Raw genomic sequence first — 142,562 nt, forward strand, 5'->3', positions numbered from 1 at the left:
CTCTCCTCTCCTCTCCTGTCCTCTCCTCTCATCTTCTCTCCTTCTCCTCCTCCTCTCTCTTCCTCTCCTCTCCTCCCTTCTCCTCTCCTCTCCTCTCCTGTCCTCTCCTCTCATCTTCTCTCCTTCTCCTCCTCCTCTCTCTTCCTCTCCTCCTTCCCTTCCCTCCTCACTTCTCCTCTCCTGTCCTCTCCTCTCATCTTCTCTCCTTCTCCTCCTCCTCTCTCTTCCTCTCCTCTCCTCTCCTCCCTTCTCCTCTCCTCTCCTCTCCTCTCCTCCCTTCTCCTCTCCTCTCCTCTCCTCTCCTCTCCCCTCTTCTCCTCTCCTCCCCTCCCCTCCCTTCTCCTCTCCTCTCCTCTTCGGTTCACTGCTCTCCTGGGACTGAGCTGTTGTGGATGCCAAGGCCATAGCCTTGAAGTAGAACTAAGTGACCAACCCCAGGTTAGGCTTCAGTGTCAGAATGCTTGCTAATACCAAGAACACTGCCCTGTTCTAGGACTAAATACTTGGTCCCATACCAGGTAGAATGAAAGGGAGGGTTCAGCAGTAGGGCAGATGGAAAGTCACTGACAAAAAATAAAGAAAAACCCCATCCATCAAGTGCCAGAAATGAACCATTTGACAGTGTCTTTTCTGGGTCTCCAGGAGCTCTGATCTGGGTCATAGAGCAAATCTAGCTGCTATTCCCCAATGAGTCCTTTTCTCAGAGTCCTTAGACTGTCTTCACTCAAGTGTGAGACTCAGCATGGGCTATAGTGCTTACAGAACCTCTGGAAAGGTTGCTTCCACCCACTCTGGCATCAGGGATTGGGCTACAAGCAGAGGGAGTAGTCCCAGGGGTGCTGCCATTCTCAGGGTTCTTGAGGCCATCCATCCATCCATCCATCCATCCATCCTTCCAGGGCAGTCGATGGTGGGTGGTGATGGTGAGGACAGGTAGGGCTATCCCCCTCTATGAGGGCTGAGGGGCCCAGGTTTGAAACAAGGCCCGTGTTCTGGAGGGCGCTACTGTTCCCAGCACCATCTGGCAGGAGGTGGTGGAAATGGTTTTGCCTGCCTGCCTGCCTTGTGCCATCTCCTGTCTTTCCCTCAAGGTACCTCACTGCTCCAGCTAAATCATTCTCTCTCTACTAGCACTAATTGCCCAGGCATCATCCATCCTACTGCTAAGCAGCCAGGCTTGAACTCAAACTGAATTCCTGGCCACATAACAGGATGAAATGCCACAGCTTATGCCAGGCCCCCAGTGCCAAGTGCTGCACTAATACCACGTGCCTAGCCCCGACCTTGGACTCAGGTCTGGGCCCCAGGCCTACTGACCTCAGAGGTCCCTTCCATCTCTACATCTCTAATTCTATGATCCGATTTCTAGGTGATAGGATTAATTGCCTGGCCTTATGCTAGCATCCCAAGCCTCTCACTTACTCTAATACGAGGTGCCCAGTTTGTGCTAGACCCAACGGCAGTATAAGCTGACTAGCCCTGGCTTAACACTAGCTGCTTAGACTCAGGCAGCTACTAAGTTCTGGGTAATTAGGATTTTGATCCCCAGGGGCTCTCAGCATCCCAGTTACATAACTAAGGCAGGCACTAACATAGGGAAGATAGGAGTTTTGTGTAGCTCCGCCCTCTCTTTATTCTCCTGGCAATGCAGCTGTGGAGGTGGGGCGAGGTGACAGGCAGGAGAATTTTACTCAGGTTTTACTTTTGTTCTTTTGATTTCTCCTACTTCAAGTGATTATTAATAAACTTTATAAAATATAATACTTGGAGTTATTGGAGAGTAATTTCAATTTTACATTTCTGTACCCAGTATTAAGACTGAGTTCTCAGCACTGTTCTAAGACTGTGCCTTCAAAAATGCTCACACTAAGATTCTATTTATTTTTATGCCTTTGTTTTATTTTAATAACACATTTCCACAAAAGTTTTCCAAAGTTATAGGATTCATGCTGTCTCCCTCCTTCTTCCCTCCCCCTCCTGGAGATGACAAGCCATTCAATCTGAGTTATATATGCATTATCTTGCAAACCATGTTAACATATCATTCATTTGTGTAAGTGAATAATCTTATAAAACCAAAACCCCAACTCCTAAACTCAAATAAACAAGTGAAAAATTGTCTGCTTCCATCTGCATTTCTACTCCCACAGTTCTTTCTCTGGAGGTGGAGAGCCTTCTTTGTCCCAAGTCCCTCACAATTGTCCTGGGTCATTATGTTGCTGTTAGTAGCAAAGTCAATGACAGTTCATCATCCCACACTCTTGCTGTTTCTGTGTACACGGTTCTCCTGGTTCTGTTCATTTCACTCTGCATCAGTTCATGGAGGTCTTTCCAGTTCTTTCTGAAATCCTCCAGTTTTTTATTCCTTTGAGCACAATAGTATTCCATCACTATCAGATACCACAACTTGTTCAGCCATTCCCCAACTGAGGGACATCCCTTTTGATACTAAGATTCTAAATGCCTAGACTTTTAAAAAAATAATAGTAAATGTCTTCCATGAATAGACTAAGTATTCAGTCCTGTTTGTGGATGTACATGGTTTTGGTTAAATCTTGGGAATTTAACTCAAGATCATGTCTAGCTCTCCAATAATGTAGGTAGAAGGGTGCCCAGTTCCCATACAAGCATTGAAGGTAGAAAGCCCTAACCCTAAATTGGGTAGAGAATAGCCTTTATTCCGCTTCACAGAAAATGAAAAAAACAACAATAAGGGTCTCTAGCAGTCTAATCAGTCAAGATTGTCTTGCCACTGGATTTCCATGACTTTGGAAGAGAATGAGGCTGATGACTTTGTGTAACTCTGCTTCACTTAAATCTAATCCAGTTGAGAATCAAAACATCGCCATGATGTCACTGGTCCTCTTCAAAATGAAGGATGAACAACAACCTTGGGCAATCCACTAAACCTAGTGATCTAGGTAACTTCCTTAAGATGGTAGTTCTCAATTTTTTTTATGAACTCTTTTCTACAAAAAAAAATCATCATGAATTCCCCAGGTAATTTAATACACTACTAATAATGTTCTTTTAGATTTATTCATTTAGTTGTTACAATAACCACAATGAGAACTTTTGCTCCTAAAGGCTCTAAATTAAAATTTATATTATATAAGTATAATGAGAAATTTTTATTCTGTTTATGATAACAAAAATTAATATAAAATTTTAAAACTAATTGTGAAATAATTCCATACATACTCCTCTATTACCATGTTGTTGAAGGCATGGCAGGTGTGCCCTGGCAGCACAGAGGGGACTGCTCCATTCCCCCTCTCCACAGCACCCAAGGACATATTTTTCTTTCTTTTTCTTTTTTTTTTAAACCTTTACCTTCCATCTTGGAATCAATTCTGTGTATTGGTTCTTGCTGGTGAGTTGCCCAGGGTCACACAGCTGGGAAGTGTCTGAGGTCAGATTTGAACCTAGGGCCTCCTGTCTCTAGGTGTGACTCTCAATCCACTGAGCTACCCAGTTGCCCCCAAGGACATTTTTCCCTCACCTGGTCCCTCTGCCCAGCAGCTGAATGTGAGTGCTTCCTCTTCTGTCTGGGGTTATGCAGGGGGTAGGGGTGGGGCTCACTGGCAGCTTGAAAGTGAAGTTTGGGCATTCCATCTCTAAAAGGTTTGCCAACACTGCTCTAAAAGAATGATAAATAATCCAGCAAGATCTTAAATGCTTACTATTATCTGCAAAACTTCATATTAAATTTCATTTAAATAAAATTGTGTTCAACAAAATTTATGAATTTTATTGACTATAACTAACCTTTTTAATGGAGTAAGTTAACAGTTTGAAAGATATTTAACATTCCATAATAATAATAGATGAACTTCAATTTGATGTTGGACTTTTTTACTCAAATGAAGGTTTGCAATATTTGCCTTGACACCAGATAAATGCAGTCTTAAATCTCATTCATACATAAAGGATTTTTACTGCATTCTGATTTAAAACAAGGATTAAATGAAAATGTTTGCTCACATGAATATTTGATAGAAAACAAAAGGAGAGTTTTATAAGTTCTCTTACTCAAATGGAAATTCATTTTTTAAAATTTTTAATCATGTCACCAGTCAAAGAAAATGAGTATCTAGTTACAAAATAAAATATTCACTTTCTTACTAGCTAATGATGAGCAATGTAAATGAGAAATATACTTATAGTTTAATTTCACAAATTGCTTCTTTTTAAACCATGTTTATACATATGTACATATGTTTTTTATGTATTCCCATTCATTTGGAAGTGGTTTGTCTTTGAATGTTGAACCCTTGTGTTGGTTTGGAAACAGTTAGATGACATGTTGAGAAACGGAAATAACTGTTCTTAGAGGAAGTCAGAGTTTGATCTAATTGTTACACAAGCACCAAAACTGTTGTACACACAATTATAATGGTTGTCAATTGCTGCAGAAACAAACACGCACGTACTTCTTGTCGGAAAGGAAAAATACAAATGTGACATAATAACATAAACTAACCTTTAGAAGGAAAGATTCTCTTCAGATGTAGTTTTTTGTTCTACCACCCACACACTGGTTACACTCTCATACTTTACTAAATGACTGACCAGTGTTGCCAACTAGTTCATTTGCAAACACAACACATAAAAAAATAGTAGCATAAGCAGATGACAAGTTTGTCAGAAAACAGCCTTAATACAAAATGAGAGGTAATATAAGATTTGGTTCTGCAGAATATTTGTGATTTTTCCGTTATGGTTTCAAGATGGCTTTTAATAAGTATGCTTGATGATCTTGATATTCAAGTAGCCTGATTTTTGCTTTGTAAGAAAGCAAATATTTTGGGGCAACTAGGTGGCTCAGTGGTTTGAGAGCCATGCCTAGAGATGGGAGGTCCAGGGTTCAGATTTGACCTCAGACATTTCCTAGCTTGATGACCCTGGGCAAGTCACTTAACCTCCATTTCCTAGCCCTTGCTGCTTTTCTGTCTTAGAACCAATATACAATATTGATTCTAAGATGGAAGGTAAGGGGTTTTTTTTAAAGCAAATATTTGTAACATCTTGATCACATGATTATGCAGCTGATGAGGTATGATTACAGAGAGAACAAGATAGCTACTCTGGTGCAATGCACAGGACCTAGATGAGGATATGTACATAAACTTGAGTCTATCCTTCCACTGGGAATCGATTTGTGTTTTAGGTTGGTTTAGAAACAGTTTGATGATGTGTTATGAAACAGAAAGGATTGCACTCAGAAACAGTTAGAGTTGATCTAATTGCTTCATCAACACCAAAATTGTTGTGCATATCATTAGGATGGATACCAATTACTACAGAAAAAAACCTATAATGCTTCAAACATGCATGTGTTATCACAGAGGAAAAATACATCTGTAATATAATTGGGCAACGATTTGCTACTGAAGATGTCATTAAAGATTTTTCATTTATTTTCATTTTATTTTATTAAACATTCTCTCTCTTCCTTTTCCCACTCTAGCCACTGAGAAGCCAACACAAACAAAATCTGTTACAAATATGTATAGTTGTGCAAAACAGATGACCACTTTAGCCATGTCAAAGAAAGAAAGAAGGAAAGGAGAGGAAAGGGAAAGGAAGGAAAGGGAAAGGAAAGAGCTTTAATCTTTCTTTCTTTGTGCATCAGTTCTCTATCTGGAGGTGGATAGCATGTTTTATTATTGGTATTGTGGATGGCCAATATGTTGATCAGAGTTCCTAAGTCATTCAAAGTTTATTATCTTTACAATACTGTTGTTATTAAATAAGTTGTTCTCCTGGTTCTGCTCTCTTAACTTTGCATCAGTTTATATGAGTCTTCCCAGGTTTTGCTGAAACCATTTCCATCATAATTTCTAACAACACAATAGTATTCCATCATCTTCCCATACCATAATTTGTTTAGCCATTCCCAATTGATGGGCACTGCTTTCTTCAGTTTTCAATTTTTGCCAGCCATTAAAAGAATTTTAGCACAAACCTCTTGGACTATTATTGTGAGTTCCAATAGGAACCACTCCTTAAAGAGTATAACTTGCAGAGAAAATGCTGACCTGCATGAGTAGGGGAAGTTTTCTTCTCTGGGAGTTATCTGGGATATCAATGAAATCATAGATCTAGTCCCTGTTCCCTATCCTTATTCTATTTATATTTATATATATGGTAGATAGATAGATAGATAGATAGATAGATAGATAGATAGATAGATAGGTAAGTAGGTAGAGAAGATGTTTATTAAGTACTTACTATATTTCAGGCATTGTTCTAAGTACTAGGGACATTAAAATAAGAAAATGAGCCACTTCCTCCTCTCAAAAAGTTTATATTCTAATGAGGGGTTTGGGGTGTAGGGAGACAACACATAAAGGAAAGCTGGAAAGCATGCCTGGAGAAGCAAAGTAGCCAGTCTGGAAATAGAGGAAATAGGAGAGTGAGTCAGAAATGAAGTGAGCAAGAGCTGGAGCATCTCATAGTATGGCTGTTCCAGGTAGCAACTCACTAGTCATCGAGTCAAGCCTCAGAGTGGAGTTATTCTTAGTAAGGCAAGACTTCTCTCCTATGATAGAATAGGCTACTGAGATTAGGGATCATTTCTTTCTTTGTGTTCCCAATACCTACCATAGTCCCTAGCAGAGAGTGGGCATTTTAGAAACACTTGTTGCTGGAGCAGTTAGGTGGCTTGGCCTGGGTTGAAATCTGGTTTCAGATACTTCCTAGCTGTTTGACCCTGGGCCAGTCACTTAACCCCAATTATCTAGGCCAATGATGGTGAACCTTTTAGAAACTGAGTGCCCAAACTGCATACTTCATGGAGAGGGGGAGGGGAACAGCTCTGCCCTGCATCCCTCTGGCATTCTAGTATTTAATTCTGGTGAACTCTATGCTGGGGTGATGGTGCACGTGACTACAGAGAAGGCTCTGAGTGCCCCCTTTGGCATGTGTGCCATAGGTTCACCAACACAGACCTAGGCCTTACTGCTTTTGTGCCTTGGAACTGATATTTATTTTAATCCTATGACAGAAGGTAAGGGTTAAAAAAATAAGGTGCTTGTTGATTTGTTAATCGATAGATTAATTATTAAGTTCAACAAAGAGATCAGGTATGGAAGAATAATATAGTAGTGATAGGGAATTTTGGTTATCTAGTCATCTGCTACAAAATTCTCTCCTTCAAGAACAGAACCATTAGTCCTTTTTTGACTTGGCTTAATGATCATTTCATCCTTTAAAAGATAGAAGAATAAACAAAGGAAAACTCTATTTTGGGTCAATTTTGCCCAAAAGGAGGAATTCATTGGTGAAATGGAAATGTCAAGAATCTTGGAGGAAAGTGTTTATTTACTACATCTTAGAATTTGTTATAGAAGAGACAAAAGTTGGGATGGTCAAACTTATGTTGTAGATTGTAAGAAAGCAGATTTCACAGGGTTTGGAGAAAGGATAAGAAGGAGTTCATGGACTACAATTCTACTTGGGCTAGTTATTCATTCTTGGAAGGATGAGAAATTCAAGAATGAAAATTTGAAAACACAATGAGAAATAATTCCAAGGAGAGGAATAGAGTTGTTTTCTAAAATCAACGTGGATACAAAGGGAATTCACCAACCTACTTAGATTTCTCAAAGACAAGTACAACAGATATGAACAAGAGCAAGTAACAAAAAGAAATGGAAAATCATGACATACTTCTGTAAGAGTAGTGTTAGGGGTGTGAAAACTCAGAATTAGTCAAGGCAAATGGGGAAAGCTAGTGACAACAAATGAGATGTTAGGAATACTGAGGAGAAAGAGGAAAATCAAAAATGTGATAAGACCATTGGACAGGATAAATGGGACAACGATAGACCGTAGGAAGTAGTGACAGCTACTAGGTCATTATTTTGCTTCTGCCAAAGAGAATGAACTTTGGATTGGAAAGGACAGAATGGAAATAGCAAATAGGGAGTTGATATGGAAGAAAAGTAAAGGAACAGTAAGAGAGTGTCTAGCTGTCCTCGATGAGCTCAAATCACCTGTCTGAGATGAAGGACATACTTAGGTGTTAAAAGAAATGGCAGGTAAGATTACGTAGCCATTGTCAGTGACATCCAAAAGATGGGGGATAATATAGAAGATGTGTTACAGGATTGGAGAAAGCCAAATATTTTCGATTCTCCAAAAGTATAAGACGAGCTTGTATCCTACAGCCATTATGATAGTGAATTGAATTTGACACAGCAAAAATCTAGATTATGTTGGTGGAAGGGGCAGTTAGCGATGATCTCAAAAACCAAGTGGTGATCACAAGAACCCGCGTAGTTTCATTAAACATGGATTCTGCTTGACTTCCTTTTTTCAAGGGTTTACTAATATTACTGAGCTTAGGCACATAACCAGGTCACTCAAGATGGAGGCACCCACTCCACGGAACTTGCTTCTGGGAGACAGGATTCAGTGTCCCCTGCCACGTAAATGGGAGTAGTCTCTTTCCATTGGCTGTGCGGAACTCATTACGCCTTTAAAACTACCAGACAAAGACTGTTTCTCGAACTTTCTTTCCGGTGGCGCCCAGGAGTGAAGATCTCTGTCGCGCTGGCAGCGCGGGCACTGTGGACTACTCTGGATGGGGGAAGGGTCATCTTCCCCATCTCCCTAGGCCTTATGGTCTCAAGAAAAGAACTCGGGATTTTGGTTTCTTTGTTCTTTTTTGCTCTGGGTGCTGGGAGTAAAGAAACTCCCTGACCTAGTCGCTTGAGTAATGGAGATCTTGGAGCCCGGATTGGAGACCGGATGTTGTCACCGCCCCAGCAAGAAGCCGTTAGAAGCCGGAGAAACAAGCCTAGGGGGGCTTTGGACTTGGAACTTGGTAGAACTGAAGCAATATGGGAACTGATCTAAGCTGCGAACCTCATCCCCTTCCGCTACATTGAGAGAAGATTATATTTTCCAAGGTAGGTATTGGGGGAGAACATTTCCACTTTTCTTGCTATATCTTCAAAGTAAGTATTCCTCTATAAAATCCCCTAAAAATGAGGGAACGCCATTGGTGGATGCTTGAGCCAATGGAGACTAGACTTTCTCCAACGTCCTTAAGGGAATTGGAGGACCCTGAAAGAGGGGAGAAATGTAACACAGCGGGCCTCTGTGAGGTAGAAGGCTCTGGTGGGCTTTGTTAACGCTACTCTCCATTAGGGGAAAGCCTATGATAGACAACATAGACTATATAGATCTGTAGCAAAAGTTAAAAAAAGTAAACCCTTACTTCTGCCGTAGAATTAACATTGGTTCCAAGGCAGAAGAGTGGTAAAGGCTAGGCAATTGGAGTTAAGTGACCTGCCCAGGGTCACACAGCTAGGAAGTGCCTGAGGATCTCTCCTCTCCAGACCTGGCTATCCACTAAGCTACCTAAAGATTCCCATGCAATGTTTATGGAAAAGGAAAGGTGTGGGGTTGATGCCAGCAAGTTAGATGGATTTTAAAGTAGTCAAGTACCCAGACAGAAAGTCGTCACCTTTGAGGGAGCCTTGGGTATATAGCATGTCTGGGGGAGCTCTGTCCTTTTTCACGGTTTGCTTAATGACTTGGACTTAGGTGGAGATAGCATGCTTATGATACAAACCTGGGAGGGATAACTAAGACACTGATCTACACAGTTAAGCTTTTCCAAGGTCTCCACAGGTCAGAAGTAGAATTTACTATCTGGAGCTTCCAGAAATGACGTGGATCTATTTCATCTTTAATTTCCCATGTAGACTTTGGTCCAGGCCTCCCTCTCCCCAGGCTTCTTTTGTTCTGTTTTTGTCCTTGTGTTTCAGAACCTACCACAGTGCTCAACATATAGGTAGCATAATTAATACTTGTCAAATTGAATTGGATTGTCTTGAAGCCCTGCTTTGCCACTTACTCTGTCTAGATCTTGGTCAAATAACGACATTCCTCTTTTCTTTTGATTTGTTCATCTGTGAACTCTGAATCTAGGAGTCAGTTGGATTTGGGGCTGAACTAAATGAGATCAAATCTAAGCTGGATCAGCATCCCCTAGGTTTCCTCTCTAGTCACCAAAAAAAACAAAACACCCCACACACAACCCCCCCAACCTTGCTAGTACAAGATGGAAGGTGGGGGTGGGGCTAGACAACAGTTCATCTGACAAAGATCTGGGGGTTGTACCGCAAGCTCCGAATGAGTCAACAGTCTAGGCGGCTGCCAAGAAAGTGTCATTAAGAGAGGCAGAGCTTCCAGGACTAAGGAGGTGATTGTTCCATTCTAGACTGCCCTGTACCACATCTGAAGTATTGTGGGTCAGTTCTGGGTATCACCTTTTTTGGAAGGATGATCATGACAAACAGTGTCCAAAGGAAGGCAAGCAGGGTGGCAAAGGATCTTAAGTCCATACCAAATCAAGAAGGGGAGAAGGCCCAATTCCCAGAGATTCAGGCTAAAATACACCCCACCCCTCCCATACAAGTGATGGACTTGGTGGGCAGTGGGGGGCTAAGGCATATTTTTAGACATGACCACTGAAAGAATTTGTTGCATTTGTAATGGAGTTTGTTTTTCTTGCTTTCTGCTTCTGGGGTTGGGGAGGGAGGTGGGAGGGAGAGAGTTTGGAGCTGAAAGTAAAATGAAACTGTATTTTCCAAAAAATCAAGGTTGAAAGAACCAAAGTTTCCAAGTTGGAAAATGGAAGAGTGTAGAGAAAGGGGGATGATAGGTACATGATGCCGTGTTCAGGCACCTGGAGTATTTTGCTACGGGAGAGAAGATGACAGTTGTTCTGTTGGTTCCCACTGGCTGGCTGATCTAGGCCTGATGGGTAGAGAGTGCAAAGAGGTAAGGCGAGGTTTGATGCCAGGAAAGCACATACACATTTACATGCACGAAAATGAGTGGAATGAGCTGCTCTCAGAGGTGAGAGGTGATGAGTTCCCTCTCCTCCAAAAGGTTCAAGCAAAGTTTGGGAGACCATTTGTTAGGAGTGGTGTTCCGATTCGGCTGAATGGCCACTGAGGCTGGAATTTGGGGATTCTGTGTCACTCAGGCCTCTCGTTGGTCTATGTGCTTTGCATTAGTGCTTACTACATGCCAAGGGATTTGCTAAGCACTTTAGATAATTCCTGGGCCAATGACACATTCTTGCCCATTTTGCCACCTGGGTAGGGTCAAGTTATAGGGAAAGAAGTAGCGTAGGGAAGAGATTTCATTAAACAGCAATTTGTCGTTAAGGTGTTTCAATCCTAGCTGACTCTTGGAGGATCCCATTTGGGGTTTTCTCAGCAAAGATCCTGGAGCAGTTTGCCATTTCCCTTCTCTAACTCATTTTACAAATGAGGAAACTGAGACGACAGGGTGAAATGACTTGCCTAGGGTCATATAGCTAGGAAGTGTCTGAGGTCAAATTTGAACTCAGGGCTTCTTGACTCCAGGTACTCTATCTACTGCATCCCCACCTAGCTGCCCTAAACAGACACATAAATGCTCACTATGTTTCACTGGGGGTGGGAGCTATGGCTGCTTGGCAGTTCTGAGAGTATGATCCTGAGGAGGCCTTGAGTGGAAATGCATCCATGGTCCAGGTGCAGTTTATTCACACTTAACTAATGGGGATTGAGCTGCTTTGAGGGTATCTTTTGCTATTTAGGTCCTGTCTTATGTTCTGATCACTTTCCCAGAAGGCCCAGCTCCATCCTGGGACTAACAGTTCTACAGACATGTATTCTCTGGTCTAAATCCCACCATGGATCCTGACCTGGCCTTCTAGGCAGTGGCCAACTCTGGGCTAGATTCCCCTTTCCATCTTAGAATCCATCCTAAGTATCAGCTGTGAGGACTGGCAATTGGGGTGAAGTGACTTGCCCAGGGTCACACAGCTAGGAAGTGACTGTGACCATATTTGAACCCAGGACCTTGTGTCTCTAGAGGCACGGCTCTAGTGGAGAGAGCATTGGACCTGGAGTCAAGCAGACCTGAGTTGGAATCCTGCCTCTATCACAATCTCTGCAAGTCTTACTTTTCCTTTCCTTAAAATGAGGGCAACAATACCCATAGTGCCTGGCTCCCAGGGTTGTTGTACAACTCAGATGACCTAATGGACAGAAAAGGCTTTGCAGACCTTCACATACTATATCAATTTCAGTTCTTTTTATTGCTCCTATAAGCTCTAGTTGGCTGGATTTTTCTTTCCTCTGCATATTCTAGTCATCTCTTGGTGCCAAATTTCAATTGCCAGACTGCTGAAGCATCAAATTGGAGAGCTTTTGCCTGACTTGTTGGCCCGGAGCAGGATGATAACTGGAATGATTTCCTCTTTTTCTCATGAGGCTTTGAAAGTAGAGCCCTGCCATCAGGGCTGTGCTGCTGAATGTTTTTAACAATAGGCTCTCCAAACACTCGGCCATGGGACACACTTCTACGTGCAGCCTGCATGGTAAACATTTTCTCCCTCCCTCCCTCCGGGACGTTCTGTCGTAGTTCTAGCCATCGTCATCGCCATCGCCATCGCCAAAGCCTGCTGTGTAACCCTGACCAATTGCGAATGGTCCCATTGGAAATTTCAGGATTGCCTCTCTCTGGAGCTGGCTTGGGGCATTCCTTCCCAGAAGGCTTCTCAAAAGAATGGCAAAGGATCACAATGCGAAGAAAACTGCCAATTTGGACAACCCCCCTCACCGCAGCCCTCCTGAATTGGATGGAGCCGGGCATTGGGTCAAGCATTCCAGAAACCAATTTGAATTTCTCCCCCCAAAGCCACCCAAATGCCCAGAACCTTCTACCCTTCGAAGCCAAAGATTCAAGGCCTGGAGAAGTACCCCAAGGTTATCAGTGAGGAAAAGACCCTGTCCATACCTCAACTCGGCTTCTATCAGCAAAGGGTGGAGGCAAAGCTGATGGTCCTCAGTTGTGGAGACACTAGACGAATTGTAGTCCTGCCCCACCCAGTGAGCCCATCTCATCCCTCTAGCATGCCCAGGCTCTCCCCAATCTTCAGTATCTCCCTGACTCCTGAGTGCTTCCCTCTTGCCTACAAACATGCCCATGTCTCCTCCATTCTCCCAAACCCCTGACTTCCTCCATCTGGCCCTGCTAGTTCCCATCCTGTCTCCTTCCTTTTGTGGCTGAACTCCATGAGAAGGCCAGCTCTCGGGGGGCTCTCCTGCTCTCCCTCGTTCTCTCTTCTTCACTCTCCACAATCTGGCTTCTGATTTCACTGTTCAGTTTAAACTACTCTCTCCACAGATACTCATAATCTCTTCTTGGGGAAACTGATGGCCTTTCCAGACCTCTCTGCACCCTTTGACAGTGCCACGTGTCAACGTGGAATCTAGAAGCCCCCAAGCTTGTAGCCTCGTGAGATCTGATGAGCCCCAAGTTGTAGGTCTGGCTTGTTAGTGGGAGACCTCAAAGCTTTATAGTCATAGGCAGCACATCAGTCTCGAAAGCTGAAGGTCCCAAGCTCGATCCTTGGAAGGAGGGTGTGATATACTGGGAGAGGCTTCCAGAGACAAGAAGAGTCACTCAGCTTGGGCTTGGCCCCATCTGACCGAGATTGTCTTTCACCCCCGGGTCCGTTATTCAGCCTGAAACTGCTAGCCTGAGATGCCCTTCAGGGTGGATTCACACAAGGACAAGCTTGGGGGTCTCCCACTTACAAGTCAGTCCTACAACTTGGGGCTCATCAGATCTCACGAGGCTACAAGCTTGGGGGCTTCTAGATTCCACGCTGACACATTGATCACCCTCTTCTCTCTGATACTTTCTTTTCTAGGTTTTCCTCTCTCCTGCTTCTCCTCTTACCTGTCTGAATACCCCTTCTCAGGCTGCTTCGATAGATTTTCACCAGATCATGCCCACCAACCATGAGTGTCCACCAGGGCTCTTTCCTAGGTCCCCTTCTCTTCTTCTATATGGTATTTCACTTGGTGATCTCATCAGCACCCTGTGCAAGTGAGCCTCTGATTTGTTTCAGATCTCTTTTCTCTACTGCCATCGAATCAAGTTTTTTTCCTGCTAGTAAACTAGTAACTGGTTCTGTTTAGACATCAATCAGCTTTTTTTAAAAATCAGCTTTGAACTCAAGAAAATGAGTCTTCCTGACTTCAGGCCTGGTACTCTATCTGCTGGGTTACCTAACTGTCTCTGCCTAGTTTAAGGGGTAAGAATCTGTCTGTCTGTTTATCTGTTTATCTCTCTCTCTCTGTCTTTCTATCTCTCTATATCACTGTCATAACCATCTATAGCTCTCTATCTCCCTCTCGCCCCCCCCCCTTACCTCCTGTCTTAGAATCAATACTGTGTATTGGTTCTAGGGCAAAAGAATGGTAAGGTCTTGGCAGTGGGGGTTAAGTGGCTTGAACAGGGTCACCTAACTAGGAAGTGTCTATGGGCAGATTTGAACACAGGACCTTGCATCTCTAGGGCCTGGCTGTCTATCCAGTGAGTCATCTAGCTGCCTCCATCAATTAGCTTTTATAAAAGGATATTTACTTCAAATATATAGCAATAAGAAAAGTAGAAATTGAACACCTTGAAGATCCATCCTCCCATATCCCACTTCAGCAACTGAGGAACTGAGTAGACCTACTCTTAACACGATTTCTGCATAACATCCTTCTACCAGATTCTAGTACTGATGTCTCACAACTACTGAATGTGGCAGACGGGTCTTCGTTTTAGCTACTGCTGAGTTAGGTCCCAGAGATCACACCTAAAGGTTAAACCTTGTTCTTTTGGACCCTAATGCCAAGATGGTCACAGACTTAGATGCTGGGACAACGGGATGCCCAGATACATTTTCTCTTGATCTTTTAAAACTCGTGAGATCTGAGGCTCCAACACTTTTACCTACAGTGGAAAAGAAATGCAGAGGCCAACGATCCAGGCTAATTTTTCATGGAGTCACACATTGGTTTCACTGGGATGGGTCCAAGGCTCTCCTTTCAGAATATTTTTAAACCCTCACTTTCTGTCTTAGAATTGATAACAAGTGTCAGTTCCAAGGCAGAAGAGCCATAAGGGTAGGCAGTTGGACTTAAGTGACTTGTCCAGGATCACCTAACTAGGAAGTATCTTTTCCCTTATAGTATTGTCTCTCCTTGGACTCTTGTCAGTGAAGGATTCTAATTATGAGCAGAGCGGCCAAAAGAATGGCCAAGGTCAATTGGGGCCTTTTGATGCTGGCCTCAGTTTTTACTATAATTAAAAAGATGCCTCCTAACCACGTGGCTAGCAAAGCAGTTACACCATGTGGTCACGTGCTCTTTGGGGCCTCCAAGGTGCCCATTATATGTCATCATGATTCTACCAGAAGCAGGCTTTGAAGCTAGGTAGGGGAGTTGTTCCATCTGAGCCCAGTGCTATGCTCTGATATGTGACCAGCCTTTGTGATATATGAGGCACACACACACACACACACACAGAAGGAAGAAAGAAGGAAGAGAGAAGGAGAGACAAAGGGAAGAGACAGAGAGGAAGGAAGGAAGGAAGGAAGGAAGGAAGGAAGGAAGGAAGGAAGGAAGGAAGGAAGGAAGGAAGGAAGGAAGGGAGGGAGGAAGGAAGGAAGGAAGGAAGGAAGGGAGGGAGGGAGGGAAGGCAGGAAAAGCTTCTCCATAGAGACATCATTTAGGTCTGACTAAGAGGCACCCATTGAAGAAGACTGAGTTGGACGAACTGGAGACTTCAGATCTTACTTCTGTATGGCTCTGTTGGAGCTGTCATTCTCCCTGTAATGAGGAATAAGTCTTAGGGAATTCGGATTTCAAAGTCTACGGAGGAAGGCTCCAGACATGTAACCTTGCCTGCTTAAAAGCTGCTTGTATTTTGCTCATTTTGATTCTGCTTCAGTGAAATGTGCCTTATTCTGCATTTACACGAGTGAATAATCCACCCACCCACATTTATCCAGCATTTAGTAAATTCTAGGTGGTGGGGATACCGACAAAAGTGAAGTAGTTCCTGCCCTCAAGCAGCTTACAGTCTACAGAGGGAAACCACAGACACACTTAAGAGTTATCTAGAGAAAACAGCAAATGCATCCTAGATAGTTTGGAGCTGGCGCTAATAACTATGGGGGACTTAGGAGGGGCTTCCTGAAGCAGTAGGATCTCGGGCTGAGTCTGGAAGGAAATGAGATGCTCCTAGAGGTGGAAGTGAAAAAGAGGCATTTCCAGCACCGGATTCCAGTACCCAGAGACAGATCATTTGTATGCACAACAGCCAGGAGGGCGGTATGGCTGGAGGGCTGAATTAGAGGCAAGGAATAGTGCAGGAAGCGATCTGGTTGGGAAGAATTTCAAAGGCCAATCAGAGAGGTTTATGTTTGATCCTTGAGGCAATAGGGGACCACTGGAGTAGATTGAGTAGAGAGGGTTTAAAAGAAAAAGACTTGCGGAAGTAGAAGGAAGGGAAGGAAGTCCCCAGGAAAGCTGAAAGATGCATATCAATGTGTAGGGCTCTGGATGCACCCAGTGTGTTTATTCATTTGACAAGGGGGGGGGGGTCATTGTCCTCAATTCAGAATCTCCAGTGGTAGGAGAAGGTGAGGTGTGGATGGTAGCCGTGGTTACTAGGCTAAGGAGTTTGGACTTTGTCCTGTGGGCAAAGGGGAGCCACTGAGGGATTTCTAAAACAGTATATATAATATATGTGTATATATTATACACACACACACACACACATATATTGATTCCAAGGCAGAAGAGTGGTAAGGCCTAGGCAATGGGGGTTAAGTGACTTGTCCTAACACAACTAGGAAGTATCTGAGGCCAGATTGGAACCCAGAACCTCCTGTCTCTGGACCTGGCTCTTTCCATTGAGCTACCTAGCTGTCCCCTGTAGAAGTATTTTTAAAGTACTCCAAATGATGCTTAAGGAATGTCTAATTGGCAGTTGTGTGCAGTAGGAATTAGGAGGGAACAGCTTCATAGAGGGAAGACCAGTTAAGAAGCAGTCACCATCGTCCTGGTGAGAGGTGATGAGGACCTAGAGTGGCTACATTGTGAGCAGAGAGGAAGGACCTGATAGGAGGGAGATCCACAGGATTTGGCCACTTATCAGAGCAATAGCATGAGGTAGTGGGAGAAACACTACACTTGGAGTCGGAAAACTAGGCTCAGCCAATAACTGCCATTCTGACATTGAGCTAACTAGTTTTGTCCCACTTTAGGCCTCAGTTTCCCTATTTGTAAAATGAGGATATTGGACTAGATATTATGTGTAGTTCCTTCCAGGGCTATGTCTATAACCTTATGATCAAATGAGGGAGAAGGAAGAATGGGAACTTTTTATCATTCTTTCGTTCCTTCTGCCATGTAACTCCTAACCCTTCATCTTCACTGGGATCCCCAATCCCTCTACCCCTCAGTTTTTTGAGGCCATTTATCCCATACTGTCTACACTCCCCCTTTCCCACTTTGACCCTTTAATAAATCAGTTGGATTCTACTCTGTCCTCTTCTCTCAATCCCCTTGCCCTCTTATCCTGTCACAGATCATATCCTGCCAAGCCCAAACTTGGTTTATTCCTCCCACCATCTGCTGTTCTAATTCCTATTCATGTGCTGCTGAACAGAGCTGGAAAAAATGACAAAACTCTGCTGCCTGGGTCTACTACATATTTATATTTTATAATCCCAAATAGGCCCTTGCCGTAACAAGGCAACACTTTTATAGCTCCTAAAACTGATTCTCTGTCCCTCTCGCCACAGCCACTTTTCCGGCCCTTTTCTTCTCTCCTCAAGCTTCCCCCACAAGCTTCCCTCAGCTGAAAACCTTGACTCAAACTTGGCAGAAAAAACCTCCAACCATTCAGCTAGAGCTCCCTCTTCTCCCATCCTTCTCAGTTATTCAGATGCCTTCCCCTCCTATCTCCTTCTTCATTTCTGTCCCATATAGAGAGGTGGTGGCCCTGTCTCCTTGCCAAGGCTAACCCTTCTCCATGTACTATTGCTACATCCCATTTCATCTTTTCCAGATTGTCTTGAATATCATTTCTACTCTCTTATTAGTCTTTAGCCTCTCCCTGTCCATTGGCTCCTTCCCTGTCGCCTACAAACACTCCCATGTCTCCTCCATCCTCCAGAACCCCTCACTCGATCCATCTATCCTTGCTAGCTATCATCCCGTATCTCTCTTGCCTTCTGTGGCTAAACTCCTTTGAAAAAACTCTCTACAATGGGTACCTTCATTTCCTTTCTTCTCATTGTCTTCTTAAATCTTCACACTGGCTTGGGTTAACTGAAGCCACTTTCTCCAAAGTTACCAGCACTCATAATTGAGAGTTTTTTAAACCCTTACCTTCTGCCTTAGAATTGATACTAAGTATTGGTTCCAAGGCAGAAGAGCAATGGGGGTGAAGTGACTTGCCCAGGGTCACCCAGCTAGGAAGTATCTGAGGCCAGATTGGAATCCAAGACCTCCCATCTCTAGGCCTGGGGCTTTATTCACTGAGCCACCCAGCTGCCCCTCTGACACACATTTTTAAAGTCTTCTGTCTTAGGTTCCAAGGTAGAAGAGTAGGCAATGGGGTGAAGTGACTTGCCTAGAGTCACCCAGCTAGGAAGTGTCTGAGGCCAGATTTGAGCCCAGGACCTCTGTCTCTAGGCCTGGTTCTCTGTTCACTGAGACACCTAATCTAATGGTCATCTCTCAGTTCTCATCCACCTTGACCTCTGTCTCCAGCCTTTGACAGGGTTGATCCTCCTCTTCTCCTGGATACTTTCACTTTTCTAGGTTTCCATGACAATGCTGGCTCCTGGTTCTCCTCCTGCTTCTCTAACTCCTCCTCCTCTGCCTCCTTCATTCTGGTCATACCTTCTAATGGTGGTCTGTCCTTGGCCATTTTCTCCTCTATACTTATATAGATATATTTTATATATTTTATCAACTTCCATGGATTAAATGATCATCTCTATTCAGAAAACTCAGGTTTATTTGTCCAGCCCTTACCTCTCTCTAGACCTCCAGGCTTACTTCTCTAGCTGTCCACTAGACATATCAAACGGAATGTCCTTAAGTTGGACATGTCTAAAACTGAATTCAATTATCTGTCCCCTCCAACCTCTTCCTAACTGTGGAGGACACTGCCATCTTCCCAATCACCCCAGCTCACAGGCTCAATGCTATGTTTCCTTTTTCACTTGCACTCATCCCACCTATTTACCCTGTTGCCAGATCTTTTCATTTCCATTCTCACAAGGCCTACTCTAATACATCTCCTTTCCTTTCTCTACTCACGTAGACCCTCACCACTTTATACCAGCAAATATTGCCAGCTGTGTGGTCTCTCTTTTTTCCAGTTTCTTACCTATTGGGCAATTCTTAACCACTGCTAGCCTTGATTTCCTCATCTGTAAAATAGGAATAATAACAACACCTACTTCCCAGGTGGGGATCAAAGGAGGGAACATGCTTGTTGATTAATTATTGGAGTGTGCCTCTTTAATACCCGCATCATATAATATTGTATATTCTAACATGACTTGCATATCTCGAAGGGTCCAGTTCCTTGGGCTATACGTAGTCTGCTCTTTGAATGAATGGATGGACAAATAGACACCAGGGAACTGGAGTCTCCCAGCCCTGTTCTTCTCCAGGATTCTTATATATTCCATCACCAGGTATATGTACATTGGTGAATGAGAGGAGTCTGTAGGCTGGTCCCACTGTGGGTGGGTCGGGAGACTTGGGGACCCTCTCTGTAAGGCAAGCTGAACACCCCCAAAGGACACTGGGAGGGTGAATTTCTGAGAAGCTTTCAATTTCACCAGAGCCATCAGAGAGAAACTTTCATCCCTCTCTGGCTGGAGTTATAATTATGATTAGTAATAAATATTCATGGACACTTGGTATTGGCAAGAAGCCTTATCATTATTCTTTATTATTATCCTTTTGGTATCTCCAACCACTTAGCCTGATTACTTAGGTACTGCAGTGATAAGCATCTTAAATCCACCCCGTCATTGCCTTCCTTTGTGGCCATTTAGCTTGACTAGTGCAGATTAATAGTATGAATAAAGATGGTGTCTCAGCCTTTTGGCCAAGATCAAGCGTGTAGGAATATGAATAAAGCTAAGGTCATAGTCCGGCCAACCCAGTCCCAGTTCCAGGAACAGTGTGTCTTCATCCTTCCTCCCTGGATCCTACACGTTGTGATCGGATATGAGGTTACTTCTAGCTAGAAGTATATTTGTCCTAATATGGCACCCAGATGCTTCCAGGGTCACTGATGGGCTACAGGTAGTGTCGGGAACATCCAGATTTTGGATCTTCAGAGAACAGGAGAGAGCCTGGTTGCCTTTGATAGCTTAACATGGCTGTGGAGCGGTCAGTCAGCAGCAGTCATGGAGAGCCAACCTGGAAATGACTTCAAGCATCGTCCCTGGCCTTGGCAGGAGAGGGTGTGTTCTCAGTGAGGTAGCACCATGTAAAATCCCGGCCCTGGTCCCCGTCCCGTTTACCAGCATCACAATGAAGGACTCAGCTTCCTACGCCTCCCTGTGGTTTGGTTGGGACCCTAGGTTCTCCAAGGCTTCTCGGGGAAGCTGAAGTTCTAGAACTTGAGGAGGTTTGAATGGGCTGTGGGGTGGTTATCCAAGGCTGCGCAGAGCGAAAGTCAGAGGCGCTTAGCACTCTGGGCTTGGCTTCAGGCTGCTGATTTTTAGGGCCACAGGAAGTCTCCAAGAGCATTGGCTTGAGTTGGAGAGAGGTTGGAATCTACATGGAGAAAAAGCCCTGAATCAAAGACAGAGATGTCTCGAGTCCTTGATGTATATGCCAGCGGTTCTGTGATCTCATCCATTTGGATGTTCCTTCCAAGGACGTAGATCATAGCCCACGCTGCCCGCCTGCCCACCCATCCCATGTGACTCCTGCAGGTGTCCTTCTGTAAGAAATATGATTAGTACTTCGAGCTTACTCTCACTGCTGCTCACTTGAGTTTGGCATCCATTGCCTCATAAATCAGGCTTTGCAGTCCGTCACAGTCTACTGCAGTAATTTCAAGACTTAAAAGTTGTTTTATAGAAGTCTTAGAAAGATCAATAAATGTTGAAAGGCATGGGCCTTTGTTGCCAGGACCCACACAAGACAAGGCTCCCACATTTTGGAGCTGTGGCCTACATACTCATAGTGGATAGTCAAGGAACTGGGCTCCCTGAAGTTAGGGAACTTGGGTTCAAAACCTATCTCTGGTGCTTGATACCTGTATGACCTTGGGCAAGTCATTTCATCTTCATGGGCTTCAGCCTCATCCATGATCCTTCAGTCCTAAAATGATGGTAACTAGGTGGCACAGCCTGGGGCCAGGGCTTTTATAAGGAGAGAATGGTTTTTCAACCAGGATCATCTGATTAATTTACTCCATTCTGTCATAAGTGGGGAGATGTTTAGGATTGGCTACTGAGGCCTTAGCTGTACAGAAAGAGGGCAAGGTGGGGGGGCAGTTAGGAAGCTCAGTGGTTTAGAGTGCCAGGTCTGGGGATGGGAGGTCCTGGGTTCCAATCTGACCTCAGACACTTCCTAGCTAGGTGACTCTGGGTAAGTCACTTTACTCCCATTGCCTGGTCCTTACCACTTTTAGAACCATTACATAGTGTTATTCCAAGACAGATGGTTATGGGTTAAAAAAGAAAAAAATAGGGCATAACTAATTCTAGAAAAGATCAGAATGGGATGCCAGCTAGAGGGAAGGGGCATGTCTAGAGCAGAAGCACCCCATCATCTCCTAATCTGCTTCTTAGTCCATTCTTCTTTCTTCCTCTCCCAAATCCCATGCTCCCATGCCTTAGTCAAATTTCCCTACTTCTTCTGACCACTAAGAACCTTGAGTAAGCAAAGTCTTTTTAAAAAAAAATTATTTGTTCCATGTCTACCTTTCAAACTAAAGGATCCTTTAAAGACTGACTTAAGGGCTACCAGAGATTTTGTTCAGTGAATTTCCTTGAACTCACTTCTTCTGGGTCACATAAGTCAAGGTTCTTCTACCCTCTGGTATTCATTCTCTCCTCATGATTTCTGAATCTAGCTGTTCTTTGAGGTTTTTTAATGTCTTTTTTCAAACATTTTCCCCAGTATCCCCCGTCTCCCAAGAGCCATCCCATATAACAAGTAGTTTTTTAAGAGAAAGAGAGAGGAGAAGGATGGAAGAGGAGGAGGGAATCCATACAACCCATTAATGCCTTGAAAAAGTCTGAGAATCTGTATAACGTTCTACACTGTGGACCTCCCACCTCTTCAGGGGAATAGTGTGGGAATATCCTTTCTTTGGGGGCAAAGTTGTTCTTTATAATTTTGCAGCATCCACTTGGCGATTGTTCTTTTTCATTTACTTTGTTGTAATCATTGTGTTTTTCTTAGCTCTGTTGACTTCACTCTGTATTGGTTCACTATAGATCTTTCTATGCTACTCTGGATTTATCACATTCATCATTTCTTTTATCACAGTGCTATTCTATTCCATTCCATTCTATTCACATACCACAATAGCATTTCCCCAATCAATGGGCTTCCAATTCTTTACTATCACAACAATATTGTTACAAATATGTTGGAGTACTGTATATAGGAACTTTCTTTTTATCAATGACCTGGGTTGCGGGGAGTGGGGGGATGGGGGGTGTAAGCCTAGTGGTAGAATCTCTGGGCCAAAGAGTATTCCTGTTTTATTCGTTTTATTTGCATAACTCCAAATTGCTCTCCAAAATGCTTGTACATTCACAGCTCCAACTACAATTTGGTAGCATCCCAGTCTTACCGCAACCCTTCCAACATTTACCTCTTTGTTTAAAAAAAACAAAAACTATTTGTTATATGGGATCACCTTTCAGAGAGGGGGATGCTGGGGGAAATGTTGATAATGGAAAAAAGATGGGCATAGACATAGTCTAAAGGACACAGACAAGCTCCTTTTTAAAATAAATAAAACAAATTGAAGAGGTCAGACTAGATAATTTCTAAAGTCCCCTTCAACAATGAACATCTGTTGTCATCTTTGCCAGTTTGCAAGGTGTTTGGGAAACTTCAGCTACCCTTTGATTTTTTTAACCCCTTCCCTTCCATCTAGACACAATACTGTGTATTGGTTCCAAGGCAGAAGAGCAGTAAAGGGCTAAGCAATGGGGGTCAAGTGACTTGCCCAGGGTCACACAGCTTTGAAGCAAAGGACCTCTGGTCTCCTGGCCTGGCTCTCTCTATTCACTAAGTCACCTAGCTGCCCCCCCCCCCCCGGTCCCTTTATTTTTTAAGAGGGTGCTTGAGGCTCAGAAGGAAATTGTCCTGTAAAATCATTACTTCAAAAATCAACACATCTAAAGCTCAGTTATATTTTGAATGTTCTGCCCCTAGCAAGTTTAGGGCTATGCTCCAACCATATATAATGTTGGCGTGGGGTGGGGGGTTGGGGTTTTTGCAACTAGGATACCCTAGTATGCTACAGAATGGTTACAAAGGACTGTTTCCTTGGAGAACTTGAAGAATGTATAAAATCCTTCTTTTCCCCATTTTTAGACCAGATAGTTTTGCTCCAAGATGGGAAAGGACAACAACAGATCTCCTGAAGCAGATCAGAAAGTTGCAGCCCCAACCCCTGGGTGAGGTACCCAGAGACTCATTGTGTTCCGGTGTCTATTAATTCCCAGAAAAGACTGAATCGAAGATAGAGAAGTTGTCACTGCCCATTGAGCAGTGTTGTCTGAAGAGCCAGGAATATTTTGTCCAAAATGAATCAGGATTAAAGGGTCTAGGGAGGTGGGCCTGCTAATTCAGGATGAGAGTTTGACTAGGTAAAGTAAGGAATCCAGAAGCAGAATGTTCTAGTCACTCACCCAGGGAAGAGGCTGGAACCCTTAGCAAGCCCATCGCAGTGGATTTTTTTCTAAACCCTCACCTTCCATCTTGGAATCAACACTGGCAGAATCCAAGGCAGAAGTGTGGTAAGGGCTAGGCAATGGGGGTGAAGTGACTTGCCCAGGGTCACACAGCTAGGAAGTGTCTGAGGCCAGATTGGAACCCAGGACCTCCCATCTCTGGGCGTGACTGAGCCACCCAGCTGCCCCCACAATGGATTTTTAAGAATGGGCAGGGGCTGGGGTGGGTGGTGGGAGGCAGAAAGTGTTCAATCTGTTAGCAATGATCTCTTCCCAATGTTCTTCCCAGTGTGAGGGGAGGAGCTCCCCTCATCCTTCTCCTTCTCCAAGCCCCATTTAGCTCCCTTCCCTCCTGAGTTGGTCTATCTCCCAACATCCTTCTGGCATTTGCCCTCTGGAGTCTCCCCCACTCTTAAGCCTCCTCTCCAAACACATACACACACAGTGGGAGAGAGGACAGGAATGTAGTCACTGGCCCATTGAACAGAGATTTGCCTGAGGGGTTGTTCTGACCAACAGGGAAAATGAGCAGGGATGGAGGATTGTGGAGGTGGGCATGCTGACTAGTTGGTTAGAAAGAAGGGCCAGAGACCCACCAGGATGGAAGGAACAGGGGAACATGGTATCCTCTTCACCCAGCAGTAGGCAGTAGGCTTTAGACAGCCCAAAGAAAGTGATCCTTGGTCAGATCTCATGGCTGACACTTCAGCATTATAATACAGAGATAACATTTGATTTACAGAGTTTAGGGTAACCAAGCACTTTGTAGATATCATCTCATTTGATATTCACAATAACCCTGTGAAGGAGTTGCTATTATTATGTCTTACAGATGAGGAAACTGAGGCCAAGAGAGTTCCCACAGCTGATAAAGGCCTGAGGCAAGATTTGAAATCAGGTCTGATTGTGGCTAAATTTAGGGTTCTATCCTCTTAAGAGCATCGAACCTGACCTTGCTGAGTTTCATTTCCCTAATCTGCAAGTTAGGGCCACATAAACCTTGCACTCCTCACCTACCTCACAGAGTTGTTGTCCAGGAAAGTCCTTTCCTTAAAGCTTAAAGCTCTGTCTGAGGGTGAATACTCTGCAGGTCTCTAGCTTGGATTTCAGTTGCTCTGGCCCTCTGGGATCCAGGAAAACTCAGTTTTGATTCTCAGCTCTAGAGTTGGAAGAGACCTCAGAGACCATCTAGTCCAACCCCCTCATTTTTCAGAGGAGGAAGCTGAGGCCCAGGGAGGGCAAGTGACTTATCCAAGGTCATTCATAGCATCCTAGATCAGAGTTGGAAGGGACCTCAGAGGCCGTCTAGGGAGGGGAAATGCTATATGTCCAAGGTCACAGAGCTAGTAAATGGCAGAAACTGTATTCATCCTCAGGTTCTCTGATTCCAGATCCATTGTATATGGGGAGGGTGTGTGTGTGTGGAAGATACTTCGCCTAGCCAGGCTGGGGCTTTCCACTTTCTGAAGTAGATAATATCCTGTGAGTAATGATTTGGGGAAAGCCAAGGTATGTTTACCCTCCCCCCCCCCCCCAAGTCCCCACAGGACATAATTTAGTCATAGCAGCCCAATGAAAGTTGAACTGGGCAATGAAGGGTAACTGTAGCAACCTCTCCAACTGGGCCGGAAGAAAGGAATGGGGTGGCGAGTGGATGCTATTGTTAATTTGTATCTACCCTCATTACTGGCACTATAAACGGGAGAAGATTTTGTAGTCAGTCTCTTTTTTCCAAAGTGGGAGCTCCCTGTCAGTAGGAATGAATTTAGAAAGTGGATGCTTGCTAGTTTGTATCTAAGCTGCCCCTCCTTACTCTTAAGTGCCCTAAGCTTGAGAACACTGTGTATTGGGTCTCTTTTGTCATCAGAGGCACTACGTACCTCTGAATTTAGACTTTCTTACCTGCCATTCAATCGCATTTCTTGAACGTTGTTTAAAAATGGATTTGTTTTTTCCCATCATAGAGATTTCCCCATATCACCCTCTCCCAACCCTTTGGTGTTCTTCTCACACAGAAAAAAATAAGGAACATTATCTGAGAGTTTAGGCAGCATTTGGCGTCCAAAGTTCCCCTCTTCTTTACCCAGAGACAGGAGGCATGTCTCTTGATAGAAGTCATTTAGTCCAGCTTCTTCATTTTACAGATGGTGACACTGAAGGCCAGAGGTAGGGAAATAATAGGTTCTAGGCCACACCAGGGATTTGAACTCATGCCCAAGGACTCCCAACTTCAGTCCTTCGTAACCTGTGGTACTGGCTATTTCTTTTCATTGGGATTCAGTTGCCTTTTAGGGTCATTTTCATTGACATTGTTGTAGTGATTGTATCTTGGTCCACTTTCTTTGTACAAGTGTCCCCAGGCATCTTGGAATTCTTCAAGGTCCACCTTTCTATTGTTACATTAATATTCAGTCACATTCATATGGCATCATTTGTTCAGCTATCCTCCAGTCAAGGGCATCCACTATCTTTCTTGTTTTTGTTTTTGTTTTGTTTGGGGTTTTTTGCTACCACAAAAAGTTTGGATCTCACTCTACAGGTGGAGAGAGCAAGACATGACTTCATTTGCAGAAAGAATAAGTGGAGCTGGAGCTAAAATTCCTGGGGCTTGTCTGTATTTTTAGACCATCTTCTTGGCATGGAGCCTACTTTTTATTTCATCTTGGCTCTAATGGTTGACAAAGGGAGAATTCACCATCGTTCCAGTCCTCAGGCTCATCATCCTTAACTCCTCACTCTCACCCCCTCCCACATCCAATCAGTGGCCAATCTTCCTGTTTCTAACTTTCCTAATATTTCTCTTATATGCCCCCTTCTCTCCCCTGACACTGCCACCAACTCTCCTGTGGGCCCTTATCACTACATATCTGGACGATTGCAACTGGTCTGCTTGCCCTAAGTCTCTTCTCACCCCAGTCTGTCTTCCCCTCAGCTTTCAAATTGATCTTAAAGTCCATTCTGACTATACCAGTTCCCAAACAAATCAAGACATTCCACTGACTCCTTATTACGTCCAAGATAAAACAGAAAATACACTGACATTCAAAGCTAGTCATAATCTTTCTCCCCTCCCCCCCACCTTTCTAGCCTTCTTACACCTTATTTCCCACCCCCATCCCCACGGATTGACTCTGTGACCCAGTGACGTTGGCTTCCTTGCCTTTCCTCACACAATATGTGCCATCTCGAATTCCGGTCATTTTCACTGCTGGCTCCTCTTCCTGGAATTCTCTCCCTCCTCATCTCTGACTCCTGGCTTCCTGGGTTTCCTTCATATCTTAGCTAAAATCCCACCTTCTACAGGAAGTCTGTTAGAACCTTATTTCATTGCTGATTAACTCCAAATGATCTTGTTTGTACCTAGTTATTTGCAAATCTGACTCCTCCACTGGACTATGGGCCTCTTAAGACCAGGGATTGTCTTTGACCTTTTTTTTCTTATTTGTAACCTTAATGCTTAGCATAGTTCATGGCACTTAGTAGGGGCTTAATAAATACTTGCTGACTAAATGATTCAAAGAAGCTCCCTTATTGAGAAAGAAAGTCCTTGGCTACATGTCAGTCAGCTCTTCCTAACCAACTCGAATAATCAGAACTGGAATGAAGCCTCAGAATTATTTAATCCAACACCCCACTTAACTGGAGAAAACCAGGCCAAGAGAGGTTATGAGTAGTTTGTGGTCACACAGGAATTAGAAGGTCTGGAATGAATGTGGACCAGTCCCAGTTTGGGGTCTAATGCTCACTGTCTTTCTCCCTTTTCCTCTTTCTCTCTCTCTTCCTTCATTCTTTTTTCTTTCCTTCTTTCTTTCTCTCTTTTATTCTTTCTCCCTTTTATTCTTTCTCTCTCCTTCCTTCCTTCCTTCCTTCCTTCCTTCCTTCCTTCCTTCCTTCCTTCCTTCCTTCCTTCCTTCCTTCCTTCCTTCCTTCCTTCCTTCCTTCCTTCCTTCCTTCCTTCCTTCCTTCCTTCCTTCCTTCCTTCCTTCCTCCCTCCCTCCCTCCCTCCCTTCCTCCCTCCCTCCCTCCCTCCCTCCCTCCCTCCCTCCCTCCCTCCCTCCCTTTCTCCCTCCCTCTCTCTCTCTCTTGTCTTAAAATTGATACTAAGTATCTGTTCCAACTAAGAAGAGCAATAAGGACTAGACAATCAAGGTTAAATGACTTGCCCAAAGTCAGTTGGCTAGAAAGTGTCAGGCCAGATTTAGGACCATCTGTCTCCAGTACTAACCCTCTATCCACTGGGCCACCCAGCTGCCTCTCTAATGCTCTTTCCATATTTTTTTCTATCATTGCCCAAGATTGGACAAGTCCCTTTTCTAATCTAGACCTCAGTTTCCTCGTCTGCAAAATTAGGGCATTGAACTGACTGATTGCTAAGGTCCATCCCATTCTCAAGATTGGTTTACTTTTTGTTTTTAGTTTTTGGTTCAGTCCTGTGAGACCCTTATTATTCTTTAGTGTTATAAGCTTGAGAATACTTTGTATTTGGTCTCTTTTTTCAAAAGTAACAGTTCAGTGTCAGTATTTAGGAAGTCAGGCTGCAAATGGTCTTAGCTCTATTCAATCTCATTTGATTAACACTGGGTCAGAAGTGGGATTGTCTCATTCTCCCAATACAGTATGACATTCTTCTGGTAGGTAGATGATTGTCTAATCTCACATTTCAAGGGTACTTCAAGGTTCACAAAGCATTTTCCTCCCAACAGCAACCCTTTGTGGCCCAAAGTGTGTGTGTGTGTGTGTGTGTGTGTGTGTGTGTGTGTGTGTGTGTGCATGAGAGAGAAGGAGAGATTATTCTCATTTTACAAGCAAGGAAACTGAGTCTCCAAGGGGTTGAATGATATGCTCAGCATCAGTCACCAAGCATTTAGTGTGTACCAGGCACTGTGCTGAACATTAGAGATTCAAAGAAAGACAGCCCCCCCCCCCAAAGCCCCAGACTTATCAGCCATATTCAGAATCACTGAAAGGTTGTCTCAGAGAGCAGCCCAGAGTCACAGAGATGGAGGCAGTGTCCAGGTGGAGGAATGGCCAGTATGGCTGGATGGCAAATGTTCTGAGGGGGAGGAAAATGGAAGAAGTTTGGAAAGAGAGGAAGGAGCTGGATTTGGGGGATTTGAAAGGCCAGCTCTGGGGCTACCTCAGACACTAAAGTCTCTGCCCCCTGTTCAATGCCCTAATTTTGCAGATGAGGAAACTGAGGTCCAGATTGGAAAAGGGACTACTTGCACAATCTTGGGCAATGATAGGGGGAAAAAAACCATTCTCTGTTGCAGGGGAAACATCATGTATTTCTGAAAATTCATACAAAATCTATATAAGGCAATGGGGGGGCTCTTAGCAGCTGGAAATGGGTTCTAAGAGTCAGAGACCCTGGCATCCCAGATCTGGGGCTGGGAGGGAGCCCTGGAACATGGACATCCCAAAAGCATCTCCCTTTTGGGGTTGTGAGGGTTCAGGGCACGCTGAGCACACCAATGCTTATTCCTTTCCCTCCCCAGAGGCCCACTAGTCCAGCCATGACTTTCGACAGATGGGGAAACTGAGGAAGGATGAAGAGCAACTTGCGAAATGTCTCACTGGTGTGTGGTGAGTGGCAGACATGGGCAAGGGGGTTGGAAGCAGTCCGTTATGCCCGACGCCCTTGGGGCGAGGAGGGAGGATAGCCAGTGCAAAGGTGCAGGGGTGGGAGATGGGCCGCGGGCCGCGTTGTGTATGCGGGAGCGGTGTCGCCCGGATGCCTGAGTAAGGGGCCCCGGGTTGCTAGGGGGCCCACAGAGCTGTGGCGGGGCGGGGCCGGCGGGCGCCTGGGGGCGGGGCTGGGGGCGGGCGCGGGCGCGGGAGCCACATAAAGGAGCGGCCGGCGCGCCCGGGGCGGCTCTTTCCTGGGTGGGGTTTGCCGAGTCAGATCCGTTAGCAGGAAGCCGAGCGGCCGCCGCCGCAGCAGCAACAGCAGCAGCAGCAGCAGTAGCAGCAGCAGCAGCAGCAGCAGCAGCAGCAGTAGTAGCAGTAGCAGTAACAGCAGCCTCCGCGCCTCAGGCACCCACCAGCCCGGACCCGAGCCTGCCCTCCTCGCCGCCAAACTTCGACAAGTCTTCCGCCACCATGCCCAAGACGGTGAGTGCCGGGGCCAGCCACGGGCGGGAGTGGGGGGCAGCAGGCGGAGAGCCGAGCCCCACCAGCCACCCCGACCCTGGCGCCTCCCGCCTGCCCGAGGTCGGCCCAGGCGCCCAGTTCCGCCGCGCCCCCTCTCCCCCGCCCCCTGCCGCCTGTGGTCGGGGCTGGGCAGGGCGGGAATGCCCCGCCCTGCGCAGCCGGCATCCTCCCGCCCGGAGTGCGCTTCCCACGGTCCCAGCTTCCTTTCCCCGCTCCTCTTCGCTGGCATTCAACAGGCATCCCTCGGTGCCTCCCAAAGTTTGGGGGAGGGATGGCCCATGGCTGCCCTGGGGAATCGCACTGGAACAACCTCCTTTGGTGGGAGGGGGAAACTGAGGAAAAGCAGGCCCAATTCACTTGGCGGGGGTCCCAGAGGCAGGAAGTGGAAGGAAGAGCTGGGGTTCAAGAGCTGGCTCCCCAGGCCCCCCCCAAAGTTCAGTCCTCAGTTTAGGGTACCACACTGGGTCTTCCTCGATTTCTAAGGTTCACGGGTGCTCTCCTCTCCTTTGGAGAAAAGAGCCAAGCCAGGGACAGAACAAGGAAAGGAATTGCCCAAGGTCAAGTAGAATCTGAACCCAGGGCTCTTTGGACAACTCCACGATGCCCCTGGCTGGGCTACTGCCCTGCCCTGCCCCCTTCCTTGGAAAGGAAATGACTGACTCCTTTTTCCTCACCCTCCTCTCAAAAAAAATCACTTCCCCCAAATCTTCGAAGCTCCACCTTGATGGGCTAGGAGAGAGTGGCTATAGTTCTGGGGTCTGGGGGGGGGGCTGGCTCCTCTCTAAGGGGCTCCTCAGAGCCCCACCTTTTTTGGAGAGGCGCTAGCCTCTGATCTCACCCTGGCCATCCAGTTGTGAGATGATTCTTCTAAGGAGTGGGGCCTGGGGGAGAAGGAGGGGAGGGGGGGAAGCTGTGGCTGCATGCCTTGGGTATGTGTGTGGGGAGGGACGGGTATGTGTGAGTAAGCCCGACATGCATTATGCAAGTCACCTCCTTTCTCCCCCACCTGCCTGGGTGATTCCCCTGTTCATGGGCACCCCCTGCCCCCCGGGTACAAGCTTAGCCCCCACGGGAAAACCGGATGCTGAAAATTGTTAGTACATGTAATGGGGAAAGGAAAATATGAAAATAGTCCAAGCGTGGAAGAGGAGGGAGAAGAAGGTTTGCAATAACTGCTTTCAAGCCTTGGTCAGCCCCATAGTCTACAGGGCTACTCAGACCCAGCCAAGATGGTTTCCTGGGTCTTCCCTTCCCAGTCCTTTCCCTCCTTTCTTTTGCCTATCTTCCCTGAGCTCTTCCTTCCTGCTGTTTCTCCTACTTCCAGCATCCTCCCTCCTCCTGTTCACCTGTGGACCTCATACCCATTCCTTAAAATGCTCCCTAGCTCTGCTTTCTGGCCCGGACCCTTCCCTGACACTTTGGGTTATGCTTCTAGGTGTGTTGGCTGGCTTCCTCCCACCCCTCAGCACTGTAGGAGTGGGCTCAGTGGCTTATCTAGTCTTGGTGATGATACAGCTGTCCAGTAATGTGCCCTGCTGAAAAGCAGGCACACGGAGCCTGGCGAGCATGTAGGTGGGTGGGTGTGGGGTGTGAAATTCGAATAGGGTTTTGGTGGCTGGGTTCTGGCCTCACCCAGCCATTCGGCTCTTGCCTTCCCAGAACCCCCATCTTCAGAAAATACCCTAGCTTTCCTTGGGCTGGTACTTCTTTAAGGAATTATGTATTCATTATTGTTTTGATTCTTTTTCAAGCTAGGGCTTTTCCTTACTTTTCCTCTCTGCATCCAGAGTAGAAAGTAGCTTTGAGAATAGAATTTACACCTCTCTCTCTCTCTCTCTCTCTCTCTTTGACCCCCCTCTTTTTCTCCCTCCCTCTTTCCCCCCTCTTTTTCTTCCTCACTTCCTTTCTACCCCCTTTTTCTTTCTTTTTTCTCTCCCTCCCTCTCTCTCTTTTTCTTTCTCTCTCTCTTTATTCTCCTCTCTCCTTCCCCCTCTTTTTTTTCCTCCTTCCCTCTTTCTCTTCCCTCTTTTTCTTCCTCCCTCTTTCTCCTCCTTCTTTTACCTCTCACCCTCTCTCTGCCCCCCTTCCCAAACTTCTGTCTTGGTTACCAGCACCAAGGATTATCAGAGAGTTTTCCCCAGAGCCTCTAGGCTTTTAAAGTGGGTTTTTTCCTGAATAATTGGGGGAACTCCAACGGGATGGAGAGATGAGTCTGAGGCTCTCTGGCTCAGTGGCCTTTGTTAGTCTCAATTGCGAACATTTTCTTAAAAGGCTCTACTCAAGATTGCCACAGGGATAGAAAATTGGTGGATGATAGGTAATCGCTACCCCTTTCTACAACAGATGGGAAAGGGGGCTTTGGATTATGTCTTTTATACTCACTGCAGCCCTGGCAGAGAGGGAAAGAGCAATTTCCCTTGAGTTAGTGACAGAGCCTTAGTGGTGGGAAATGACTTGCCCCTGGATCATCAGGGTGGCAAAGTCAGGTTTTAGCTTAGGTCTTTAGAGACCCAAGACCAGTGGTTTGTCTGCTATGCTCTGCTACTTCTAGTTGTCCCCGACCCCTTTGAATAAAGGTGCTAAGAAAGCAGTGTGGCTCAATGGAAAGAGCACTGGCCATCCTGTTCAAATCCTGCCTGTGGGACTTTGGATAAATCACTCCACCCACAGGAGCTCCCTTTTTTCCCTCCATAAAATAAGGAGGTAGGACTAGCTGGCTGCTGACATCTCTTGGCTCTGACATTCTGAGTTTTGCATCCAGGCCAGACTAGTTTAGGAATAAGGGGTGCTAACTGGGGTGGATTGGGGGGCAATGCCTGCAGTGGATGGGATTAGGATTTGGGTGGAACTGGAACCTGGATAGAATTGAGGCATCCGGAGGGCATAGCTTGAGCCAGCTCACTTTGGTTGGCCCTCAGGCCTCTCGGCAAACAATGCCCATTGGTTCTGCAGGGAGCTTGGAGTATTACTGGCTTGGTGAAATCGATCACCCTGTCACTTCCATTGGGGGCTGGCTGCAATGGCTAAGGCTGAGGTGGGGCTGCATTCTGCTGGCTTAGTAGCATCCTGAAATCACATCAGCATGGCCATCAGGTTCTCTGGTGATGCTTCAACGTTTCTAAAGCCCATTTTCTCTCTGTGAACAGGGCTCAGAGATTTGGGGGTGGGGAAGGCTCCCAGGGCAGAATGGTGAATGATGGGAGTGTGAGCTGTCTGCAGATGTCACTCACAGCAAAACAAGGTGCTTCCTGTTACCTCTTCTACTTGCTCCGTGGGGCTGGGAATCCAGGGGCACGCCCTAAGTCACTTCTTCCCCTCAGCTCTGAACCTCCGAAGGGGAGGTGCTGCTGCTCTCTCCCCCCCTTCCTCCTCTAGAGGACCTTGGGGCTATTTCTAGAACCCTGCTGATAATTGTGGTGATGGGGAAATCACTGCCTTTCAGTTTCATTCCCCAAGCATTTCTTGAGCGCCTTCTGTTTGCCAGACCCTGTGGCTGCCTCTGGAGATTCAAAGGCAAGGCATACTTCTCCTCTACCTTCTAGGAGTTTACATTCTCCTGGAGGGAGTGATACAGTAGGTGAATAAGCAAATACAGATGAATTTTTTTTGAAAAGGATATTAACGTGAACAAATAGGAGAATCCCGGAAGGCATCCTGTAGAAGGTGGTTTTTGGTCCCAGGAGCTGCTCTATAGGGCGGCTGCCACAAAATGCTGGTAGAGTAATCAGACCCAACCTGTGGCCCAGTACCACCATCCCTGGATCTGGCAACTCTGGTCCCCTGTGTTTGTGGCTTGTTTCTGCCTGGAGGCCTTGTAAGAGCAGAATTGCCACCCTTTATCTGTTGACCTCCTTACTTTTGGGGGATTTTATAGTTTTTTAAAAAATAAAAGCCCCCCCCCCCTTCCCTTGTATTTCAGAGCCAAAGAAATCTTGGGGAAAGTAGTCAGAAACTGTCTTTCTCTGTCCTTCCCTCCCTTTTCCCCTGTCTTTCCCTCTCTTCCTGCTCCCCTCTTCTCCCCCTTTCTCTTGTCCCTCCCTCTTCCCCCTCTCTTCTGTCCCCTCTCCTGCCCCTCTCTCTCCCTTTCCAACTGTCCCTCCCCCTGCTCCTTCCCTCTCTCTCTGTTCCCCTCTCCTCTCCTTCCTCTTCTCCCTTCCCTCTCCCCATCTTCTGCCCCCCCTCCTGCCGCTCCCTCTCCCCCCTCCTCCTGTCTCCCTCCCTCTCTCCCTGATCCCCTCCTTCCTCTTCCACTCCCCCCTCCCTCCCCTCCCTGTTGGGAAGGCCTTAGGATTCACACAGGGGCCACTTGGAAAAACTTGTTTTTCATACCCCAAATTCTGCCCTTTTAGTTAAGGTCATTTTTTTTTTGCAAAGCTCTTTGAAGACTTGCAGACTAGCAAGCCCAGAGGTACAAATCAACCTAATTGCTGGGGGAAGGCATGATAAGAGAACGCCAGAGGCAGAGTGGCTAAATGGGAAGACCACGGGATTAGGAGTCTGAAGGCTCCAGGAGTCCCTTCAGTTCTCTGGGTCTCAGTTCTCACATCTATAAAATGGGGCTAATAACACCACTGGCTCTACCACCCCAAATTGGTCAGAGTGTCTGAGATAAGAGCCACAAAGATACTTTGCAGACTGCATGCTGTTATTCAGTTAACGTCTCCCCTTCTCTCAGGGGCTCTTGAGCCTTTGGGAGCAAAAGATGATGAAAGCCTGGAGAGCTGACTGTCATTTCCTAGCTGTCCTGGGGAAGTCACTTCCCCTTTGGGGCCTTAGTTCCCTCATCCTTGAAAAGAGGGGGTTGTCAGCTGGATGATCTCTGAGCATCATTCCTTCTTTCCAATCCCATGATCCTCTTTTCTTCTGGGTATCCCTTTATCTTTGTAAGTGCTAATTCAGTGGGACCCTTTCTGTGAACAGGTGTGAGGCACAGCGGGGAGAAAGAGAGGGTGATGGGGTGTGAGGGTTCCCGGGAAGGAGCAGGGTTTGACTTGAACCCTTGGTCCAGCCTCCTGGAACTCTGAAAGGGCCCTGGGGCTGGGTATCCTGGAGAGAGAGCCAGTGCTGAGGCTCCACGTGCCTCCCAGGGTGACAAGGCATTTCTTTCTCGGGGCTTTGGTTTCCTTCTCTGAAGTGTGGGGGTTGGAGCTGAAGATCTGGCCCTGGGTTTCATGTTCTTTTCAGGCTGGCTGCTCTTTCATTTGGAAATGGCCCTTATGGTACATCTGGCTTTGCACAGATAAGCGCCACTGTATTAAGTGCCATCCTCCCTCCTTGCCCTCCTCCCTCTCTCTTCCCCAATCCCATCCCAATGGTCACTTTCTGGGCATCACAGCGAGGGGGCTGCCTTTGGCTTCTGCTGGTTTCCTTTCTGGCTTATCTCTGCCCATTTCATGCTCTGGAGCCCTAAAACCTGCTTTTGATTTCAAGTTTTAATTCGTGGTAAAGGATCAGGTCTAGGAGGGTCAGCTCGGTACTTTTGGGGGGGGGTTGGGTGGAGGAGACTGAGAGGGAGAGGAAGGCTGAAAGGAGTGAGATCTCCCTCCCCTGGACCAGAGCCTTTCCTTGCCCCAGCTGTCCCCTGGACTGGACTCAAGGGCTTCAGGGGTAAGTCACCTCACCTTTGAGACCCTTAGCTTACACGAGGTCCTCTTCAGAGTCAGGGATGTAGTGATGGTGGGCTATTTTTGACTCGGTTTCCTTTATAGTCTTTGCGTGTGTGTGTGTGTGTGTGTGTCCGTCCCCTCATTTGTTTTTTCCCCGAAGTGCCTAACTATCCCTTCTTTTCTTGTAAATGAGCAGATCAGCCATAGTGCTCATGGAGGTCTTGATGAGGCATCCTGGTATGCCTTTGACATACTGACAGTGACCCTGGGGCAGTCACTTAATCTTTTTTAAACCCTTCCATCTTAGAATGATGGCTAAATATCAGTTCCAAGGCAGAAGAGCAGTAAGGGCTAGGAAGATGGGAGTTAAGTGATTTGCCCAGGGTCACCTAGCTAGGAAGTATGTGAGTCCAAATTTGAATCCAGGACCTCCCTGTCTCCAGACCTAGTGCTCTATCCACTGAACCACCTAGCTTCTCCTCTCTCCTTTTAAAAACCTTACCTTCCACCTTGGTGTTAATTCTTGGAATGAAAAAAAAAACTTTTTTAAGCCTTTACTTTATGCCTTAGTAATATGTCTTAAGACAGAAGGGGAAGAGCTAGGCAATGGGGCAAAGTGACTTGCCCAGGGTCACTCAGCTAGGAAGTGTGTGAGATCATTAGAACCCAGGACCTCCTATTGCCAGGCCTAGCTCTATCCACTGAGTCACCTAACTGCCCCACTTAATCTTTTAATCAGGGTGTACTCAAGGAAGAGAAATAACCCTGGAGGCATTGATTCCTCACTCAGGTGCCTCTATAGGATCTGGCCTGGGGAGAAAAAAAAGGAGATCATCATCCACCTAAGACATGAAGAAACTGTTCAACCTGAATTCCCTAAGCTCTGTAGTCCAGGGAAAATTAGGGACAAAGTGATCTCGGCTAACAATTAGGCCGATCCAAAGAGGGGAGGTGGTAGTATCATCAGGTCTAGGTTGGCCGTGGGGAAGAAATTCCCAGAAGGCTAGAGTAAGGCACTAAAAACTTGGGTGATTCCATAGCGTTGGAAGATAGCTGAGAGCTGGCTGAGTATTTAAGCCCTTTTCGCTGGAAGGGAGGGATGGCTAACTAAAGTTACTGGGAGATGTCTTTGTAACAGAAAATGCATTGGATCACCTCATCACACTGGCCCCTGCCCCGCTTCTTGCAATTCTGTTTTTCAAGAGCCATAAATAGTTTTCTTCTTCTTGTCATTGTTGGGGAAAGGTAGCCAGGAGCATGGGTATAGGGTTTACCATATACGTAATTTACCGAGTTATTCTGAGGAGGGTAGCCTTTTGGGTAAGTAATGTTGTCCCCCATGGAGCTGGCATAGGAAGTGGGCCAAGACCCTGGCCCCCCACTTGGTGCCTAAAGGAGGTAAGTGGCTTCTGATTGACAAAGGGATGGGTGGGAGATGGACTAAAAAAATCACCTACGGGGCCCTTTGCTGATTGCAAAAAAGAAAAAATTAGATTATTGGTAGCTTCTGCCTCCCCTAAAATACCCCTCTCCCTTCCCGTCCCCAGTGAGCCATCCCTGGTGGCAAAAAAGGAAAGTGTATGCAATGTTCCACATCTATATTCGCCCCCCCCCCCAACTCCAGGAGGATTCTCGGCTGCTACTAAGCCGCCATCTTGGTGTTCTAGCCCACAGCCCCCAACTTCTGGATTTTCTTATCCTTTTCCCAGTTTTCCAGATCCTCATTATTAATAGCCCAATGAGACAGATAGAAAAGAAATCAATGCTGTCCCCGATGGGATTGGAGAGGTTGCGATTAGACCCCAGGAAGCTTGATTTCCAGAGCTGCTGTCTTCGTGAGATAGCCATGGCTTACTTAGCCTGGCTCTTGCTTCACCCTGGGGCCCCAGATTGATATCCTGGCAGATTTTCCTTTCCTGCCCTGCTAACAAGATAAGATGGCCCCAGCCACATGGCAGTAGGAAGTGGGCCTAGGGCCTTTCAGCTTCACTGGATGACTCAGTTCTTCTATAATGACTTCCCGCCCTTCCTCCTCCCTGCCCCTCCTCCCCCTTTTTACACACATTTCTCCCTCCCGGTTGGAATTTTGAGCACTGAGCTATAAATATATATTCACATAATCCCAGTTGGAAGGGCCCTTACTGGTCTGGATGGCCCAGCCCTCTCATAAACAAGAATCCCACCCCGCCAAAGCCTCCCCAACAAGTGCCCGTCCAGTCTCCCCTTGGAGGGAGCCCTTGGCTTGTTTCTTGGGCCTGGTGGCCCCGGGTTTGGGGAGGCAGCACAAGCTTTTTCAGCCCCATTTTGTGAGACTGTGCTGAGCTCTCGAAATCGCCTGGTCGCTCACTCTGCCAATCTGGGCTGGGCAGACAGCAAGAAGGAGGCTTCTGTGAATGTAAAGATCGCCGCAGCAGTGGTGGGGACTGGTGCCCAGCTGCCTGGGCATTGCCATGGGGACCCGGGGGTGGGGGTGGGTGAGAGTAGAGCATGTCAACACACATTTAATGAGCTCCTGCTAGAGGCAGAGGTAGAGGCAGTGTGGCCTCGTGGCTAGAGAGAGTACTGGATTTGGAGTCTGAGTTCAAATGTCCCCTCCTCCTCTTCTTACCTATATGGTCTTGGGAAAAGAATTTTGTCTCCGGGCCTCAATGCCCTCACCTGTAAATTGAGAGGGTTGGACCCCATGGCCTTGATGATAATTAGGATTGGAGAAACCAAGGCTGAAAACATGGTCCCTACCGGAAGCTAAGGAGTCAAATCCTTTTGAAACAAGTGGTCTTGATTGTAAAATATGGGAAACTATCCCTAGGAGTTCCTAGGCAAGTTTCGTTCCTTCTCCAAGGCTCAGTTTTCTCATCTGTAAAATAGGGATAATTGTGCAGTGAATGATGGGAAAGGGGCCTGGGTTCTATAGTGCTTGATTATGGTCAATAATTCTGTGCCCCTCCCCATTCTTAAGTGATGTGGCTCAGAGGAGAAGGGGCTCACTGGGCTGGGGGAGTTTGGAGGGGGCCAGGATGTGGCTAGGCATTGAACTCTTCCTGGTGGGAGAGAAGACCTGAAGGTGGCTCAGCTGTTTGCCAGGTAAGTGCAGTCTCTTTCAGGAGAATTAAACTGTGGTAAGTAATAGCCTGAGGTTTCAGAATGGCAAGCTAGACCACGGAGGAATGGAGGAATGGAGGGGCTTGGAAATGAAGAGGGAGGTGCCTGGCTGGTTCTTTCCAGGTCCTGCCATCCAGTCAGTGGCCAGCACCCCCTCCTGCCTCAGCAGCCACATTGGAATTTGAAACATGCTCTAGAGAGGTTGCATTTATAACCCTGCAAAGTTGGCCACTGAGCCCCAGAGTGCCCTTTCATGGTACAGGAAGCCAATCTCCCCAGTTTCCAGATGTGTGTGTGCGTGTACACGCGCGTGTGTCCAAGCTGGCTTGATTTTCTCAGCAGAGCTCCGAGTGTGAGGGTACTCCAACTGGGATTGGGAGAAGGGACTCGGTGTTCCTCCGCCAAATCAACACAAGGCCCTTCCCAGGCGTGGTGACCTGAGGTGCCTTGGCCCCGAAGGGGACTGCTCTGTACCTTCGTGGCAGCCACGTTTCTGTGATTTGTGGGTTTTGATGTAACTCCCTCAGAGCATTTTGGCGACCCCATTCTTCGCCGTCACCACTGTTCCTGCCAGGTGCTCACTTGGGCCCAAGACGGGTCAAAGGGAGACTTTTAGGCGGCTGGATGCCAGCAAACCCCAGGCTCCTCCAGCTCTGAGCTGCTCTAATTTCAGTGGCCCTGGAGAGAGGGCTTAGCAGGGAAGGAGGCTTGTGGCAACATTTCCTTCCTGCTTTCCCATCTCCTACCTCAAATACTGCCCCTAAATGTTCCCTGAGCCTGGCTCCCCTCCTTGAGACTTATTTAGATAAGCTTTCCTTTGAAACTGCTGGGCCTCAGAGTCTTCCTTTCTGCACTCACAGCTAACTAAGCCCTGCGCAAAGGGCCCTGGAGGGACCCATGGATATTATGGCTGAGGCAGGATCGAGGCTTGTGACAGTTTCTAGAATGTCACATCTGGAGGAAAGGATCTAGAATGGCCCCTTCTGACTCTACCAACCTCTTTGCTTTACAGAGGAGGCAACCGAGGCCCAGGGAAAGGAAATGTCTTACCCAAGGACACATGTTCTGCAAGCCCTAGGTCTTGACTCCAGGCTAAGCCCAATAGATTGTAAGCTCCTTGAGGACAGGGACTATTTTTCACTGAGCACAGACCAGATGTTCCTTACCTTTTGATGTCACCCAATCCCACAATGCTCTGCTGAAATCTGGTGAGGTTCCTGAGCCAGGAATATCAGCAACAAAGGGGATCGTCAGGGTAACCTACTGGTCTCCAAGCTGGGACTCAACCTTGGGTCCCTTTCCATCTCCCAGAACTCTTCAACAACCTAGCAATGAATCCAAGAGATTCCAAAGAGCCGTTTCCCTACTGGCCCACTTTGTTGGCCCATCTGCAAGGTGGAGGAAATCCACCTAAGTGTACTGGCCATACAAAGGAAGCCCCAATTGATCGGAGGGGCCCCCTCGGACATAGTCTGGTCATTGTGATCCATGGAGGGTGAGGTCTATTTCCAGACCAGATGAGGTCAGGTTTTCAGTCAATGAACAAACATTTATTAGCGTTTGTTACCCAGAAGGGCACCAAGTCCCTAGGATGAGGAGAAGAAGAAAAACCAGCTCCTGACCTCAGCGAGCTTCCATTCTCATCCAACACTGCTTCCCCTCTGCTGGTCCAGAGAAGGACTTGCTCAGGGTCACCCAAGTCTTAAGTAACAGAGCTGGGATTCGAATTCAGGGCCTCTAATGCTCCCCCCCCCCAGCCCTCTCCACTCTCTCAGTTGTCCCAGCAGGGAGGGCCCCAGGCTGAGCTGAGTGAGTTACTGCCTCTCTGCTGCAGCACATATGTTTGCTGGCATTGTTGGGTAGGCGGGTTGGGAGCTTGCCTCTTGGCCCAGAGCCAGCTGCCAGAGGAAACCGATGACTAAAGGCTTCCTTCATGCTCTGTTCACTCCTGGGCCTTTTCCTGGCTCTTGAGCCCTTAAATCTGCCTTATTTGACTAGGTCCCTGTTTTCTTCCCTAGACTCTTCTTGAGCATAGAGATTTACCGAGCTTAGAGCTAGAGACCATTGAGAAAACAGTCAGACACATTTTACAAAAAAGGACATTGAGGCCTAGGAAAAAGAAATGACTTGTTCAAGGCCTCACACTGACCTGGGCCATCTGACTCCCCATTGAGAGTTCCCCATTATGCCATGTTACCTTTTTATCTCCCCTAGGGGTTATTTGCCCCTTCTGCAGTGAGAGGGAGGGACAGGGTTCCGGATTTGAGTTGTTTTCCCCTCCCCACTCAGCTTTTCTTAGCTTATCTTTCTTTTTGTCCTTCTTATCCTGCCTGGTCCAGCTCATCGCTAGCTATTGGGCTCAGAGCTAATCCCCCCAGATCACAAATGGGCAGGGCTGAGCTCTGTGGGGCCAGGGAGAATGAGTCACTTCCCCCTCCCCTGTAAACCAAAGGAGCCAACTAAATGATCCAGCCTTCTTAACCTGGGTCTTTTGTGTGTGGACTGTGGTAAAGCCTATGAACCCCTTCTCAGATTGGCTTTTGAAAAAATTCACGATGGAAAGAAATGCTCGATTCCAATGAGAAGTTAGTGAAAATAAAGATGCTGCCTTCTCCCCAGGCCCGAAAATCGCTCCAGGTCCAAAGGACTCGGTCCCCATGGATGTCCGCCGTCCGGAACTTCTTTGCTTCACTCTCAAGTCCCCCCAGCTCACCCAAACTGCCTGAACACTGGATACCTCAAGCCGGGGCTGGCTCTGAGTCCATGCCCTTCTTGGTTTTTTCCCCAAGGTGCTGTGAGCTCTAGCTTTCTTTGTGATGGTAGCTCCGATAAGTTTTTGAATAACTGCTCTCAGGGCTTCATAGGATTAGGGGCTTAGAGCTGGCAAGGGATGCTGGGAAATAGCGAAAATCCCTCCCATTTTCCACACATGACGTTTGATTTGACTTCTAAATCAGGAAGAGTAGCCGTTATAGCCGACAAATCTGGGCCTTGGAAAAGAGATGCCCTTGTGTGATATGACTCATAGTTCCGAAGTAATTGATGCACTGGGAGAGAGGGAAGGGAGACTCCAGCCTGGGTTGGGGGCTTAGAGTTGAGTATTTTCCGGCCACAAAAGTAGGAGGGGCGTATTCCTGTTGGGGAAGTTGGTAACTATTCTTCCCTAGATGGCAAGTGGCAACTGCCCTCTTTCATAGAATCCATAGCTTTAGAGTTGGAAGGGCCCACAGAAGCCCCAACTCCTTTGTTATATGGAAGAGGAAACTGAGGCACAGGGTAGAAAAGGGACTTGCCCAAGGTTATACTTAGGATCTGTATCTGAAATGGCCCTTATGGGTGATTGACTCCAGATCCCTCATTTCATTTGGAAAGAGAGAGACCCAGGGGATGGAAGTGACTTGTCCAAGGTCATCTATAGGATCATAGATCCTTTCTTTTGTGACAAACAAGGAAACTGAGGCTCTGAGAAAGGTAATGACTTGCCCAAGATCACTCAAGTGAGATCCAAACCTCCAAGGCCAGTGTTCTTACCACTTGACCTAGCACCCTGAGGAAGACTCCATCTACATCCCTTTTTGCTTAAACAGGGTCTTCTTTGGAGCTTCCATAACCTACTGCTTCATGAATGGAGCTTAAGGCTCAGAAGGAATCTCAGATGGTGAACCTGGGGCTCAGAGACCAGCAGTGACTTTCCTAAGGTCACTAGGAAGGTGTGGAGGGGTTGAGGAGAAGGAGCCATATGGGGAAGTGGCCAGGAGGTCTGCCTCTTTGGCCTCAGCCACTGGGGCGGGGCCCTGCCCTGGGCATTCCAGCCTTTAGGCTACCACTGCTGGCTATTTTTGGTCATCAACTACTCTTCAGACCTCTTCCTCTGCTCTGAATTCATCACTAGTCCTCAGTCTTTCCCCTTTCCTGCTGGACCTTAGCCTGGAAGTGGCCAGAAAGAACAATGTTAATATGGTATAATGGGAAGAGCTCTGAATTTGGAGTAAGAAGAGACCTGGTTTAAGTCCTGCCTCCAGAAGACCTTAGATGAGTCATTTCTTTTTTCCGGGCCTTGATGTCCTTTTCTTTTTTTTCTCAAAGCATTTTTCCATGGTTACATGATTCGTCTTCTCTCCCTTCTTCCCTCCCTCCTCCAGAGCTAACAAGCAATTCCACTGGCTTATACATGTATATCACTCAAAACTTATTTCCATATTATTCATTTTTGTTATAGAGTTGTAATCTTTTAAAAATCAAAACCTCACATCCTATACCCACATAAACAAGGGATAAATCATGCATTTCTGCTCCCACAGTTCTTTCTCTGGATGTCGATAGCTTCTTTCTCATAAGTTCTTCAGAATTGTCCTGGCTCGTTGCATTGCTGCTAGTGGAGAAGTCCATTACATTTGATTGTGCCACAGTGTATCCATCTCTGTGTACAATGTTCTCCTGGCTCTGCTCCTCTCACTCTGCATCACTTCCTGGAGGTTGTTCCAGTTCACGTGGAATCCCACCAGTCCATCATTCCTTACAGCACAATAGTGTTCCATCCCCATCAGATACCACAGTTTGTTCAGCCATTCCCCAAACAAGGGACATCCCTTTAGTTTCCAATTTTTGGCCATCACACAGAGCGTGGCTATGAATATTTTTGCACAGCCCTTTTTCATATCTCTTTGGGGTACAAACCCAGCAGTGCTATGGCTGGATCAAAGGGCAGACAGTCTTTTAAAGACCTTTGGACATAGTTCCAGATTGCCCTCCAGAATGGTTGGATCATCGATGTCCTTTTCTACAGAAGGTGTCTGACTAAGCCTCAGTGGTCTCTCTAGCTCTAACCTCTAAGAGTGTCTGTGCCAGAGGGGAGCCCGAGCAAGGGAATGGGTAGGACCTAGTCAGATAGAGCAGATTTGAAGGCTTCGAAGCCAGCCGACTTCCTTTTTGGACAGCCCCTCCCCAAGTCCCTCAAACCTCAATACCTTTCTCCCAAAGGACACTGTGAGGTCCCTTAGTTGGGCCTGAAATCCCCGTATTTCCCCTCCTACTCCCCCCTCATGTCTCTGGCTGAGTCACTTCTGTCTGTGTTGCCCTTGGCTGGAGACAGCTAGGTAGGATGGGGCTGGCTAGAGATAGGGAGGGAGGGGAGGGCCTTCTGACCCACAGAAGATTCCCCTGGGAGTTGCCACAAGCCTCTACTTTGCTTGGCCTTGGACTAATTTGGTCCTTTTGAGCCATTTCTTGGGGCTAAAGCTGTGCTGAGGTAATGAGGCTGGCTTCTGGACTTCCTCTGACTGCTACTCACTCCAAGTGGTTCCCTGGGGAGTGGGGGATGGGGTAGGAGGCTATGCTGGTGACTCACCCCTTCCCACCCTTCCTCTTCCTCCTCAGGGACATGTAGGAGAGCCTGCCAGGACACTCATTTCTGAGTCAGGAGGCCCTTGCTTTGAGTCTATGGTAGCTGTGAGATCTCAGGCAGATTGGATCTCTCTGACCTCAGTTTCCCCTTCTATAAAATGGACTAGTTAGTGCCTTCAAGGCACTAACATAGTGGAATTCTGTCCATGTGGAGAGAGCAAACTAGGAAACTTGGGTTTCAGTTGTAACCTACATTTCCCATCCACATGATTTTATGTAAGTCCTCTTGGGGCCTCAGTTTTCTCATCTATAAAATGGGAATCATCTTAAATTCTAGAATGTCAGAGATGGGAGTGTTCTGGTTTGTGGATTTTCTTCATTGGCTGGTATCATTGAGGCCACATGGCATGGGGATTAGAGAGGGAGCTTCTGAGACAGGAAGACCTAGGTTCCAGGGTTGCCTCTGATGCATCCTGACTGGGAGACCAAGGACATGTTACTTTTTCTCCCAATGCCCTCAGACAACTCCTACGTGGTGGTGATTGTTTCAGTTGTGTCTGACTCTTGGTAGACCCCATTTGGGGTCTTTTTGGCAAAGATACTGGAGCAGTTTGCTGTTTTACAGTGGGAGAAACTGAGGCAAACAGGGTGAAGTGAAATTGCTCAGGGTACACAGCTAGGAAGTGTCGGATTTGAACTTGGGAAGATGAAATCTTCCTGACCCTGGGCCTGGCTCACTCTCCACTGCCACCTAGCTGCCCAACACCTCTTTTAAGGTCATAAATTGCTGGGCAAAAGGACCTGTATGATATTGGAAGAAGTCCTCATTGGGTACTCCCTATCCTGTGCTTGTGAAGTCAGCACCCGCCTGCCCATCCACCCCCTTAACAATTGTGGATGAGAGAAAGGATCTCTGAGAAACAGCTGCAGCCTCAAGATCTGAATCTGGATACCGTCCTCGGCTCTTCTCTTGGGCCTCCGGGTCCCAGATTCAAATTCTGCCCTAGAACCTTCCCTTGTGCTCCAGTGGCTCTCCAGAGGGGATTGGGCTAGGTCACCTAGTCTCAAGACCCTCTCCACCCTCTTCTTCCTATTCCATATTTATTTATCATCACACACTAATTATATAGTTGTGTGCATTATTGCATGTTTTTAATTATACATGATTGGTTCTAGATTGTCCTACATTAGCTATATGCTATTTATTGCATATTGTTCATGATCACATGTTACGTATACAGTGTTATTTATTACACATTAATGATGCATTATCATTTTGTATACATTATTGCACATTATTATTCCACATTATAAACTGTAATACTATGTTGTTATTTATACATTAATTCTCATTATATTGGGGGCAGCCGGGTGGCTCAGTGGATGGAGAGCCAGGCCTAGAGACGGGAGTCCTAGGTTCAAATGTGGCCTCAGACACTTCCCAGCTGGGTGACCCTGGGCAAGTCACTTCGCCCCCATTGCCCAGCCCTCCCAACTCTTTCACCTTGGAACCAATACCCAATACTGCTTCTAAGACGGAAGGTGAGGGGTTAAAAAAATTCTCATTATCACACATTATTAATTTTGTAGCATGATTTATTATTATATGTTAATTATCTATTACTTAGTGCTCATTGTGACACACTGTTAGTTATTGCACATGATACGTTGCTATTTATACATGAATTCTTTGTTATAACATGCTAATTATCTGGCATGATTTATTTCTACGCATTATTCATTATTATTTAGCATCCATTAGTTATCGACATTATCGCACATCTGTTATATATAGATATATACTGATTCTCCGCTGTTATAGCATGCTACTAATTGTCCAGCCTTCCTCATTAGTATTGCACACGATTTAGCAGGCCTGAATGCTTTGCCTTCTTGCACACTTATTCTCCGTTATTACACTATGGTACAGGACTCCACATTCCTTCTTCATTACTATCACATTCTTTGGACGTTACGATTGTTTCGGTCGGTCGTAGTAGACGTTGTTGTTTATTGTTGCTATTGCCCGTCTCTCCTTCTTCTTGTGGTTGGTTATGCTGACAGACCCCCCTCGAGCGAGCGCTGGTTTCTGGGAGTTCCATCTCTTGCGAGTTGCCATTTTGGAAATGGAACGCTCTCAGGCAGTCTTGCTACGAAGATGATTCTGGCCTTTGGAAGCCCTGGAAATGTCTCGGGGACACCCAGGCCTCCCAAGGCCCACTGTGAGAACCATTGGCCTAGGGCCCCAGGCCCTCTCCCTAGAGGTGCCCAGCGTTGGGAGGCTGGGGAGGGACTTGACCTTCAGCTTTCCCCTTCCCCGGTGCTCTCTTCCAAGAACAGTTGGGAACAAATTCTTCTCTGTGCCTTATCTCTCCCACCCCCAAGCCCCATTAAAAGGTGTTTTAAGGAGAGCTCTAAGTGGCCTTGAAGGGCCTGTGGCAGGCAGCAAGAGTAGGCAGGAGAGCTGGGTTTCGCTTGGGACTCTTGAAGCTTGTAGGATCCTGGGCTGGCCACCTGACCTCCGAGCCTGTCTCCCGGGCTAGAAAATGGGGAGATTCCTTGTTGAGGAGAGCATTCATGTGCCCTTTGATGGCTGGGTGAGCCTGTCCCCGTGACTGCCCTTCGGGGATGGAGAGGAAAGCCCTATGCCAGTGGGCCCACACATCTGACCTGTTATCACCCCCCCCCCATCCTATTGGAACCAAAGCCCTCTTGGAAGTGATAGGGAGAGCTGGCTCTGTTCATGGGGCCTCTGGAACAGAAGCGGGTGTCTGCTCATGCGAATGGCTCTCCGACAGGCCCGTGGGTCCATCCTGACTGGGATAACTCCCAGCAGGGAGGGAGGGGGCTCTCCCTTCTCGCCATTCTGCCCAGCCTCACTGTGCTGCGTTGAGGGAGAGGAGAAAGTGATGGCAGTGTGGGTCCGGCCTATTTTACATGTCGGCTTTGCTCCGTGTGGGCTCCCCGGGAGGGAGGCAGCCAAGAAATTTTGCTGAGGCCCAGAGAGGGGCTGAGGTCATATCTCAAGCGAGGGGCAGAGCCTGGACCAGAATGAACAGTTCTGTTGAGAGGGGGATGGGACAGCGGCCCAACTGCCTCACTAGCAGGTTCAGGCTCAGCTGGGTGGAGTGATCCTCAACATCCTTCCAACCACCATCAAAACAAGAACCCCCTCAACTCTCCCCTCACAAATGGACCTTTAGCCTCTGAAGGGCCAAGGCAGCCCTGGCACTTGTGGGGAGCTTGATGCGTGCATTTTCCTTTCCTTTCCTTTCTTTTTAGGCCATCCCCTTCCATCTTAGAATTAATACTGTGTATTGGTTCTGGGGCAGAAGAGCAGTAAGGGATAGGCAATGGGGCTCAAGTGACTTGCCCAGGGTCACCCAGCTGGGAAGTGTCTGAACCCAGGATCTCCCATCTCTGGGCCTGGCTCTCAATCCACTGAGCCACCCAGCTGCCTCCATGAGTGTACTTTTCAAACTGGAAGAGCTCAGCTCTTGTGGTTTCTAGCTCTGCCCTTTGGGCCCAAGCAGACCAAATGGAAACCATCTTCCAGGTGAAGGCAGTAAGTACCGCATCCACCCTTCTTCCCCCACAGCCCAAGACTTCTCTACACCAAACATTCTTGGCTCCCTCCTCGGGATGCCTCCTTGCTTGGACAGGGAGCAAGCGGAACTAGTGGACTTGCTTGCTTGGCTCTGCCTCTTTGGCCTCAGGGACCTTGGTTCTTCTGTCTTTTCTCTCTGGGCCTTTGTTTGATCACCTGTGAAAAAGGGCTGTTGGATGGACCTCAGTGCCCTTGGGCTGTCCATCTTTCTGGGCTCCTCCTGAAGTTGGCCTGCTGGGCTTTCTTGATTTAGCTTGGTGTTAGAGTAGGTGACTTTGCCCTGCTGAGAGCCCCAGCCCTAGGGGAGAGATCACAGGGCAGGCTCATGCTGTTGATACCCTGCCTAGGAGAACTGAAACCCCTGAGGCTAGCGAAAGGAGTGCCTTGAACCCTGGGCCAGGGCCTTTGGATGGCCTGGGGGCAATGGGGGACCTTTAAGGACCCCCAACTGGAAGCCCTGCTCTCCTGCACAATGGATAGTGGCCATAGCGGCAGACCCAAAGAAAGCACCTCAGAGAGCAGCTCCAAGGGGCACCTTATGTGGGCTGGTCCCTGGCTGCCATGACTTGTCCTGCTTTAGCCAAGCAGGAAGCATTCTGCTGGCACCTCCAAATAGATACTGGGGGCACCTGCTTAAGGGCGAGGCTAGTCTTAGATCTGGGCACCCATAAGGAGTTGAAAAGGTCGAGGAGATCATAGACTGGCCACTGGAGAGACCCTAAGAGGTCATCACTTAACTAAAGGCCCATAAAAGGGGAAGTGATTTGCCTAAGATTACCTAGAACTAGAAGGGACCCTTGAGGCCATCAAGTCCAAGCCCCCTCTTCCTTTTTATCAAGGAGGAAACTGAGGCCCAGAGAGGGTAAGCGACTGGCTCATGATTAGCATCACAGTCAGGACTAGATTTCACATGTTTGGTTCCTAGGACTGACCTTAGGCTGAAAGACAAAGCTCATTTTATGAGTTGGATCTCAGGAAAATAAGAGCCCAGCTTCCCACATCATTCAAATGCTTGTAGAATACAATCACATGCTCTATGAAGCAAAGCAGCATAGCAATTAGAGGGCTGGAGATCTGGGTTCAATTTCTGCCCTGACACATGCTAGCCATGTGACCACAGGCAAGTCCTCTAACTTCTTGGTGCCCTCTCAGATTCTAAAGTTATAACTCATACTAACTTCCATCAGTGAAGGAAGAAGCTTCTATACTAAGAGTTTTCTCTCAATACCAGTCAATTAAAGGTCCCTGACTCCTCCTTCCCCACCAACACATACACCAAGTATAGTGTTTTGTACCAGGTACTGAAGGGATTAAGTAAGATCCAGTTGTTTGATCTCATGGGGGCATGGAGAGAAGATACGTACCAAAAGAAAAGACAATTTAGGATGATTCCATATGGGCAGGAAAGAATATTAAATGCTGTGAGAGCAGAGGCGGCAGAGGAGGAAGGTATCAGTCCTACCTGGGGAGAGTGAGCAGAGGCTTCTCGGAGGAGCTAACATTTGAGCCAGGTCTCAAAGGGTGAGTAACATGGCAACAAGCTTTATATAGTGCCTTAAGTCTTACAAAGTTCCCTCTTTATGTCAGGCCCTAGGATTTTAGGATTAGAGCTGGAAGGGGCTTTAGCAATCAGCTAATCCATGGGGTCAAGCGTAAATAGAAATGGATCCCTGCTGCCGCTGCAAGTTGCCTCGGATAACTACTAATTAACAACCTCCGTATTTTATTTGATTTTGATTGGTTTTCTTAAACGCTTCCCAATTATATTTAAATTGGGTTTCTTTCCTTGAGTTTGACACTTCTGATCGAATCCAACCCCTTCATTTTATAGATGATAAAGATTGGCTTTAGAGAAAGGAAGCCACTTGCCTGAAGTCCCACAGCTAGTAAAGTAGTCGAGTTTGCATTCCAATTCAGACCCTTTGACTCCAAAAATCCAGTGTTCCTTCTATTACACCAGTGTAGGGAGTACCAGTATCATTACTATTTTTACACATGAGGAAACTGAGGCTCAGAGTGACTTAACACCTGGTGCTGTGGCTAGTGAGCATCAGAAGTGGTACTAAACCTAGTTTTGCTGTCCAAGGCCATCATTGTTTAGATAGTGCCACACTAGTGGCAGATTTCTTTCCTTCACCTGACTTCTACTCTCCCCTCCCCAGCCTTGGTTTCCATTCCTTCAGGACCAAGAAGCAAAGGTGAAGCCTCAAGACACTCCAGTAGCTCTTGTAACAAGGAGATTGGCCATTTGTTTTCCACAGCCTTAGCATTTTTGTCTGATGGGTCACCAGGCTGAGGGGTGGAGGGAAGGTGAAAGGAGAAGGCTGGCCTCCCATAGAGCTCACTCCTTCCCACTTCTTCCTGAGTGAGTTCCCCGTGTTCCAGCCACTGTGTTCTCTGTTGCTAGATAGCAGGTTTGAGGAACGTTCAGCCCACCAGGAGCTCTGGTCTACCTGGTATAGCCAAGAAATCATTTGCTCAGCTCTGCAGTCAAAGATGCAGCCAAAGATGCAGTCGTAGGTTCGTAAAAGCCCATATGAGTAACTTGCCATTTACAATGGCTACTTGATTCTTTGTCTCCTGCTACGTTGTAAATACGGCCCACTTGGCTACTGAGGGTACTTCTGCCCAGCACCATGAAGTGTAGACCTGACTATTCTCCTGATCAGTGTGGACCACCAAAATGGGTCTTCAGGCCTCAAATGGAATGCCTGGCAAATGAGCTCATTATTCATTCATTCATTCATTCATTCATTCATTCATTCTTGAGACCCAGTTTCTACTGGGCTATTCCTCTGAGGAAAGAATGGGCCTGTGGCAGAATGGGAGGCAGCGCTTGAAGGTCCTCTGCCTTGGGTGGGGAGTGAGCCCTGTGCTCAACTCCCAACTCTGTTTATGTGCTGTGTGACCTTGAGCAAGTCTTTTCCTTTCCTTTTGCACAAGGGAGACAAATCAGCTAGTTTGTGCATCATCAGCCTCTTGGATCCCAGAGCCCTTTGTCTTTTTTACTAAGCCTTCTCCTGGCCCTTGTTTAGTATGAAAGGAAATAAATTCTCCTGCTTGCCATGTATGTATGCCCAAAGGAGATAAAATGAAAGCAGATTAATTTGTCTTCTTTTCTCCCAGAGTATCACCACTGATGAGGAAATCAATTCAGAGTTTGGGGGATTTTTCAGCAAAATGGTACTGAGGGCTGAGCCCATGATCTCACTGGCATAGGGAATTCCCAAGTGAGGAAGAGCCTACCAGTGCAGGTCAGCAGCCATCCTATTGTTTAGTCTTAGAGCAGCAGTTCATGACCTCCTCTCAGAATCATGTTTATCATCTTCATTCCTAATTGAAGGAGGCACCAAATTTGAGTTAGTGAAAATAAAAATGTAACTTTTCCCCCTTTGAAGTGCCCCGACCCCCTGAAATCCATCCACAGACTTAGGTTGCAGGTTAAGAAATCCAGGTCTTAGAGAGTTGCCTTTAAGGTCCAGTGACTTGTCCAAGGCCACTCAGCCAGTATGTGTCAGAGATGGGATTGGAACCCTGGTCTACCTGCCCTTGAGGCCAGCTGTTCATCCACAATAGCACGATGCCTAATGATCTGGTTCATTATCTGATATTTCCCACACTCCTTGGGGGTTTGGAACCCCCTGGGCTAGAACCCCTCCAAGGTCCCTTCTGGCACTGGCCTTTTGTGGTTCTAATATTGAGTTGGAGTTGTAGCTCTTCCATGTTCATGCTGGCACTGTTGAGCTGTCAATGGAAAGAGCTGTTCCCTTGAGGATACTTGGGTAGAGGAGCCCTGGGGAGCCATGCTCTCATGGGGCTCCCCAAGGTTTTTACCCTGCTGCTGCCAATTCACTGTGCATTTCTCCATGTCGAGGTGGAATGCTGGCTGGTGGGCATGCAAAGACAGGTCACAAAACAGATCTTGCTGCCAAGGAGTTAACTTCCTGCTCGCCTGGGGGAAGGCAGAACTAAGAGGCAGGAATATGGCCATTGGAAACGTGTCCAGTCCGTGGCCATGGCTTCTCCCTCAGTAAAGTGGAAGCAACTTAAGGGCAAGCATTCTTTCATTCAAGACAGAAGGTAATTGGGTTTCAAAAATGCATAAGTGAGGGACTGGGCTTCAGCAAGGAGCAGGGCTTCTTCAGATAGTAGAACAAAGGAGGAGAGAGTAGAACATAGTAGACTGGAGTGTTAAGGCACAGAAAGAAGAGAAAGGAGAGCTCCTATTTCGTCAGTAACCCAGGTAAGGGGGAATAAGAAGACTTGAGAAGAGATGTGGAGAAGCCACTGTGTAGAGTAGGATCAGGAATGACTAAGGATTGCCATTGAGCAAGTGGGGCCTAACTGGGTTTGGATAAGACTAATCCATAGAGAACCCAGTTAAGAGAGTTGGTGAACTCCTTCTAGGGGCACATAGTAAGTAGCATGTAAGTGGGATCATACTAAAAGTGTATGGTGGGAGTAAACCAGGATTAAGCTTTGACAAAAGTATGAGTGGTGATGGGGCAGGGTCACAGAAGAGAAGGGAGCATAGGTGAGAGATGTCACACAATTAGAAATGTCAGTGCTTACAAATAGATTGAATATAATGGAGGGGAGTGAGAAGGAGGACTTGAGGGTGACATCTAGCTATCAAACAAGACCCTCAGGAATAGTGGGGAAATCAGGAAGAGAGAAGGAGTTTTGGGGAAAAATAAAGAGTTTGATTTTGGACATGTTGAATTTAGCATGTCTATGGGACATCCAACTTGAGATGTCCAATAAGGAGTTGGTCAAGAAGAAAGGTTAGGATTGGATGAATAGATTAAGTCATCTGCATAGAGTTAATTGAATTCATGGGAACTGATGAGATCATCAAGTGAAATAGTTCAGAAGGAAAAGAGGAAAGGGCCAACTGTTAGGAGTGAACCATTATCAGCAGGCAAAACATGGATTAAGAATGGGCACTTGGACATGGAAGAGAACCAGGCTAACCCTATAGTCTGCAAGGGTAGGAAAGTAAAGAGAGTCCAAGTGACTGGACTGCCATGAGGAAGAATAAGTTTAGAAGTGAAGCCCAGGGAGACAAGAAAGGCCAGAAGGTTGTAGTCAGAGGGAATTGAAGACCTCTGGATTAGGTTGGACTGGCAAAATCAAGAAGGGCATGGCCATTTTCTGTTGGGGACAAAGTGGAGTGTAGGTGTAGATCTTCCTTGTGAATTTAGGAGATTAGCTGGGAGCCCAGAGTTTTGGAGGGAATGGTCCGTCTATGTATTGAAGCTCCCCCCGACCCCGCAGACTATAGCAGGCATTTGGAGAAGAAGGATAAACCAGGTGCTAAGTTCCTTGAGAAAGGTGAGGGAATGACCCAGGGCTTGGTAGATCATTATTCCTCCCCTGGTGCCATCTTGGACTATGGTTTTTCTATCTTGAAATCCCTATCAATGGTCATGACTAGGACCATAGCTAACGCTTGCAAATGTTGCGTTTGCCAGATTAGACAGTGGAGCCATCATAAGGACTTTTCTATAGCCGGAGGGAGGAAGTGATGGGCCTTGGGAGAAGCAGTGAAGTGGTAGGAGCATGCCTGCCTCTTTCTGGCCTAATGGGTCAGGGTGACTGAAGAGAGTTTGGCCCAGTCTTGCATAGGGTGGTTAGTATATGATCACTTCTAGGAGGGGGCAGAAGTACAATACGGGCTTCCATAAATGCATGAAGATGGAAGTTGAGAGGAAGAAATTGAAGGTGAAGGACACTTCCTTCATGATAGAACAGGGCTTCCAGGGTACAATGGAAGCGGACAAGCTGAGGTAGTTGGGCCTGGAAGAGCAGAGAGTGCTAGCAGGTGACTGAAACACAAGGAAGGATTAAGAAAAGAGGAGATGGGTGTTTGCTAGCCATTGGGTGGAGGGAGTAAGTGATACCATTGCCTGGGGCTCCTAGGCAATTTAGAGCATTTTTCCTTGGTTCCAAGAATCATATTCTTTCCTCCCCCCTCCCAGCCAACGCGCAATTCCACTGGGTTTTACATGCGCCCTTGATCAGAACCTATTTCCATGTCATCGATGTCGTTTAGAGTCCACATTGGGGCTCCTATTCTTAAGCATCTTATGAGGACAGAAGGCTCCCTAGACCGTCTCTCAAGCCACCCTGACTACCGGGCAGAATTTGTCCTAGACGCTGGCTTAGAGTATCCATGGAAAAGCGGCATGGGCCGATACTTGAGGCTTTCCACTGGAGGCTGGCTGATTGACTTGTCGGGTGTGTTAGAGAGAGGGCTCTTCCTCACGGTGTGGGTGGGTTGCTCTCACTTCCTTCTGCCATCCCTTCCAACTCAGGGATGCTGTGATCTTGTTAGGCCCTGGATCAAATGGATTTCCACGGGCTCTGGAAAGGGAGTGAGTGGCCTGCTACGGATGTACCCAGCCAGACTTTGAAAGAAAGACTTCGGAGATGCACAACGTGATGGGAAAGGAAGAGTGTCAGATGGCTGGGTTTGGCCTCACGCACGCTATCTGAGAATATGCCTCTTTGCAGAAGCAGAAGACTGTGGCTCGGGGAAACTATATACTTCTAGAAAATGTAGAATGTTCTCAGCAATAAAGGATAGCCTCTGGTTGAAAGAGGGAGAGAAAGAGATTGAGAAAGGAATGGCAAAGGAAAACAGAAGATAGAGCCTACTTTTAAGGTAAAGGAAAAATAGGACATGTAATCAGAAGTCCCCTGGGTTCAAGACCCAGCGCATAGCCTGGTGACCTTGGATTAGTCACTTAATCCATCTTTGAACCTTATCTGTAAGGAGGTAATGATGACTGTCACTTGCTACCCATCTTATAAGAGCAAATGAGAGGAAGTATACAAAGTAAGCATTTAGGGAACCCTTAACTGGGCTGGAGGAATTTCTCTAGGAAGAGAGGGAGAAGAGGGGAGAGTAAGCCAGCAGTCAGCCTAGACCCAGCCTGGATGAGGGCTTGCCTGGAGGCAATTCCCTGGGCCAAAGGCGCCTGCCCAGCTGCTGGGCATTTGTCACCGTAGCAGCCAGAAGGGCTTAGAGACAGGAAGGAGCTGTTATCACCTTCTCCTGGGCAGATCAGTGGAGCTTGGCACAGAGAGCCTGCTTCAAAAGAGACTCAACCATTTGGCTGGACTTGTTTGGCCTGCTGGCTACTAGTCCTTGGGAAGGCAGAGCTAGAATTCGAGGTTCTCTTTGGCTTTTAAGCCATGTGTCCTTGCATGGGGAAAGAGGGCTAGACAGAGTCAGAGGATCTGGGTGCAAATGCAAGCTGGGCTAGTCGTGTGACCTTGGACAAGTAATCCCCCTTCCTGCCCCGGGACCTTTGCCTCTGCCAGATGATGGGGTGAACTAGATCAGAAGTTTTTATCCTGGGGCCCACGAACCTCCCGGGGTTAGATTGGGGGGGTCCATGAACTTGTATGAGAAAAACAACAAAAGCTTTGTTTTCAATGATCTTTAACTGAAATTTAGCATTTCCATCAATTATTTACAAAGACGATTCTGAGAGGAAGTCCATCAGCTTCCTCTCGCTGTCCAAGGGTTCAGCTAGATGACCTCTGATGTGTTCTCTGACCCCAAGTTCTCTTTAGAAAGCCTGCACTGTCTGGTTATGTGTGTGCCCAGAAGGGGCCTGACGGATGGAGAGGACTAAGTCATCGAGCTACGGTGTCATTGATACATTAATAACAGCCCAAGGTGAGGTTGCTTCACTTTAGTGAAGAAATGCATGGTAGCCATGTAAAGGGTTCCTCCCACCTGACTGGACATCACATGATGCAGAAGAAGCTCTGGGGTGGGTTTAGTGGACGGCAGATGCAGTCTGAATCGGTGTGAGATGATGGCTGCCTCAAAACAGTATTGGGATCTTGGGCTCTAAGGAAAGGAGGCAGCTGGAGGAACTGAGTTTGTTTGGTCTAGAGAGCAGAAGGCTGGCATAGCAGTCTTCAAGCATTTCAAGGGCTGACATCTGGAAGAAGCATTAGCCTGCTTGTGTTGGGCCCTGGAACGCAAAGGGTAAAGGTTGCAGAGAGGTCAATTTCGGGAACTACAATAACTGTCCCCAAGTGGAATAGACTAGCTTGGGGTGGTGAGTAGGGGATTCTGCTGGGCAGAGGTCTTGAAATAGAAGGAGACTCCCTCATTGGGTATGTTGGAGTGGGGATGCTTTTCCAAATACCATTTGGACTAGATGACTACCCAAGGCCTTTCCAACTCTTGGGGACTTGGAATGACAGCCGAGAGCAAACTGGCCTTGGATTTCGAGACCTGGGTTCAAGTCTGGATTATATCCTAGCTAGTATACAATACCTTTCCGTTTTCTGAGCTCTTTCTTATCTACACAATGGGGATGCTAATATTGCCTCTTGGGGTTATTAGAGGAAAGTGACCTTATCAAACATTATAGCAGAGTTTGGTTATTTTGGCTCAAGGAGGGAAGAGCACAGCCTATCCTAGATAATTCAGGCCCTTAGTTAACACCAGTTTCACAGAACATCAGAACGAGAGGGGCCATTAGACAATACCTAGGTTATTGTCTTTTTTCCAGATGAGGAAACTGAGGCCCAGGGAAAGGAAATGACATGTGTGAGGTGGTCCCGAGAGTGGATTGTTCAGCCTGTTGGGTTCTCCCTTCAAGGAATTTCACCACACCCTCAGCATGTTTCCCAGAGGGAGGGGATGAAACTAAAGGCTGCTGGCAAAAATGAGGAGGACTTGGGTTTAGCCCTTGGCACTAAGGAGGCCTACTGGCTGAGTGAGGTGTACTTGGCATCAGAGGTATGTGCTGCTAGTTACAAGGACTTCATCTTACCGAAGGAGGGGAGCCGGGCGTGGCAGGGACTCAGGGGCAGAGTGGAGATTGGAATTAGAATGCTGGGATCCCAGAGTGCCAGGTCCCTTCCCCCCACCAGGGTGTGCCAGCTGCTTATGCACTAGGACAAGTGCCAGGCTCTCCCCAACTACTTGGGGAAATGCGTGGGGTGTTTTGAGACCTTAGAGATCCTACCTCTAGTAAGTGACGGGGAAAAGAATTGAACAAAGAGTTCTAACACCAGCTTTGCCAGTGGCCCTTTGATGTGCCTCTGTTTCCCCGTCTGTCAGAGGAAAAGTTGGGACTAGAGCTCCAAGACTCTGCATCTAGCCATCACTGGTGAAGGCCCAGAGGCAGAGTGCTGGCCAGTCTGTAAAAGCCCTTTTGAACTTCGCACATGGCCAGTTAGAGGTCAGTTCCCCACCGGCTTCAGCCACAGAGAAGAAGGGTCAGTGTCTTTGTATTGCCAAGCAGAAAGATAACTGGGAGATGATCAGCATGCACACCCCTCTCTGGACGGAGAGAAACAATAATGAGTGAATGGGCCAGCGCGTCTGATTGGATGCTGGGCCAGCACTAACTTTAACCTTAAAAAACCAGAGGCTGGAAGGGACCATCGAGGTCATCTTAATCCAACCTTTTCATTTTATAGAGAGGGAAACTTGAGGACCAGAGGAAGGGAAGTGACTTGCTTAAGGTCACACAGCCAATGTAGGGCAGACCTGTTTAAACCAATTCTTCTGGCTTAAAATCCAACCCTTTTTCCAGTTTGCTATGAGTACTGATCTTTTGGTATTTGAACCATCTGGATCCCCAGTGGGATCTTCCTGCCTCTGGGAGGGATCTCCCTCCTGAATTTCAATGTGTTGGGGAAAGGGTGTGGCAGGACTCAGAATCCCGAAGACCAGGCTGGGGTGGGTGTATCATGGTTTAGACCTCCCTGCTGTGAGGAGCATTCTGGGAAAGAAGTGCCAATTTGAGATGATTTGTCTGCTCGGCTTTTTCCAGTGTCTTGTTCAAGAGGAAAGGAGGGAGCAGAATGGAGCTGCTGGGTAGGACTGTCTAATACCAGGGATGAGGCAATCCTTGGGCCGTGACCAACTGGGAAATTTGCTTTCCCATCCATCCCCTGTGGGAAGTAGATCTTGGGAGGAGTGGTTAGTGAGGAGGGATGCTCTTCCCCCTCGCTTGTCATCGCCGCCGATAGACTTCTAGGAGCCACAACAAGCCTGCCAGCCTGGGCCACACTGAGGCACTCTCCCCTTCCCCATGGCCGTCTTCCACTCCTTCCTCTTGATCTCTCTGGGCTTTCTTGAATCGGTACGGAATGGATTTGCAGGTTGCATGTCTCTTGGGCATGTCATTTCTCCTCTGAACCCGAGATTACTCCCCTACAAAATAAAGGAGGCGATGGATGCTCTTTCAAAGTCCGTGCCGGCTCAGATTTTCCACCATTTTAAATGCTTGCTGTGCCATCCCTGTCCTTCCCCCTCAGTCTTTGCTAACTGACTCCTGCCATGTCACATGATAGGACGTTGCCCACCAGTGAGTGTCTGTCCCCCTCTTTGCCAGTTCCCTGATGTCCTTAGAGAATAAACAAAAGATGAGCTACTTCTCTCCTTCTCTTTCACCAAGAACCTCTCCATCATCTCATCCCGACCGATCCCCAGGTCACAGCAGTGATTGCCTGGGGGAGGACGCCAGACCTGGGGATGAAAGGAAGGTCTGGGCTTCCTCAGCTCATTGGCTTCCACAGACATTGAGTGAAACACCTACTAGAAGCAGGGTAAAGTAGAGGCTCGAGAGCCAGCTTTGGAGCCATTCAAATCCTACTTCTAATATCGATTGTGTGTCCAGATGACTGTGAGTAAGTCAAATCTCTTAAGTGCCTCAATTAAAACTTTAAGTTGGGGTAGCACAGAGCCTGGAGTCAGAAGGACCTGGGTTCAAGTTTGACCACAGATATTTCCCAGCTGTGTGACCCTGGGCAAGTCATTTAATTCCGATTGCCCAGCCCAGTGATGGTGAAACTCTTAGAGACCGAATGCCCAAACTGCTACCCTCATGCCCCCAACCCTAAATTCGTACCTTACCCCAGACAGGGAAGGGAGGAATTGCTCCCATTGGGCTGCTAGGTGTGTGTTGGGGGGGGCGTCAAGTGAGAAAAAAATGAGCTCAGGTGCAGTGGAGAGGGGGAAGGGAGCAGCCCTCTCTAGCACATACCAACATGGGCATAGTCCTTGCCTCTTCTGGGTCTTAGAATTGATACTAAGAGAGAACATAAGGGTTTAAAAAGCAAACAGAGGGCAGGATTTGACTTATCTAGCACCTCACAGCAAGGCCAGGGCTTAGCTGGGGCCTCATCCCCTGGCCACTTGAGGCTTCCTTCCCTGTGGCCTTCCTCCTGTCCCAGGCTGTCTCCCCGCTGCCCAGATTGCACAGTCTGCCCTCCATCCTCTTGCTCTTTAGAAGCTAATCTAGAACCCTGCCTGCCAATAGCAAGAAAGAAGAAGGAATGTGGGGTGAGCTCATGTCTTGGCTGGATCCTGCTGCTACCACCAGGATGCACGTTGGTCTCGGTGTAGGCACTTAACTCATTTTCCCCGTTCTTCCTCAACTAGAAGTTCCTGTGAAAAAAGCTGACCCAAAGGGTTCTTGCAAAATACTATTATATCCATCCTCATTTCGAGGTGACAATTGCTCATGGGTAATGCTTTGGTTTTGAAACTCTCCCACATTTTCTCATCCATTTCTTAGGTCATAACCAGAGATTTTGATCTAGAAGGACCGTCTTTATAGACCATCTTTACAGATAAGGAAAGAGGGAGTACAGCTAGTGAAAGAGGCAGGATTTGAACTTGGGTCCTTGGACTCTGGAGCCAGAACTGCATCCGTGAGGGAGGCAGGTTGAGGGTCCCGGTTCCCATTTCTAGATTCCTCAGAGGGTCCATAACTTGCTTAAAGTCTCTAAGGCCTTCTCCCTGGAGCCAGCGTGCCTTCTGGGCATTCTGGGCATTGCAGGGTGGGCCTGGAGGGAAGCCTTACAAAGAAATGAGACCCTGGGCAGCCCCTTCAAGGAACGTGCCAGCGGGAACTCCTAAGGCCCCTGGCAAGGAAGAAAATGAATGAACCCTGCATTCTCCACTTCCTCTGGGGTGTGTCTGGCTCTGTCTGAGGCCTGAAAGTCCCAGTGGGGGAAGCGGACTAGAAGGGTGCTAAAGAGGAAATGAGGCGAGGAGCCCTTACCCAAGAGGGCAAGCTGTTTGTGAAATGAGCGGTCCCCGCCTCTTTGCAGAAGCTCCCAAGTCTTCAGGTCGAGCCGGGGCCCCACCCCTTGGCCTGCTGTGAGCTCAGAGCTTTCAGTTCCCCTTTCTCTGGGTGGCTGCTGTGGGGGCATCTGTTTATTCAGCCCTGAGGGCCGCCACAGGCCTGGTGTCCCCACATGGGCCAGAGCTCCAGAGAGGCCAGAAGGAGGACTCCAGAGCCTGGAATGTCAAGTGGGCCCTTAGAGCCGGTTAGGTCGCAAAGAGCAAAGAGTCTCAAAGCTATGGTATGAGCCAGGCCCGCCCTGGAGAGTTGGAGTGGGGCCCTGCTTGATGGGAGTGTCCTCATTGCTTGCGGTGGGTCAACTCACTGAAGACTTGACCGTCTTCCGTGCCATCCCCCCTCCCCTGCCACCCCAAACCCTCAATTGGCACTGAATCGGAAAATGGTCCCTGTGAAAGATGCTGGGGGATAGATTAGGGTTCAAGAGTTGTTGGTAGTGGCCCAGTGGAGAGAGACATTCTACTTGGTCTTAGCCAAAAGGCTGAGAAGCCATCTCAGTAGATAGATAGCCATGCTTGGAAACAGGAGGTCCTGGGTTCAAATCTTGCCTCAGATTCTTCCTAGTTGAGTGACCCTGGATGAGTCACTTGACTCCAGTTGCCTAGCCCTCCCTGCTCTCCTGCCTTGGAACCAATTCTAAGACAGGTGGTAAGGCTTATTTTAAGAGAAGAGGTAGAAGGAATTTCTTCTCTGGGAGTACCCTGCATCAATAGCATCATGATTCGGGGCGAATAGAAGAGGAATTATTTCTGTAAGTAGCCTTTTTGTGTGTCCTGGGCCCCTTTGGCACTCAGAACCATATTCTGAAATGCTGAAAATCAGATACACAGGACTGGCTTAATTATGGGGGGATACAGTGATCAAAATATTGGGGGGAAAGGTACACCGACCCCCAGACTAAGAACCCCTGCCTTAAAATCCCTTTCCCTTCAAGGTGGTAGATGCCTAGAGATAAAGACCCAATCTGGACCCTCCAAGGATCCCATTTCCATAGATATGTGTATTAGCGTGACACTTGAGAGAAGAAAGGGCCCCAAATGCTGGGAGATCAGGGAAAACTTCCTGTAAGAAGAAGCCTTGAAAGCAGAGAGATGCTGAGAATTTGAGCTAGTGCCTCTAAATGGAGAGAAGGGGGAAGTGGGAGGCATGGTAGAGGTCGGAGTGATGGAGTGGATGGCAGGGGGTGAGGGGGAAGGAAGGTCCTAGGCTGTCTACTGGTTTGTGACCTTGGATTCCCAGGAGGACTTGGAAGGTGAGAGATTTGGGGGTGGGGTGCCAATACGTCCCATCATTTCGTGATGCCTATGGGACATCCAGGAACTTTTGCCTGGTGGACAATTGATAGATAGGAGGCTGGCTCTGGGTGTTATCTGCAGGAGGGAGTCTGGACAAGTCATCTAGCTTTTCTGGGCCTGTTTCTTTGCCTATAAAACAGCTAATATGACTTCTGCTACTGACTTCCCAGGGTCCATTGGAGGAAACCACTTGAGAAACATAAAGTGGCAGTAGCGGGTGGCCGAAAAGAATGCCAGTTTATAGCATAGGCTCCTGGGACCTCCTAGTGCTGGAAGGAGGCTCGGAGGCTGGGAACACCTCCCCCCCCCCCTTCATTTTCCAGAAGGGGAAACTTGAGACCTAAATGAGTGATGTGACTTGTCCAAAGTCCTCATGGGTAATAAGTGGCAGACGAAGAAGGTTCCTTTGGAATTGGTACAGTGGGAAAGTGCTCTATTTGGAATCTGAAGACCTGGGTTCAAATCCAAAAGCTCTCTGAGCCCATTTCTTCATCTAGAAAATGAGGGGATTGGCCTTGTTATTTGAGTTGTGCCAGACTCTTTATGACCTCTTTTGGGGTTTTCTTGGCAAAGATAGTAGACTGGTTCACTTTTTCCTTTTACACATGAGGAAATTGAGGCAAAAAGAGTGAAGTGACTTGCCCAGGGTCACACAGCTAATACGTGTCTGAGATCAGACTTAAATGTGGGAAGATGAGTCTCTTTCAGACTCCAGAGCCACCTAGATGTTCTAGGTGTTGGCCTTTCCAACTCTAGATCCATCTCTCAGGGTTGTTTTAAGGATGAAATAAGATTCTGGATATGAATTTCTTTTTTTTTCTTTTTTTAAACCCTTACCTTCCATCTTAGAATCAATATTAAGTATCAGTTCTGAGGCAGAAGGGTGGTAAGGGCCAGGCAATTGGGGTTAAGTGACTTGCCCAGGGTCACACAATTAGGAAGTGTCTGAGGCAAGATTCGAATCCATAAATTGCTTTCTAACCCATAAAGGCCTACTTGCAAGTCAGCTAGCTGCTAGTGGGTGTCCCCCTCTCTCATCTGGCTTTTATTATGTACATATTTTCTCTTCCCTTCCCCCACCCCCAATCTAATATGAGCTTCCAGATGGGAGAGATCTTTCCATTTGTCATTGCCGCACATCCATCCCCAGTGTGCTCCGACCGATGCCCGTCATCTTCTCCTGCCTGCCTCTCTCGGGGAACTTGGGAAGCTTTTCTTCATGGCCTTGGCTGGGCTTGGAGGACCTTCCCCAGAGCCCCCAAACCCATGCCTTGCCCATTTCCTTACCAGTAGTGAGGCCAAAGGGAAAACACAGAGAGCCGAGTTTGGTCCAGGCCTACCTTTCTGAGGGAAATGCCCAATTCCATGAGCCTGTCGATGGAGGGATTGGGAGCGGAGGGAATAAAGAGGTGCTAGGTGGCTCTCTAGAGCAGCTAAGCTCTTCATGGGCTGGAGGAGCCTGGCTGAGGGAAGAGGGCTGACGAGGGGCCTCCAATGGACCCTGACCTGATCGGCGACACAGCCAAGGCATAGCCTGGGACACTTCATGGTGGAAGGGCTGAAGCAGGGTCCAATTAAGATTAGATAAGTCGAAGGAACCACGGATGTTTAGCCTGGGGAAGAGAGGGTTCCCAGGGGTGGTAATAGACATGTGTTCAAAGGGCTGCCCACCCGCTGGAAAAGGAATTCCAGTTATCTTGGTTGGCCTCCGAGGTCAGAATTGGGAGCGATGGGGGAGGGAGGCTTAGGCCAGCTGACCTGAGGTCCCTTTCATCTCAAATGAACAGGCCCTCGTTGGAGGCCGCTCTTCAGGCAGCTTTTGGGTAAGGGCGATGCGCTTTTGGCTTGGTCTCCGAGGGCCCTTCCCGTTCTGAAGGTGGCAGCGGGCAAGGGGGTCTTGGGCACCGTGGATCTGGAATCACTAGGATTATGGGAAGAGGAGGTACAAATCGGCTAGCCATAGGCTGAGACCCCTTCCTTCCTGGTGTGATGGAAGATGATGCGTGGGGCCCACAGTCCTCCTGACACCGACGGTGACAGGGAATTCCAGACTGGGTTCCAGGGTCCCAGCGCGTGTCCTGGAACGCTTCTCCAATGAATGCTCTTAAATGCAGAAAATCAAGTATGTAGGATTCCATTATATCAAACTAGAGTTGGCCAAGGATTTTTCTAGACCTTTCCTTTCCATCTTAGAATCAATATTAGGGGCACAGCTGGGTGGCTCAGTGGGTGGAGAGCCAGGCCTAGAGACTAAAGAGGTTCTGGGTTCCAATCTGGCCTCAGACACTTCCCAGCTGGGTGACCCTGGGCAAGTCACTTCACCCCCATTGCCTAGCCCTTGCTGCTCTTCTGCCTTGGCGCCAATAACAGGATTGCTCCTAGGATGGAAGGGAAGGGCTTAAAAAAGGTGAGAAAATGGAAATCGAGAGAAAAGAAGCAGATTTGCCAGTGAGCCATGGAAAATTCAGACAGAGCCTGGATTCGAGCCCATGTTTCTGAGCCTCCTAAGTAGACACTCTTCCTACTTCCCCATAGGACCACTGTCTCAGGTCATCTGGACCCTCCTCGCTTAGGTGTAGTCACAGTCAGGGTCCGTCTCAGGCCAGCAACGCCCCCAGAACACTTTGCTTCTTTGTCGCCCAGCCTTGGCCCCGGCATAGTTGAGGGCAGCCTGCTCTGGGCTCTCGAGCTGGGACCCCCAGATACGGTGCTGACAAATGGGCTTCTAGAAGGCCCAGTGGCCTTCCCCTTTCCTTCTGGCCCTCCTGATTTGGGTTCTAGGCCCTAACCCTTAACCCCCCCCTCCCCGCCCTGTGGGGCCTTGGCTCTGAAATGGAGGAGGACAAGGGCTTCCTGCCAGATGCTGACAGGGAGGCGAGGAGGCTTCCGGCTCTGTCCTGCTTCCCCTCCCCCTCCCCAGGGATCCTGAGGCACTGACACTGTCTCCACTCTGCGTCTGGCAGTTGGTTCAGTGGGAGCCAAAAGACAGCTGGCTGTCCAGGCCAGCCTCTTGCCTGGCCTTGGGGGGGCAGTGATAGAGTGCCAATGACGGGCCTTGTTTGCCTCCCAAAGCTGAGTTGCTAAGTCTCTTCTGTTTGCATTATAGAATGTTTAAGTTGGATAGAAGGAGGTGGAAGATCTGAGTTCAGATCCTCCATCGGACACTTAAGTCATGTTATCTCTGGGCCTCAGTTTCCTCCCCATGAAAATGAGGCCTTAGGTGGCCTCCATGGTGTCTCTCAGATGTCACCCATGTGTGACTTCAGACAAATGACTTCACCCCCGGATATCAGTTTCTGCATCTGTAAAATGGGCTTGGGGAATGAGGGAAGTAAATCAGATGATCTCCAAGGTTCCTTCCTAGAACCCAAACCCAGTCTTCCTAATAGAATGTGGGGGGCAAGGTGGTAGCCCAGGAAAGTTCTTGCTATTTTCAGTAAAAGAGGTGATTCATGGGGAAAGCTGTTCTGGATAACTCCTGGGGCCATGGAGTCCATCCTATTGCCTACCCATAAGACTACACTCTGGAGCATTCTAGAAAAAACACCCTTCTCTGGCCCCCGTCTCCTCTCTTGCCCTTCCTCCTCCCCACTTCCTGCTCTATTTTTTAAGGCTTTCTTTCTGTCACCTTCTTAGTCACACGATCCAAGATCTAAGAGGTAGCTTGGTCTGAAGGGCAGGGCACTGGACTTGGAGGCAGGAAGTCCTGGATTCAAATCATGCCTCAGACCCTTCTTGGCAAGGGAATCTACTTGAGCAACTCTAAACATGAAAGGATGAGACTCACTGACCCCCAGGATCTCTCAGTGCCCTTAGACAGGTCGGGGCTACTTGAGAGGGCAGGGAATGATCTGGGGTGATGGGAGTGGTAGCAAATGGTAGCATTGACCCAGTAGTCTCTTTAGGCCTCGGGGAGACACTGAGACAGGTGGAGAAGGCATAGGCCTTTATCTGCCTTGGCAGGAGAGGGGCTCGTCCAGCCAAGTAGTCAATGAGTTGGGCGTGAATGAGCTGGGTCAGTGGACCACCCATGCCCTCCTGATGCCCACCTCGTTAGTTGGCCAATACCAGGTACTTCCCATGTGCCAGGTGCCAGCCATAGAAAGGCCAAACCCAACAGCCTTCTGCCCTCCTGGAGTTTACCCTCCATTGGGGGCCACAAAGTCTATTCTGGTGGTTTCCATTCCTGTGCGCTAGGTTCATTCTTGGTGGGGGAAGAAGAGGAGAGCACGCACCCCGCCCCCACGTGTTGGAGCTGTTGTGGATAGGATAGGGGAAGTGTGCTAATGAGCCTGTCTCTCCTCTCTGCCCCTGCCCTTTGAGAACAGGATGTGGGTAGCACTGCATCTTGAATAATATTGGCTGGCAGGAGAACGCTGGGCTGGCGGGCTCGGCTTGGGGACCTATTGGGAGATCTTGGGCCCTGGGAAAGAGTCCTCTCCTGCTTTGGCTCAAGAGGGGCTTCCTTCACCCACCTGACTAGGCAATGGGCAGCTTAACCCTGCCTGCTCTGGGCAAGAGCCTGGCCATCTGCTGTGGGGCCAGAGGGCAGGGACTGTCTTACTTTCCTTGGCACATAGTAGGTGCTTCATAAATGTTTATTGACTGACCAACGGGGCCTCAGTTTCCTCACCTACAAAGGAATGTGGCCTCTAGATCTCCAGGGGTCTAGGACTTAACTCTTAGGGCTTATTAAGCCATGGTGCCAGCTGTGAGATTGTTCTAAGTCATTTTGGTGTCCTGGACCCCTCGGGCCAGTGCTTTGAAATGCATGAAAGTGGGGCAACTAAGGTGGCTAGTAGATAGAGAACCAGGGGAGGTCCTGGGTTCCAATCTGGCCTCAGACACTTCCTACCCTGAACAAGTCACTTAAACCTAATTATCTAGCCCTTACCACTCTTCTGCCTTAGAAACCAATAATTGATATCAATTCTACGACAGGAAACAAGGTTTTAAAAAAGGCATGAAGGGAAAAAACCCAGAAGAGTCAAGGGAAGCCAATTATTGAAATATAGTTATCAAAAGAAAGCAACAAGCTCACTGCCCCTAGCTTAGGAACGCCTCTTTCTCTCTCTCTTTTTTAAACTCTCACCTTCCATCTTGGAATCAATACTGTGTATTGGTTCCAAGGCAGAAGAGTGGTAAGGGCTGGGCAATGGGGGTCAAGTGACTTGGCTAGGGTCACCCAGCTAGAAAGTGCCCAAGACCAGATTGGAACCCAGAGTCTCTGGATTCTAAGCCAGGCTCTCGATCCACTGAGTCACCCTGCGGCCCCCAGGAACTCCTTCTCAAAAGGAAGTAATAACTGCTAACATGGTTCTGTTGATCCCTTGGAGTCACTGGCACCCTCCAGAGATGCTCCTGCCCCTTGGTCCAGCCTGCACCTGATCTCTGATGGTTGACGGGGCTTTAGTCTGAGTGTGGAATGGACAGGTTGCCTTGGGAGAGAGGGCATTTCTTCTCCAGAAAGGTGGTTGAGCAATGGGACCATTTAGAAGTGCACTGAGTATTTGTGGAAGGGATGCTTGCTTGGTGACCACCTGACCCAGACACCCTCTGGGATTCTCTGCTTCTGAACCAGCTGCTGTGGGACGTGGCGCCTTCTTTCCCCCTCCTCTCAGGCCCCCACCTTTTGCTAGGCCTTGTTGGCACTGGAGGGCATGGAAGTGACTTGGCTTCTGTCTTCCGCTCGACTTCATCTTCCCTCGCAGTAATGAGGCCTTTTGATGTCCTCAGAGCTGAATTGGGGTGGGCAGACGGAGGATGTAGCCTGCCTCCCCAGCAGAGGAGGGCGGGGTCTGATGCTTGTCATTCTCACTCCGGCTTTCAGAGGTAGCCCTGGCTACTGGGAGCTCCTTCCTCATGACTTGAGCCTCCCCGGCTGCTCCCCATCATCTTGTGACATACAGGGCAGTGGCCTTGCAATCAAACCCTTGCTGTGGGGGTGGTCACATGGGGGCAGGAAGGAAGACAACACACACTCCCAAGTCAAACAATGATTGGAGGCGTTGAAGAGGGTACAGAGATTATTCCACTTTACAGATGAGGAAATCGAGGCTCAGAAGGCAAATGGTTTGCTCATGCTCAAAGCAAGAAATGATCCAACCTTGGTCTCTCTAGGCTCCAAGTCATAGAATTGTAGGTCTGGAACTAGAAAGGACCTTGCGGTCATCTTGTCATCTTGTCCCATCCACTCATTTGTCAGAGGAGGAGCCTGCGGTGCAGAGAATTGAAGGGTTTGACAGGACCCTTCTCGATTTGCCACTTGCCACCTCTGTGACCTTGGATGAGTCCCCTGGGCCTCAGTTTCTCCATCTAGAAAATGAGGTGCTTAGTTGATCTCTCAATCTCCTTCTAGCTCTAGGTCTAATCCTATCCTCGAATACAGGGAGCCTTGCCTAGTTGATCGTGCTAGACCTTTAGCTTTTCAGAGTGATTTCCTCCTAATAGCTCTAAGTGCGCAGTGGCAGCCCTGAGAGATGGAATGATGGACCGAGACCCACCCAGAAAATGATTGACTCTTCATTACATTCTGCTTTGGGGCAGATTCTCTTGCTTTTTTTCTCATCTAGTCATCTTCCCACCAAATTGAGTCAGCAATGTTGCCTCTAACAGGAAGCCCTTCCTGATTTCCCCCTTGCCTTCTCCACTTAGGAAATGGATTTGTATCTTATTCTGCTCAGTGTGAGCACCCTGAAGGCATGGAACAGGTCTTATGGAAACTTACGCCTCTGAGGGCCCTTTTAATTCAGGGCTCTGTGGGGAGAGGACAGAGAGAGGCAGGAAGGGGTGGGGTAACGGGAAGAGGGAGAGGAGGTAAGAGAGTCAGAGAGAGAGGGACAGACAGAGACAGACAGAGAGAGAGAGATGCGTTCTAGTCCAACCGATACCTGAGCAAGAATCCCCTCTGTGATATGAAAAATAAAGTCTTGCTAAACTATAAATAAACTATCAGTCCCCTGATCTTCCCGTCTAAGAAGCACGTTCAGAGAGGAAATGAGCTTAGCCTGGCATGGCGTGTTCTTCATGAAAGCAGGCTAGCTCTGTGTGAACATCAGGAAATGAAGGGGATCGCTGGGCAGCCCTTTGTATTATCGTTTTCATTTCTGTCACTATCTTGTTTTCCAATTACCTTCATTTGCCAAGTGTAGCCGTTCTCTCTCCCCTCCCCTGCCTAGTCAGCCTTGGAACAAATAATAAAACGGGAGAGAGAGAGAGGGAGGGAGAGAGAGAGAGAGAGAGAGAGAGAGAGAGACAGAGAGAGAGAGAGACAGAGACAGAGACAGAGACAGAGACAGAGACAGAGACAGAGACAGAGACAGAGACAGACGGGGGGACAGAGAGAGAGAGAGAGAGAGAGAGAGAGAGAGAGAGAGAGAGAGAGAGAGACAGAGACAGAGACAGAGACAGAGACAGAGACAGAGACAGAGACAGAGACAGACAGGGGGAGAGAGAGAGAGAGACGGAGAGACGGAGAGAGACAGACAGACAGACAGACGGAGAGAGAGACAGACAGGGAGAGAGAGAGAGAGAGGAAGAGGGAGACAGACAGACAGACAGAGACAGAGAGGGAGAGAGAGGGACAGACAGACAGAGAGTGTGTGTAGCCAGTTGAGCAAAACTAACTGCCACAGTAACTTTAGTTCGACAAGACAGCCATGATTCCACCCACCCTGAGTTTGTTCCTACTCCTTTTCGGGGGGTGACCATTGATAATTTCCCCATAAGTTTTTGCCAGAAACCGAAGTCCAGGCTGACCTCCTGGTCCCCAAGCTGTGCCCATTTTCCCTCCCGGTTCCGTGGCTCTTCCTTCTTTCAGAGATCCCCGACCCTCGGCAGTCCAATCACCACCAGTCCTTTCCATTTACACCGCAGGTAGTAAATACCTTCCAATTAAATGTATTCTCTTCGGGGGCTCTTGCCAAAGAATGTCCTCCCTCTGTGCTCTTCCCTGGCTTTCCTGAGCTTAACTCCTTATTACTTACAGGAGCTCAGTTGGCCTCCTTGTGCTTCCTGCCCTTGTGGAAGTCTCCTTCAAGCTATGAACTGGCACCCTGGGTAGAACCCAGAGCTTTGGGCCTGGAGCCTCGGTTTCCAAGAAGGAGGTGCAGCTGGATGCAGTAGAATGAGCCCTGTACTTGGCCTGGAAACCTGGGCTAGAGCCCTGTTACTTCTTAGCCATTAAACCTTCCATTTCTTCCCATTGTTGGACCTCAGTTTCCCACTGTTATCGGGATAGGGTTTCCTATTATAGGGATTGCAATCAAATGGTTCCTGCCCTCAGGGAGCTTACATTCTACTAGGGCATGTACCATATAAGCTGAGAAGTGGTCATTTGAGGAAGTAGAGAGCACAGGCTTCCTGTAGGAGGTGGCCCATGATCTGACCCTTGAAGGAAGCTAAGGGGGTGTGTGGGGGCGGGGGACACAGCCTGTGAAAACTTCAGAAGTGGGAGATGGAACATGATACGTGAGGAGTGACAAGGTGTTCCTCAGCTGAATTTGGTTGGAATGTCCAGTACGTGAAGAGGAGTAATATGCGGGGGCCGGAGTCCGGTCGGTCGTGAAGGGCTTCAAATGCCAACCATTGAAGATTCTGGACCAGAAGAAGGACACAGTCTTCTCTGTCATTCCTCACCTCCAGTCTTGGTTTCCTCTCCCTTATAAACTGGGAGCTTTGGACGAAGCAGCCTCAGGAGTCCTTTTGCCACTTCTAACCAATCTGGGTTCTGGGGAAGGCAGCACCAGGAACTGCACACTGTAACCTCTTCTGCGGGCCTTTGGCAGGCCTCTCTGGACGATGGGCCTTTGGGTCAAATGTGGGAGGAGGGAAAAGTGGTGCCATTTACATAGGCCATATGGGCTCCTGAGCCAGGCGATTGCACCTGGCATGCTCCAGATCCCCGGGAATGTCTTCTAGAAGTGCGAGCCTTGAATTTAAATAAATAGAAAGCACTCTCAGTGACTTCCTGGTGGTAGCTTTGTGGGAACAAGAGCTGGAGAAAGAGTGGGGGGATGGAAGGTCTTGGAAGAATGTTTTTAGAGGACTGAGGAATGATGAGGGAGAATCCTGGACTGTTAGAGCTGGTCGGGGCCTCGGAGATCATCTCATCCAATTCTTACTTCCCATTGTACAGATGGGAAACGGAGTCCCAGAGTCAGATTTTTTTAACCTGAGGCTTTTGAATCTATTATACTTTTGGTGCAGGGGCCTTTAAATTTGAGATGGAGTTCGCTTTGGGGGAAGGGGAGAGGAGGAGGGTGAGGTTAGTCACCAAAGGGTCTAGAACATACCAGGGCTTTCATCTCTAGCACATGATTGCTTAAAGTTTGTCAGGAGGACTTTTTAAATGTGTTGTGGTTTCCGGTCCAACTCCTCCCTTCATTGCTTCCTTGCCACAGCCGCAGGGGACTTTGGGTAGAGTCAGTCAGGTGGCCTGTTATCATCTCCTCTTCCCATCCACATTGCCCTGTCCTACAGGCTCCCTTGGTGACTTGACCTGGCCTTCCCTTGACATCATCATCATTATTTACCATCCATCTTGGAATCGATATTAAGCATCAGTTCTAAGGCAGAAGAGTGGTGAGGGCTAGGCAAATTGGTGTTAAGTGACTTGTCCAGGGTCACCCAGCTAGGAAGTATGTAAGGCCAGGTTTGAACCTGGGACCTCCTGTCTCTGGGCCTGGTTTTCTACCCCCTGAGTCACCCAGCTGCCCCCTATTATATTTTTTAAAAGACTTAAAATTTTCTTTAAAAAGTTTAAACAGTTCCTTTTGTTGTTGGTTTTTCAAAAATATGATATTTTATCTCCGTCTGGAATCGGGTTTTATAATGGTTCTTGAGCTGTGCTGGAGCTGGCATGTCTGCTAGTTAGCAACCTTGATTCTAAAAGGATTGTTAGAACCAGGAGGACATTGTACACAGAGACTGATACACCGTGGCACAATCAAATGCAATGGACTTCTCTACTAGCAGCAATGCAATGACCAGGACAATTCTGAGGGACTTAAGAGAAAGATGTTATCCACATCCAGAGGAAGAACTGTGGGAGCAGAAACGCAGAAGAAAAACAACTGCCTGATCACATGGGTCGATGGGGATAGGATTGGGGTTTTGATGTTAAAGCATTGCTCTACTGCAAACATGAATAACATGGAAATAGGCTTTGAACAATGATATATCTAGAACCCAGTGGAACTGCTTGTTGGCTCCAGGGGGGAAACTAGAGGGGGGAGAAAAGTCTCGAATTGTGTAACTATGGAAAAATATTCTAGATTTAAGAAAGGAAAAAAAGAAAAGAAAACACGACTCAGTATTAATTAAAAAAAAGTCTTGTATCCTGAAAGCATTATTAAGTTTTTTTGACTTACTGAAGAAACCCCAAGGACTGCCTGCATGTGGCATCAGAAAGAATACCAATGATCAAATCTGGCCTCAGATAGTTCCCAGCTGTGTGACCCTGGACATGTCACTTGACTCCCATTGCCTAGCCCTAACTGCTCTTCTGCCTTGGAGCCAATACTTATTATTGATTCTAAGACAGAAGGTGAGGGGTTAATATATTAAAAAATATCATCAGGTAAGCAAAACCAATAGATAGATCCGTTCCCCACTTTGGACACCATAGACAATATCTTTTGGAGTTTGGCTGCCCCGCCTCCATGTAGTCATCGTGGACCTTCTGCCTGGTTCTGCTTTCTTCATTCTGTATCAGTTTGTTAAGTCTTCCCACATTTCCCTGAATTCCTCATTCATCAGTTCTTATGTCACAATATTCAGTTGCACTCATGTCTCATTTGTTCCCCTGCTGTGCAGTGCGTGGGCACCCACTGTTTCCTGTTTTGGGTCACTATGCAAAGTGCTACTGGGAACTCTGGGGCCTACCCCAGGCCGACATCCTTGGCCTTGCTTGAGTTGATGGCCAGCCGAGCCTCCAAGTCATTCTTGTGGTGGGGGCTGGAGTTGTGACTTACTGGTGCGTCGGCCCATCCAAGGGCTGTAGGCATTCCCAGCAGAACTTGCCGCTAGTCATTTCCTCTCTACAGGTCTCACCTGTTAGTCCTCTCTAAAGTGAAGGACTCCAAGTAGGAAGTTCACATGATGAATGTTGCTGTTTGAAGTGAATTGACCTAGATCATTGAGGTCTTGGCTACATAGAAGCAAATCCTCTGACTCGCAGCCAGGCCTAGTAGGCCATCCCACCTCCTATCTACCAATCACGGACAGCCTAGGAAAAGAGGCGAGCATTCCCCGGAAGGAGGAGGGGGCCTGGGAGAGAAAAGGCTTTTCCTGGGATTCCCGAGGCCTGACTTCTAGGCTAACTGTGCTACCAAATTGTTTGGGGATCTCGAAATGGCCTTCCCTCCTTGGAGCACAGTTTCTCCCCATCTGGACTCCAATGGGGAGTGTTAGAAAAATGGAGCCCTGAGGCCCCTCGGAGCTCAGATTTTCAGGTTGGATGTGAGAGCCCAGATCTGGAGATTAGCTTGAGGGAGTCCTGCTGTGTCTGCTGTTTCTGCCCACTGCCCGATGGTGAAATCGATTGGCAGTCAGCCCGGAAGCCTCCGGCTCCTCTGGGGAGGCTGATGCCTCATGGGTGGGAATGTTTAGCTGAGGAAGGGCAACTTCAGGGTATTCCTGAGAAGCACTCGATAGGGGACAGAGGCTTCCTCTCCCAGCTTCCCCAGACCCCATACTCCTCGGCTGTGGGGCCTCCTCAGCCAACCCCGGGGTGGGGGGTGAGCCTGAGGATATGCGTAGGGCCTTGGAGGCCCTGAGGCCCACCCATAGACTCAAACAGGAATCTACATGTCCAATGTGAGCCAGGAGTGGACTTCCAGCTCCCACTTAGAGAGACCTCTAGTGACAGGTCAGCTCCTCACACTCTAAGTAACTCATCCACTTCCTGTAGCCTAGCCCACTTATCTCATTTGGACAGACTGCCATTAGGAAGGTGGTCATTGCATCAAGATGACTTCTGGCAGGCGGCCAGGTGACTCAGTGTGCATTGAAAGCCAGGAAGGTCCTGGGTTCAAATTTGGCTTCCTAGCTGTGCAATCCTGGGTGAGTCACTTAACCCTCATTGCCTCGCCCTTTCTGCTCTTCTGCCTCAGAACAGATACACAGTATTGACTCAAGCTAAGGCTTTAAAAATACCAAAAAGATGACTTCTGCTCCTGATTCTTCCCTAGTCTTTGCTCTTCCAGGCGATGGTCCTCAAAGACTGCACACCTCCCCTCCCTCTCCCCTGCCCCCAATCCCTTCCATGATCATTGTGTGGCCTAATGTGGCCCTTGGCCAAGGCTGTGCAGTCCTTAGAGTATTCCAGATGTGGGCCCACAAGAAGAGGGACCCCAGGGCTCTTGCTCCCCTCATTCTGGCCCTATGACCCTATGACCTATGTGCAGTATGGGTAGGGAGGAGGAAAGGCCGCCTATTACAATTGGGGAAAACAAAGCTAAATTCTAGGGATTGGCTTTTGTTCTCCTTAGGCTGTAGGCCTTCTCTTCTGAACGGCAAGTCTTAGCCTTGAGTCTGAGGATAGTAGCATTGCCATTGACAGCCCCCTGGTGGTAGCAGCATAGCAATGCAATCTCCTTCCTTTCTTCCTTTCTCTTATTCCCTCTCTCCCTCCCTCCTTCCCTCCCTCCTTCCCTTTCTCTCTCTCTCTCTCCCTCTCTCTCTCTCTCTCTCCCTCTCTCTCTCTCTCTCTCTCTCTCTCTCTCTCTCTCTCTCTCTCTCTCTCTCTCTCTCTCTTTCTCTCTCTTTCTTTCCCCTTCCCCCTTCTCCTTCCTTCCCTTCACAAATGGGATCAAGTCACCTGCCCAGGGTCATACAACTAGGAAGTGTCTGAAACCAGATTTGAACTCCTGGCCAGGTGTTTTATATGCTGTACGACCTAGCTGCCCCCTCTTCTTCCAGTGACTGCAGGACCCTGGCCTATGTTTGATCTTTGTTTTGGTGGTATGAGCAGTTACAGCCACCTTAAGAAGTCACTCACCAGGCCCCTTGGGCCTGAGCTGCCTACTTCCTGTGGTTCCTTTGTATGTATTCCCAGAGTGCCATGGAAGGGCTGTTAGAACATCAAATGGCAAATTGGAAAAGGAAACTAAGACCCTGCTCCTACCCCCAAGGAGACTAGAGGAGGGAGCAGGAAGACCAAGGATTCAGCTGTTGGCCTCAGCTTCTTCACTTGTAAAATGGGACAATAATAGTACTTCCCCCTAAGGTCCTTGGGGAAGCCCAAAAATAAGACCGCGCATGTAAAATGTAACATAGAGAGCAACTTACCAGTGAACGAAGCGATCTCAAATTCTAGCTATGTGCTAAATGCTAGAAACACAGAAAACAATGCCGAGAAGGCCTTCTCTTGAGGAGCTTCCATCCTGAAAGGGGGGAGATGGTACATAGGAGGGCCCAGCTGCAGGCCAGATGGAAAGACCCAGAAATGACAGAGCTTCAGAGCTTGGGTGTGTGTGTGTGCGCGTGCGTGTGTGTGCGTGTGTGTGTGCGTGTGTGTGCGTGTGCGTGTGTGTGTGTGTGTGTGTGTTCAAGAGTGCTGGGGAGGTTTTGGACAGATGAGTTCAGCCTCAAAGGAAAGAAGGTATTTCAGTAAACACAGATGAAGGCGGGGAGGGCTCTTTGAGGCAGGAGGCAGCAATAGGCAAAGGCCCAGGCAGCAGAATGCTGGCCTGTTGGGCCAGGCTGAAGAGCCAGAAGCAGGGCGGGGACCCTGGAGAAGCAGGAATACAAGGCTTTGGTGCTCTAAGGAGCCTTTGTTTGGCACTGTTTAGGCCAGGGGTCCTCCTCCCCTTCTGGGTGGGGGCCCCCTTTGGCAGGCACCTCCGGGAAGCCTAGGGACCTCTTCTCAGAATCACATTTTTAAATGTGTAAAATCAAATCCCTGGAATTGCCAAAGAAATCAGATTGAATTGCAGCTGTCAAATATGTATTTTTTATCCCTTCTTTTCTGTTTTAGTAACAATTTTTTTAAGACAGAAGGGCACGGGCTAGGCAAGCAGGGTTAAGTGACTTGCCCAGGGTCATACAACGAGGAAATATCTGAGGATAGATTTGAACCTGTGTCTTCCTGACTCTAGGCCTGGTGCTCTATCCACATTGCCACCTGGCTGTCAAATGTGTTTTAAAAGAAGTCCCCAGATTGAGAAGTCCTTCTCTGGTTTAGCATCTCTCCCTCTGCAAGTTGTGGTGGGAAGGGAATACCCCAAAACAACCAGGAAAACTTTCCTGAAGGAGGCAATTTTTTGGCCTCCTGGAACTAGAAGGAATTCTGGAGGCCACCAAGTTCATCCTGTCTAGTAACTGTTTACTACATGTGTGACCTTGGGCAAGTCAACTCCTTCCTCAGGTCTTCGTTTGCTCCTTGGCCTAACTGGCCTCTGAGGTCTATTTAGATCTGAACTTTTCTGATTCCATGACCCAAAGACAAGAACCTTGGCCTAGAGAAGCTCTGGGAATCCCGCCATTGCTGAGCCCAATGCGCTGTCCCTCATAGGCACTAAATAATGGTTTTGGAAATCACTTGGTTTCCCCAAACTCATGTAGTGAGCCAGGGTGGGGCCCAGGCCCAGCAGCAGGCTCCCCTGCTTCCGTTTCATTTTTCTTGGCCATGGTAGTGATGCCTAGGCTTGACGCCCTGAGCCCTGCTCTCCTATGAACTATCTCCCATCCCTCTCGGAGGAGCACTAACAGTATAGAGCCTCCGTATTTGGAGGCCAGTGCAGGGACAAGAACCCAAGAGACAGCCTGTCCCGTGAGATTGAGCACGGTTGGGACGCTGCCATTCTGTCTGATAAACCCTAACATTTCGGACGTGTGCCTTCATCTGTCTCAGTCATAGGAGTATGGGGTCAGAAGCCTTGCCTTGGACCCGCTAGCTATGTGACTTCAGGCATCTCATTGAATCACGCTGATCCTGAAGGGGGAACAGCATGGGGTAACCGACCGAGAATGGGCCTCGGAGCTGAGAAGAAGGGCTGGGTTCAAAGGCCCACCTCTGATATGTACTGGAAGGCAACTAAGACTGTGAGTGCCAGAGAAGATGGCAGCCTACGTTGGTGGATGGAGGTTCCTCATGCGGAAGTGCCCTTTATCAGTGCAAACACAGGTCCAGTAACTCTGATCCTCAGTTTCCTCATCTGTAAAGGGAAAGGTTTGAATGAGACAGTCAAGTTTACCTTTCACAGTGTGGGAGGGCCTCGGCATTTTGTTGGAAGAAACAGTGGGGCAGAGAAAGCTAGGCCTGGCCAGCCTTGGGAGGCAGAAGAAAGAAGGGCTTGGCCAGCTAAAACTTGTACCAGGTACTTGAGCTGAGTTGGGGTGGAAGTATGGAGGGAGGAAAAGAGGGAGGGAGGGATGGAGGGAGGGAATGAATCAGTAGAGGAGGCAGAAGAGGGCTGGGGATTAAAGCAGCCCTTGTTTTTCTGTGGAAAACAGCTGTTTCAAGCAATGCCCTCATCTTTGAGGGAATCTAGGCTTGCCCTGCCCATAGTCTTAAACCAGGCAGGTGGCAGGAAGTGGGCACTGAGGCCCGAGTAATTACCAAGGGTATAGGAGAGGCCTGGCTGCATCATGATGACAACTGGTTGAGGGCTGAGCCCTTGGATTGTTCTAGTATAGGGAGGATGCTGGCTTTGGACTCACAGGCCCTATGGGAGGTCGAATCCCTCCTCTTAGTATTTAACTAGCTCTGTGAACCCGGGCAAGTGACTTATGCCTCTGGGCTTCAGTTTCCTTCTGTGTACAATGATAGTAGAAAGAGCCTTGGATATGGAGCCAGAGCAGCTGGCTCTGCTATTTACCAACTTACCTAGGGCCATGTTGGCAAAGATGCGGCGTGCATGCCCCAGCGTGCCCAAGGGGGCCTGCTCCGTTCCCCACCTCCACCACACCTGAGGACATTTTTTCCTGCCTCGCCTCTCTGTCCAGCTGCCCAGTGTGAGCACGTCCTCCCTCCAGTCTCTGGGGAAATGCAGGAGGCTCACAGGCAGATTGAAGGTGCAGTTTGGGCACACGGCAACACTGACCTAGGGCAAGTGTCTCTAACAGAACACTTGGATGTGGGCCCCATACGCCCTAACTCAACAGCCTTGTGAAGGGGTTGGGCCACGGAGAGATTCTGGGATTCTTTTGCTCCGAATCTCTCTCCTCCCACCCCAAATTGCCCGTCTTCCTCAGAGAGGATGGGGCCCTGGTCCAGTGCTTAATGTTTGGGCCTGGGCCACTTTCCATAAGACTACCTGGTCAGTTTTGGCCTTGCTGTAAGAAGATGGTGCATTCATTTTAGGAGGCAGGCCCTTAGTGTGAGCTGAAAGCATGGTGCGCTGGAAAGAATGTGAGATTTGAGTCAGGAGGCTTGGGTTCCAATTTTGGCTCCGTTACTGTATCTGTGACTTCCCCTTTCTGGGCCTCAGTTTCCTCACCTGTAAAATAAGAAAGTGTGGCCTCCAAAGGCACTTCTGGACCTAAGAGCCTATGACGGTGCAGGTGGGGCAGGGGCGAAGCTGGTCAAGTTGAGGCTTGGGACCAACTCTGGCAGAGTCCTTGGTGGTCAGTTTGAGTATCCTCCTTCCCTTGGATAAGCCATGGGAAAGTCGGGAGGTGGGGGAGACTGTAGTCTTCTGCAGGGTACCAAGGGTGGACTGTGTGTCTGTGTCCTAGGGTGGGGGCTTCCAGTCCCCAGAGAAGGGCTTTAGTGTGGGAAATTTCTGTGTCTAATTAATAGTTGGCTGCTCCTGACCCTCTGGGTGGTTGGGGCGGGGGAGGGAAAGACACCAATGGAGGCTCGTGTGATGGCTTTGGGGGGGATCCTATCTCCCCCTTCCACAGGCAGCCCCACCTCCAGGCTCTCTGTTCCTCAAACGTCTAATATTCTCCAGAAGTGTTGGCTCAGGCCCAGGATTTCCCCCTAATTCTCAGGGCTGGGATAGAGCTGTATAAACAGTTCTCCACAGGGGGCTTCCACATGTGACTTGATTTCCCCCAGCCGTCCCCTCCCATCCCTTCCACTCACTGGGGGCAGTACTGGGAGGCTCCTTGGGAAGCCTTTCTGCTGACTCTGGGGCTTCTATTTTTGTTCTTGGGATATCGTGTGCCTTGTGGGCCTCTTGAACTGGATGGAGTTGGGAGCTATTCTTAACCTCAGTGTTTCTCCAGTGGAGGCCCAGCTTTCTCCCTGTTGGCAGAGCCACATGGCCCAGTGGCCCGGGCGAGCCATGATGGCTTGAGGATGGGGTACCCAGTCGGGGACAGTATTGGGGGCACCCTGAGGGCAGTATGTCTCGTAGGCTGTGCTAGTACTAGTCACCTCCCCAAGTTAGGAACTGGATCGGCTGCGGTGCATTCCCGTGGGGAGGCCTTGCAGTCAGGCCTGGCTCTGCCCCATAAGAGCTGGGCAGTCCTGGGATGGGTTTTTCACAATCCCATGAGCCTCAGTTTCTCAGCTGTAAAGAGAAGGCTCTTGTAGATTCTAGAAGTGGCCACCGGCAGTCCTTGAGGGAAGCGGCGGAGACTCTGAGGATGGATCGGGGCCCTCTTTGCCATGAATACTGCCACTGAGATGCCAACGCTTCCCCTTCAGACTCTGATATCTCCTGGACTGGGTGCATAAACAGAAAGAGCCACCTCCGGCTAAACTCCGTGGCCTCTGAAGGACTTTTTCCTACAGGCCCCTCTCTTTGGGCCTTGTTTTCCGCCTGTGAAAAATGAGGGCCCCGAGTTCTTATATGCCAGGCGGCATAACCTTAGGGAAATCTCTATCCGACTCGCCCTGGGCCTCAGTTTCCTCCTCTGGTGACATGCTATGGTTGGGCTGGATATTCCCTTGACTAAACATCCTCTGGGTGTAATTTCGAGCCGGGGGTGGCCCTCTGCTTCTCCCTCTTAGCTTAGACTGCAGCCTTCTAAAGTGGCCTGAGTCACTGTCTTTCCCCACCCTACCCACTCCTCAAGATTCTTCCCGCTAACGAACCAGTGAGCACACTTGGGTGGTGGAATTTTCGTTTCTTTCTGGGAGTCGCGCCCTTTCCTCTGTTCTCTCCCCCTCCTCCCAGGTCTCTTCTCTCCCTGGCCTCCAGCTAGTCTATCTGGCTGGTCACCTATGCAGCCCCCCCCCTTGGCCTCCCCCACTGCCCACTGCTTCCCCAGCCTGGAAGAGACATTGCCGCTGACAGGATTTCATCTCCATATAAGGAAGTGCCACTGTACGGGTACCCGATGACCCCTTCGCTGGCCACCCTGGAGTGAGGCCTGCGGAGCAGGATGTAGGCCGACAACACCCAGGTTAGGGGTTGGCCGGCTCGCTTGGTGGAGTAATTGTAATGTCCATGTGGGTTGGGGGAATGCGAATGTTTGTTCTAGGCTCTCTCTTCCTGCCCTCTGCTGCCTTCTCTTGTTCCTGTTTTCCGGCTTTTGCAGTCCTATTGTCGGTCCCCAAATAGATTTCCTTTTAGGACAAAGTTGCTTTTCAGGACTGGCCCCAAACACCATGAAGGAAGGAGCTCCCTGAGGAAAGCAGCTGAGAAATCAGCACCCAGTCAGGTGTGAACAACCCCTGGAGAGGGGAGCGGGAAGGCCGGCGGCCCTTCCAGTTGGCCTCCCCAGCCACCCTTGCAGGACTTGAGCTTGCTTGCTTGCTTAGTTGCTTGGGCTGAAAAAGTTGGGCAGTCAAGAAATGGTGGTGGTAGACTTTTCAGGCATCAGTGTGTGTGCGGATGTGTATGTGCACGCGCACGTGTGTGTCAGGGTTACACATTGAGGAAATAGCCTCCTTCCCAATGGCCACAGAGATCATCGTGCCGCTATTCCACCTCCTCTGTGGGAAGGTGGGGGCTTTGCACCATGCGATTGTGAGTCACCTCTGATCAGCTCCTGCTGGAATCTCAGGCACTTGTGCGCTGGGGCAGTGTGGGCTCAGGAGGCCCTCTGCACCTAGCTGTCCATTACGCCACCTGGCCTGGCTCTCTGGCTCCTCCCTATCTCTGGGTCTCTCTATTTCTGGCTCTTCTCTCTGCCTCTGTCCCTCTCTGTCAGTCACGTTGTCTCTGCTTCTGTCTCTGTGTGTGTGTTTCTCCTCGGTCTCTGACACGCTTTGTCTCTCTTTATCTTTGAGTCTCTGTTTGTGTCTCTGTCTCTCTGTCTCCATCGCTGTTTCTGTGTCTGTGTCTCTCATCTCTGGCTGTCTCTGCTTCTGTCTCTGTGTGTGTGTGTCTCCTCGGTCTCTGACACGCTTTGTCTCTCTTTATCTTTGAGCCTCTGTTTGTGTCTCTGTCTCTCTGTCTCCATCGCTGTTTCTGTGTCTGTGTCTCTCATCTCTGGCTGTCTCTGCTTCTGTCTCTGTGTGTGTGTGTCTCCTCGGTCTCTGACACGCTTTGTCTCTCTTTATCTTTGAGCCTCTGTTTGTGTCTCTGTCTCTCTGTCTCCGTCGCTGTTTCTGTGTCTGTGTCTCTCATCTCTGGCTGTCTCTGCTTCTGTCTCTGTGTGTGTGTGTCTCCTCGGTCTCTGACACGCTTTGTCTCTCTTTATCTTTGAGCCTCTGTTTGTGTCTCTGTCTCTCTGTCTCCATCGCTGTTTCTGTGTCTGTGTCTCTCATCTCTGGCTGTCTCTGCTTCTGTCTCTGTGTGTGTGTGTCTCCTCGGTCTCTGACACGCTTTGTCTCTCTTTATCTTTGAGTCTCTGTTTGTGTCTCTGTCTCTCTGTCTCCATCGCTGTTTCTGTGTCTGTGTCTCTCATCTCTGGCTGTCTCTGCTTCTGTCTCTGTGTGTGTGTTTCTCCTCGGTCTCTGACACGCTTTGTCTCTCTTTATCTTTGAGTCTCTGTTTGTGTCTCTGTCTCTCTGTCTCCATCGCTGTTTCTGTGTCTGTGTCTCTCATCTCTGGCTGTCTCTGCTTCTGTCTCTGTGTGTGTGTGTCTCCTCGGTCTCTGACACGCTTTGTCTCTCTTTATCTTTGAGCCTCTGTTTGTGTCTCTGTCTCTCTGTCTCCATCGCTGTTTCTGTGTCTGTGTCTCTCATCTCTGGCTGTCTCTGCTTCTGTCTCTGTGTGTGTGTGTCTCCTCGGTCTCTGACACGCTTTGTCTCTCTTTATCTTTGAGCCTCTGTTTGTGTCTCTGTCTCTCTGTCTCCGTCGCTGCTTCTGTCTCTGTGGGTCTCAGTCTCTTGCTCCCAGCTTCTGCCCTTTCGTAGGAGTCCCGAGGAAGGAGCCAGCAGGCAAGTGCCGCTTGGCCCAGAGCTGAGGGTCCAGATGCTGCTGGCTGTTTCAGAGGCCCCTCCCTCTCCCTGAAAGGGCCAGCAGCTCCATGTCGCCCCAATCTGGGAGACCAGCTGGGCAGGCTTTCCACCAGAGAGCATTGCCCGGGGAGCTGGGTGTAGAATACTCACAAAACAGTCTGCCAAGTACGTGCAGACCTTAAAGCCGTTTATAGACAGTAGCTATTGGATTCCTCTTGGGAGAAGGTCCCTTGGAGAAAGCTGCTCCCAAAGAGCTCTGGCCCTGGAGTTCAGGGCCCAACTCTGCTGCTTCTGACCCAGAAGCCTTTGGGCCTCAGTTTCCCTGGGGGCTTAGGCTCTGGCAGCTCAGGTTATTTCCCACCCCAGAGGTCCTGCATGGTCTTGGGCAAATCAACTGCTGTACAAGATGTCTTCCTCATTAAACTGAGAACTCCTTGGGGGCTGACCTCATGCTTAGTGCCCCATTGTGGTGCTTGGGCAAACGCCCATGGACGGGCCACTTAATTCTTCTTGAGCCTCTGCTTTTTTCTGTCAAGTGAGGGTACATTGACTTAGCTGATCGCCAAGTCGAGTGATCCTCTCTGTAGCCTTGGGCAAGTCATTAGACCTCTCTCTTCTTAGCGTTCTCATGTGTAAACTGAGGTGGCCTCTGAAGCCCCAGCAGCTCTAATCTAGGACCCTAGCTAGCTTTGAGAAGCCACTTTGGTCCTCCGACTATGTATATGCCCCTTGGGAAATCACTTCTCTTTGGGCCTTGGTTTACCCCTCTATAACATGGGGGACTAGGCAATGCTCTCTGAGATCCCTCCCAGCTTACCAAGCACATACAGACATTTATGTATTTTTTTAAAGCCTGACCTTCCATCTTAGAATCCAAGGTGGCAGAGTGGTAAGGGCTAGGCAATGGGGGTAAGTGACTTGCCCAGGGTCACACAGCTAGGAAGTGTCTAAGGCCAGATTTGAACCCAGGACTTCCCATCTCCAGACCTGGCCCTTTATCCCGTGAGCTACCTCATTGCCCCTGTATTTCTTTCTTTTTAAAAATTAATTCACTAACACATGAAAATCAAACAGGAACCGCATCGTAATCGGGTTCACAGCCCGTGTGGGTGACCCCAAGGCCCTGTGTTTGACACCTGTGGTGTCGTTGAACCCAGACAAGCAGGAATCCCTTCATAGCCCCCTTCCCAAGTGGCCATCTTCCTTCTGGCTTCCTCACATCCAGAAACAGGAAGCCGGCTACCACCTTATATGGAGCTGAAAGCTTGTCGGTCAGCCCTACTTATTGTTCCTGGGGCTCCCCTCTGGAGCCAGGAAAAGCAAGGCCACTCCCCTCCCACAGCCCTGACCGAGGACATCTCTCGCATCCCCGTCGGGGGCCGTCACTGAGCTCCTTACGCCCTGTGCCCAACGACCGGCCCACAAGAAGCCCCAGGTTTAATCGGCTTTAATGGTGACTCTTAGACCGAGTCTTCACCCTGCCCCACCAGTGAAGAGACAAGCAAGCAAGTCTCTGGAGGATCCCCTTTTGGAGCTCTAAGTCGGCCTCAGCAGGTTGTGACTCATCTCACTGGGAGCCAATGCTCAGTACTGATTCCAAGATGAAAGGGAAGGTTTTCTAAAAGAATAGGGGGCACCTAGGTGGCTCAGAGATAGGAGGTCTTGGGTTCCAATCTAGCCTCAGACACTTCCTACCTGGGTGACCTTGGCCAAGTCACTTCATCCCCATTGCCCAGCCCTTGCCTCTCTTCTGCCTTGGAACCGATGCTAGTATTGATTCTAGGACAGAAGGGAAAGGTTCAAGAAAGTGAGGAGGTTTGACCCAGCGACTTCAGTTACCATATGGGCGGGGAAATCGCATCCAAAAGAAAATGTTCCTGACCGATATCCAATGTGGGATTTTTTCAGTAGCAAAACATAAGAATTAGAGATGGAAGTTCAACCTTTTCATTTTACAAATGGGGATACTGAGACCTAGAGAGAGGAAGCAATTGTGTCCATTGAGTGAGTTGCAGAGCTGAGATTTGAGCTTAGATCGCAGAATTGCAGCATCTTCAGGTTTGGAAGAGATTTTCATGGCTGTAGCATGTAACCCGTCCTCGAATCCCCGCTGACGTACCCCATTCAATCATCCAGCCTTTCTCTGGAGAATTCCAGTTGGCTCAGTGAGTCTTGATTTTCTAGGGTGACCAAGTACTGGACAAGGGTAGCTGCAGAGTGCCTTTTCTGAATGAAATCTGGGGGGTGGGGTGCCCACACTGTGATATTGCAGTCCAGAGGACCAATGAAATTTGGGGAGATGGTGGAAGAGACATGGCATCTGGGTAATTTCGTGCTGTCCAGGACTTCCTGAAGTTGTGAGTGCTCCTGTTCGAGGGGAGAGACCTGGATAAGCTGGAGAGTGTCCAGCAGGGCAATTGGGATGGGAAAAGTCTGGATTTCATGCTAAAGGGGCTTGATTAGTTGAGGGACTTTGGGCTGGTCGGTCTGGAGGAAAGGCGCCTTAAGGGTAGCGGTGAGGGGCCCCATAGCAGTCTTCCCATGTTCAAAGGTTCCTGACGTAAAGGAGGGATTAGACATGGCCCCAGAGGCCTTGGAGTCAGGAGCTAATGCTGAGAAGTTTTGTAACTGCTTAATGCCGTCTTCATTTACATAATTATAATCATTGTGTATATTGTCCTTTGGGTCCTCCGTGCTTCCCACGTCATGCAAAGACAGATCCTTTCCCAGAGAACTTCTGTGTGCAGAGCCAGACTAACCCCAACTCTGCGCGTGTGTCTTGTTTCAGATCAGCGTTCGTGTGACCACTATGGATGCCGAGTTGGAGTTTGCCATCCAACCCAACACCACTGGGAAGCAGCTCTTCGACCAGGTGAGTGAACTGTTGGGCCCCATCCTTAGAAGGGTTCCAGTCCTTCACCTCGAGCAGAAGCTGGGATGGTGTATCTTTGTGCCATCTGGAGTGAGGTCCATACGAGCCTCGATTGACCAGATAAAACTGTGTGGCCGCGGGTGCCAGGGGACCCCCCCCCATCCCCGAGGGCCCAGAAGCTCGAAAGCCAAAGAGGGGCTGAGAAACCATCTCATCCCACCTTCTCTCGTCGTACACTCAGAGAGGGCAACATCCTTGTTCACAGATCCAGAAGTCCTGTTTTAGCTGAGCTGACCCTGGGAGAGATGGCCAACAGATAGGCATTGATAGAATCTAATAAAATGAGACTCACTAAGGATAAATGTATGACGTCTTATCCTTGGGTTCAGTAAATCAGCTGGAACAGGGTGGGGGGAAATCTTAGTTAGTTAGCTGATTATCTGAAGATGATCAGGGGGTTACAGTGGCTTTTACAAGCTTAATAGGTGTCAGCGGTAGAAGATGGCAGCTTCGAGAGTTCACTTGACTATATAGAGAGTCATAGATTCTAGAAATAGGGAGGCAATCATTCTAGGACTCTCTTCTGCCCTAACCACCTAGGACTGTGTTGGTGAACCTATGGATCACATGCCTGAGGGGGCTGCTCCCCTCCCCCTCTCCACATGTGCCTGAGGACATTCCTTACATCACCCGCCCCTCTGCCCGGCAGCGCAGTGGGAGCACTTTCTCCCTCCCCTGTCTGGGGTAAGGTGGGGGGCTCACATGTAGCATGAGGGTTGCAGTTTGGGCACTTGGCCTCTAAAGGATTTGCCATCACTGATCTAGTAGAACACCTAGTTGGGTTCTGGGTACCATAGAGGTGGAATGATGTGAAAAAACTGGGGGACACCCAGAAGGGTGAAGCACTGTCACTCAATGCCATATGTGATTGGCTGATGGAGCCTGGGATGTTTACCCTCTAGAAGAGAAAGAAGTCATGGGGCTTGGGGGCAAAGGGTTGCTATGTAAGCTGTCCTCAGATCTTTGAAGGGCCGTCACGTGTGAAGAGGGAGCTGTCCTGATCTGTTAGGCCCTGGAAGGCAGAACCATTGGGAGTGACAGAGAGGTTGATTTGGGCCCATTGTCACGAGGAACTTTCCAAAATTTCCAGAAGGCAACAGGTTGCTTCTGAAGGTGGCTGGTGGGCTTCTCCTTGTGGTGGACTTTGGCGGCCTGGTGACTTAGTGGGTGACAGGTTCTTTTTGTGAATGGGTTGGATTCGAGGGTCACCGAGGTTCCATGAAAACCAGTTGCTTTGGGCTTCGTGGAGAATCTGGTATTTTACATGTTGGTTGGATGGACCTTCATTGACTAGGTAGGGGGCTGGCGAGCACACTTCTGGCAGCTTCCATATTGGGCCTGGCCTATGTGGCTGTGGAGTGTGGGGAGGTGGTTACTGGTCCCCACTGAAGATGAAGGTACCCTGGGCGCCCACACTGGCATACTTCATTTTCCCAGCCCAAGTTTAGTAGAGGTGACTTGGTTTTTACTTTTGAATGAAATATTTCTTTTTTAAACCGTCACCTTCTGTCTTAGAATCAATACTGAGTATTTGTTCCAAGGCAGAAGAGTCATAAGGGCTAGGCAATGGGGGTGAAATGACTTGACCAGGGTCACACAGTGAGGAAGTGTCTGAGGTCACATTTGAATCCAGGACCTCCTGCCTCTAAGTCTGGAGCTCTATCCACTGAGCCATATGGCTGTCCCTAAATAAGATTTATTTACTGATATTCTTTTTACTGAACATGATCACAACCAAGCTTGCTGACTAGGGATTTCCTTTAAGTTTGTCAATGGCGGAGAGCAGACATGTAGTTTCATTGGTAAGAAGAATGCCCAACTAGGGAGCTCTATAGATCTGTAACTGCTAGAGTGCTGCTTGGGCCATGGTGAAGTCAAGCGACTTGGCCATAGTCATGATGTCAGGCTAAATGGGAGGTAGGACTTGAACTCGAGACTTGCTCATTGACTCTGAGGCAAACCCTCTAGGTACTAAGCCAAGGCACCTCTTCACTGAATGTGAAAGCATACAATGTCAAAACTTTTCAGGCTGGCTTTTACCACCCCAGTTTCTAATTCAGATTACCCCTAACTCAGGCCAGGAAGTGCTGGAAGAGACCTTAGAAATAACCTGGTTTAATTCCCAAATTTTATAGAAAGGGAAACTGAGGCTCAGAGAAACGAATGACTTGTTGATGGTTGTGCAGGTGGCAGACTGCAGAGCCAGCCAGGTTTTGAATCCAAGTCCCGTGACTTGAGGTCATTTTAATCTTTCTCCCAGTAGCCTTTGTCACTTCCAGTACTTGGGGGCCCAGCGTCCTGTTAGAAGAGAAGGGATCCCTGGTGAGCCTGTCAGCAGGCACGGGGCAGGGCCTGCTGGGAGGATACTGGCTGTCTGTCCTGGGGCCCGATGGTGGCCAAATGGAAGGGGCCCACGTCCCTAGACTACATTTCCAAGGGGAGGTGTCCGCCTGTTCTCAGCTGGGATCCTCAGTGGGTGCGGGGGCTGGAGGCTAGCCCTGTCAAGTGCCTGCAACAGTGGATGCTTTGTCCCTCTGATGGTGGAGGGGGGGTGCTTGGGAGAGTGAGGAAGACGTGGCGGGGGGCCCAGGGCCAAACCAGGCCAGAAACAATGAAGGGTCTTAACTTGGATTCTTCCCTCTTCCTCCTCTCCGGCCCCCCTCTACTGCCATATTGCTGGGGCCCTGGAGTCCCAAGTGGGCTTTGTTGCTGAACGGGTGTGGCTTAGCAGAGCTGCTGTTCCCGGCCTCCACTCTCCATTCATTCTCCTAAACAGAGGCCAGGGTGGGGCCAAGATGGCGGCTTAGTGCCCAGGAAAGCTGAAACCACTTGGGAGAACCCTTCCAGAGTAAATGGAGGCCAGCAAGAGCTGGGGTTGGCTCTGTGAGGCCCGCTGCTCTCCCCCGAGGCAGCCAGAGGTAGGAGACAAATGCCCGCCTCCCAGGGCTTCCCGAATCCAAGTCCGACTATGGTTTGGACCTCGTGGGAACCCCAGAGGTCGGGGATCCAATGCCTTCACTTTACACCTCAGGGAAGGAGAAGGGGCTAGTCTAGTACACCTCTGAGGTGGCATTGGGAGAGCCATTGCATTGCCCTTCCTTCTCTTCCCGTCTCCCCCATCCCTCCTTACCAGTCCCAGTGCGCACCTCTCCCTGTCAGTCCAGCCTGGCATCGCCCCTCTTGCCGCTCTGGGGTGTCATGGCTGCCTTCTCCCTGCCCTTCAGGCTTTACAGAGTCCTTCCTCTCTGTGGTCCTGGGAGACCACTACGTTCACCAGGAGGCAGCATGGGATGGGCTGGAAACAGGCCCGCTTGGGGTCCCGACTTGGCCATCTGTGGGGTTCACGGGCTGTACAACAAGAAGGAGCCTTAGTTCATTTGCTCGAATTTCCTCATTTCACCGGGGACAACATGGGGCCCATGGGAAGGGGGAAGGGCCTTGCTTGAAAGGTTACATGGTGTGTAAGCCATGGGACCTAGGCCAGCTGTTTCCCCATCTGGCCTCAGTTTCCTTAGCCTGTAAAACGCAGGGATTGGCCTAGAGCTGCAAGGGCCCTTCCAACTGCAAGCATACTGAAATGGGCAAGAAGACATCTCCGTCTGGCAGGCCCCTGGGCGGCCGAGGGCTGTCCAGCCATCTGCTGCGTGGAGGTGTCGACAGGCAGTGCGGCTGTCCTGGAGCCCGGCAACTGTCTGGACAATGACCAGAACAGGAAACGGCAGAGGAAGGGCCCTGCTCGGCCCTGGCAGTTTGAATAAGGAGCAACAATGGGAGGCAACCCCTGTCTCACAATAGTTTGGGGGCAAGGCCGGGCCCTTGCCCCAGCCAGGCTGTGGGCCTCGGGGACAAAGGCCTTCGGAGAGCTGGAGCTTCCTGGCATGAGTCACTGAGCCCTGAGCCCCCAGGCCTCCACCCTACGATTGGAACGCTTGGCTTAGAGGCAGCGGCCCTTACGTCAGGAGGGCCACTGGGCACCATGCGACCCTTGCCATTGCCCTTAAGGCCTCAGCCCCTCCCCGTCTCCCGCCTCTCGTTCAGGCCTGCCCCCAGCCTCAGTGTGGACCAGCCATCGTGGGGGTGGGCTGCCAGCCCTGGTGACCATAAACCAGGGTCTTGGAGCTAAGCCTCCTTTTTCTGCTTGCAAACTGTCTGCCTTCTGGCAGTAGCCCTTGAGTACCATCCAGAGAGCCCACCCGAAGCCCATGTCTTGCCAGGTATCTAGCGGGCCTCCTGTCTACACTGGCCACCTCCCCTGGCCTAAGATGCTGTCGACCTCCCTTTTCCTTCCCTCTTGGCTGAATTCATCGCCCTCCTGATATCTCCCTGGCCTAGCTGCTCACGGTTTTAGCTAAGGCCTTCTTCACTCCAGCGCTGGGCCTCAGACCCTTCCTTGCCTGGGGTTCTTGGGAACCTGGGCTACGGAGCATGACTCTGGGTCTTTTCTTTTTCCAAAGAGTCAAAGACCTGGCTTAGAATCCCCCCACTACAACAGAGGGGACATGTGACCCTGGGCAAGTCATTTCCTTTCTGTATGCCAGTTTCCCCTCCTCTCAAAGGCCTTGGACTAGCCCTAAATAGGATTTTGGCCTGGAGGGCCGCCAGACTTGGTGGACAGTCTGGCAAGCAACATGAGGTCTTGAGCCTTCCCAGAACGTGTTCAGCTCTCTCGAGGATTCAGGGAGCTGCTGCCATTCCCCATCCCTAATGACCGTCTTCCTTTCTGCTGATATCATCGCAGCTGGGATTACTCCTCAGTGAAATGAGGATTGGTGAGGATGATCTCAGTTCCTCTCCAAGTCTAAATCCTTGGGTGCTCCCCTCACCCCAGTCTCTGCATTCTCCCAACCACAAGAGTGGGTTTTTAGGAGATATTTATAAGGGAGAAGAGAATACACAAACTTGAAAGTTATAGTCTCCAGGTATGGAGTAACCCAGGTGGAGGACACAGCCTAGTCAAAGACCTGGAGGTAGGAAATTGGAGGAGGACATAGGAAGGCCAGAGCCAGATCATGAAAGACTTTAAATGACCAAGACAAGAATGTGCAGAGACACTTGTTTAAGGAGAATACGCTAGTAACTGAGTTGAGTGGAAGATGACTTAGAACCGAGAGACTGTAGGCAGAGAGGACAATCAGGAGGCTGTTGGATTAAGAGCCAGACCTAGAGATAAGAGGTCCTGGGTTCCAATCTGACCTTAGATACTTCCCAGCTGTGTGACCCTGGGCAAGTCACTCTACCCTCATTGCCTAGCCCTTACTGCTCTTCTGCCTTGGAAACAATACGTAGTATAGATTCTAAGATGGAAGGGAAGAGGTTGAAAAAACAAAAACAATTGATGGTCTCTAAGATGGAGAACCCATTACCTCCTGAGGTAGGCTGCCCCTGTTTGGCTGGCCAAAATTGGTAGGAAACCAGTAGACTCCATTGGTGTGTAGGTTGTGGCTCAACCAGTGGGACAGGAGGACGAGGGACCTTTCTTGGCTCTCAGAGATGGGCCTGGGTTCCTGTGGGAGACCTTGTGGCTGGGGACAGGGCAGAGAGAATAGAGAAACTACAAGCTAGTTTCAGGAGATCATGAGCCTAGAGAATTCAGAGCCGAAGGATGCTTTAGGCCCAACAGAGTCTGGTCGTGCCCCTTTAGTTCATTTCCTTTTTTCTTTTTTTAACTCCTTCCCTTCCATCTTAGAATCAATAACATGTATCAATTCCAAGGCAGAAGAGTGGTAAGGGCTGGGCAATGAGGTTAAGTGACTTGGCCAGTGTCACCCAGCTAGGAAGTGTCTGAGTCCAGATTGGAACCCAGGACCTCTTTCGTCTCTAGGCCTGGTTCAGACCACTGAGCTACCCAGCTGGCCTCCAGTGAGCATTTCTTAAGCACCAGCTGTGTGCTAGGCTCTGGCTCACTGAGGAAAAAAGCCCTGGCCTGTCTGAGAGCCCCACATTGGGTAAGGAGTGGACTCAGGATTTCACCACTTCCCTTTCCAGATGGCTGTGGGGGCTGCAGGAAGTGCCGAGAAGCTAATCTCTGTAGGAAAGCTGAAAATGAGATTAGCCCCGTCCCCTCTTCAGAGTAATAGTTGGCCCTAGCTTGGTCCCTGCCAAAGCCTGGGGGTGGGGGTGGGTGCTGGGACGGCCGACACCCAGATTTCATAGTGTTTCTGCTTCATGTCTTGGGTCTCGAATTTGTGAAGAAAACACTTGGCAGGCCCTGGATGTGGGGGCTGCCATTTCTCCCGGGGAATCTGCGTGTGCGTGTGCGTGTGCGTCTCCCCAACCACCGAGGCAGCTGGACATTTGGCTGAGAAACAGCCCCCGGCCCTCCGAGTTCTGCCTGGCCCTTCCTTAACTGAGGAATTCCCGAGACTACCTGATTGGCCTCAAACCACAGCACTGCTGGCAGTTGCCTTTCTCCCCCCTTTGGGGCCTGGTTCCTGGAAAGAATCCCTCCTCCCCCGTGCCCTGGCTTCCAGCAGTCTGGCCTGTCTTTGCCCCATCTGTTAGCAGCCCTAAGTGCTCTTGGGAAGCCAGGCCTGGGAGGCCTGAGGGCATTTTCCATACTGGATCTGGAGGCCCCAAGGCCCGAGTTTCAGCCTCCCCCCTCAGCCACTTAGTAGCTGGGTGACCCAGCGCGAGCTTATTAACTGTTCTCAGCCTCAGTTTTCTCATCTGTAAAATGTGCCTATGAGCCACGCTTGTTGAGAGGACCAAAATGAGTTAAGACAAGCTTAGCAAGCCTTGAAGCTGTAGAGGAATGTTTAGCCAACATGGCCACCTAGCCAGGGGCAGCATGGGGAGTGAACAGTTGAGTCAAGAAGACTCTGCAGAGCCGCATGCCCACATTCAAGCGACTTCAGCTCCCTGGGAAGGACGGATGGCTTTATTAAGAGCCGACTCTGTACCAGCCACTGGGCTACACGCTTTACCGACCTCTCATTGAGGTCAGTATTGGTGTTATTGTCCAGGTTTTACAATTGGGCAAGTGCTTTGGCTGTTCTCTGCCTCAGTTTCCCCCTCTGTAAAATGCAAGAGTTAGTGTAGCTGGCCTCAGAGGTTAATGACAGCTTTTTCTGCTTCCCTCCATGGCTCCCCCCCCCCCAACAACAAAACTAATAGACGAGTTCCTCTCTCTGGGCTTTGCTGGCACTAGGCTGCCCTCCCAAGCCCGTGGGAACCCATTAGGGCTTTTCATTGCATTTACCCTCCTCCCTTTGGGGACCCCTGCAGCCTGAAAGCTGGGATACCTCCTGTGTTCTCCCAACTCCACCCACACCCCACCTGCAGGCCCCAGTAGAGGGGCAGGGTGGGGCAGGCCAGGCCAGGCCAGTGATGGCTGCCACAGAAATCTGGAAGCCTGGCTCGTTCACCCTTTGACTTCCCCTGCCCTGGGGCCCTCTTCAGACCTGGTGCCAGGACAGCAAGAGGGGTGGGATGGACACGTTGGCTTCCATTCTGTCCCCTCCCCAGAGTTCCTGTTCCAACCCTCAAGGTCTCTCTTACTATCACTTCTAAGACACAAGAGTGGCAAGGGCTAGGCCACTGGGGTTAAGTGACTTGCCCAGGCAGAATCTGAGGGCAGATTTGAACCCAGGCCCCATGGACTCAAAGTCTGGTGCTCAATCCATCGTACTACCCAGCTACCCACAACTATCTTTTTTTAACCCTCATCTTCTGTGTTAGTCTCAATTCTAGCTAGGGCTAGGTAATTGGGCTGAAGTGACTTGCCCATCCAATGGGTGGATTTGGGTGGGAAGGAAGGGGTGACTGAGACCCAAAGCTGCAGGAACACAACCCTCAGGGAAAGAAGGCTTAGAGCCCGAGTTCAGTTGGGGCCTCAAGACCCCACCCCCACCCCACCCCCAGGATTTCGGAGGGTTTGTGAACTTGGCTGGTAAAACGATTCCATGTTAATTTGGTGGAACTGGCATCCCTTGCCATCCTGGGGGATTTGTTTTGTGTATCCAGAGTTGCAGGAGAGCTTTGTAGACTGCCTGCCACAGGGAAGCAGGGCCCGGCCCTGGAAAGGTTCAGGACTCTTGGTTTGGAGGGAAGGCTCCGTAGATGTGTGGCACTGCAGTAGGAGGTCAGGCTTACCCAGAATACCTGACTCTAGGTGGCATGAGGCAGCTGGGGGGAGCCACAGACCCTAGAGTACTGAGCCTGGAGTCAGGAAAAACCCGAGTTCAGATCTAGTCCCAGATACCGTGTGACCCTGGGCATGTCATTTCCTCCTATTTGCCTCAGTTTCCTTGACAGTAAAACGGGGATCATAATGTGACCTACTCCCGGGGTTCTCAGGAGCAAAGGAGATCCCACTTGAAAATCACTTGGCACAGGGCCTGGCATGTAGTAGTCCCTCAAGAAAGATTTCCTTCCCCTCAAGGGGGCACCCACAGAAGACACTAGGTTCCAGAGGGCCCAAGTAACAGAGACCATAGTGGGGGCAAAAGACTGGGTTTGGAGTCCAAAGATTTGAGCTGGACTTCCCACTCCGTGCATGTGTGGCAAATGGCGTGCCGTCCCTGGGCCTCAGGTAGGAAGGGCGAAACCCTTGAGCCTGGGACCCTTGGCTGGACTTGGCGGTTTCCTCAGGGTGCCACATTGCACTTAGAACCCCTACAAAACCGCGGATCCTGGACTCTGAGCCTAGAAGCCCCTTCTCGTCCGCGGTCCCACAGCCATGAAACGTCTCTGCAGTGGAGGTCTTTGTAGCAAAGCCAGAGTGGCCCGCCGTGCCCGTGCCCGTGCCCCTGCCCCTCCAGGGTGGGCCTGTCGGCTTCCCTGGGGGCATTGCCACCCTCCGTGGAGCCAGGCTTCTTCCCTGCTTCCCCAGTCTTTGTGCTGTGTGCTGCCTCATTAAGATGCTTGGGAGCTCCCCTGGGGCTACCGCTGGGGAAGCCAGAGCTGGCGAAGTAACCCAGAACTGGCCCCATTGCCATGGTGATGGCTAGGGTGAGAGAACAGAGCCCATTTGTCTTCTCCAGCCTTAGCACCCTTTCCCGCCTGCGCTGGGGCTGCTCTGAGCCCCCAGCCTGCAGGAGTGGGAGCAGGCCCTGGGGAGGGAGAGGAATGACGGGGGGGGGGGCAGGGGACGGGCCAGGGAAAGGGCCTCATCTTCCCAGGCCTTTTCATTGAGGTTCCCTGAGCACTGGATTGTCTCCTCGTCATGGGAGGAGGAGAGCTGCATCCTCATTTTAGAGAGGGGGATTGTTTCTTCTGAAAATGCCACTGTTTTAGGACCCTGGCCAGCAGAACTCTGACCTGTTTTGGTTATTGGGATTACCTGTTCCTGGCCCCTAAGGACCCGAGTTCCAATTGTGCCCATTGTTATCTAATTGTAAAACATCATTTGTTCTTCCCTGGGCCTCAGTTTCCTTCTCTGTATAATGACACAGTTGGATTAGCTGAACTCTGGTATTCCTTCTAGCTCTAGGGTTAGGATCTTATCAATGATATTGAGTAAGTCCCTTCTCTTCCTTGAGCCTCAGTTTCTTACTTTGTAAAATAACAGTTGGGTTAGCTAGCTTCTAAGTTTTCTTCCAGCTCTAGATCTTGGATCTCATGTGTGACCTTGGGTGAGTCCCTTGCCCTCCCTGGACTTGTTTCCCCCTCTGTAAAATGAGGCAGTCAGATCTCTGCTTCTATTATCTGGTTGTTGATGTGTCTTGAGCCTCGCCCTGTGACCTCCCACGGGAGGTAGCAGCCAGGACTCCTCAGGCATCCACCCCTGTCTAGCTGGGTTTGGCATGGCCTTAGGTCCTTTCATTTTCTCGGGTCTCAGTTTCCCCATCTACAAGCACATATACCTTATGATAAACGTTGTCAGCCACAAGGAGAGAGAGCCTTCGTGTCGGTAGCATTTGCAGTTGGACCTTGGCGACATTCCTCACCACAGCATGCGGCTTAGGCCCTTTCTAGATGAAGAAATGCCTGTTCAGAGAGTCGTGACTCACTCAAAGTCACATAGCTAACATGTGGCAGAAGGGAGATTTGAACCCAGTTCTCCCTCTCAGTTGGGCAAGTCCAGCGGCCTGCCATTCACTCCCTTCCTCCTGCCATGGCTAGCGTGAGGCAGGTGCTCCAGAATCCCCAGAGAGCCCAGGCAGCAGCAGCAGAGTTACTGCCTCCCCCCATCGCCCATCCTGGAACGGGACTCCATCAGGGTTCATGGGATTTCCTTGGTTTCCCCAGGTTGTGAAGACCATCGGCCTGAGAGAAGTGTGGTTCTTCGGCCTCCAGTACCAAGATACCAAGGGCTTCTCCACGTGGCTGAAACTCAACAAAAAGGCAAGTGCCTAGACTGAGGGTGGAGAGGTGGAGAGAGACAGAGACAGAAATGGGGGGTGGAGAGACAGAGAGATCCGAGAGAGACAGAAGAGAGAAACTCGGAGACGGGAGAGAGGAAGAGAGAACACATGGGTGTTTCTGATGTTCTCGAAGGTCCCTTCCAGCTCTCACTTGCCTATTTCTCTGGGTCCTGCCACCTGGGACATTCTGGGCCCATGAGCTACATCCTGGCATGCCTGAAGACAGGCTCCAGGCCCAGCTTCCTGCCTTCTCGTTCCCCTCCGAGCATGAAGAGGGACGCCCTGAATGTGCCCCCCAAGGGCCCAGCTGGGCCTCAGCCCTCACTGCCAACCAGCCCTGAGAACCCCTAGGTCTAGTGCTTGGGTGATCCCTTTGAGGCAAGCTGCCCAGAGCCAGAAATCGGGGCAGTCAGGGAGTGCCAGGCCCTGAGCCCTCACCCACTCACTGCTAAGAGCAGTGGCCACATGGGCAAGGGACCCAGGAAGAATGTTCTGCTTGGGAGGGTCTGGCTCCCAGGACTGCATTCCCCAAGGAGGGGCATTGCCTCATCCTTGCCCGGTGCCATCTCCAGGTTGGCCAGAGTGGCCCTCGGCCACCTGATTCCTTCCTTTTATTTAGTTCCCCTTTGTTTGCGTTTGATACCAATCTTTTCTCAATATTTGCGCCCTTATGCCAAAGAAAACCATTTAAGCAAAATTGCCCAATGAGGCAGCTGTGTCCAGCAGGGCACGCGATGCTCTGCACCAGTGGTCCCCTCCCTCTATCTCATCCGGGCTTCTCTGGAAGCCGTCTCGTTCCTTGCAGTTTCCCAGAATTCCCCTGCCTTCTAGTGCTGTCACTCACCCCATCATCAGTGCCTGCTTGCTACCCTCTTGCCTTTGCTTTCATTGCTTCTGGCCACTTGGTCCAAGCCTTCTCCAGCCTCTGTCCATTTCCTTGTGAGAACCAGCAGTGGGAAAAGACGGGGCGACTGTGGAGCCTCAGTTTGCCTGAGCTCATGTCTCCACACACAGGTGACAGCCCAGGACGTCCGCAAGGAGAGCCCCCTGCTCTTCAAATTCCGGGCCAAGTTCTACCCCGAGGACGTGTCTGAGGAGCTGATTCAGGACATCACGCAGCGCCTGTTCTTCCTGCAAGTGAAGGAGGGGATCCTCAATGACGACATCTACTGCCCTCCGGAGACGGCCGTATTGCTGGCCTCCTATGCAGTCCAGTCCAAGTACGGCGACTTCAACAAGGAGGTGCACAAGGCTGGCTACTTGGCCGGGGACAAGCTGCTGCCCCAGAGGTACAACCACGAGGACTGAGATCTTCCTTCTTTACTTGCCTAAGCCTCAGTCTTCCCTTCTGTAAAATGGAGATCAAATGCACAGCCAGCCTCCCAGAGTGGTTGCAAGGAAAATGCTTCTTTGTGAGCCCTTCCACGCTCCACACTTGAGAGCAGTAACCAAGGTTCTTTCAAGCCAGCCCTTAACCACGTAACTCGGTTTTCTCTGTAGAGTCTTGGAGCAGCACAAACTGAACAAGGACCAGTGGGAGGAAAGGATCCAGGTGTGGCACGAGGAGCATCGGGGCATGCTGAGGTGAGTCAGCTGGGCAGTAAGCCCAGCCACATGCCTGGCTCAGCCTGCTTGGACCATTCATTGGAATTCACTGCACTGGGCACTGGTGGAGTAAGACGATATGGGCCTTACCTTTAGGGAGCTCATGATCTAGCGAGGGAAGAAGAGACAAGCAGATTTCTCAATCATTCAAACATTTATGGGGGCACCTAGGCGGCTCCATGGATTGAGAGTCAGGCCTAGAGATGGGAGGTTCTGGACTTCCTAGCTGTGTGACCCTGGGCAAGTCACTTTACCCTAGTTTCCTCCTCTGTCAAATGAGCTGGAGAAGGAAATGACAAACCACTCTACGATCTTTGCCAAGAAAGGTCCAAAGTGGGGTCACCAAGTGTTAGACATGACTACTTGACTAAATAACAGCAAGGAAAAGCTAGAGATTCAGTACATAATGAGGGAAAAGGGAAGAAGAGGCAGGAGATTTGGAGCCAAAAGACCCCAGTTGGAATCCCAGACCTATTAACTTCCCGGTATGCCCTTTGGCAAGTTGCTTAACTTCCTCTGTCAAGGGGAAGTTTGGAGGCCCAGACTCCATTTCCCCACTGCCTTTCTACTTTCTATGAAGGCATTTCAGATACAGGGAATAGCATGGGTGAAGGCACGTGGGCACTAGAGCTCAGAAGGTGCTTGGTGGTGAGAGGGGGCCATGTAGGCTTGGCAGAAATGGAGATTGTATGAAATGGAAGTAATAAGAATGAGAAAGGGAAGGGTGGAAGGCCTTGAATGCCAGACTAAAGAGTTTGCCCTTTGGCCTGCATGGCTCCCTCTGTCTGCCAAGTGGTGCCAAGAACAAGTCTAGGGTGGAGGAAGCTCCTTCTGCCATGCAACAAGCAGGATGGATTCGAGCCCTAGGGAAAAGGGGGAAGGGGCGTTGTCAGGTGACCGCACTAAGGCGCTCTCTTAGCATCTTTTCCTTGGCCTTCAGGGAAGATGCTGTCCTGGAATACCTGAAGATAGCTCAGGACCTGGAGATGTATGGGGTCAATTACTTCAACATCAAGAACAAGAAGGGTTCCGAGCTGTGGCTGGGCGTGGATGCCCTGGGCCTCAATATCTACGACCAGATTGACAGGTGAGGGAGGCCCACTCCTCCTTGCCCCTCTGGCTGGCGCTCAGAGAAGGGGATGCCAGTGAGTCCACCCCCTGCCTCTAGGCCGGAGCATGGAGGAGGGGATGCCAGTGAGTCCATCCCCTGCCTCTAGGCCGGAGCATGGAGGAGGGGATGCCAGTGAGTCCATCCCCCTGCCTCCAGGCCAAGAGCTGCCATAACTGCCTCAAGTTCTTTCTCACGTCAGCTGGAAGCCTCCTTGGCCCCATTTATCCCAGTTTAGCCGCTTGCCGCGCTAAGCCTGTGGAGCCTGAGGCCTTCTTTTGACTCTTCTCTTTGCCCTTCTTCCCCCTCCCCGATACCAAACAGGGGCTACAGAAGCTTTAGTCCCTTTAACGTTTGCTCTGTCACGAGGATTCTTTGGGGTAGTTCGCTCCAGCCTGATGAAGACGGCAGCGCGCTGGGCTTGCTTGGGATCAGAAGACCTGAGTTCCAGCCCCAGCGCTGTCCCTCACCAGCCATGGGAGCCCGGGCGGACCTCTGTCCTGCTGGCTGGCCGCCCTGGTAGTCCCCGCCTTCTGAGGCTATTGGGCAGAAAGTGCTTGCTAAGTCAGGGGTGAGGAGTGCGCTGCTGGCTTTGGGGCTCCCTTCTGCCCTGATCTTCTCTATGTTCCCTCCTACAGGCTGACCCCCAAGATTGGCTTCCCTTGGAGTGAAATCCGGAACATTTCCTTCAATGATAAGAAATTTGTCATCAAACCAATTGACAAGAAAGCTCCGGTAAGTGGCCGGGATCTGGGCTAGCTAGGCCCTGTGGTGCCAATTCAGGGACGGGACTGGATTTTTAAAAACATCCCTTTAGGGAGTAAAGACAGACAGGAAATTTGGGGGAGGAGGAAGGCTAAATGAAATGGAATCAGAAGCCTTGGGTATTGCTCTAGGCTTCCATGGTCTGTGAGACCTTGGGTAAGTCACATGAACCTCAGTTGTCCCCCTCTTTAAAATGAAGGCAGTTGGACAAAGGCTTCTTGGGTCTCTATAAAGCCATGATTTTATGTGGGACTTTGGGCAAGTCCCTTCTCCTCCCTGGGCCTCAGTTTTTTACTCTGTCAAATACGAAGGCATTGGCCAGCCCTTGTAGCTCAGTTGGGTGATATTCTGTGATTCTAAGCATGGTAGCTTTGCCTCTGCCACCTTGGACACCTCTAGCCACGAGCACAGGGGCAGCCTGGGCAGCCCAGATTCTTGACTGAGAAAGAGTGAGACAGGCAGAAGAGAGGTAGGTCAGGAGCTATTCAGCCTTTCAAGAGCCTCTCCCATCCTAGATGGGAGGGATGGGGAGGAATGAGGCCTAGGCCAAAGTTCCATTTACAACCTTGGTCAAGAAAGCCTTCAGCCTTCCTTGAACCCTCCCCTCACTGGGACAGGATCTTAGATTTGCTCATTTGAAAGAGATGCCAGACAGAAGCCATCCGTTCCCTCCAATGCCAAGGAATCCCTTTGCCACCTACCCAGTGACTTGGTGGATAGAGTGCTGGGCCTACAGTCAGGAAGACTTGAGTTTAAATCTGACCTCAGATACTTACTAGCTGTGTGACCCTGGGCAAGTCACTTAATATCTGTATGCCTGGGAAGCGGCCAGGTGGCTGGTCATGCAGCCTTATCATCCCTCCCCACAATGAGAGAGAACTGACTGCCTGGATCCTGTTGGAGAAGGTGTGGCACACATGCCCCTGGTGTGCCAGAGGGGGCTGCTCCATTCCCCATCTCCAGCATGCCTGAGGACATTTTACATGCCCCGCCTTTCTGTTCAACCACCCAATGGGAGCACTTCCTCCCTCCTCTCTCTGAGGTAATGCAGGGGTCTCACAGGCAGCTTCAAGGTGCAGTTTGGGCACATGATCTCAAAAAGGTTAACCAGTGCTGGCCTTGTTGTTTTGGCTGGTTGCCTACTTGTCATCAGCTTTTTTCTCGTTTTTGGCCCAATGGAAGGTGTCTTCACTGGCATGGGAAGACCCTTCTCCCAATGCAGATTTCTGTTGGTGCCTGGGGCCATGGAGCAGTGCGGGTCCAGGATGGGGCTTACAACCAGTCCTTATTGATTCTCCGACAGGCAGCCTCTCTTTACCCATCTAGGACTCATCATGTTTTGTCATTATTGTTTAGCCATGTCTGACTCCTCCTGGCCCCATGGACCATAGCTAGCCATGAGGCTTTCTTGGCCAGGATATTGGAGTGGTTTGCTATTTAATTCTCCAGTGGATCCTCCCATCAGGCAATCAGAGGTGAAGTGACTTGTCCAGGGTCACACAACTAGGCCATCTTGGAGTCTGTATTTAAACTCAGGTCTTCCTGATCCCAAGCCCAACACTTTAGCCACTGAGCCAGCCAACCAGCTCCTAGGCATAAGCAGATCTTGCCCAAGGTCACCCAGGTAGGAAGTGTCTGAGGCCAAATTTGAACTCAGGATCTCCCATCTTTAGGCCTGGCCTTTGCTGTGAGTGGGGGAGCATGCTTACATGTCCTCTGTGACCACGAATGATTGTGATCAGCTGCCTTCTAGGGGTTTTCTGTCGTTTTAGCTGCTGAATAGGTAGTTCTGTTTATAAATTCTTTAGATTTGTCATTTTCTTGCAGGAGGATTGATTATATTTCATTTAGTTCAATGTCACATTTGGTTCAACCAATGGAAGGAAGCCAGTTGGCTTTCGAGTTTTGTGCTGTTAAGAAAAATGACCATGATGCTTTGGTTTTGGGGGGTTGATAAGATGACTCGTTGGACTTGCAGTCCAATAAAACCCTCAGATCTTCTTCACTAACTTCCTCTGTACTTGAGATGGATTTCCTTAACAAAAGCACAGGACTCGATTTAGGCCTCCCCAGCTTTCCCTTGGTAGCTCGGCCACTCATCCTCATGGGCCTTTTTGTGGGTTTTGGACTTGGAGTCCATCAATCCAGTTCAGGAGCTGGCCTTTCTGATCTTGGGTTATCTGACAGTCTGAGAATCAATCCTGTGTATTAGTTCCAAGGCAGAAAAGTCGTAAGGACTAGACAATGGGGGTAAAGTGACTTGCCCAGGGTCACACAGTTGGGAAGTGTCTGAGGTCAGATTTGAACCCAGGACCTCCCATCTCTAGGTCTGGCTCTCTACTGAACCACCCAGCTGTCCTGTTACCTATTTTAAAAGAAATTAGACGTATAATTTAAAATAAATTCAAATATTATTCAAAGCAAATTTCAGGGTACAACTTATAATGAAAGGCCCTAATACGCGCTCTAACCTGGTGCAACAGCCTTCTGAAAGCAAGATACAAAGATAGCAAACGCTTCTGGGATGCTGAGCATTTGAAGAGTTCCCATCTCTCTTGTTTTGCAGTTTACACTGCTTTAATCTTCAATGCACAATCTGTGTGTCATAGTGGAGAGGGAACCAGCCTTGGAATCAGGAAGACCTGAGTTCGAGTCCTGTTTCTGATACATACTGGCTATAAGATCTTGGGAAAGTTGTCTAGCTTCCTCCTGGTGCCTCAGACAACTTGGCCTGTGTTGGAGATGGAGTTTCCTCCCTGGAAACTCTATAACCTCAATGAAGTCTCTAGATAATAAAGGTAGTTGTGTATTACAGATGGGGAAACTGAGGCCAAGTGATTCACACCTAGCATGGTTGATGGATATCAGTCTAGACTCAAGGCCAGCTCTTTACAGTCCAGGTTCAAGGTTCTTTTGTCTGTTCTTGCCTAAAGCTCTTTCTCCTTCTCCATTCTCCGTCCCCTGCCACCTCCAGGACTTTGTCTTCTATGCTCCTCGTCTCCGCATTAACAAACGCATCCTGGCGCTGTGTATGGGGAACCATGAGCTGTACATGCGACGCCGCAAACCAGACACCATTGAGGTGCAGCAGATGAAGGCCCAGGCCCGAGAGGAGAAGCACCAGAAGCAGATGGAGAGGTGGGTGCTGAGCAGACCAAGGGCCTTTATTTTTTTTTTCATTTTACTTATTTGTTTTTGAGCATTATTTTATTTGGTCATTTCCAAACATTATTCATTGGAAACAAAGATCATTTTCTTTTCCTCCCCCCCCTACCTCTCCCATAGCCGACGCGTGATTCCGCTGGGTATCACATGTGTCCTTGATTCGAACCCATTTCTATGTTGTTGGTATTTGCATTAGGGTGCCAAGGGCCTTTAATGGGACACATATTGAAGAGTGGATACAGAGCCACGCCTAGAAACTCTAGGAGGTCCTGGGTTCAAATCTGGATTCAGACAGTTCCTAGCTGAGTGACCTGGGCAAGTCACTTCACCCCCATTGCCTAGTCCTTACCGCTCTTCTGCCTTAGAACCCCTGCATACATGTTGATTGTAGGATGGAAAATAAGAGTTTAAAATGACTGGGGGGAAAGAGGGGGTCTGGGAAAACTCGAGAGGCTTAGTGCAGACACGGGCAGTCAACCTGTTAGTATGCCCTTCCCAGAGGCAATCGTGGCAAAGATCTGTTCCCAATTCTAAAGAGTTAGAGTTAAGGGAGAAGGGTGGCCCTGGGAGAAGAGGGAGCCACATAATTCATAGCAGGGGGAAACATGGTGGCATTCCAGATCCTGTTTGGAGGGTGGAAAGTGACCACTTAATATGGAATCTGGGGGGTTAAGTAATCTTAGAGGCAACTAGAGAAGCCACGGTACACCCAGTACTGGACCTGGAATCAGGAAGCTTTGAATTCAAATGTACCCACAGATGCTTGCTGACTGTGTGACCCTGGGCAAGTCACTTAACTCACTGTGTGCCTCAGTTTCCCCAATGGTGCAATAAGAATTTAGGGTTAGGGTTATGGCACCTACTGATGGCACCTACCTCCCAGGGCTCTTGTGAAGACCCAAGAGAGATAACATTCATAAAGCTTTTTGCAAACCTTAAAGCCCTCTATAAATGTTAGTGGTTATCATCCTCATCCTCATCATTATATTGTTATTGTTTTTAAGCCCTTTCCTTCTGTCTTAGGATTGATATAAGTATTGGTTCCAAGGCAGAAGAGTAGTCAGGGCTAGGCAGTGGGGGTTAAGGGACTTGTGCAGGGTCACACAGCCAGTGTCGGAAGCCAGATTGGAATTCAGAACCTCCCAACTCTAGGTCTGGTTTTCTATCCACTGAGCATCTAACTGCCCCTATTGTTATCATTAAATGCGCACTGTTTAAAGTGCCTACTGGATGGAGCTCTAGGCAGACAGGTGCCAGACCCGTCTTAAGTTGTGTGGTTTCCTCTAGTTCCCAGAGAAGTACTATGTACAGTACTGTATACAGTAGGTGCTTAATGAGTACCTTTTTGAGTAGGTAACTGTCTCAGACCATAGCTTCCTCAGGTCTGCTTGGCTTAAAGCCCTGATACAGAAATATAAGAAATAGGAGAGACAGGATTTGAACTCAATTTTAGAATCGTAGATTGAGAGATAAAAAGCTGAGTTCACATCCTGACTTGGCTATTACCACTGATCATGTGGAGAGTAATGTTATTTATATGGGCCTCAGTTTACTAAATTATTAAGCAAGGGGGTCAGATTAACTGGCCCTTGTGATCCCTTCAAGTCCTAGATCTAGGAGCCTTTTGTGACCTTGGACAAGTCATTTCCCTCCTGTCAAACGATGGAGTCCTTCCTTGGAACCCGTGATCCCAGCAGAAAGTCAGGGGCATCCTTCCTGTGATTTCCCTAATGTGATTTGTCCATAGTTTCCTTGGCTTCATGGCCTGCCTCTCCTTAAACACAGCAGGGGAATATTTTCTCCCCAAGCTAAGGAGACCCCCTGTTTAATAGATGTTTGGGGGATTGAAGTGAAAGGGGTCCTGGGAGCCCCCACGTCAGGGGCGCAGGGGAAGCTGGGAGCCTAGCTGTTGCTAAGTCCTTGCCTTTTCCCCTATTCCATTCTCCCTTTGCCCCCCCACCCCGCCCAGGGCTCTCCTGGAGAATGAGAAGAAGAAACGAGAGCTTGCGGAGAAGGAGAAGGAGAAGATTGAGAGGGAGAAGGAAGAGCTGATGGAAAAACTAAGGCAGATTGAGGAACAGACCAAGAAAGCTCAGCTAGGTACCAAGGGGCCTTGGGGGTGGGGGTCGGGGGAGCCGTTAGTGGCCAGTGCCAGCCGAGACAACTTAGCCCTCACCCCCTGGCGCTCAGTCTCTTTGGGGATCCCTCCCTCCTGTGGAATGGCTTGAAGGAGAGTGGGGGGCGGGTGATGGCTGCACAGGCTGAACAAATTCCTGCTAACACAGTTGGCCCGAAGTCGAATGGGCTACCTCCTCAGGTAGTGAGCTCCCCGCCACTACCTACAAGGAGGAGGTCCTGGAGGAGAGGCTGGCTGGGTCCCTTCATTGGGATCAGTGTGCTTGGTCAGGTATGGTTGGGTGCGCCAGCTGCTGGAGTCGCGGTCAGCCGGGAGAATTTGGGGCTCCCCAGATGGGTCTAGTGGGGGGTGGGGGGAGGGAGATGGGTGTCCCTTGGGCCTCATCCTCTGCCTCTTTCTGACCAGAACTGGAAGAGCAGACTCGGAAGGCACTGGAGCTAGAAGAGGAGAGGAAGCGGGCCCAGGATGAGGCTGAAAAGCTGGCCAAGGAGCGGCGGGAGGCCGAGGAGGCCAAAGAGGCCCTCCTTCGGGCCTCTCGGGACCAAAAGAAGACCCAGGAGCAGCTGGTAATGCTCAGTGGGGATGTGTGTGGGCACGTCGGGGAGTGGGGCTGCTTCAGGCCCGATATTCTTGGGTCAGGGAAGAGCTGTCAGAGCTGTTGGTAGACAAACCTTTGGCCTGTCCTCTCTCAAGTCCTTGTGGGTCGAGCAGGCCTGTGGGGGCAGTAGCACTGAGGGTCCGCCCTGATGAATGGCCCAGGGGGCTTCCCTGGAGGCTCCTCTGTTTCCCTCACCAATGGGCGCCCACGTCAGTGGGTTTGGCCACTGTGGGACTCTCAGCAAATTATTTAATGTGAGCAGACTCAGCAAGGGGCCTGGCCTGGGCGGACTGGAAGATCCCAGGGCGGCCCAGGCTGTGTTGGGCAGAAGGAAGAGGCTTCTGTGCGCTCTGCGAAAGCCCTCCCGGAGTGGCCAGGCCCAGCCCAGGCTCTCCTGGCCTCCAGACACAAAAGTCTGGCAGTTTAGACCAGAGCGTGGCTGGCTGGCTGGCTCGAGCTAAGTCAGTCACCAGTGTGACGCGGAGCTGAAAAGCCCAACCTGATCTTGGGCCGCATTCAAAGAGACGGGGGGCGAGGGTGGATGCTTAGCAGGGTGTGGCCGAGGCCCTCCATGAGGGCAGTAGAGGGTGGAAAAGGCAAGATGGGGGCGGACCACGGCAGGGGCCTTGGATGCCAGAGAATCATTAGGGCAAAGAGGAGGCCCAGTGGTTTGGGGCCTTCTGGCGGCCTGGCGCTCCTCAAGCTCCTCAGGGCCCTTCCGGATAGACCCAGCTCCTTGTGCTGGGGGTGGCTGGGAAGGCCAAAGCCCTCAGGCTCTTAGCTGGCCCTGAACGCCTCCCCTCCCTTCTCAGGCCTCTGAGATGGCAGAACTAACGGCCCGCATCAGCCAGCTGGAGATGGCCCGGCAGAAGAAGGAGAGTGAGGCTGTGGAATGGCAACAGAAGGTAAGGCAAGGGCTCCTGGGAGGAAGGGCAGAGCCTCTGGCCATCCTCAGTGCCCTGGGCACCAGCTGGCATGGGCAGGAGCTTCCCTCTGTAAAATGGGCCAGGGTGTGGGCCAAGCTCTGGGCATAGACGCCAAAGAGATGGCGCCTGCCTCCTGGGAGTTTACAGTCTAATGGCTGGGCTTGGGGGCAGGTGGCAGGTGGCAGGTGGCACACTCAGGACACAATGAAGCTCTGAGCTTGGCGCTGGTACCCCTTCCTAGCCTCCTGCCCCTGAACAAGGCATTGGCTGTCTTCAGTGCCAGCTTCCTCCTTGGGAAAAGGGGATGTTCCTGGAACCCACCTCCCTCCCTCCCTCCCTCCCTCCCTCCACAGGGCTTTGAGCTCCAAATAAAGGGAAGTTATTTCCACTTGGGCCCTTCTGCCTCATGGTCTAATGCGCTCACCTGGCTCCCCCAGGGGGGAGCCTGGGCCAAGATGGCAACTGCCAGGTAAGGGAGTGCTCACCTTGGCATGCCTTACGTACCATGCAGGCCCAAATGGTCCAGGAGGATCTGGAGAAGACCCGGGCTGAGCTGAAGAATGCCATGAGCACCCCCCATGAAAACGAGCAGGACGACGAGCAAGACGAGAACGCGGCCGAAGCCAGCGCCGAGCTGCGGGCCGAGGCCTCAACCAAGGACCGCAGTGAGGAAGACCGTACCACTGAGGCGGAGAAGAACGAGCGGGTCCAGAAACACCTGAAGGTAGCTGGGGGAGAGAGGGGGGTGGCCACGGGCTCAGCGGGCTCACCCTCCCTGCCCGACAGTGCCAACCTGCGTGCCCTCTGGCTGCAGGGCCCCATGCTGGCCAGTGGGCCAGGTACAACGCTGACTAAGTGTCAGGCATGTGGGTGGCCCACCAGAAAGGTGGACGGTGGGGAGTTCACAGGCAGAAGGCAGGGAGCAGGTTGCCAAGGAGAGGTCAGGAAGAGCAAGTGGTGAGGGGCACCAAGTCATTAGGTGGGATGAAGTACAGAGTGCCGAACTTGGAAGGCAGGGAGATCGAGGTTCAAATCCCACCTCAGACACTTAGCTGTGTGACCCTGGGCAAGTCACTTTAATTCTCTGGGCCTGTTTCCTCATTTATAAAGCGAGAGAGGTGGGATTGGACTTGACCTCTAAGGTCTCTTCCAACTATCGATTCATAATCCTTGGTCAAAGGAGCCCCAATTGAAGCTAGGACCTCTTGGGGCCTGCTTGACATTTCTCCTTGAATGGAATTTGGCAAGCTTGAAAGAAAGCTTCTGCAGTGGGCAGGGCCCTCTACTTGGCCATACAGATGTGACTGGGGGGCTTGGATGGGGTAGAATGCCATTCACATCAAGAGGGAGAGCGAGCGAGGTCATTCAGTTTTTGTTAGCACCACGTTGGGTGTTGGAGAAGGCCAAGTATAGACAAGCCGAGGCCCTTGACCCTCATGGAGGTACCATTCTAATTTGGGGAGAAGGCACTAACTCAGCTAGCTAAATGGACAGCTATATGGGCAGCAGCACCATTGCCAAGGAGAACAAATGTCTGGGCAAAGGACTCTGGGAAATAATTGGAGGCAGCTCAAGAATCATGGCTTCTGGGAAGGGGCCATGGAGGGAGGGAGGGAGAGAGGGAGAAAAAGAGAGAGAGAGGATGGATTCCATTCCCAAAGGCAGAAATAGAGGATGCATGCCGGGTGGAATATGGGTAGAGGCACAGAGCTGATGGCAGTGGGTAACGGGGGAAAGACCAGGAGAGAGAAGTGGTGTCCCATCCCCTCCCCTTCTGTCAGGAAGTTCGGTCGAATCCAAAGCCCTCCTGTGGCTCTGAGGCCGTTCTTTCTGTCCTCTCCTGGAGGTGAGCAGCAGCGCCCCATCTTTTAAGTGACCTGGATTCGAGTTCCGGCTTCGACACTTACTATCTGAGTGACATAGGCAAGTCCCCACTTTTCTGAGCCTCAGTTTCCTCTCTGGGGAATGTACAGGTTATACTTGTGCTGTCACCTGCTCAGGGATTGTCATGAGGGAAAGGTCTTTGTCAGTCAATACATGCTGTGTACATGTGAGTGGCCATCATCATCATTACCAGGGTTCAGGCTGTGTCTCTCGCATGCTGGCGTGGTTGGAATGTCCCGATTCAGCTTCTCTCTGCTCTCCTTCCCCCTCCCTTCAATCTAGGCCCTTACCTCGGAGCTGGCCAACGCCCGAGATGAGACCAAGAAGACAGCCAACGACATGATTCATGCAGAGAACATGCGTATGGGGCGTGACAAGTACAAGACCCTGCGTCAGATCCGCCAGGGCAACACCAAGCAGCGAATTGATGAATTTGAATCTATGTAATCCTCTGGTCCCTGTACCCCCCCTCCCAGCCATCTCTGACCTCTTACATCCCTACCCTCCCCCTTTCTGAACTCCCATCATACCAGAGCCATCAACGATTGGCACTGGCTTGCTCGAACCAACCACCCAGGCCCTCTAGGGACCCCAGAGCACCTTCCTCTTTTTCAACAAGAAAAAGGAAGAGAAATTTCAACCCTTCCTTCCCTCTCCCTTGCCCTCAACTGCCAGATTGATCCCCTTCCAGCTTAGGCCAGGACCTGACTTGTCCTTCAACAGAGGCTTCTTTCCTATCCTTGTCTCCCATGGTTCACTGCTGAATGTGGCCCTTTCTCCTTCCTCCCAGAGAGCCCAAGTCTAGGCACATGTGGGTCTTCTCCAGGTTCCTGTGGCTCAGTGCCATTCTATTCAGAATAGAAAGAGAGCCCATCTTAAATGTCTAACTCCAAAGACCAGAGAGACATTCTCTAAGCCCACTCTACCCTGAACCTTTCAGGCCACCAGGAGAGGAGAAAAGCACCAGGGGGTTGGGGGGAGGACAGAAAAATCCAACCATTCCCGATTCTCTTCACAGACCCCAGCCCACTTCATTGGCTTTGGTGACTCAGCACCCTGGGAGAGTGGGAGGGAGGGACTTTCAAGCAAGACACCAAAAAATTTTTAAGTCTTGGCTGCCCAGTGCCCCCAAGCAAAACAGTGCCTTATGGGAGCTGTTTGGGTGCCTTATGGGGGCTGATGAGGAAGCCTTCCACTTGGCCACCTGTGCCTTGGAGGCTGTCCCTTCTCCCCTACATGGGCCAGCCCCTACCCCACCTGCACCCACCCCTTCCTAGTAAAGCTAAACAAAAATACCAGGGCAGAGAGGGAAGTATTTCCCAGACCACAACTCTCGGTCCTGGGGAAAGGGCCACCCAGATTTCTCCTGGATCTGTGGCATATCCTAAATTCCAAACAAGGGGCTCTCATCAACCGATCCCTTCTTCCCTCCAGGAGAGTGCCAAAGGCCTATATGGGAGGGAACCATTGAATGTTACTATTCCACACCAGGACCCCCTCCCTCAACCAGAGATGCTCCAGTCCCCTAAAGCACACCTCATGGTATGTGTGAAGGGGATGGGACCATGTCTGCCACCAAAGGGATCCCCACAGACAGCCCCTCTCATCCACCTCCTCCCTAGCCGGGGTAGGTGCCAAGGGGTTAGACTGGCTCTGGGTTACTTTCCTTCATGGAGCTTCTTCCCTTAAGTCCCTCTGCCAAGCCATCACCATTTAGTATCCTGACCCCTCTCCTTCTCCCCACCTTGCCCAGCACACTGCTGGCTGGCAGGGGGGCACCAGGACCCTACCACATCCTACAAATTTTATTCTCTATGATGTCTCTTACCCCTATGCCCCTCAGTAGCATCTGATAAAATGTGGATTCCTTCCTTTGTATTACGCATAAAGAGAATCCTAGTCTAGGAGCAGGGCTGTGTTTTGGTCTGCAATTCCTTCCACGTCTTGAAAATGTATACTGTATTATAAAGAAGATATTTTGCAGGAAATTAATGTAAACCGCTTTCTGTATTAGTGACGACATCAGCACGATCGGTCACGTTAGATCGTTTTATTATTATTATTTGTTCTGCAACTTTTTCTCTGTTTCTGTCAGGTCCCTCTGGATTAGACAAGCTTGGCCTTCTCCCTCTTCCCTTTCCCAGTGGGCAGTGGGGCAGGGATGGGGGGCGTGGCTCCCAGCTGCCATCTGCCTTCCTTCCAAAGTCTCATGTTTTGCTGGAAAGTGTATCAGCCCTCTCGCTGGTCCCGGCCTCTAGTGGTTAACTTGACACTGTGCCCCTGTAGGCAGAGTTGGCCAGGGGCAGCGATTTACCCCGAGGGCGGCTGGGACAGAAGGCTAGACTTGGTGTGTGCGTCTTATGTGTTTTTTTGTTTTTTTTGTTTTTTTTTGTCTGGAGGGCTTTATTCTAAGGTCAAATGATGTTCAGTTTCAGTGCCAATAAAATTGAAACTACCCCCATTCTTCTGTTTGGCTTCAGTTATTTAAGGAACATTTATTAGGTGCCGACTATGTGTAGAGAGGGCCCTGGTTGGCCTGAGAGCTTGGGGCCGGGGTAGAACAAAGATGGGATGTGACTTGGGTCATTTTGTGCCAGAGAAATTTCTTTTTAAAGAACCCCAACTGTCCATGGGCTGGCCCTTCTTGGCAAAGACACTGGAGTGCTTTGCCAATTCCTTCTCCAGTTTTATGCAGCCAGAGGTTAAGTGGCTTGCCCAGAGTCACACAGCTAGAAGTGTCTGACTTTGGATTTGAACTCAAGTCTTCCTGACTTCAGGCCCAGTGCTCTACCTACTGGACTACCTCGCTGCCCCAATTCTCACCCTTAGCCACATTCAACAAAAAGGACTTCAGCTGGCACCCCACGCCCATCAGCTTTCTATCTGGAGGTGGGTAGCCTGTCGTCCACCAGCTTCATGTGATGTAACGTATTCAGCCATTCCCCAACTGGGGGCCACTACTCTCACTTTATAGTCATCAGCTCCACTTCCCTTACCCAGCAAGCCTTCCCTGTAACAACCAAGAAAACAGAAGAGATGGGAAAAACCAGCCCATCTACTGGGCCCAGCCAGATGGGCAACGTTTCACACCAAGAGTGAGTGCCCCAGCTTTCGTGAAGAATGGAGAAAGCTACATTTTCTCAACCTTTTCAGGGCCAACCTTTGATATTATCGTGGAAAAGGGTAGAGACAGGGCACTGCTCCTGGCCTGGTCCCCATGTAGGGAACTCCCAGGTAAGGAAACTCCATTTACTAATACAAGTTGGCCCCTTCTCTGACACTTAGAGTATCCCTAAAAGTCTTAGTGTAATTTAAGAAGCTACTAAACAGATGGGACCAAAAAATAGGAGGCACAGGTGGCATTTGAACCTAGCACATGCTAGCAATTTACTGGCTGGCAGCTAGGTGGCCCATGGTGCATGAAGCACCAGGCCTAAAGTCAGGAAGACCCGAGTTCAAATCTAGTCTCAAGACACTAATTGTGTGACCTTAGGAAAGTCACTCCACTTAACCCTATTTGTCTCAGTTTCTTCATCTATAAAATGAGCTGGGGAAGAAAATGGCAAACCACCCCATTTCTTTGCCAGGAAGACCAAATGAGGTCAGGAAGAGTCAGAAATGACTGAAGAAGACTGAACAACAACCTAAGTCTTATTTTTGTATCTCAGTCTTTTCTAGATATATGGCCCTTGGCCCCAGAATTAAAAAAAAATTTAAACCCTTGCCTTCTGGCTTAAAATCAATACTGTGCATTGGTTCCAAGGCAGAAGAGTTGTAAGGGTGAGGCAATGGGGGTCAAGTGACTTGCCCAGGGTCCCACAGCTGGGAAGTGTATACAGTATTATTATTATTATTATCAAAACAAAATTTTTCCTTCCATCTTAGAATCAATACTGTGTATCGGTTCCAAGACAGAAGAGTGGTAAGGGCGAGGCAATGGGGGTCAAGTGACTTGCCCAGGGTCACCCAGCTGGGAAGTGTCTGAGGTCAGATTTGAACCCAGGACTTCCCATCTCTAGACCTGGCTCTCAATCCACTGAGCCACCTTGGTCCCACTAGTCTTAGACCTCAGAATTAAAGTTGGAAAAACCGATTAAACAAAACCAACCAAGCTAGTGACCTGGTCTGCCCATGCATCTGTGAAGTGCTGGGAGCCAGAATGGCATAATCATGGGGATGGTGGCTCTGTGGGAGGCAGGGAGTCTCCTGAGGTAGCTTCACAAGCCACCAGGGAAAGGTCCCTGACTGGGGAGGAGCATTCAGCCCCAAATAGCAGCCAAGTTTGGACTTTAAAGGATGGGCAAGAAAGGAGGGCATGACTGGCATTGGGAACAGGCAAGCCAAATGTCTGGAGGCCGGAAAGGAAGAGATTGTACTCAGGAGATGGTCATGGGGTTGTGCGTGGAGCAGAGTGAACAACACTTCCATTTGGGAAGGGCCAGCTTGTCTACTTTCCTGGCTCTTTTTCCTGCCCACCCTGCTTCACGGGCCCTGGAGCACCTGTAGCTTGTGAGGCATCCTGTGGTTCGCTTCCCACAATCCCCGCCAGCTACCACCTATGAGTTTCTGAAGGCTCCGGACTGCTTTGCCTTTATCCTACCAACATCTCCGGAAAGGCAGGCCAGCTCCATTACGGTGGCTGCCCAGTGAACAAATGGGAGATGGGGCGGTACCATGGAAACAGCACAGGCTTTGGAAGGGGGACTGGCACAGATCACACAAATTGGGCATTTCTAGCTTGTAACCTTGGCCAAAGCCTCAATAGCCCCTTCCTGTAATTTTAACCCCTTCCCTTCCATCTTAGAATCCGTACTGTGTATCAGTTCCAAGGCAGAAGAGTGGTAAGGGATAGGCAGTGGGGATCAAGTGACTTACCCAGGGTCACTCAGCTGGGAAGTGTCTGAGGCCAGATTTAAACCCAGGACCTTCCATCTCCAGGCCTGGCTCTCCATTCACTGAGCCACCCAGCTGTGCCCCTCCTGTGATTTCCAAGGTCCCTTCCTGCCATAACATTCTAGGATTAAGAGGAGTAAGCCCTAAGGGGCCTGGGACACACTGCCCTCTCAGGAAGAATTCCGAGGAGGCTGTCAGATAAACAAGTCCCAGCTTATGTGGGCTCCGGAAAAGTGGGCCTCTGCCTCCCTCTCGTGGCCAGGATGCATTACTGCACCGGCAGGGAAAATCCCCAGCAAGGCAGCTGGCTGACTGCAGAGGGCGGATCCACCCGGGCTGAGAATTTTCCAGTTCCTGGAAGCCTGAGCTCAGGAGCCTTGAACCCCTTGCAGGGTCATGGAGAGTCAGGAGGGCTTTAAAGGATGGCCAGGGAGAGGGGAGGGTAGAACAGTCATTGGGCAGAGGGTAAGACATGGGTCCAAATCTTTCTCAGATGCTTCTTAGCCTTTGACCTTGGATAAGTCTTCTCCCCTTCCCCCAAGCCTCAGTTTCCCCCTCTGTAAAATGAGGGACTCATATTAGCTGGCCTCCAATGTTCCTTTCCAGCTCTACATCAAAGATCCTATGGGTGACCTTGGATGAGTCCCTTCCTCCTTCTGGGCCTCAGTTTCCTCTTCTGTAAAATGAGGGGGGTTGGCTTCTACTATCCCTAGATCTATGATTTGCTTATCCTGTCATCTGAGAGCCAGTGTGGGTCCTACTGTTTCTCATACAGGTGTCAGGACATCCAAACAACACCTCGACAACCCCCTGGATTCCCAGCTGTACCGGAGCTCAGGCCTCGACCATGGGGTACTCTCAGAAGCCTCAGAGCCGGACCTCCTGTCTCCAAGCCCAGGATTCTGCCCTTTAGAGCCCAGTGCTCTCACCAATTGCTGCTTCTCCAGAAGTCACAGATGCCGGTCCCCTTACCCCCACCAGAAAAGGATCTCACTTTTCCTCAGGAGTATCTAACTTCTGGTTCCAGAAGAGGACAACCATGATGGTGAAGGAAGGACCTTGAAGGCCATGCCATAAGAGGATTGGTTGAAGGAACTGGGAGTATGTAGCCTAGAGGAAAGAAGACTTATGGGGACCAAGATGGCAATCTGCAAATATTTAAAGGACCATCACATAGAAGAGGCTATTATGCTTGTCCTTGTCCCTGGAAAGAAGAAATCAGAAACACTAGGTAGAATGTCTGGAGAGGCAGATAAAGGCTTGGAGTAAAGAAAAACCCAATCGAAGCCATCTTCAAAAAGGACTGGGTAGCCTTGCTAGGTAGTGAGTTCCCCATCACTGGACATATACAAGCAGAGTGAGGACCACTGAAAAGAGCACATGGGGTTTGTACTGGGTGAGTCTCAAGTCTCTCTTACAACTCTGGGTTTTTGTCACATAGAGACCCGTGGCCCCCTCCCTCCTATAACTAGGAATATTTCCAGTCTTCAATCTCTCAGGGTTTGCCCCCCCCCCCCCCTTAATCCATCCATCTCCCCAGGCGCTTCCTCCAATTGCTCTTTGGAATGTCAGCTTGGTACCTAACAAATCTGCTTTCATGTCCCATCTTTCCCCTCCCACTCCTTCCATGTTCTTTCTGGCTGGCCTCCCTGAGTCCTGGCTCCCTCCTGCCTCCCCCTGGGCCTCCCTTTCCGGCCCTGGCTGTGCTCCCCCCCCCTCCCCCGTGTGTGGAATATTCCTCGCTCTCCTTTGCGAAGGCCCGACTCTCCCCAGCCTCCATCACTCACTAATCTGGACTCCTCTGAGGTTTCCTCGGTCCATGTCCATCAGCCAATCAGTGTTCTGCTAGCTGTTGCCTAGAGACCAGCAGGACACTCTGCTGCCTTTCTCCCTCAGTGAGTTCAGCGCCTGGCTCCCTGCCTTTCCTTCCCACTTCCTGCCCTCCTCCTGGGGGCCCGCAGCGAGCATTAGTGAGTCTGCCTGAAAGCCCCTCCCTCCCGCTTCCGCGCCCTGCTCATTTCCCATGACCTCCTCTTCCCCCCACCTCAGCTCCTTTGCGATCCCTAACCCTGTTCTGCCCCCCCCCAGGAGCTCTGGTCCCTCTGCTTGCCTTTTGGCTCACCATCACTGCGATGCCTACAGCCCCTTCCCTTTGCCGCGTCTCTTGGACTCTAAATTGGCTCCCACCGTCTGCCATCTTGATTCCTTTTCATAATCACATCTGGAGAAAAAGCACAAGGCCACGCCCACTGGGGGCCACTACAGATTCTCCAATGGCCCCTGACCAGCAGGGCAACCCTTTAAGACGTCCCCAGGGACAGCCCAGGGGCATTTATCATCCCTCCTCAAAGCTTCTGTGCTGTGTCCTCCCTTCTTCCCACCCCTTTCCCCAATGAAGAGCCTTGCCTTGGATCTCACCGACAAGATGGAGGCCGTTTGCTGAAAGGCCCCTCCCTCCTCCTCTCACATCAATCAGCCGCCTTCTGCCACTAACTGAGGAAAGGAGCTCACTGGCCAGCCCCTTCTCTGCTGGATGAGGAAACTGAGACCCAGAGAGATGAAGGGATTGGTCTGGAGTCAGATTAGTATCGTAGATTTAGGGCTGGAAGTACATTGAGTATAGGAGACCCCAGAAGAACAAGTGAGCTATCTAAGGTCCAGGGCAGCATTGAAGCCATCTTGAACTACCTCACAAGAGCCAATTGTTAAATCTTCAGTGTGGTTATTGGCAATTCCTACAAATCAGGGCTTATATGGTCAATTGTCTTGACTTAAGAAAAGGTTAATAATGCAGATTAACCTAAAAGGAGTATTGTGGGGGGCAGCTGGGTGACTCAGGAGTTTGAGAGCCAGGCCCATAAATGGGAGGTCCTGGGTTCAAATGTGACCTCAGATACTTTTTAGCTGGGTGACCCTGGGCAGTTGCCCAGCCCTTACCACTCTTCTGCCTTAGAACCAATACATAGCATTGATTCCAAGACAGAAAGGAAGTTCTTTTTAAGTGTACTGTGGTACATTTTCCCTGCAGGGAGCTGGTTGTTGAATTTTCAGTGTGATCATTTACACTTTGGAAACTGGCAAATGCTAGGAAAATCAGGGGTTGATTATTTGGTTGATTGTCTTGACTTATGAAACTGATGAAGATAGTGTGTCATGGGTATGTTTTGTCCCCTAAGAATCGGTTATTAAAACATTTCCCAACATTCCCCTATCAAGATCACACAGAGAATCACTGATATAGAGCAAAGAGGGATTTCAGAGGTCATTTAGTTCAACCCTCTCATTTTAAAGGCAAGAAAACTGAGGCCCAGGGATGAGAAGTGAGTTGTCCAGGGCATCATGCAAAAGCTTACCTCAAGAACTGGATGCAAAGGCCATCTGACCCAACCCCTTCATTTTATAGAGGAGGAAACTGAGGCCCAAAGTCATACATAGGATCTTAACTCTGGAGGCAGGTTACACAGTACAATGGATAGAGGCCAGGTCTGGAGATGGAAGGTCCTGGGTTCAAATCTGGCCTCAGATACTTACTAGCTGTGTGATCCTGAGCAAGTCACTTTATCCCTGTCTGCCTTTGTTTTCTCACATGTAAAATGAGGCTCATAGTACCTCCCTCTCGGGATTGTTGTGAAGATTAAATGAAGTAATATTAGTAAAGCACATAGTAGTTACTTTATCAATGGCTCTCTTCCCTTCCCTCTAAGGGGATGGGAAGAACAGCAAAGGAAAAGGGTATATTAGCCACTATGGGCTGCTATATCACCAGTGGGAGGAATGAAGGAGATCCATGAGGTTATTGGCAATCTGCTTGAATGCAGTATAGGAACCTTGGGAGACATTTTATGTAGTTCACAGAATCACATTTAGAGCTTAATGGACCAGCAATCTCCTATAAGTCTCTTATTTCAAAAAGGAAAGAAAACCAAAGCCTAGGGAGGTTGTGACTTAGTGGGAAGTGTGGGATAATGGGTTTAGGATCTAGATTTAGACTCAGGAAAGCCTGAACCTCACTCCTGTCTCTGCCTCTTACTAACTGTATAATCCTAGGCAACTCACCGAACCTCCCTGTACAATGAGGAGGTTGGATTAGATAGCCTCTACGGTCTATTCTAGCTCTAAACTTATGAATCATGACTTGTCCAGGGTCATTGAGCTAGTAAGTGTTTGAGACCAGATTTGAGCAAGGGTCTTCTTGACTCTCTAGACCCAAAACTCTATCCACTGTACCACCTAGCTGCCTCCTTAGAGCTCTCAGATACCAAAGGTTTTTAAGTCGCAGGACGAGGTAGGGTTGAAGGATGATAACACTGACAGCCAGAGTTTTGCCATGGTGAACACACATAGGGATTTGAGTGAGGTTAGATGGAAAACATTGACTCACCCTGGCCCTTTCCAGGCTTGCTTCTACGTTGATCTGCATAGCAACCAAGGGCATTCTATGATGCCTGAAAGGAATCTTATCAACCCAATTCCAACCAGCTCCTTTGTGGGTTTTCCACAGGGGAATTCCCCAATCATCTGAAGGGTCCCAGAAATATAAAAGGAGTAAAATAGAATTGGGGGACGCCAGATGGCAACAGGAGGAAAAATAGTTTGAAAAACACTCTTAGAGGGCTTTAATGACTGTCTGCCCTTTGACCCAGCCACACCACTGCTGGGTTTGTTCCCCAAAGAGATAAGGAAAAAGACTTGTACAAAAATATTCATAGCTGCACTCTTTGTGGTAGCAAAAAACTGGAAAATGGGGGAGTGTCCATCGATTGGGGAAATGGCTGAACAAATTGTGGCATATGTTGGTGATGGAACACTATTGTGCCCAAAGGAATGATGAACTGGAGGGATTCCACGTGAACTGGAAGGACCTCCAGGAATGGATGCAGAGTGAGAGGAGCAGAACCAGGAGAACATTGTACACAGAAAGTAAAACATTGTGGGATGATCCAGCGTAATAGACTTTACTACTAGTGGCAATGCAACAAATCTGGATGCTCCTGAAGGACTTATAAGAAAGAATGATATTCACAGTGAGAGAAAGAACTGTGGGAGTAGAAATACAGAAGCAAAACCCATGACATCACTCATCACATGTCTATATGGGGATGTGATTTGGGGTTCAGGCTTTAAAAACTCGCTCTCTAGCATAAATGAATAATATGGAAATAGGTACGAAGTGACAACCTTTGTACAAGCCATCAGACACTTCCTAGCTATGTGACCCTGGGCAAGTCACCCAACTCCCATTGCCCAGCCCTTACCACTCTTCTGCCTTGGAACCAATAGTCAGTATTGATTCTAAGATGGAAGATAGGAGTGTTTTTTTAAAGAGGGGTTAGACCATTGAGACAAGACCACTGGGGGCCAAGAGCTAAACCCTTTCTCTGAAGGGGAGAGGATGCATGGTAGCTATCATCCAGCAGAGGGAAGCAAAGAGCAACTCCATGGAGCCTGCAGAGGTGGTGGGGCAAATGATTTCACTATAAGGGAAGAAGGGCAGCTAGGTGGCGCTACAATGGAAGACTTATCTTTGTGTGTTCAAATCCAGCCTCAGACAAGCTGTGTGAACCTGGGCCACTGCCTCAGTTTCCTCATCTGTCAGATGAGCTGGAGAAGAAAATGACAAACTGCTCAAATATCTCTGCCAGGAAAACCACAAATGGGGTCACCATGAGTCAGCCGTGACTGAACAACATTGACAATATACAGGTCCAGATTGGCAGTGGGTCCACTGTCCTCTGCCCTGGTCAAGCAGAATCTAGAGTGGCCTCTGTCCCCTGGACCATACTTTAGAAAGGCCAGTTATGAACAAGACTATTTACACAGGAGGGCAACCAAGATGATGAAGGCTCTCAAGGTCATGCCATAAGGACGTCACACTGTAGGGGTGGGCTGGGCACGAGACCTGCCTTTGCATAGCTGAAGAACTATCACTTGGAAGAGGGATGAGATTTTCCATTTGGCCCCCGAGGGCAGAACTAAGAGTGATGTTTGGGCAGATTTTGGCTAGATGTTGAAGAAAACACCCAAATGAGCAGAGGTGCCCCAAATGGGCATATTAGAATTTGTGTTGTCACCATTCAGTCCAACCCATACCTGCCAATGAATCTCCTCTACAACATAGCCAATTGTGTTTGTTGTCTTTGCTTAAAGACCTCCAAGGAGGTTGTGCCCACTTCCTGAGGCTGCCCATTCCACACCGGGAGGGATCTAATTTTCAATGGTGCTCGAGTTGAGCTTGGAAGGAAACTAGAGATTCTAATAGGTAGAGATGAGGAGGTAGAGTATTCCAGGCATGGAGTCCAGCTTGGGCAAAGGCCCAGAGACTGGAGATGGAATGATAGAAGCTAAGTAGTGGCTAGAGTATTAGATTTGGAGTCAGAAAGACCCATGTTCAAATCCTACCTGACATGTAATAGCTATGTGACACTGAGCAAGTTATTTATTCTTTCTTGCCTCAGTTTCCTCCTCTGGCAAATAAGAGAGTTGGATGAGCTCTAGAAATCCCTTCTGGTTCTAGATCTGTGATCCTATGGAGTCTATGAGGAATGACAAGTAGGTTAGAGTTACAGTGTCTCTGAGGGGGTTTTAAATGGCAAATCAAGGTGCTAGGGAGCCACTGAATTTTACTGAGCAGGAAAGTGACATGAACAAAGGAATGGCATCACCTATCTAGTTCCAGTCCCTTGTTTTTACAGATGAGGAAAATGAGGCACAGAAATGGAGCTGAGCACTAAATTTGGATGTCTTTAACTCCATTTCCAATTCCATGAATTCTTCCTTCAAGTCTCTGTTCCTAGGAGCACAAGTCCTTTGTTCCCACCTAGAATACCTAACTTGCTCCCTGCCTGTCCTTGAAACTGGTGGTGTTGACAGGAGGAGCTGCATGATGAGCCCTGGCTGGTAAAGGGTGTAGAAACGAGTGGAAGGGCTTGGCCAGGCTCTGTTGTTCCCTTCCTTCAGAGCCCCCTTCTTCTCCCTCCCTCTACTATATGCTATAATTAGGTCAAAGGCTGAGGGCAGCAGGCCTGCCCAGCATCTCCCACTGTCCTTATCAGTTCTTAAACCCCAAGGCCTGGGCTATGTCAGAGCTGGGCCTGCTGACAGTCTGGCCCTGGGGAGATTTAACCACTTCCCCTCTGGCTCCAAGGAGGCTAGCCCCAAGCTCAGCCAAGCAATGCTAAGCATAGGCAAGGGCATGTGCATACATGGAAATACATTCCATGGGATTATGTGCATATATACAATGATGAATAGATATGACACACACATATGTGTGTGTGTATATATATATATATATATATATATATATATATATATATATGACGGCAAAACTTGTATTTGTATTCCACCTCTGATGTTTACTGCCTGTGTGACCTTGGTCGAGTCACTTCTCCTCCTAGGTCTCAGTTTCTCCTTCTATAAAATGAGGAGATTCACCTAGCTAGCCTCTGAGCTCCTATCTAGGTTTTGGTCTAGGGCCCTATGTATGACCTCAGACAAGTCATATATATCACTGCCCCAGGCCCCAGATGACTCATTTATAAAATGGAAGAGTTGAGATGGCCCCCAAGATCCCTTCTAGCTCTAAATCCATGAGACTTTGGACAAGTCACTTCACTTCCTGGGTCTCAGTTTCCTTCTTTGTAGCATGAAGGGATTGCACCAAGTTCATTTTATAGAAGGGGAAAAAAGACCCAGAAAACTAAAGTGATTTGTCCAATGGTCTAAAACATCAATTGATTCATCACTTTACTGAGCACCTACCATCAGCCAGGGGCTGTGCTTTGTACTGGCAATATAGACACAGACATGAAACAGGCACTGCCCTCAACTAGCTTATGTTCTCTAGGGGGGATAGAAGCCTTCGATCCCTGTCCAGTTCTTGAACTGTGATCTGAGTCTCCTAGGAATTTCACATTCCTCTCAATACTACCTTGGGGTGATTAGCACAGGTGTTATTTGTCCCACTTTCCAGAGGAGGCAATTAGGCCCCAGATAATTAGTGCTGGAGTCCAGTCTTAAGCCACTGCCTTTGAGTCATCCCAGGCTATTATTCTTTCTACGCTCTGATTTTCTCATTGCATTACTCTTGCTGTAAAGAGTAAGCTGTAAAATGTGAGTTATGGGGTTTAGAGAAGAAAAGGGCCTTAGAGATAGAGCCAGAACCAGCAAGGGGCAACTGGGCCTTTAGCCTGTGGTACCAAACCCAGGGGGAAGGGGGAGCGGACTTCTTTCCAGGGTACTTAGACTTTGGAGGTGTGCTTCCTCTCTACAGTGGTTGTGCTGAGGTGAGAGTGAAGTAGGAAGGATATAGGGCCAGCAGAGATGTGGAGGACCCCTGTGGGGAAGAAGTGAGCTTTCTAATCAGATGTTGGCTCTTGGCAGTTGAAGGGAAGCCTACTCAGCCTGGGGCTCAACTCCTCCTTCCCCCACCTCAAAGAGTCCCATCTCTATCTCTCATCTTCTTGACAGCACCCAACCAAGTCACCCTGATGAGCCACCATTTCTGTCTCCCAGAGCACAGGATGCCCAGGTTGACACCTTCCCTCCATCCTCCTCAGAGCAGCCTGAGGCCAGCCTTAGCCTCAGCCTCCTCCCTCAGAATTTGCCTTAGTCATAGCTTTAGTTCTGGGCTAGACAGGATTCAGTCTAGGTTCAACACTGGCCCCAAATGAGCTGCTTACAGGTCATTCAAGAGTTAACAAAAGGCCATTTACTTTGCTATGGCATTAAGTGAGGCTCCCTTACTTGAGTTGCTCATCATGACCCAGCAGCCATACTTCAGAGAGGGTGCCTAGGACTCCTGCGAATCAGGAAGTGATGTCACCAGCCTGAGCCTACAGAGGGGACAAGTTTTTTTTTTTGAAAATTTTAGTCAATTTAGAACATTATTCCTTGGTTACAAGAATCATATTCTTTCCTTCCCTCCCCTCCCCCACTCCTTCCCACAGCCGATGCGCAATTCCACTGGGTTTTACATGTGTCTTTGATCAGAATCTATTTCCATATTGATATTTGCACTAGGATAATCATCTAGAGTCTCCAGACCCAATCATATCCCTCTACCCATGTATTCAAGCAGTTGTTTTTCTTCTGTATTTTTACTCCCACAGTTTTTCCTCTGAATGTGGATGATGTTCTTTCTTATAGATCCCTCCAAGTTGTTCAGGGTCACTGCATTGCCACTAATGGAGAGTCAATTACATTTGATTGTACCACAGTGTATCAGTCTCTGTGTACAATGTTCTCCTGGTTCTACTCCTCTCACTTTGCATCAATTTCTGGAGGTCCTTCCAGTTCACATGGAATTCCTCCACTTTATTATTACTTTCAGCACAATAGTATTCTATCACCAACAGATACCACAATTTGTTCAGCCATTCCTCAATTGAAGGGCATCGAGGGCACAAGTTTTAAGCTATTGCCCCCCCCCACAGCTTTGCTTGGAGCTCATATCACCCAATCTCTCATGGAAGTATATAAGAAACCAGGTATTGGAAGTTTACAATTCTAACAATTGAAAGTTTACAATAGCCCTTTGAAGTGAGGAGAGAAACTGAGGCTCAGAGGGTTATGGAGTCAACAAGCAGCACAGGTAATCCCCCCTCCTGATTGCTCCAATTCACTACTCTCCCTCCTACATTAGCCTCAGAATCAGAGACCCTCAGAATTCTATTACCTACGGCCCAGGACCCTGCTTGACATGAACCAGGTTTGATCTTAGTGGCAGTTCCCTCCAGATATCACTGCTCTAGTCCTCTCATTCTTTTTTTTAAATCCTCACCTTCCATCTTGGAATCAATATTGTGTATTGATTCCGAGGCAGAAGAGTGGTAAGGGCTGGGCAATGGGGGTGAAGTGACTTGCCCAGGGTCACACAGCTAGGCAGTGTCTGAGGCCAAATTTGAACACAGGACCTCCCATCTCCAGGCCTGGCTCTCAATCCACTGAGCCACCTGGCTGTCCTCTTTCATTCTTATAGTCTTATTTCACTCTGGGAAGTCTAGTTCCAATATTGTCTGTGTTCAGGCCTCCTGAGGTGTGGGTATTTGGGTTTCCGATTGCTATGCAAGCACTCAGGGTAACAATGTAAATATGGGTTCTAAGGTGGCCTTTTTAATACCAGGGAAAACACAGCAAGCTCAAAACAATTATCAATACAATTCTCCTCATTCTCCAGTGAGTCCTACTTTACAGCCCTCATAGGCCTGTCCTCTCTGTGGTTTGGACACCTCTCAGAAGGAAAACTAATTTGATGTCTCCAAAGAGGCAGCCCTGGCGAATCCCACTTTCTTGCCAGGGATCCACCCATGGGAGCTGCATACTAAGCAATGAAAATAAATTGGGGTTTGCTAGAGAGGCGACTCTCCCACCCCTTCCCACCAGATTTGTGACGGCTGAAGAATTCAGTCATAAATGTTGGGCATGATTGCACATGGAAAATCAGCAGCAGATAGTGCTTCCCGGCGCAACGGTGGAGGGAGGGACAGAGTTGGAGACTCAATATTCTTTCTAAAATGTTGGAAATTATTTTGATGTGTAATTGGGGAAAGTTGAGATTCAGTTGAAAAGTCTCACAGAAAAAGCAGAGGGAGAAAATTGAGGATCGCCTGGATCGCCCTATGATGGGTTTTGGTCCTTTGTCTCTTCTAGCCCCTGGGTCACATACATGTTCTGTTTGAATTTCCCCAAAACATGGTGCTGCCCTTCTCTCCCAGAGGCTGCAATTTCCCCTTTTCTCTCTCAAGAGAGAGAACCCTTGAACTTGGGGTTGCTAGAGAGGCAACCCAAGGCTGGTGCCTTACCCACCCAGCTCCCTGGGCCCCTTCCTTCTCCAGAAGGAACTCACCAGGAGAGAGCTGTCTAGCACCATCCAGGAAAGCCAATCTCCTCTGTCCAGGAGCTCAGGACCTTGCTACTTTCCTGTTGGACCCTGGGGGTGAAAGGCCAGGGAACTGCCAAATGCCTTTGGCCCAAAGCAATCATTCATGGGGTCAGGGCATCCATCCAGTCCTCTCTTCATGTCCTCAACCGCCCCCCCCCCAGGTTCCAGGTCTGATCTTGGCTCTATCTCCTAGAATCTCTCAGGAGGAGTGAAGGACTGATTCAGCACCTGCCCTCAATTACCCCATTACCCAGTAGGCCCAGGCACAAGAGTGTGGTGCCTACTACAACAGGTGAAGCCAATAAGTTCATCCCCAATTGATCCACACTATTTGCAAATGGCAGAGCCACATGCTTCATCAGGAGGCAGGATGGGGCAGCAGAAAGAGAATTTTTAGATTTTGGAGTCTCAGACCCTGGGTTCAAATTCTGCTTCTGATGCTTACTACAATGAAAATAGCTCTAGGTGTAGGGTGCTATGGGTGATATCACACCTATCATTAAAGGTCTCTGGCCTTACTTTCCCTACCAAGTAGGAAGAGAACAGTCTCCATAGCCTCTGAAGGATAAGAGCCTATGATTGGTAATCAAGGGCTTACCTCCCCGTGAACACATCCAGCTAATGAGGGAACTTCCTGGTCACCTGCTTCCAGTTGGGTGGGTAGTGAGTGAATAAGTGAGACAGACCAGCCCCAGGAAGGGTGTTTGACCCTCCCTGCTTTGTCTCTGGATGGGATCCTAGGTCTCTGAGCTGGTACGAATGTCCTAGGCCAGCACTGGCGAAGGTTTTTGAGATTGAGTGCCTAGAGGGCAAATTCAAGCTGCATGTGACATTACCCAGATTACCCAAGAGAGCAGAGGGAGGAAACGCTCCCTTTGGGTGGCTGGACAGAGGTGGGGCATGCAAAAATGTCTTTGGGCACTGGGAAAAGGGGAACCAGAGCATTTCTCCCTGCCAGGACGGCACACGTGCTAATACTTCGCCAACGCTGTCCTGGGCTATCTAGTCCAGCCCCTCCTCTTTTTAAAACCCCTACTTTCCATCTTAGAACCACATATTGGTTCCATGACAGAAGAGTGGTAAAGATTAGGCTATGGGGGCTAATTGACTCACCCAGCCAAGAAGTGTCTAAGCCTGGATTTAAACTCAGGTCTTCTTTCTTTAAATCCTTGCCTTCTCTCTTAGAATTGATATCAAGTATTGGTACCAAGGCAGAAGAGTGGTAAGGGCTAGGCAATGTGGGTAAAGTGACTTGCCCAGGGTCACCCAGCTAGGAAGTGTCAGGATCTCCTGGCTCTCAATCCACTGAGCCATCTAGCTGCCCTCTATATTTCCTTTTAAAGAGATGGGAACTAAAGCCCAGGAAGGGAAGAAACTTATTCAGGATCAAATAGCTAATATATGTCAGATGCAGAATTTGAACCCAAGTCCTGTAACCCCAGAGCCAGTACTCTATCCAAGGTATTAACCCTGAAATAAGTACTGCCAATATAGTTCTCCTTTTACAGATGAGGAAACTGAACCTCGAGATTATACAACCAGACACTCTTAGAGATGGGATTCAAACTTGTGAGCCTCTGGGCTTGGAACTCCTCCCATGAATCAACCTGAATAGTTAGGCCTTCCGATTCAGCTCTTCTCCTCAAATCATCATTTCCCTGTTCAACTCCCAGTTCCCAATTCCCATCCAACCCTCTTTCCCTGGTGTTACATGGCTGCCTGAAGAGCCATCCCTAATAGGTGGAATCAATCCATTAGATCCCTAAGAGCCCTTTCTGGTGACCAAATGGAGGAAATGGATTGGAAGGCCCCCAGAACATCCATCACACCTCCACAGGATACACTGGAGGATGTGGGCAAGAGTTCCACAGGATAAGAAGGTACAGATGGGTCACCATTTGCATCACTGGAGGGAATGCCAACACTGATGGATGAGATCGCAGAGCCTTTGAAGTTGGAGAGATCGTTGCTGTCTCGAGGCCTATCTCCCGGCTCTGTCCTTGGTTTTCTGTCCCAGGCAAACCTTTCATAGATGAGGTCCTTGATAGAAACAAGTAAATTGTTAAACAAACAGATCAATTCACAAATGAATGAATGAGTGAATAAATGACAAGCTTAATTAAATTGGCAAGTGACACCAAGTTGGTAGAAATAGATTACAGAATCTCAGAATCAGAGTTGGAAAGGAGGGATCTCTGCAACCATCAAACTCAGTCTACACTTGAAAATTTCCCACTGTGTTGAATTTGGAGCATTGAATTGGAGCTGTCTTCAAATCTTAGCTCTGTTACTTGTGACCTCACTGACCCTGGGAGAGTCACTTTCTCCTCCCCAGTCCTCAGTTTCCTCATCTGTAAAATAAAGGAGTCTGACCAGATGATCTTTAAAGCTCCTGCCAGCTCAAGATCTTTGGATTTTAATCATGTTTCTAAGAAATAGATGTCCAAATTTAGCTTGAAGACTTCCAAGGATGGGAATCTAGTTGCCTCTTGAAGCAACCCATTCCCCATTTGGACAGCGCTCATGCTTCACATCTAATTCAATTAGATCACAAGCCCCTTGAGGGCAGACTGTCTTTTGTCCTTTTTGTATTCCCAGGATTTAGCGCAATGCCTGGCACATAGCAGAAGCTTAATAAATGTTTATTAATTGATGTTTTAGGAAGTATTTCCTGGCATCAAGTTCTGGGTCCAAACAGGACAAATCAGATCCCTCTTGGCTAGGTGGTGCAGTGGACAGAATGCTTAGCTGTAGTCAAGAAGATCTGAGTTCAAATCTGCCCTCAGATACTAACTGGGTGACCCTGAGCAAGTCACTTAACCTCAGTTTCCCTATATGTAAAATGGGATAATAATAGCACCTACCTTGCTAGGTTGCTGTGAGGATGAAATGAGATATTTGTCAAACATTGAGCACAGAGCATGGCATGTAGTAGGTGCTTTATAAATGTCCATTCCCTTCCTTTCCTCTCTTCCACCCGACAGCTTTTCAAATACATGTCATCCTTGGATCTTCTCTTATCCAGGTGAAACATCCCCAGATTCTTATGGGACATTGACACAAGACCCTTCATTTGGCTGGTCAATTCTCCTTAGACTGTGGTACCCAGAACTGAGCATCATAATGTCATTATGGCTGGGATCTGATCAAGGCAAAGCAGAGCGAAACTCTGCCTCTCTTAATGCAGCCCCAAAGCATATTGTTGATGCCTCTTGAGCTTGCAGTCCACTGAAACCCCCAGATCTCTTTCAGGCAAATCGCCATCTAATCCTGCCTCTCCCAGTCAGTCAAGTCGACTCTTTGAAAGTCAATGTCAGATTTTAGAGATTATCTTTGTTCACTTTCATCTTATCAGATTCAATCTGTATTCTTCGATCTCATCAACCAATGAGTTAACTCTCCTGCTCAGCTTTGTGCCATCTGCACATTCGATGGGCATGCCATCTCTGCCTTTGTCCAAGTCATTCACAAAGATCTTAAACAGCAGAGGACTGAGAGCAAGTCCCCTGGATGCTCCACTGGAGACCTCCTTTCAAGTTCACATCGAACTTGTCCTTAAATGCTTACTCTTTGAGGAGAGCCATTCATCTGGCTCCCAGTGGTGGAGCCTCCATCACTCCATCTTTCCCACATGAAAGTCTTTATCAAGGTTCTATGACTGGAGGTACTGCCCAGCTGGATGACTCAATAGATAGAGCCAGGCCTAGAGACACATGGTCCTGGGTTCAAATCTGAGTATAGATACTTCCTAGCTGAGTGACCCTGGGCAAGTCACTTAACCCTCATTGCTTAGTTCTCACCACTCTTTTGCCTTGGAACCAATATTTGGTATTGATTCTGGGATGGAAGGGAAAGGGTTTTTAAAATAATAATAATAACATTGCAGACACTTCCTAGCTGTATGACCCTGGGCAAGTCACTTCACCCCCATTGCCTAGCCCTTACCACTCTTCTGCCTTGGAACCTATATACAGTATTGATTCTAAGATGGAGGATAAGAATTCTTTTTCAAGAGCACTCTGTAAACAGAATCTCCATCATTTTCCTAATCCCCTTGTCTGAGGTCACACAGAATAAGTGACAAAGTAATATTAGAACCTGGAGTCTAAAGATTTGGAACCCAAGGCTCTTCTCCATGCCTCAGTTTGCCCAACTAGAATATCACACTCTGATTTAGTCTGCTGGTTCTCTGGTACATATAGTTCCTGGGCCACAGTGAGACGCCTACCCCTCTGGGGCAAAAGTACAAGGTGATCATTGTTAACTGAGCCCAAAAAGGGAAGGCTAGAGACCCCACCTTCACTAGCTTTCAGCTCCACAGCTAAGAACCTCTGGGGGTGCCAATGGAGCATCTCTGTCCTGTCTCCATTCCCCTCCCTCTGTTCTGGCTCCAGACTCTCCATGATGGCTCCCAGGGTCTCCTCTGCTCACCCCCAGCCCTCACCCAGTTTTCTTCCTTCTCTCCCAAGTCTCTGATGACCTGGCCTGGCCACACCCCTCTGGAGGCCGGCTCCTAGGGAGATTCTCTGCCCATCTCCCTCTCTCTGTTCCTTTCTCCTCACATCACAGAGTCAGAGCAGGGAGAGAGACAGGTTAGATGATGCCCAGCTTGGTTCTTGGACTTGCCCAGCTTCTGCCATCCACCTTGGCCAGATGTCTGCCCACCATGGCCTGGTTACTCCCTGCAAGGCTACAGCCATGGAGGATGTTCAGTACCTCTCGATTGCTCCAAGATGAAGTTCAAGATTCTGGGTAAGCAGGGCTTGTGTGTGTGTGTGTGTGTGTGTGTGTGTGTGTAGAACCAGGTGATCTTGACCCAGTCACTTCCTCTCTCTCCTCAGTTTTCCTATCTATAAAATGAGTTTACCTTAGGTGATTTCTAAAGACCCTTTAAGCTATGGCATTCTGTAGTTCTCCCATTTCTGACCTCAGTTTCCCCAAATGTAAAATGAAGGGTTTGACCTAGATGAATTTTACTCTGTATTTAGGGCTAAGCCACCCATTGAAGGTCTCTTGGGCCTGAGTTTGAATGGCCTCAAGATCTCTTCCTTCTTCTTCCCTTCCACTCCCATCCCTTATCTCCTCCCCAATCTTGTCATCTGTGTACCAGCCATGACTATCAATGCTTAGAGAATTCCCCTCTTACCTATGGCACGACATCTTCAAAACAGACTGGCTGGCTGGCACCCCTGAACTCATGCCACTTCCTTTTCCCATTTCTAGAACCCTTTCTAGTGAAGAAAAGAAACCAAACCAATTTTGTTAGCCCAGTTTCTCGTTTTGGGCAATGGAGGCTCAGATAGAGCAAGTAACCTAGCAGGGCTACAAAGCTAGTAAAACTGGGACTCACACCCAGGTTTCTCTTAGTTCTAATACTCTTTCCCCTAACTGAGCTCCTGGATCCTCTGTTCCCTCTCACCCCCAATATGGAGATAATGGTGGGTGTCCAGGGATTCACTACTCCAGTAATGGATAGTATCTCAGCCCCTGCTCCAGTCTGATCCCATGCAAGGCATTCCATTCCCATAAGGCCTTCCTCCTAAGCTGACAACATGCTTAGGATCTTGGGAAGTAGCTGGATACTACAGAGATGAACATGGTTGAATGTGGGTTCATCATCTGGCTTTGCCACTTACTAGCTATTAAATGTCGCCTTGGGCAAGTCACCTCCACAAGAAATAATAAGGACTTTAGAAAACAGAACATCCAAGCTAGAAAGGACCTAGAAGAAAGAATATCAGAGCAGGGAGAAATCCTAGAACAGAGAATGTCTATGCTAGAAATGATCTTCAACAGAGAATGTCGAAGTAGGGAAAAATCTTAACAGAGAGAATGTCAGAGCTGGAAAGGACCTAGAACAGAGAATGGCGGATCAAGAAGAAATTTAGAACAGAGAATATCTGAGCTGGAAAGGACCTAGAACAGAGAATGGCGGATCAAGAAGAAATTTAGAACCAGAGAATGTCTGAGCTGGAAAGGACCTAGAACAGAGAATGGCGGATCAAGAAGAAATTTAGAACAGAGAATGTGTAAGCTGGAAAGGACCTAGAACAGAGAATGGCGAATCAAGAAGAAATTTAGAACAGAGAATGTGTAAGCTGGAAAGGACCTAGAACAGAGAATGGCGGATCAAGAAGAAATTTAGAACAGAGAATGTGTAAGCTGGAAAGGACCTAGAACAGAGAATGGCGAATCAAGAAGAAATTTAGAACAGAGAATGTGTAAGCTGGAAAGGACCTAGAACAGACAATGACAGATCAAGAAGAAATTTCAAACAGAAAATATCTGTTCTAGAAAGGACCTAGAACAGAGAATGTCAAGGCAGGGAGAAATCGTAGAACAGAGAATCCCCTAGCCCAGAGGCTGGCCCAAGCGTTAGACACACTGACACGTGGGGGTCCCCCCCTGGGCTGTACGTACTGGGATCTGGATAGATGTGAGTATGCAAGGATATGGGGCCCATAGCTCCAGGTTGACTATGCCTATGCTTCCAGTCCCCAGCAACAGCTGACTGTGAATTTCATAGACCACCTGGGGAAGAAGATCACGGTTCCGGTGAAGGAGGGTCAGAACATGCTCCAGTTGGTGCAAAAACACAGCTTGAACTTCCCAGGCTTCGGTAGGTCACCAGGGCCCAGAGCCTTAGGCCTTCCCTCATCCCTTCCCCCCTACACTCACCAACCAAGGGCCAATGATTCCCAAGCCTTCCTGGAGACTCGATCGAGTTGGATTGGGTTTATTGGGTGCAGCCGGAGGGAACGCTGGCACCTTTCGTTCGACCTGTCATCTCCATATCATTGAACAGTGGGTCGGTAGCAGCCCCCAAAGGCCCAGAACGCGAAGAAGCCAGTGCTACCATCTGGTGCCCCGTTCGGATCTAGAGGTCCCAACAGACATTCCCTTGCCTGTAAGAGGAGTGGGGTGGATTTCCACGTCCCCGGAGCTCCCTTCCAGCTGTAAATGTAGGGTCCCCTGGCCTTACTCTATTCACATCTGGTGCTTCCAGCTAGCTGAGACCCCAACACCCGACACATGTGCAGAGGGAGAAGACGATGGAGGGCTTTGACCCCAGTCCATAGGAGATCCAAGGAAGGGAGTGAGGATGCTTTAACCTGCAGAAGAGCAGACTGGGGGAGGGGGCAGGGCACAGGCAGAGCCGATGGGACAACCATTTTTACTTATCTGAAGGGCGGTTAGGTGGAAGAGAGATTGGCCTTGTGCCCGACTCCAGTGGACTAGAAGGCCAGTTTAAGCCCAAGGTCCAAGCCTTCTCCCTTTAGGATAGCCACCTATTGGCTAAGTTACAAAGGGGATGGCTGTTCATGTAGCGGACTCAAAGTCCCTTAGAACTCACCGATTCTTTGTGTTCCTTTGACTCCGGGGCCAAAAGAACCCATAGGAACCCTGCCCAGGCCTAGTTCTGTTCGGGTTTTATTCAATTGCTCTCTGTCTGCGCAGACAGGGAGGGCTACTTAGCGAGCACAATGGCTAGAATGCTGCTCTCCTTAGAGCCAGGAAGACCTGGGTTCAAATCCGATTCGGACATGTTCTGGCTGTGTGACCCTGGATAAGTCACTTAACCCCTGAGTGCCCTGGGTAACCTGAAGACTAGCCGGTGCAGCAAAGGCACCATCATCACACATTGGTGAAGGAGTTCTCTCACCAGAGAATTCCTATATGCCAGTGAAGTCAGAGGTCCAGTCCCTGTGTAGTACCATGCAAAGAGAGGGTCACGAGAGTCAGGACAGGGAGGTATGAGCAGCCCCATGACCTTTCTCACCCTAGGGGCTTGCAAAGGGTCTCTGGCCTGTTGTACCTGCCACCTCATCCTGGACAAGGAAGTCTTCCAGAAGCTGGATCCCGTCTCCGAAAACGAGCTGGACATGCTGGACCTGACCTGTGGTGTCACAGCCACGTAGGTATTCCCAGGGGGAGAGTGGGCAGAGACAGGTGGGGAAGCCCGCATCCAGACTCTTAGGGCCTTCTGAGGTGGGGAGGGGAGTGCTGAAGACACCCAGTCTGCATGTCCCTGGTGCCACAGATCACTCTGATCGCCATCACCAACCCTCATCTCTCTCTTGACTTCAAAGCCTGCATCTTTACAGACCGTGCCTCGAAGAGCTCTGGTTGTGAAGTTGGAGGACTTGAGTTCAACTCCTGCTCCTGTTAGGTGCTACCTTTGTGACCTTGGGCAAGCCACCTAATCTCAGACCTCAGTGACTCCATCTGTAAAATGGGAGAGTTGAATTAGCTAACCCGTCTGATCATTTCTAGGTTTCTCCCCAGATGTCCTGGAGGCATCTCAAACTCAACCTGTGCAAAACAACTCAACTTCCCCCCAAACCCGCATCTCTTCTGAATGTCCGTATTTATGTTGAGGGTACCCTCTGCCTGGCTCTAGTTTCTCCCCTTATAATCCATTTTCTACCAGGCTTCCATATTCATGTTCTCTTAAAAAAACTCTTACATTCTCTCAGATTTGATAACTAAGTATTTGTTCTAAGCCAGAGAGCAGTAAGGGCTAGGCAACAGGGGTTAAGTGATTTGCCCAGAGTCACACAGCTAGGAAGTGTTTAAGGCCGGATTCGAACCCAGGACCTCTTGACTCCAAGACTGGTGCTCTCTGCACTGTGCTACCTCATATTGATATACTTAATGCCACCACCTTATTTCAGAAACATCGCTGGCTCACCATAGCCAAGCTCTCCGTACCTGACTCTAGGCTGGTTACCCATGACTCCTCTTCACACCCTCAACGCTTCCTTGTTTTGCTGTGTATACGTGGTATTCTGTTTTCTATGGCTGGCATGATCTCTCCTCACCTCTGCCTCTTGAAAGGCCTAGCTCAGCTAAGAACCATCTTAAGAGGCCTTTCCCAGTCCCCCCAGTCGCTAGTGCCGCCTACTCCCCATCACGTTATCTAAGTGCGTACATACAGCCTTTCTTTTCATTTTCTTGGTGCACATATTTGCCCCTACTGGAATGCCAATACTGGAGGGAAGAAGCCGTCCCACTTTGGTATTTCTATCCCCATCACATAGCAAAGGGCACACATATATGGCACACAGGAGATGCTTCAAAAGAAAAGCTTACTTAGTGATTGGGACTCTTCTGGAGTCAAAGGGAATTCAGAGGAATAGAGGGAAAGGGGAATCCTGCTGGGTGCACCTGCCTTGTGACGACAGCCCCCAGATCTACACAGATGCTGCTATCCTTAGATCCAGGAAGCCCTGGGTTCAAATCCAATTCAGTCTCTCCAAAGTGTTCACCCAATTCATGTAAGGCGAAGAGAACTTGGGAATATGGACAAGACAAGTCATTTTACTGATTGAGGGAAGTCGCAGATGAGGAAAGACTTTCTAATAATGTAACTTCTCTGGAACTCAGTCAGAGGGATTTGCCCAGAGCACTGAGAGTCACTTGCCAAGACCCACTCATCAAATCAGAGTCTTGAACCTTAAATTCCTGGTTCTGTGATCAGATCTCTAACCACTTGGGTAGTTAGATGGCACTGTGCTTAAAGCATCAGCCATAGAGTTATGAAGAGCTGGATTCAAATCTGACCTCAGACATTTGCCAGCTATGTGACCCTGGACAAGTCACTTAACCCTGTTTGCCTAAATTCCTTGCTCTGTCAAATGAGTTAGGGAAGAAAATGGCAAAGCACTCCAGGATGGTGGCCAAGAAAACCCTAAACTCAGAGGGGCTTCAGGATGGAAATTCATATTTAAGAGACCTTAGAATAAGGAATGTAAGAACTGGGAGAGACATTGAAATGCAGAATGTCAGAGATAGAAGAGGCCTAAAGACACAGAATGTCACAGCTATGACAGTTTTGGAACACAATATCAGAGCTGTAAAGGGCCTTGGAACACAGAATGTCAAAATGCACCTGAAAAACATTGTGTTCAAAGACCAGACACAGCATTGACGCTCCCTGTTCTGAGGCCCCTCCCAGCATTGACACTCCCTGCTCTGAGGCCCCTCCCACCACTGACACTCCCTGTTCTGAGGCCCCTCCCACCACTGACACTCCCTGTTCTGAGGCCCCTCCCACCACTGACACTCCCTGTTCTGAGGCTCCTCCCACCACTGACACTCCTGTTCTGAGGCCCCTCCCACCACTGACACTCCTGTTCTGAGGCCCCTCCCACTTCTGTCTCTCCCTGCTCTGAGGCCCCTCCCAGCATTGACACTCCCTGTTCTGAGGCCCCTCCCACCACTGACACTCCCTGTTCTGAGGCCCCTCCCACTTCTGTCTCTCCCTGCTCTAAGGCCCCTCCCAGCATTGACACTCCTGTTCTGAGCCTTCCACTAGCAATGACACTCCCTGTCTTGAAGCCCCGCCCAGCATTGACACTCCTGTTCTGAGGCCCCCCCCACTTCTGTCTCTCCCTGCTCTGAGGCCCCTCCCAGCATTGATACTCCCTGTTCTCAGGCCCCTCCCATCTCTGACATTCTGTGTTCTAAGGCCCCTCTCAGCCCTGACTTTGGGTGTTCTCAGGCCCCTCCTTCAAAGCTCTTACCTTCTGCATTCTAAGACCTGTCCCAGCCCTGATATTCCGTGTTCTAAGTCCCCTCCCAGCTCTGACAATCCAAGTTCTAGTGCCCCTTCCATCTCCGACTTTCTGTGTTCTAAGGCCCCTCCGAGCTGAGATTTCCTGTGCTCTAAGATCTCTCCTGACAGTGGCGTTCTGTGTTCTAGTGCCCCTTCCAGTTCTCATATTCTGCGTCTAGTACCTATCCTTTCCCAGCTCTGATTTTCTGTGGCCTCTGAAGGTGTTCAGACGGATCATGCGGATGATGCAGTGTGTATTCCCAAGCTGAGGCCAATGAGCCAGGTGTTCTTGGATCCGACTTATGGGTGTAGATGTGATCGTTCACATGATTGACTTGTGCTGAATCCTTCCAGCACAGAAAATTGACTTGGGCTTGTAAGCGTTGGGCCAAATAATTCAGCTTCCCTCCAACTTTGAGCCGCAGCTGCAGTCTGGAAGCTGGCAGGCAGGATGAAAAGGTCTTTGGGATCTCAAAGGCTGACATGTATCATGTGAATAGGCAGGAGAGAAAATGCTGGGGGGGGGGAGGGAGCCCTCCTTCCCATCACCTGCTTCCTTGCCACCTGGTTGAACAATGGTTTTACTTACTCCCTGTTTCATTGTGTTTGTCATTGGACTTGTAATCTTATGTCAAAACTTGGGGTGCTTCCTTTGTCTGAAGAGTCCCTGAAAACTGCCAACGATGTCTTTGATATAATATGAACAGGCAGAGACAGGCTGAGCTCTCGCTCTCAGCCTCTCTTTGTCTGACTCCATGCTATCTGTCTCTTGTCTCTTATTCTCTCTCTGAGTCTCCACTCCCCACCTTAGTCCCTTTCCCCTTTCGCTTTCCCAATCTTCGGCTTCCCTTCTAGGTCATTAGAACCCATGGGGATCCTTGACGGGGCTGCTCCTCTTCCCATTTCCTAGCACTAACATTCTGCATTCTAAGGCTCCTACAAGCCAAAACTGTGTGCTGTGTTCCAAGATCTCCATCAGCTCCAACAATCTGTGTTCTAAGGCCCCTCCAGTCTCTAACATTCTGTGTTCTAAAATCTCTTCTGATAGTGACATTCTATATTCTCAGAGCCTTCACATCTTTGACATTCTGTGTTCTAAAACTTTTCCAGGCTCTTATATTCTGGATTCTAAAGTCCATCTTAGTTCTGACATTCTATATTTTAAGGTAATTCCCAACTCTGAGTCCGTATTCTAAGGCCTCTTTCAACTGAAATATTCTGTGTTCTAATAGCTCTCCTAGCTCCAAAAATTTGTGTTCTTAATACATCCTAGATTTAACATTTCTGTTTTCTGAGATCCTCTTCAAGCTCTGACATTTTGTGTTCTAAGATCTGTTCTAGAATTGACATTTGGTGTTCTAAAGCCCATCCTTGTTAAAGCCCCAGAGGGGGGCTGGACTGGGACCAGGGTTCCGCAGGTAAGAAATGGGGAAAATAGTAAGAGAAAATATAAAGGTAGAAATAAGAAGGATCTCACCTGAAGATAAGGGTGAGGGAAGAGATAAGAATCACAGTCACAATCACAGTGTGGGGTCAGAAGGGACCCAGTGCTGATGACAACGGGTTTGAATTTATCGAAGACTGGTAGAACTTTTAAAGGTAAAATCCACAGGAATTCAAACAATCTCCTGTGAGAAAGGCCCATGAGAAAGTGTAACAAGAATGTAGATAGTGCAGCTGGTAGGATAGTGGTTGGGGCAAGATAATGGTTCCAGGAATCATCCGGGATTCACAGAACAGTCAGCAATCTTGTTATGGGAAACTAAAAGAAGGTGGAGGTGAGGGCACTCCAACTCATTCTCAGACAGACCCTGAGAATTCAACCTCTGAGGAGGGCTCTCAGATCTTTATCTAAGATAGACCCAGAGATATCAACCTCTGACACTTCTTTCCTCTAATATTCTTTTTTCCAAGTCCTTTCAAACCCCTGACAGTCTATGTTCTAAGAAGACCTTTCCAAGCTTTGATCCTCTTGGTTCTAAAGTGTATCTTGGTTTTGACATTCTATGTTCTAAGGTAACTTCCAACGTTGATATTCTATATTCTAAGATCCTTCCATGCGCTAACATTCTGTGTTCTAAAATCTCCTAGCAGTGACATTCTATCTTCTAAGGTCCCTTCCAGGTCTGACATTCTGTGTGTGCTACGATCTATCCTAGCATTCATTTTCTGTGTTCTAAAGCTCCTCCTACCTCTGATATTCTTTATTCTAAGGCCTTCACAGCTCTTACATTCTGTGTTTTATGGCCACTCCATGCTTTGATATTCTCAGGTCTAAAACCAGCCATAGCTCTGACTTTCTTTGTTCTAAACAAACTTCCAGCTCTGACATTCTATGTTCTAAGGTCTCTCCAAGCTCTAATATTCTGCATTCTAAAATATCTCCTAGCAGTGTCAATCTGTGTTCTTAGTTCTAATATCACTCTTAGTTCTGACATTTTATATTGTAAGGCAATTTCCAGCTCTGACAATCTGTGTTCTAAGATCTTTTACAGCTCCAACAAACTGTGTTCTAAGGTTCCTCTTAGGTTTGACATTCTTTATTATAAGAGATATTATAATGGGTTAGGGCCAAAGAATGTCACAGATGAGATGGTTTTTAGAATTCAAAATGTTGGAGCTGGGAGTTTCCTTAGAATATAGGATGTCAAAGCTAAGACAGACTTTGCAACCAAGAATATAAGAACTTGGAGACCCTTAGAACAGAGAATGTCAGAGGTTTGAAGAACCTTAGAACAAAGGATGCAACTACTAAGAGTAGTCTTAGAACAACACAGAATGTCAAAGTTGGAGGGGCCTTAGAACATCAAATGTTAAACCTAGGAAGTCCCTTATAACAGATTGTCGGAGCTGGGAGAAAATATAGAACACAGAATGTCTTAGTAGAGAGGGTCTTACAACACAGATTGTTAGAGCTAGGATTTGCCTTGGAATATAGAATGTCAAACCTAAAATCGACTTTATTTTTTCATTTTTGTTTTTTTGTTTTTAATTTTTTATTTAGGAATAAGTTTTATTTATTCATTTATTTATTTAAGAATATTTTTCCATGATTCCATGATTTATGTTCTTTCTCTCCCCTTTTCCCTCCCCCCTCCCATAGCCAACGAGCAATTCCATTGGGTTTTACATGTATCGCTGATCAAGACCTAGTTCCATATTATTAGTATTTGCAACAGAGTAATCATTTAGAGTCTACATCCCCAATCATATCTCCATTGAACCATGTAATCAAACAAATGTTTTTTCTTATGTTTTTCTGCTCCCACAGTTCTTTCTCTGGATGTGGACAGCATATTTCTCATAAGTCCCTCAGAATTGTCCTGGGTCATTGCATTGCTGCTAGTAGAGAAGTACATTACATTCAATTGTGTATCCTTCTCTGTTACAATGTTCTCCTGGTTCTGCTCCTCTCACTCTGCATCAATTCCTGGAGTTCGTTCCAGTTCACATAGAATTCCTCCAATTCATTATTCCTTTTAGAACAATAGTATTCTATCACCAATAGATACCACAATTTGTTCAGCCATTCCCCAAATGAAGGGCATCCCCTCATTTTCCAACTTTTTGCCACCACAAATAGCTCAGCTATGAATATTCTTGTACATGTCTTTTTCCTTATTATCTCTTTGGGGTACAAACCCAGCAGTGTTATGGCTGGGTCAAAAGGCAGAGAGTCTTTTAGCACTCTTTGGGCATAGTTCTAAATTGCTCTACAGAATGGCTGGATCATTTCACAACTCATAAGTCCCTCAGAATTGCCCTAGATCATTGCATTGCTGCTAGTAGAGAAGTCCATTACATTCAATTGTGCCACAGTGTATCAGTCTCTGTGTACAATGTTCTCCTGGTTATGCTACTTTCACTCTACATCAATTCCTGGAGGTGGTTCCAGTTCACATGGAATCCCTCCAGTCCATCACTCCTTTTAGCACAATAGTATTCCATCACCAACAGATACCACAATGTGTTCAGCCATTCCCCAATTGATGGGCATCCCCTCATTTTCCAATGTTTTGCCATCACAAAGAGCACAGCTATGAATATTCTTGTACAAGTCTTTTTCCTTATTATCTCTTTGGGGTACAAATCCAGCAGTGGTGTGGCTGGATCAAAGGGCAGACAGTCTTTTAGCACCCTTTGGGCATAGTTCCAAATTGCCATCCAGAATGGTTGGATCAGTTCACAACTCCACCAGCAATGAATTGGTTGCATTGGTTTTGTTTGTACAAAACCTTTTTAATTTAATGTAAGCAAAATTATTGATTTTACATTTTGTAATATTCTCTATCTCTTGCTTGGTCTTAAATTCTTTCCTTTCCCATAGATCTGACAGGTAAACTATTCTATGTTCACCTAATTTACTTATAGTTTTCTTCTTTATATTCATGTCATTCAACCATTCTGAGTTTATCTTGGTGTAGGGTGTGAGATGTTGAATCAAACCTAATCTCTCCCACACTGTCTTCCAATTTCCCAGCAGTTTTTATCAAATAGTGGATTTTGGTCCCAAAAGCTGGGATCTTTGGGCTTGTCATAGACTATCTTGCTGAGATCACTTACCCCAAGTCTATTCCATTGATCCTCTTTTCTGTCTCTTAGCCAGTGCCAAATTGTCTTGATGACCACTGCTTTATAGTATAGTTTGAGATCTGGGACTGCAAGTCCTCCTTCCTTTGCATTTCTTTTCATTATTTCCCTGAATATCCTTGATCCTTTGTTCTTCCAAATGAACTTTGTTATAATTTTTTCTAATTCAATAAAAAAGTTTTTTGATAGTTCAATGGGTACGACACTAAATAAGCAAATTAGTTTGGGTAGGATTGTCATTTTTATTATGTTAGCTCGTCCTACCCATGAGCAATCAATGTTTTTCCAATTGTTTAGATCTAGTTTTAATTGTGTGGAGAATGTTTTGTGGCTGTGTTCATATAATTTCTGTGTTTGTCTCAGCAGATAGATTCCTAAGTATTTTATATTGTCTAGGGTGATTTTAAGTGGAATTTCTCTAACTCTTGCTGATGAGTTGTATTGAAAGTATACAGAAATGCTGATGACTTATGTGGGTTTATTTTGTATCCTGCAACTTTGCTAAAGTTGTTGATTATTTCCACTAGCTTAAAAAATTAAAAAAAAAAAAACCTCACCTTTTGTCTTGGAATCAATCCTGTGTATTGGTTCCAAGGCAGAAGAGTGGTAAGGGCTAGGCAATGGGGGTCAAGTGACTTGCCCAGGGTCGCACAGCTGGGAAGTGACTGAGGTCATATATGAACCCAGGACCTCCTGTCTCTAGGCCTGGCTCTCAATCCACTGAGTGACTTAGGTGCCCCCTCCACTACTGTGGGAGGGACTGGCCAGCAGCCTTCACACAAGAGGAAAGATAGAAATTTATCTCTTTGGGGGAACAGGATCTGAAGCCGGAGGGATGGCCAAGAGAGAGAACCAGACACCGAATATAGGGAAATCGAGCTCACAGACTTAGCTCCGGCCTTCCACTTCATAGATACATGAGACAGTGAGAAGACCATAACACAACATCATGGACATCAGAATTAAGTTTAGAGATCAGGAGAGTCAAAGCCCAGTCCTCAAAGCCGAGCTTTGAATCCAGACTGTAAGGGCTTAATGATAGGGGTTAGAGAAACAAAGGTGCTGGGCTCGGCCAGAGGCCAGCTCCAAGAGAGAGAGAAAGAGAGATAGTAGCAAGGAAGAAAGACAAGTGGGTAAAAGCCGGGCTGGGCCTGTGAGCTCGTCTTTTATTGATTTTCACATGCAAAGATACATAATGCATATTAATTAAAGACATAGTGGATTGTCATTGGTAGAAAAGTAAATTGTCACAAGATAAGGGCGTAGCCTTTTCACAGCCTGGTGAGAACAAAGAAACCTGATTTCTCACCTAAACCTGTGGGGATCAAGGGTCAGTGCCTTACTGGCCATGCGCAGGATAGAGAACGTGCTCTCCTAAGACCATCTTTATAGCTTAATTATCTCTCTTGAGTAAACGCAGCTGTGGACTGCTACAACTAGCTTTTTGGTTGAATCTCTAGGATTCCTTAAGTAAACTATCATATCATCAGCAAAGAGTGATAATTTGGTCTCCTCCTTGCCTATTTTGATGCCTTCAATTTTTTTTCTTCTCTAATTGCTACTGCTAGTGTTTCTAGTACAATGTCAAATAGTAGAGGTGATAATGGGCATCCTTGTTTCACTCCTGATCTTATTGGGAAGGCTTCTAGTTTATCCCCATTGCAGATGATATGAGCTGATGGTTTTAGATATATACTATTTATTATTTTTAGGAACGACCCTTCTATTCCTATGCTTTCTAGTGTTTTCAGTAGGAATGAATGTATTTTGTCAAAGGTTTTCTGCATCTATTGAGATAATAATGTGATTTTTGTCAATTTGCTTGTTGATGTGGTCAATTATGTGGATGGTTTTTCCTAATGTTGAACCAGCCCTGCATCCCTGGTATAAATCCTACTTGATCATGGTGGATGACCCTTCTGATCACTTGTTGGAGTCTTTTTGCTAGTATCCTATTTAAGATTTTTGCATCTATATTCATTAGGGAGATTGGTCTATAGTTTTCTTTTTCTGTTTTTGACCTGCCTGGTTTTGGGATCAGTACCATGTTTGTGTTGTAAAATGAATTTGGTAGAACTCACTCTTTTCTAAGATCAACTTTAGAACAGCAACTATGAGAGCTTGGTGGGGCCTTAGAACACAGAATGTCTGAGCTGTGAAGGGCCTTTGAACAAGGGATTCCAGAACTAGGAGGTTCATTAGAACACAGAATGTCATAAGTAAGAGTGTTTTTAGAACACACAATATCCAAGCTGTAATGATCCTTGGAACACAGAATATCATTGTTGGGAGAGATCTTAGAACATAGCTTGTCAGGCCTCCTTAAAACAGATTTTTAGAACTGGAGATCGTAGAACACAGAATGTTTCAGCTGGGAGGGGCCTTAGAATGTAGAATGGCAGAGCAAAGACAGCCTTTAGAACTGTGAATATAAAGGCTTGAAGGGGCCTTAGAACGCAGAATATCACAGCTGTGAAGGGCATTAGGAGAAAGAATAACAGATCTGAGACACTTCTTAGAATATAACATCAGAGCTGTGAGAGGATCTTAGAACACAGAATGTCTGAGCTGGGATGGGCCTTACGACTCAGAATGTTGCAGCTAAGAGGGTGTTTACAGCATAGAATGTTAGTGCAAGTGAGATCTTAGAACACAGAATGTCAGGCCTAGGAGGGGCCTTAGAACATAGATTATTGCGGCTGGGATATATCACAGAAGACAGAATGTCAAAACTGGGATTGACCTTAGGATGGAGTATGTTAGAGCTGGGAGTTGCCCTTAGTACACAGACTATCATAGCTGGGATGGGTTTTAGAGCACAGAATGTGCTAGGCTAGGAAAGATCTTAGAACACACAATTTCAGTGCTGGGAGTAGATCTTAGACCATATCATGTTAAAGCTTGAAGGAGCCATAAAACATAGAATGCCACTTCTAGGAGAGATTCTTGAAGTTGTGCAAGACCTAAGAACACAGACTGTCAGAATTGTGATTTGCTTTAGAATATAGAGTAAGTCAGAGTTACGATGGACTTTAGAACTAAAAATGTAAGAGCTTAGAGAACCCTTAGAACACAGAGCTGTAAAGGGCCTTAGAACAATGAATGTCAGAGCTAAGGAAGGCCTTAGAACATGGAATGCCAGTGCTAGATGAGATCTTTTGAACACAGCATGTCAGAACTGGCAGAGGATCTTAGAACACAGAATTCCAATTTGGGACAAGTCTTAGAATATAGACTGCTAGAACTGGGATTCGCCTTAGAATGTAGAATATCAGAGCTAAGATGGACTTTAGAACCAAAATGTCAGAGCTAGGAGGGACCTTAGAACATAGAATATCAGTGACAGCTGAGATCTTAGAACACAGAATTCCAAGTTGGGACAAGTCTTAGAATATAGACTGCTAGAACTGGGATTCGCCTTAGAATGTAGAATATCAGAGCTAAGATGGACTTTAGAACCAAAATGTCAGAGCTAGGAGGGGCCTTAGAACATAGAATATCAGTGACAGCTGAGATCTTAGAACACAGAATGTTATAGCTGGGAGAGATATTAGAACATAGAATGCCAGAGCTCTGAGGGACTTTTTGATAGAGAATGTCCAAGCTAAGAGGGCTCTTAGAACATTGAATTTCCAATCTGGGATGCACCTTAGGACAAGGAATGTTCGAGTTGGATAGGATCTCAGAACATGGAATATCAGAACTGAATTTTTGCAAGTTTAGATGGATCTTAGAATATAGAATGTTAAAGCAGGGAGAGACCTTAGAACATAGAATTTCCAAGCTCGCAAGACACTTAGGACATGGAATGTCAGAGTTTAGAGGAATCTGAGAGCTTGATTATTTCAACCTGTTCAACTTAAAGGTAAAGAAATGGACCCAAAGACCCAATTAAAGTCACACAGGATTCTAGGACCAGAATAAGGACTCAAAGTTTGTTCTCTTGCCTCCCAAGTCAGGTCTCTTTCCAACCACATTCTGCCATTTTTCTTCCTAGATCCCGTCTGGGTTGCCAGCTGTGCATGACCAAAGACATGGATAAACAGAATATCTGGGTCCCCAAGGGAGTCACTGAATCCTACACACCCCAGTAACTGAAGCAGCTCCAGCATTGGGGGTGGGGTGGGGTGGGAATGGGAGACTGGGTGGAGAAGAGATGTTGCCCACCAAGCCCAATCTCTTCTTCTACTTCCAACAGTGGGAGGTCCATTTCTTACCCTCAATTGGGTACCTGCTCTGGCACAGTGGACAAGGTACATTGGCAAGAAGGAAATAATTGTGTCTCTCCTTGAAGCCTCTGCATCCTTCTCTCTGTTAGTCCTAAAGAGTTTTAAAATATTAATAAATAATTATTATCCTTACGATTTGTTTTGTATGCTTTCCCAAAGCATCCAGCCTCACAACAATCCATTTTACAGACGAGGAAACTAAAGTCCAGAGAAGGGAATGGACTCATCCAAGGTCACACCATTAGGGAGTGGCAGAATAACAGGGTCTTTTCTACTACATCATATTTTTCTCCAAGTGCTAGTCAGGGAAGAGGAGGAGGAAAAGTGCAGAGACAGATTTCACCTTGAGAAAAGGAAACGATGTCCAGAACAGCTACCCTCTAGTGATTGAAGTCTTCAAACAGTGATATTGCAAAGTGGCCTAGGCCAGATGCCCTGTGAGGTTCCTTCCAACAGTGAGTGTGGGATACCTTGCCTAAAGGGTGGTGCTAGATCCTGGGGTGGGGGGGACTGGCTTAGAAACATAGAGGGAACTGGATACAGCATCCTCACCAACTCTGTAGAACAGTGCCCTGATGATGACAAGGATGGAGCCACAAAAAGAGATGGGAGATCTCTACTCCTTGGAATCTTTGGGTGAGACCAAAATGTGCCATCCTCAGCTCCTCACTTGCCCTAAG

General features: G+C 48.6%; 1 protein-coding gene across 1 annotated transcript; it reads left to right on the forward strand.

Moving 5' to 3' along the window:
• Window positions 1-29,674: 29,674 nt before the first annotated feature.
• On the forward strand, window positions 29,675-109,191 carry MSN (moesin). Its single transcript, XM_056809276.1, has 13 exons — window positions 29,675-29,938; window positions 84,095-84,178; window positions 94,427-94,522; window positions 95,557-95,831; window positions 96,043-96,126; window positions 97,088-97,234; window positions 97,894-97,990; window positions 100,995-101,158; window positions 103,155-103,285; window positions 103,728-103,888; window positions 104,733-104,825; window positions 105,358-105,570; window positions 107,013-109,191. Exons 1-13 carry the CDS (start codon window positions 29,927-29,929, stop codon window positions 107,175-107,177), a joined length of 1,722 nt encoding a protein of 573 aa, XP_056665254.1. The 5' UTR covers window positions 29,675-29,926; the 3' UTR covers window positions 107,178-109,191.
• The last annotated feature ends 33,371 nt before the right edge of the window (window positions 109,192-142,562 follow it).

This window comes from Monodelphis domestica, chromosome X (genome assembly GCF_027887165.1).
Source record: "Monodelphis domestica isolate mMonDom1 chromosome X, mMonDom1.pri, whole genome shotgun sequence".
Classification (NCBI taxonomy): Eukaryota; Metazoa; Chordata; class Mammalia; order Didelphimorphia; family Didelphidae; genus Monodelphis; species Monodelphis domestica.

What these genes read in the sequence shown, in the direction of transcription:
- MSN (XM_056809276.1), top strand. An exon ending in CAATTGACAAGAAAGCTCCG is followed by an intron (nt 97,991 to 100,994) that starts GTAAGTGGCCGG and finishes TGCCACCTCCAG; the next exon opens with GACTTTGTCTTCTATGCTCC. An exon ending in AGAAGACCCAGGAGCAGCTG is followed by an intron (nt 103,889 to 104,732) that starts GTAATGCTCAGT and finishes CTCCCTTCTCAG; the next exon opens with GCCTCTGAGATGGCAGAACT.